Below are 138082 nucleotides of genomic sequence, written 5' to 3'. Positions count from 1 at the left end.
CAAAAGCATGGATGGAGTGTTTGTGTGAACTAATATAAATTCAAAGTAAACATCATTACATAAAAGGATACGGTCTTTTTTTTTTTTTAGTTTTATTCATTTCAAACGGGCCAGATCCGGCCCGCGGGCCGTAGTTTGCCCATGGCTGATTTAACCTCTCTGAATATGTCTTCTTATCTGGATGTCATAATGAAGCATTGTGAGAATTATGCAAAAAATAAACAAGCATTTATTGAACTTGAGTTGAAGCTGAATATTTCTGCCTCCTTTTCAGATTGAAGAGCCCTCATCTGTTTGTTTAGTTCTCAAAGGCTGGTATCCCACCTTGCTGAGCATTGCCTTTCTCTGGATCTTTTCTAGTCCAATGAGGCCTTCCAAAGCATAGACTTTCAGCTGTGGACACCACAGGTTTGAACCAGGGTAGGATCATTCATTCAACAAAAACTGAGTACCTGCCCTAACCTGTTTGGCTCAGTGGGTAGAGCCTCGGCCTGCGGACTGAAGGGTCCCACGTTCGATTCCGGTCAAGGGCATGTACCTTGGTTGCAGGCACATCCCCAGTAGGGAGTGTGCAGGAGGCAGCTGATCGATGTTTCTAACTCTCTATCCCTCTCCCTTCTTTTCTGTAAAATAATCAATAAAATATATTTAAAAAAAAAAAAAAACTGAGTACCTTGGTGTGTGCCAGGAACTGAGTTTGACACTTCATTCATTCATTCTCGAAAAAAAAATTATTGAGTGCCTACCATGTATGTTACATGGATTATCCCTAACACTCATAACAATTCTGCAAAGTACGTATTGCAACTTCCATTTTACATGGGGAAGAGGTGTTAAGAAGAGACAAATGATAAACAGCCATGTGTTTGTTAAAGACAGGTGCAGCTGCCTCTGCTTAGCCCAGTGGTTCTCAGCCTTGGCTGCACATTAGAATCACCTGGGAATCTTTTTAAAATCCTGATTTCTGGGCCTCATCCTCCGGAAATTCTGTTTCTTTGTTATGGGGTGGGGCCACAACATTAGTAACAAAGAAACAGAATTTCCAGAGGATGAGGCCCAGCAATCAGGATTTTAAAAAGATTCCCAGGTGATTCTAATGTGCAGCCAAGGTTGAGAACCACTGGCTTAGACCCTTCCCCTAGTTCCCTCCCTCACAAACTTCTACTCCTCTTAATAATCAACCAAAGCATCACCTCCTCTGGGAAGCCTTCTTTGATTCTTTCAGGCAAACTTAAGTTCTTCTACCTCTCTGTTCACTTGGCCTTTGACCCTTCTTATCCTTACACTAGAGGCCCAGTGCATGAAATTTGTGCACAGGTAGAGTCCCTAGGCCTGGCTGGCGATCAGGGCCGATTGGGGCCTTCCAGCTGCTGGCTGGGGCCTTCCAGCTGCTGGCTGGGGCCTTCCTTCATTCTGTGCCACTCCCTGGTGGTCAGTGCACGTCATAGCGAGCGATCGAACTCCTGGTCTCCCAGTTGAACTCCCGAGGGGACAATGCATATTAGGCTTTTATATGTATAGATAGTGTTGTTGATTTGCTTGTCTGTTTTCTCTAGAGCAGTGGTTCAGCAGTTAGAGAAGAAGGGAAAGATTAGGAATGTGATTGTGAGCAAAAGTTCAGATGTCTGAATTCAAAGAGCATATTTGGTTAAGGGGTAGGGGGTTCTTATCAAGTAATGATAGGGGTTATAGAACTGGAGGATTTAAAACCAAGGATTTGGACTTGATACTGGAGTTAATAGGAGTCATTGAAAGCTTCTGAGCAGATGAATTATATATATTCTACTTTCATTTCAGAAAGAATTGTCTAGGTATAGAATAATGTCTGAAAACTTGGCAGCCCAATAGGAAACTATTACACAGTACAGGTGAAGACAATGAGAACCCAAACCGTCAGATAGTTATAGAAATGAAACACTTTAAGAGCAGATGGGGGAAACATTAGGAAGGACTGACCAACAGGAATAGCTCATTTCATGGGAAAAGACTTATTCCTATATCCTCAGCTCAGGGAGTAGCCAAGGACTGATGGTGACCATCAGAAGCCAGGGAAAGGCAAGAAGGGTTCCACCTGGAGTCTCAGAAGGAGCGTGGCCCTGCCAGCACCTTGATTTTGGACGTCTGGTCTCCCAAACTGTGAAACAATACAATTTACGGTACTGTGTTACAGCAGCCCTCACACACAATCAGTGTGCATTCATGTATATTTATTTTATACCTTATTTGGTCCAATACTGTTTCTTTTATTGCACAAATTTTTTCAGCTTTGACCACTGGGCGCTCTTTCAGATGGGTTCTCATACCTCTCTGATATGCCTCCATCCTTTTGATTGCTTCCTTACTTTCTGATTCTACAAGACACTCCAGCTTCTCTTGTTTTTCCCTGCCTCCAGCCTAGAAGCAGCTGTTTCTGGAAGAGGTTCGTTTCCTTGTATTGGAGAATGGTATTTGGAAACCAAGATCTAGATTCTAGGAGCACTCACTGCTGTTGGGATGCCATTGCTTCTAGGCCCTCTTAGTGAACAGAGTTAGGTAGTATAAGTCTGTGTGCTAACCCATGGATATACACATAGCTGTACTTTACCTTCATATCTGTTACACAAAGGGTGTCCCTCCGGAGACGCCCTCCACCTTCCACTCTCTTCCACCGAATTCATTTCTTCTCCCAAACTCTGTTGTAAACGCCTGTTCTCCAGGAAGCCCTCTTTGATTTATCCTGGGGCCTATTGAACCCTGAACACACTCTGGGCCTTTCCGCAGCTCTGGCAGGAGCTTTTAGCAAACTCCTCTCACACAGAGGCCAGCAGATTCCCAGGGGTTTGCACCTTGGCTCACACTCCATCTTGAGTGTCCACTATGTGCTTCAGATCCCTGCTCTGGATGCTGAGGTGGAGGCCTTCCCAAAGGGAAGAGAAGCAAATTCATGAGTCCCAGTCTGCAAGAAAGAGCCTGGTCAGACCCCAGCTCTGACAGCATACAGCTCTGGACTTCCATGCCGGAGGGAAGGGGAGAGGGGAAGTGCAATGTTGAGGTGGGTGATTCTGGATTGTACAACCCAGTTTAGACTGAAGGGAGGACCCATGCTGGGCAGGTGGGAGCATTAAACAGGGGAAATCTCTATGGGTGGTGGTAATGGCAGAGATGTGGCAAGGGGTAAGGGGGAGTTTAAGAAGGGAGTATTGCCCTAACTGGTTTAGCTCAGTGGATAGAGCATCGGCCTGCAGACTGAAGCGTCCCAGGTTCGATTCCAGTCAGGGGCATGTACCTTGGCTGCGGGCACATCCCCAGTAGGGGGTGTGCAGGAGGCAGCTGATCAGATGTTTCTAACTCTCTATCTCTCTCCCTTCTTCTCTGTAAAACATCAATAAAATATATTTTTTAAAAAATAAGAAGATAGTGCAATGGATAGCTCATTGGAGGAGGAGGAGGAGGAGGAGGAGGAGGAGGAGGAGGAGGAGGAGGAGGAGGAGAAGGAGAAGAAGAAGAAGAAGAAGAAGAAGAAGAAGAAGAAGAAGAAGAAGAAGAAGAAGAAGAAGAAGAGAAGAAGAAGAAGAAGGAGGAGGAGGAGGAGGAGGAGGAGGAGGAGGAGGGGGAGGAGGAGGAGGAGGAGGAGGAGGAGGAGGAATGACTATTGAGGAGAGAGTGGTATATGTGAGAGGCTAGAATATTGGGCTTTTCTGCAATATAACTCACAAAGGAGGAGCCCAAACAATAAAAAATAAAAATAAACCACACACTGGGAGCCTGCAGGGAGCACAGCCATGTCCTCCCCATCCCAGCCTCCCACAGGCCTTTCTGTCTTACTCAGGAGCAGGCAGCTGGAGCCCACGAGAAAAGCCCTTGCTAGAGCCACGTGCAGGGCAAACTAGAGCGATACAGGTTTGGGGACAAGACAAAGCTCTGCACCCTGGGGGCAGAGCCTGGGGCAGGAGGTCACAGAGCCTCTGCAGAGTGGAGGAGAGCTGCCTCCTCCGCTCCCCCAAGCCCCACCTCCCTACCTGGCCAACTGCACCACTGTCTCAGGGCTGCTGGAAGACCCTACTCCCCAAATGCGGGTTCTAGGCACCCAGGGTAGGCCTGGGGGGCAGTGCCGAGAGTGAGGTTCTTTTATATTTTCCTAAAAGTTCAGGAAGCCCTGGCATTCTTGCTTGGAGGCCCAGAATTTAAATTTAGTCACTGCCCAGAGCCCTTGTTTTAGGAAAGAATGAGATGGCTGTTGCATAATCCAGAGCCAGGAGGGTGTGGGTTGCTGAAGGAAACCGTTCCTCTTCCTCCCTCTAGGAAGGAAGGCTGGGCTAGGAGTGCTGGGGATGGGCGGGGCCTGGGGGAGGGCAGCGGTGGGTGGGGAGACACCCTGGGCATAGCACTGCCTGAAGAGTCCACATAACCCACTGGTTGACGTTGGGTGGAGATGGAGTGGGGGGCAGGTTCTGGGAAAGTAGGGGAATAGAGGACGGGCTGCCTTGAATGAGGGGAGGGAGGGTGGTGGCGGTGGGGTGTCCACCCTTCTGGCCAGTGTTCCCAAGAGCACCCAGAGTGTGGGTTCCTATAACTTTTGCCCCCCCCCCCATAATTTCAAATGGCCAATCCCGCCCCCACCTCCCAGGTGTTCAGCCAGTTCTCACCCTGCACACTTGCCCCTCTGCAATCGTTCCAGACTCCCTGGGCCCCACCACATTATTAGGGTTTCTGACAGCTTGTTTAAGGAGTGCCTCCCCACCGCCCCCTTGCCCCCCAAACCCCTTTCTCGCCTGCCAGCCCAGCTGGCCCCCTGACACGTTTCCCCGCAGGTGCATTTCAGGGCGAGTTTCCCTTGCCCCTTCCCACTCTTGCCTGCCTCTTTGCCCTTCATCTGCTGTCTCCCAGATGTGGGTGCTTACACTTTCGCTTTCCATTCACCCCATCCCTCTGATGACCCCCAGGCCCATCCCTCCTCCCTCCGCTTTTAGACCACGGAGTCTCTGGTCCCCTGCTTCCCGAGCACCCACACGCTAACTGGATTTCAGGTTTTCCCTTCTTCCCAACTGCCGGCCTCTCCTCCTTTTACCCCTCCCCGTCCTCCAGGCCCTCGAGCCAACAGTCCCTCTTCCGAATTCTGGGCGAGATTCCCGGTTACAAAGCAAGAAAAATCAGAGTCATTTGGGGAGTAAACAGAAGTTGGGAAGGGGGCCGGGAAGAAGAGTGGGGAGGACCAGGTGGGGTGGGGGGAGCCTCTCCAGTCCCACCCAGTTTAGGGAATGCCTCTGCCTCCTCCCCGCTTACCCCCCTTCACCTGGCTCTTAAAGGGCTCGGCTATTTAAGGCCGAGGGGCGGCAGCAGGCAGCAGCTGCGCTACGACTGCTCTGGGAGGAGAGAACGGGGCAAAAACCCTGACCATGACCCCGCACAGGCTGCTGCCGCCACTGCTGCTAACGCTGCTGCTCGCTGCCCGCCCGGGAGGCGCCTTGGCACGGTGCCCAGGCTGCGGGCAGGGGGCGCAGGCGGGCTGTCCAGGGGGCTGCGCGGCAGAGGAGGGTGCGGGGCAGCCCGCAGAGGGATGTGCGGAGGCTGGGGGCTGCCTCAGGAGGGAGGGGCAGCAGTGCGGGGTCTACACCCCTAACTGCGCCCCAGGACTGCAGTGTCAGCCGCCGGAGGAAGACCAGGCTCCTCTGCGGGCGCTGCTGATGGGCAGGGGCCGCTGCCGCCCGGCGCGCGCGCCCACGGGTGAGTCAGCGCCCGCCCCGCCCATTGAGACCCGCTTCTCCGCAGCCAGGGTCCTGGGGAGGTGGGCGCGGGCAGCCCTGCCAGCCTCTGGGTCCTGCCCCTGACGCTTCTCCCCCCACCCCAACCCTGGGGGACACGTTAGAGGGGGAAGGGGGAAGTGCGGGAGGCAGCTGGAAGCCGGGGGGCCGGGGGGGGGGGGGGGGTCTGACCCTTCTATCACTTTCTCTTGAGGGGTTTATGGCCATAGTGGCCCATACCTTCAGTCCTAGACCCCCAAGTTGGAGAAGGGACCCAGATGTTCTCAGCTTCCACTTGGAAAAAGAGGGACTGGAACACCAGACTCCCAAATCCTGCACACCCTGAGAAATAGCCCCCCTCTCCTTTCACTATCGGGGTGTCCAAAGCACCTGAACAGGAGGCTAAGAACAGAAGGTGCCCTCTATCCAGAGTTGTTTCAGACCATCACGGGGTCAGAGAGTAGGTGCTGGGGTCCTGGCGGTGGGGACTCTAGGTGGGGAAAGAAGGAACCTATCAAAGCAGGGTTATGGCTTAAAGCTGCCACCCCACTCCAGAGTGGAGAATAGAAGGCTGAGTCAGGGGGCGGGCACAACAGAAGTGAGTCAGAGCCTGAAAGATGGGGGGGGGGGGGCAGCAGGGAAATGGGGAGGGCAGGAAATACAAACGTCCCCCACCCCAGGGGCACCCGAGTTCCTGGTTTCTTCCATGGGAAGGGCTGGAAAAGTAACGTGGAGCTGGTTTCAATCCCAGATGCATGCGTCCAGGCTGCTAGAGGTCCTCCTGAGACGGGTGGGTCAGGGGAGGCAGTAGGAGCAAAGTCGTGATAGGGTGTTAAAATGGAAGAAATGAGGGGCAAGGGCCGAGGAATGTGGAGGAAGGAGTATCAGATTTGGGACTGCAGATGAAGTGACGCCAGTTGTAAGTAGTAAGCAGATGAGGGCTCTATCTATGCTTAGGGGCTGGGCACTTAAGCAGAGCTTGCTTTGGACACGGAGAGATAGTCTTTTCAGGGGTCATAATCATTTTACAGCTGGGTGGATTCCAAGAAATTCATGCTCCCCTTCCTGCCTTTCCTTCATCCTGATGCCCTGACTTATTTCTTCATCTTGTTCCATCCTGAGCTCACCCCACCCAACCCCCCCCCCCCCCCCCCCCCCCCCCCCCCCCCCGCAAACACCAAATGTGAAACTTCCCCAGAGCCAGAAGCGACCTGCAGGTTGGAAGCCCCTCATTCCCGCACTTTTGTAACCTGCCCTCTGCCGGTCTAGGTTGACGAATCTCACGTGTTCCTGGGACCACTAGGGTTGAGCTGGGCTGAGCCACAGGGGACCAGAAGGGTGAGACCCCTGCTGTCCCAAAAGTAACCACATCGCAGGCTTGGAAGCGGTGGGCTGAGTCACAGCAGGGTCACAGCAGGGACACACATTCCACTTGGTTGCTGCTGACCTCTCCCATTGCTTTTCTGCCCCATCTCCCTGGTTTAGTCCACCCCCTGCTGGCCTCTGGTGGAACAGCCAGGTCTTTCACCCCAAACCCAAGGCCTCCCAATATACAGTAGTCCCCCTTATCCGCTGGAGAAGACGTTCCAATGAAACCGAGGTTAATACCAAACCCTAATCAACGCCTTCGGCTCTGCCAGAAATGTGGCAGCAGATCTACACCAGCAGATGCGGCCTCTCCAATAATTTTTTTTTTTTTCTTTCAGTCCAAACTTATTCCTGAATCTGTGTAACCATCTCTTACTTGCAGTAAATGTCTTGATGTCCCTCATTTCAGGGAATCCCTTGCTTAGGTCTTCGTATAGGCTCACTGTTATTTGTCACAACACATTGCCGTCAGTTGGAACACGTTTTCTGTTCATGTCTTTTACTGACAAATTTAATATCTTCTCCCTCTTAACTAAGCACTTAGTGTGGCCATAACTTTTCCAGTTTGAGGTGTGACAGCAAAACTAGCATGACTTTGTGTGTGTTTTTAATGTGTTTTCATTTTTTTTTTTTTTGAGAGAGAGAGAAAGGAAAGGAGAGGGAGAGAGATAGAAACACTGATGAGAGAGAAACATCCATTGGCTGCCTCCTGCACGCTCCCTACTGGAGATTGAGCTCACAAATCAGGTATGTGCCCTGACTAGGAATTAAACCGATGACTTCTTAGTGCGTGGGATGATACTCAACCAACTGAGCCACACTGGCCGGGCTAGCATGGATTTCTTATTCCTTCTGCACAATTTCATGGAAAGAAGATTTGTTTTATTGTAGATCTTAGCAACCTCAGTATACAATTTAAAAAAAAAAATTTTTATTGATTTCAGAGAGGAAGGGAGGAGGAGAAAGAGATAGAAACATCAATGATGAGAAAGAATCATTGATCAGCTGCCTCCTGCATGTCCTGTACTGGGGATTGAGCTAAAACCCAGGCATGCGCCCTGACCTGGAATCTAACCGTGACCTCCTAGTCATAGGTTGACACTTAACCACTGAGCACCCCCAGCTGGGCCACCATACGATTTTTATTCTTTCCTTATTAAGTGGAGAACTTTCATCTTTTCACTTAAAGGCAGCACTTTTTGGCTCCTTTGGCATATCTGAGCTGCCAGCATCACTACTCTTGCACTTTAGGGCCATTAATAAATAAAATAAGGGTTTTGAACACAAGGACTGAGATACCATGACTGTCGGTCTGATAACAGAAATGGCTAATTAGTGACTAATGAATGGGGAGCATATACAGCGTAGAGACACTGGACAATTGCCTGATTCACATCCCAGGCAGGAGGGAGCAAGAGGGCGAGAGATTTCATCACACTATTCATAATTTAAAACTTATGAATTGTTTATTTCTGGAATTTTTTATTTAATATGTTCAGACTATGGATGACTACAGGTAACTAAACCCCAGAAAGCGAAACCACAGATAAGGGGAAACTATTGTATTTGTTCATGATTTTTGCTTTCCAAAGTGTTCCTCCCTTCTAAGCCTTGTCAGGAAATGTGATAGTACCATTTGCCAGGGAAAGAAGCTGAGGCCAGGAGAAGGTAAGGGTGGAGCCAGATTCTAACCCCCCTTCACCTCTGCCGCTCCAAAAGCCCCTCTCTGTCTCCCACTTCCGTGAGTAGGGGGTGAGCAAGGCTCTTTCCCACGTGGCGCCGGCCTTTGACATCTGGCTGATTTCTGGCCTTTTCTTCCCCCATCTTCTTTTGGCCGTAGGGGGGAATCCTAGGGAGAGTAAACCCCAAGTGGGGACCACTCGCCAACAGGACACGAACCGCAGAGACCAGCAAAGGAACCTGGGGACCTCTACCACTCCGGCCAGGCCCAATCCTGGGGGTGTCCAAGACACTGAGATGGTGCGTGTGGGGCTGGCAGGGAGCAGGAGGGGGTGGGGACCCCTGAGGACGTCCATGTGGGACTGCTTCCTGGGGCTCAGAGAAGTCTCCAGGTTAACCCTGGGAGCCTGGCTGGTGGGGCCCAGGGACTGTGCCGTGGAGCTCAGCTGGTTCTAAGCTGCCTGCTCTCCCTTCTCCTAGGGCCCATGCCGCAAACATCTGGACTCAGTGCTACGGCAACTCCAGACCGAAATCTTCCGAGGGTCTCAAACTCTCTATGTGCCTAATTGTGACCATCGGGGCTTCTACCGGAAGCGGCAGGTGAGGCCACTCCTCTCTCCCCCTTGGTCCATCAGTACAAGGCTCCTACCAGGGCTGGGCGGGGGGCTTATATGTTGCATAAATAAGACACTGTCCCTGCCTTTAAGGATCTCCCAACTTCAGAGCCCACACAAACAGAATAACCAACCACACACTATAGCAGAGGGGTTAGACTGCCCAAGGAATGCCTAACTCAGAGGGACACAAGTGTGAAGCGCAGCAGGGTCACCTAGAGGGCTGTGAATGCACAGGTGGCTGAGCCCCACCAGCAGAGCCTGAGAATTTGCATCTCTAACTCCGTCCCAAGTGATGCTGATGCTGTTGGTTTGGGAGCCACACTTTGAGAACTGCTGTTCTGGCCTAGAACAGGCACAATTTTGTGGGTGGAGAAGAAGAGAAGCAAGGGAAGGGAACCCAGCAGGACTCATGGTCCTGAGAACTCTTAGCTGTTTCCGCACACTCAGGCTCAGGAGTCCACAGCCCATCCCCAACCCACAGGACCCCTCCCACCTCCCCTGTTGGAGCCTTGGCCTCACCTCCGATCTGTATGCCTCTCTCCCCAGTGCCGCTCCTCCCAGGGGCAGCGCCGAGGGCCCTGCTGGTGCGTGGACCGGATGGGCCAGCCCCTGCCAGCATCCGCGGACAGCAATGGCGGCTCCCCCTGCTCCGCAGGGAGCAGTGGCTAAGGCTGGATGGGGTCCTGCAGGGCCACTGGCAGGAGCCTGGGGCTGTCATCTTGGGTCATTTGTTGAGTAATGAGTAACTCAATCCCACACTCCACCTTCAGGCCCTGCCCCATTCTCCCCCTTATCCCTGAGACATCATACATGGAAAAGTTGGTGTTGGCTTGGGGTGTCAATAAAGCTGTTTTGGGGGGCTCTGGTCTATGTCTCTGTGTCCACCTCTCACATTTCTGGAGCCCCTGGCCCTTCTCCCCCCCCCTTTACAGCCCTCCAATAGCCCTTCGCCTCTCCTGTGGACTGACTACCTTTGGTCCTTCCCGCTGCTCTTGGAATGAAGGAGGCAGCCATTGGCAGAGGCTTCAAGCCCTGAAGCCTCACCCAGCTACCCACCAGGGAGTCGGGGGCGGAGACAGAGGTGGGGAGACACTGAGCTCGCAGCCTTGGTATGAGGTTGTGATCTTGTTTCTAAGTGATCTTTGGACACAGGGGAGAGGAAGAATTAATAGTTAATCCCCAGCAGGAACCTAACAAAGAGGAACTCTCAAAGTACCTACCCTTCTGCTGCATCCTACTAAAATAAAAGGGAGATGACATTATTATTTATTGAGCTCCCCTCATGGGCTGGGCCCTGGACCATGTGCTTTTACCTGGATTCCCTCTTTTTGTGCTTATAGTAATTTTGTGAGGAAGGGACTTTTGCCCCTGTTTTTCAGAGGAGGAAACTGTGGCTTAAAATATTTGGGTCACTAGCCTGAAATTACACAGCCAGGAAATGATGGAGGGAGGATTTATATCTAGTTCTTCCGCATGTGACAATGCCTGGCATTCCTTAGGTGCCAAATATGTATCTACTTTGCCTACCTGCTAACCCAAGCCAGTGTAGGGAAGAGCTGACATTCAGGGACACGGCACCTAGCACTTCCTAGAGGGGCCACAGCTCCACAATTGTCACAGGTGTCAACTCCATCAGAATATTAATCACCGGCATACAATGCTTTCAAGTTGACAAGCTCCTTTCACACACCTTATCTCATGGTCTAAGGGAGCTGAGTGTACTGATAACTGAAGAGGTTTCTGACTCCACCCCGACCTTCAGCCTGCTGGAAGGTGAGCCATGCTAGGTGATAAGCCTCAAAGAGGCAAAGTCCCCCTTCCCACCACATGCACAGTCACTACTCCTGCGGGAGGGAGCGCACACTTGCTCAGAGCTGGGCATCTGGCGGGTGGTTGGGCTGTTGCGGGGTTGCATCCAGTCCATCCCTGCGACAGCCCACAGAGCCTGGAGCTGAGAAGCTCTGCCCTCCAGATCAGATACCCTGTCATCTGGAGGCCCCCCTCCTGAGAGGACTTTCGTCTTTGGAGCTGTCGCTGAGCTGAGAGATGGGAGCTCAGCGGGTTGTCAGGCAGTGAAGGGAAGGAAGGAACATGGCAGAGGCCACCTGCTGCCCAGACAAGGCTGACATCATGGAGCCAAAGGCAGCGCGCTCTCGGAGGAGAGCTGGGTCGAGAAGAGAGCAGGAGGAAAGACCCTCCGGAGGAGGTGAGCCACCCTCTGGGAGTGAGAAAGCTCAGGTGGGGCTGGAAGTGGGGATACCCTGTTGAGAGGGGGCTCCTCCTCTCTACCTGGAACCCCTCCAGCTGTCCTGGGAAGGCAGACTCCGGCCTCTGCCCCTAACCACCCAGCTGGAAGACGGAAACAGAAAAGGGGCATTCAGAGCTGTGGCATTGCCTCATCTTTCTGACTCTCCAACCTCAGAGGGTAAACAGAGAGACTTCCTGTTCCCTGAGAAGCCTGTTTCCAGTAAAGTCATCAGGCTCCCTGCTTACCAATGGCCTCCTCACCCCCTGACAAAATAACTTCCTCTTCTGACTGCCGCACCCATGATGCTAGATATCTTCTGGTTGCGGGGCTGGGCGGCTGCTGAGCACACAGAAAGCACTTCCTGGCAGAGGATGCCTCTGGGCTCACCCCAGGCAGCAGAACCCTAACCCCTCCCCTTTGGGTGTGCCCTTTGACCCCTCCTTTTAGGAAATCCTGAGGCGCTTGGAGGCCCTGACTTGGTGCAATGGACTCAACATATGGAGGTGAGGGACTTCAGAGGTCAGAGGTCAAGATGAGCAGGTCTTAAAGTGGAGGGCAGTAGGGGAGAGGACCAGTTTGGTGATAAAGACAATTTGATCTTGGGTTCAAACCCCTCAGATCAGGTAAGAGCTAAGGGTTAAGGTGAAGGGGTTTGAAACACAGGTCATCAGGGCAGGAGCTAAAAGTCAGCCAGTGAACAGTCTTCTGTTATTGGGGCTAGAGGTCAGGAGAGGGAAGGCTGGGGTCAGGGAGAAGAGAGTCAAGTCAGAGATGACAAGGCAGTTGGAACTGGAAATGTCACTACTGCTATTTCTCCTTGATCATCACTGCGGCCCTGGGAAGCCCAAGGGAGAGAAATTATTGGGGAACTTGTGGGCAGGAACCGTGTCTTCTCTCCTTAGCACTTGTGAGCATAGAGAGCTCAGTAAATGTTGAGTGAATGAGAGGATGGCAAACCGGTTGGAGGGACAGTGGGCCCTGCTTTGTCCCGTAGGCTGTGAAGGCGCAGCTGCTGGAGCAAGCACAGAGACAGCTGCTGGAGCTGCTGGATCGCGCCATGTCAGAGGCCGTACAATCCTACCCACCACAAGGCAGACCTCTGCCCACTATTCCTCCAGATTCCCCGAACAAGTAAGAGTCTGAGGAGCCAGGGGCTGATGAATGGCTGGAGCAGGCTCCACCATTGTAAGATTGTAAGCCATAAACATCACCTCATGCGCCCTTTGCCAGCGCTGGCGTGACCCTCACTTCAACCTTCCTTCTTCTCCTTTTATTGCCTCTGCCTTCCTGGCTCTGACCTCCACCTGCAGCCATGCTCTGCCCTGGCCCTGACCTTCTGCCTGATCCTGCCCTCTGGCCCTAGCCTTGACCTTCTGCTACTATTACTCTTGGCTCCCAAGTATTGATCTTCTGCAAGGCCCTCTGCCCACTGCCTTCTTCCTTTGGGTCCTGACCCAAAACAACTCTCTCAATTCAGAACCCAGGAGCCATCCCTGAAGAAACGGAAAGTTTTTATCAACCGCAAGTCCCTGCTTGAGTAAGTTAAGGGAGAGGAAAGGGTGGGAGGAAAAGGAAGTGCTTTGGTTAGGGGTCCACCTCAGTTCTCATCCCCAGGCTCTAGATGGTTTGGGAGAGGACCTGGAAAGGGTTTTAAGGTTCAGTTCCCCCACTTGCCCTGTGTGGAAGTGTGGAAGAAAGGCCACCAGGATACGTGGTGTCTGGGCAAGAAAGGGCTTTGGGCAGATGTCCCAGTCACACCCCAGCCCTCAGACTTTCCAATCAGTAGGCTCCATCCTCACATGTGTACGGCGCCTGAGCCAGTCCACATGACCTTGAGGACCCTTCCGCACTGACATCCAGGGCCCTCTCCCTCCAGTGAACTGATGGAGGTGCAGCACTTCCGGACCATCTACCACATGTTCATCGCCGGCCTGTGTGTCTTCATTATCAGCACCCTGGCCATCGACTTCATTGACGAGGGCAGGTAGGCCCCTCTCCTGCCTGGGACAGGCACGTAGATCAGATCAGACCCCGTGGGTCCCCGAGGATCCACCAACTATTGGCCAGAGAGGGCACAGGTTCCCCTTTGATTATTGCATACACATCGTTGTTGCTTCCAACAATATTCCCACCTAAAACACACTCTTAGCTTCTTCCTTTCACAGCCTTGGATGGCCCCCAGTCTGTCCTCCCAGGATCAGCCATTCTGGGGACAGCCACTCATATACTTCTCAATAGGAGCCTTGTCTGGAGGCAGATATACATATGTGTGTGCACACATACATACTTCCCCTCCCCTCTCCTTTCCAAGTCAGTGCTGTTCAGTTCAAGTAACCTCCTGTGAGCATCTTCCAAGGACCGGCCCTGGGGGCAGACCCCATCCCTGTCTATGAGGCACTCCCAATCTTGTGGGGAAGGCAGACAGCCACACAAGTGCCTTGGTGGGTTGTTTCCCCCAGAGACCACCCGGACACACACTCTGGGGAATGAGCTTCAGAAGACTGTACACCCCTGGGGTCTGTATTTGCAGGCTCTCCCCGCCTCTCCCCACTAAGTAGGGCTTAGGAAGCAGTAAAAGGAAGAGGACCAAGGATCTGCAAGTTCAGCAGCAGCACTTCCTTTTGGTAAATTGTTGCTAATTATGAATATTTTAAGGATCAAATCTCAGTAAAAAATTCAAATACTTGTAAAGTTACAGTCCTTCTTGACAACCCCCCTCAATCCCAGACTGCTTCCCAGAAGTAACATTTTCAACAGTTTTGAGAGTTTCCCTCCAGAGTGGTTTCCACCCATCCTATATAATAAAAGGCCAGCCACCATAAGCGTAATGACCGGGACAACCAGAGACCAGAACCACCACAGCCCCTCGCGGGGCTCCCCAACGCCAAACAAGCGGTTAGGGGTGATCAGGCAGGCAGGCAGGCAGGCAGAGTGGTTAGGGGTGATCAGGTAGGCAGGCAAGTGGTTAGGGGTGATCAGGTAGGCAGGCAAGCGGTTAGGGGCTATCAGGTAGGCAGATGGCCCCTCACAGGGCTGGTCCCGCCCCCCAGCAAAGAAAGAGGGAGGCCCAGGCCACCGGTGGTGGTGGCAGCAACTCTGTGGCAGGTGTGCAGCCGGCCAGTGATTGCCCTGCAGAAGGAGGCCCAGGCCAGCCAAGCCATCGCACCCCACGCCTGTCGCCTGCAGAGGGAGGCTGCTGGTGGCGGGGGGGGGGGGGGGGGGGGGAGGCAGTGCTGCACAGATGGCAAGCAGTGGCAGCAGCAGGGGTGGGGCCAGCTGCCTGCAGCCTGGGGAAGGAAAGCCCCAATAAGCCCTGATCTCAGGCCAGGCCTAGGGACCCTACCTGAGGGGTCCTGGATTGTGAGAGGGTGCAGGCCGGGCTGAGGGACACCCCCCACACCCAGTGTACGAATTTTCATGTACCGGGCTTCTAGTATGTGTATGTACTTCGTAAGGGTTTACATAAATAAGACACTATATCTATTGTTTTGCTTTCACTCCTTAGCAACCTGGTTTAGAGCTCTTTCCATGTCAATCCATTGTTTTTAATGACTACAGAGTCTGAAGATGCCTGGCTTTGTTCATTTAGTCCTTTCCTAACGGACACGTAGGTTGTTTCAGTTTTTCATCGTTAAAACTGTATACTCAATCTAAGCAAACAAAACACTCAACAACCTGCACTGCAAAGAACGAAGCAAAGTTAAACACTAAATACCTCCTGTCCTAGTTAGCGTGCAAAACACGAGCTCTTCTGCAACACCGTAATACCCACAGCGGCTCTAACAGCAGTTTGGAAGCAAACTCATTTCCCAACTGTCTCCTCAGGCAACGCCCTGCACTAGAAGTCCTGGGCAGCAAGGTGCCACCTTGAACACTTTCAGAGATGAGGAGCTCACAAGCTTTGCAAGATACCTCAGTTTATCTTCCAAGAGCTCTGGCTGCAGAGGGAGGGGAAAGAATGGGCTACACAGTTGTCTAATTTGTCTCTCCTTCCCCACCCCAAGGCTGATGTTGGAGTTCGACTTATTGATCTTCAGCTTCGGACAGCTGCCCTTGGCTCTGATGACATGGGCCCCCATGTTCCTGTCCACTCTGCTGGCGCCCTACCAGGCCCTCCGGCTGTGGGCCAGGCCCCAGGCTAGCGGCGCCTGGACGCTGGGGGCGGGCCTGGGCTGCGTGCTGCTGGCCGCTCACACCGCAGTGCTGGGCATACTCCCGGTCCACGTGGCTGTGAAGCATCAGCTCCCGCCAGCCTCCAGCTGCGTCCTGGTCTTTGAGCAGGTGTTGAGGCGGGGAGGGAGGGGAGGCGGGGAGCCCCAAAGGGCGGTGGAGGCCGGGTGGTGAGGGAAGGCACTGCTCCTTACATGGGGTGGAGCTAGTTACTAGGGGCGGAGTTTGTCGCGAGGGATTTGAGTGGCCCAGCAGGCTCCAAAGAAATGGACCGGACTAAGCAAACACAGTCCAACTCCTCATGGAGTCACTGGGGTTGGTCAACGAAAGCTCTGTCCTTGCCTTTTCCGTGCCCCCTTCCTTACCCTCGAGTCATCCCAGCAATAAGGAAATCCGACAAAAGGATAAAGTATGTGCTCCGAACACACAGATTTTACGAAGTGCCTCTCTCTCTCTCTCTCTCTCTCTCTCTCTCTCTCTCTCTCTCTCTCTCTCTCTCTCTCTCTCTCCCCCCCCGCCCCCCACAGAGATTGTGATATGCTTAAAGCCACGCACCAATGTAACCTCCCTTCCACTCCACCTCAGGTCAGACTCCTGATGAAGAGCTACTCCTTCCTAAGAGAGGCTGTGCCTGGTATCCTTCGTGCCAGAGGAGGTGAGCTCTGTCCTCTTGGCTGATTGGATAAAGCCAGCAGCGGCAGGACCCTCATAGAAGCTCTGACTTCCTAAGCCCAGCTTGCCCACTGGGCACAGCTCTGACCTCCAGCTGGGCTCTGTGGGCCTGAGCCATTCGGCATTCTCAGGTCCCACTCTGAGAGATGGCACCTCGGTTGCCCAGAACTCCTGGTGCTTTCCCATTTCCAGGCCCAGCCTGAGAGAGAGGGCGAATGGATAGTGGAACTTCTTGGTGCCAAATAAAGCTTCAGCCAGAGCAGGTCCTGCGCCAGAAAATAGGGTGCCTGGAATGGAAGTAAAAGAGGGGTTCAGCTCCTGCCCAGCTTCACCTCCCCCACCCCATCCTAGACCCAATTCCAGCCCCTCACCCAGCCCCTGCACCTCTGTCCTAGCCAGCTCTCCATACCCTAGTCCCACCCTCCCACACCTCTGCCCTCTCTCCCTTTCCCCTTCACTGACGGACCCTTCTCACTCCTCCCCAGGTGAGGGGGTCCGGGCCCCCAGCTTCTCCAGCTACCTCTACTTCCTCTTCTGCCCCACACTTATCTACAGGGAGACTTACCCCAGGTAAGACCCTGCACCCTTTCCCAAATGCCTAGGCCCATCAGGGACCTTGCCCTCCTCCTCCCCTCTCCCTGAAGTCCCTGACCTCCCCTGGATACTTCCTCAGGAAGCAGCCCCATCACAGAGATGAGAAAGAAGTGGCAGGTAGACTACCCCTTCTCCTCGCCCAGCCCATGGTGACACGAGGGTTATCAACTGTCCTGGTTTGCCCAGGATTGTCCCTGTTTTAGCACTGAAAATCCTAGGTCCTGGGAAGTCCCTCGATCCACAGCAAACCCCAGATGGTTGGTCATCTTGATTGACACGCAGGCTAAAAGTCCATTTGCCACCTCTGCTATGGAAGGTGCAAGCTGTTCTAGTCCCCCACCTCCCTGAGCAATTGAGGGGCTGAGGAGAGAGGGCCCCAGAACCTGGGTCCCGGTCTGACCAGGGAACAAGAAACATATAATCCCCATTGCTTCTGCAGGACACCCAACATCAGGTGGAATTATGTGGCCAAGAACTTTGCCCAGGTCAGAAGATGGGGTAGAAGGGTGGACCACCTGTAACTCATGGGAGCTGAGGGGATATTTCTGGGGCGGGGGGTGGAGAAAGCCTGGGGAGGAGGTCAGAGGGAAGAGAAGGAAGATGCTGGGCCAGAGTCCAATTCTAGGGTGAGGGGGCAGCTACCAGTGCCCCGCCCCTCAAATGTAGGTACCTACCACTCCCTCTTCAGGCCCTGGGCTGCCTCCTCTATGCCTGTTTCATCATGGGCCGCCTCTGTGTTCCTGTCTTTGCTAACATGAGCCGGGAGCCCTTCAGCACCCGCGCCCTGGTGCTCTCCGTCATGCACGCCACCTTGCCAGGTATGCCCACTAAAGCAGGACTGCAGAAGGCTGTGTCCTGGGAAAGCTTAGCCGGGAATTCCTCACTCCCCTTGCTCTTTACCTTCTGCCAGTTTCAACACCTCCTTCTGAATCTCCCTTCACTTCTGTCCCCTCCTATCACTATTCATTGTCAGGGTCTCAGTTCAGATGAGCATCTACTCCCCCTTTCCACATCAGCCTCCCAACCTGTGCCCCTCCCACCTGAATCTTTCCTCTCCCATCTGTCCCTGAGGACACTGCTGCCCAGATGAACTTCCGTCCTACAGAGTAGTCATTTCTGATCCTGCTTCAAAAGCTCCAGTGACACCTCATTGTTGGCTTCTGCAGATAAGAGTTGAACCTTGGCCCGGCATTCAAGGCCCTTCCTGTGCATCGTATTCCACCATAACCCCAGCCATTTACTTTCATGACTCCAAGCCTTTGCTTCTACTAGTTCCTCAGCTTGGCATGCCCTTTCACTACTTTCCAGTTCTGAAATCCAGTTCCTTCTTGAAGGCCCATGTGAGAGGCCCTCTGGAGGAAGCCTTCCCTTTTTTAAGCATCAATTACCATGACTTTCCCTGTGCTTTGCACTCCCAAGCACATCAATGGCCACCATGCTTAACTCCCGATACATTTGACCTCGATGTGTGGTTGAACATGTCTCTCTGTCTCTGTCTCTCTTCTTCTTCTCCTCCTCCTCCTCCACCTCCTTCTTCTTCTTTTTCTTCTTCTTCTTCTTCTTCTTCTTCTTCTTCTTCTTCTTCTTCTTCTTCTTCTTCTTCTCCTTCTTCTTCTTCTTCTTCTTCTTCTCTCTCTCTCTCTCTCGTCTCCCTCCCCCCCATCACTCTCAATGGCCAGGGGTTTTAAGAATTATCTCATATCCCCAATCTCTGATATCAATCTCTGATATGGATGAACAAATGGATGAATTAATAAATGCATGAATTAGTAAATGACTAATAAATGATGGGTAGGATTGAAGCCCTAGTTGCTATGCAAGGGCTCCTCAGAGCTTCCTGGGGGTTCCACGTGGGCCAGTCTAACCTGCAGCCCCTTGTCCCCACTCACCAGGCATCTTCATGCTGCTGCTCATCTTCTTTGCCTTCCTCCACTGCTGGCTCAACGCCTTTGCAGAGATGCTACGATTTGGAGACAGGATGTTCTACCGGGTATAGCCTGGACCTGGACCCCTTGGGAGCTAGAGGCAGGGAGAGATAGGGAGAGATCTGGGGAGGATGGTGGCAATGTTGGGTGTCACCTCGCCCGCAATCTCCCACAATGAGAAATGTGCCCTCTGGGTGTGGTTAAATACCAACCTTCCACCTCCCAACTAGCCAGGGCTAACTGCTTTTGTGTGGATGGAGGGGAGTTCCAGAAACAGGGAGAGTACCAGGGAAGGCAGGGCCCCAGGTCCTGAAGAGGGAGCTGGGAGAGTGCTGCTGTCTCTGTTTTGCCTGGGGTCAGCTCTTGTGGAAGGACATTGGGATAGGGGACAGGGGAGGAGTGAGAAGCTGAGAAGCTAGGGCCTGGGAAGAAACAGGACCCTGATGCTTACCTCCTTCTCTCACTCTGACCCCTCCCCTTCCCCTTCCCCTTCCCCTTCCCCTTCCCCTTCCCCTTCCTCAGGACTGGTGGAACTCCACGTCCTTCTCCAACTACTACCGCACTTGGAATGTGGTGGTCCACGACTGGCTGTACAGCTATGTGTATCAAGATGGGCTGTGGGTACGGACTCTGCAGACCCTTCAGCCCCCACACTTAATGGAGCCTCTCTGGACCATCCTCTCTTTTCCTCCCGCTGCACCATCCAACCTAAGGGTCCCTTGACTTCCACCTGCCCCATTATACCCAATCCAATGGACAGAAATTTCATATTGAGATCCAACTTCCTTCCTCCCTCCCTTCCTTCCTTCCTTCCTTCCTTCCTTCCTTCCTTCCTTCCTTCCTTCCTTCCTTCCTTCCTTCTCCTTAATTCCACCCCCTCCACAGAGCCTTTCTGCCCTCCTAAGGAACATGCATATATCAATTTTCAGTTACCAAGAGTTGTTACATACATTTAATCTGCACAACAACCCTGAGAAGTATTATTATATCATCCCCTTTTAAAAATCGCATCTAAGGCCCAAATGGGTTAATAAAATACCCTTAAATAAGACATGTCAGCCCCTCTGACCCCAAATCCCATATTCTTTCCATTGCACCACATACCCTCCTGGCTTTCTTAAACAGGGGGAGAGGTGGGAGGGGGGAGGGTGCTTTTTGTGGTGGGATCCTAAGGAGAATCACTCCACATTCCTCCCCCTATCCCTGACAGCTCCTTGGTGGCCAGGCCCGACGGGCAGCCATGCTGGGCGTGTTCCTGGTCTCTTCAGTCGTCCATGAGTATATCTTCTGCTTTGTCTTGGGCTTCTTCTACCCTGTCATGATGATACTCTTCCTTGTCATTGGAGGTGAGCTTGCTTCTGTGTGCCACTGGAGGGGAATTCATCCAGAGGGAGGAGGCTTGTGCTCCGGACCCTGGAGAGTCCAGACTGATGGGGAAGGCCACACACCCAAGACAGAAGGGGATATGCACACCTCATGGGAGAGGGCATGAGAGTTGTGTGTGAGAGTTGGCGTGAGGAGAGACTTGGGAGCAGGGATGAAGGCAGCATCTGATGGCAACAAGGGGGTATCCTGGGGAATGTGGAAGAAGATTTCTGACTGGAGAGGGGCATCTGAGCAGGACACACAGAGAGGGAGACAAAGGAGAGAAAACTGGTGGAGGTTAGGAGGTTCAGTATGAGAGCCAGGACACTGAAGGGTAAACTGAGGAATCCTGGTTTTACACGAGCCACTTGAGACCTCCATGGGTTTCTGGAGCTGAGTTCAAGATCTTTCCCAATGGAATCTTCCCGTTCCATCTCTCCCCAGTGCCCTGGGATGGGAGAGCAGCCAGGGACACAAGGCACAGGTATCTGGAGCTGGCGTGACAATCTTTTCTCCTGCCTCAGGACCGATGAACTTCATGATGCATGACCGGCACACGGGCCCAGCATGGAACGTGCTAATGTGGACCATGCTCTTTCTGGGCCAGGGCATCCAGGTCAGCCTGTACTGCCAGGAGTGGTATGCACGGCGGCACTGCCCCCTGGCCCAGGTAAGGAACCATGATACCTAGCTCCCCGTTCAGGTGTACATGCCTCTCCTTCCCAATAGCTAACCCCCTATTTTTGCCCAATTCAACAGGTATGATCAGGGGTCAAGGCCTGATTTGGGGGTGATGGGCTCCCATGTCTTGGGTGCACTGGGAGGAGGGACCTCATTGACAACTCACCTTTCTCTGGCACAGACAACTTTCTGGGGGCTGGTGACACCTCGATCCTGGTCCTGCCATATCTAGAGGCACCCTCACTGTCCTGATGACACCAGCAAGTTCTTCTCTGCCTGCACAGCCTGGGACCAGGGCTCATCTCTCTGCACTCCAAGACCTAGCTCCGAGGCAAGGGGGCCTTGCAGGCATGACCCCACCAGGGAATTCTGGAGACTCAGATCTGTGGGCCTGTAAACAGCTGAACATAGACCCAGGATGGTGGTGGCTCTTGAGCCCCCATCCCCATAGACTGGGCACAGGGCCCCCCTCCCCCATCCCATGGCTGTCCAGATTTGAGGAGACTCACATATTTGGTGAATGTGGGGTGACGTACAGAGACCTGGGACCACCGAGGTCTGAGAAGGGTTTGATTCTGGTTTTGTACTTCCAATACAATAATAAACTCTACGTTTCTTTTTATTCATTCGTTTATTCATTCATTCATCATTTGCTGAAGGCCCACTTCTGATAGGCATTATTGAAGAAATGTGTCTGCAGAGACAGGACTTTGTGGCAGGAGGGGCTGAGGGTCTTGGGTGACAGCCTGCCTTACCTTCTCTGTGCCACTCCCCTCTCCCCAAAACCTGGCCTCACGGCCTCTTCCACCTTGACTCCTTCTTCAGCTCTCGTTTCCACACCCCTTTAACCCTCCGCTCCTGGCAACCTCCATCACGTTTTGAGAGGGCACATAGCAGGTCTCCTTTCATTCAGCAAGAACCTCCTAGACAGACCTTAGGCAAAATGTTCAACATCATGAGTCTCAGTTTCCACAGCTATAAAACAGGCATTAAAATTAGGAGTGTCCTGACTGTATGGGACAGTAGGTCAAAACATTTGTATTCAAAACCATTCCAGAAACTAGACTGTGATCACCCTAAAAAGGAGGTCATTTGTGTCTGCCCTACACAGATTCCTTGCCTAACCTGGTGGTGGGAGATAGCTGGATTAGAAAAGGGGAATGTTAGTTCCAGGGGGACTAAGAACCAAATAAACCAGGATCTCTAAGAGAGAGGGGGGCACTTTTAAAAATATTTTAACAGTGTCTAGAGAATATATTTTTATGTCAATAATACAGATCTATTTTATCATTTTGAATTACTGCATGATTGCATTGCATGTGTATCTTATAATTGATCTAATTACATACATTTCAATTGTTTATAATATTTGCTCTTCAAAACAATTCTATGATGAACTTTCATATATATATATATATATATATATGTACAGTGCATTTTCCTAGGAGAATGTTCTAGAAGCAGAATTACTGGAACACTGGATGGGCTTATTAAAATTTTATACACATTGCCCAACTTCCTTTAGAAAGCTTACGTTGCCTGCCCATCTCCCACCCCCTTCCCGATATGGGGTTTTGTCAATTCATTTATTTTTACCAATCTAATACACAGAAAATTATGTCTCCTATTTTTATTTTGCATTATCCTTACTAGTTTTATTTTTATTTTTTAGTTAATCCTCACTCAAGGACATTTTCCATTGATTGATTTTTTTTTTTTTTTTAATAGGGAGAGTGGAAAAGAGAGGTAGGGAGGAGGAGAGAAAGAGACAGAGAAACATTGATGCGAAAGAGACACAATGGCTGGTTGCCTCCTGCACATGCCCCAACCAGGGCCGGGGATCAAACCTGCAATCCAGGTATGTGTCCTTGACCAGGAATCAAATACGCTACCCTTCAGTGTGCAGGTCAATGCTCTAACCACTGAGCAACACTGGCTGGGACTGTGCTTTCTACTTTTAAAAACTGAGTATATTTTCCAATGTGTACCAACCATTTTTATTTTATATTTTATTTTTTATACTTGTGGCCCAGTGCAGAGATTCATGCACATTGGAAGGAAATTAATTAGAAGAAAGATTCGTGCAGTAATTACATTATTGCAAAAAATTACATGTCAAAGTAGTATATATAATATAGTATTATGAAATTAAAACACACATGCAATTGGCACCAGCGAGAACTTTATATGTATTGTGCAAGCACGAGTCAATGTTCGTTTTTAAATTGCCAGTGCTTGCCATATGTACCAGCTGGTCAGTAGATCGGACTGTTGATGAATAAATCTCGATGTGGTTCACACTGAATGTCAACAAAAACAACCAAATTCACGAGCGACATTGACAGATCAAAACACACACGTGTGATTGGTGCCAGCAAGAGCTTTATATGTATCACACATGCACAAGTCAACATTTATTTTTAAATTGCCAGTGCGCATCATATGTACTGGCAGGTCAGTTGGTCGGGTGGTCAGATGGACGGTTGGTCCCTTAGCCTTTTATATATATATAGATAACTCTATTTTTTAGAGCAGATTTAGGTTCTCAGCAAAATTGAGCAAAAATAGAGATTTCCCATATAGTCCATGCCTCCATACATACATAGCCTCCCCCATTCTCGCCATTCCCCACCAGAGAGGTATATTTGTTACAACTGGTGGACCTACATTGTCACATCATTATCACCCAGAGTACATACTTGACATTAGGATTCATTCTTTTTTGTTGCATATTCAATGGATTTGGACAAATTGATTTATTTCTGTTTTTAATTTTCCCCTAGACTTATTAAGATATTATTGACATATAACATGTAAGTCTAAGGTATACCATGTGAAGATTTGGTACATGTACATATTGTGAAATGATTACCACAATAAGGTTAATTTTTAACACCTCCATCATCTCACATAATTATTATCTTTTTTGCATCTATGATGATAACATTTATGATCTACTCTCTTAATAACTTTGAAGTATGTACTATGTTATTGTTCATTATAGCCAGCATGCAGTACATTAGATCCCCAAAATATTTTCATCTTACAACTGGGAGTTTATACCCTTTGACAAACATCTCTTCATTTCGCCCATCCCCATCCCCTGGCAATCACATTCTACTCTTTATTTCTATTACTTTGGTCTTTTTAGATTCCAAATTTGAGTGAGATCATACAATATTTGTCTTTCTGTGTCTGAGTTATTTCACTTAACATAATGCCCTCAAGGAGCTTTGAACAAATTTGACATGTACCCACCATTACAATATACAGAGTAGTTTCATAGCTCTAAAAATCCTCTGTGCTCTGATGAATATCTTATTTTTTATTTTGTTTATTTTGACTGACTAAACTTTACAATTTTCCATTTTTATTTTATTTTTAAACTAGAGGCCTGGTGCACGAGATTCATGCACTTGGGAGGGGAGGGTCCCTCAACCTGGCCTGTGCCCTCTCACAGTCCAGGAGCCCTCGGGGGATGTCCAACTGCCATCTTAGGCCCACTCCCCACAAGAAGCAGGCCTAAGCCGGCAGTTGAACATCCTTAGCGCTGCCGCAGAGGTGGGAGCTGTGCTTGCCAGCCCTGAGCCTGGCTTCTGGCTGAGCAGCGCTCCGCCTGTGGAAGCACACTGACTACCAGGGGGCAGCTCCTGCGTTGAGCATCTGCCCCCTGATGGTCAGTGCACATGATAGCAACTGGTCATTCCGCTGTTCAGTCGATTTGCATATTAGCCTTTTATTATATAAGATTAGAGGCCCGGTGCACAAAATTCGTGCATGGGGTGTGTGTCCCTCAGCCCAGCCTCCACCCTCTCCAATCTGGGACATCCCTCTCATAATCCAGGACTGCTGGCTCCCAACCGCTTGCCTGCCTACTTGCCTGATTGCCCCTAACTGCTTGTGCCTGCCAGCCTGATCACCCCCTAACCACTCCCTGCCAGCCTGTTCGATGCCTAACTGCTCCCCTGCCAGCCCGATTGCCCCTAACTGCCCTCCCCTGTAGGCCTGGTCACCTCCAACTGCCCTACTCTGCCGCCCAGTCACCCCTAACTGCCCTCCCTTTCAGGCCTGGTCCCGCCCAACTGCCCTCCCCTGCCGACCATCTTGTGGCAGCCATCTTGTGAACACATGGGGGTGGCCATCTTGTGTGTTGGAGTGATGGTCAATTTGCATATTACTCTTTTATTAGATAGGATAAGCCTTTTATTTTGAAATATAGATTCACATGCACTTGTAAGAAATAATACAGAGAAATCCTATGGACCCTTTACTTACTTCCCTCCATGTTAATATATTGCAAAACTGTACACAATTCTATGCAATATCACAACTAGGATATTGACAACTTAATCAATATACAGAACATTTCCACCACAAGGGGTCCCTGGTGTTGCTTTTTTTTACCTACACCTGCCCACATCCCTCCTACCTCACCTCCTTCTTAGAACTTGGGAACCCCTAATCCAGCCGTGGGCAAACTATGGCCCGCGGGCCGGATCCGGCCAGTTTGAAATGAATAAAACTAAAAAAAAAAAAAAAGACCGTACCCTTTTATGTAATGATGTTTACTTTGAATTTATATTAGTTCACACAAACACTCCATCCATGCTTTTGTTCCGGCTCTCCGGTCCAGTTTAAGAACCCATTGTGGCCCTTGAGTCAAAAAGTTTGCCCACCCCTGCCCTAATCTGTTCTCCATTTCTATAATTTTGCCATTTCCCAAGTTTTATTTTTAAAATATAATCATGTCTTTAAAATGCAGCAAGTTCTTTATCTCATCAAATAAGCAATAAGTGTTCAAATTTCCAATTTTCTCATATTTTTTAGTTTGATTGTTTGAATCATAATTTATACCTTGCAATTAGGTAAGTTTCTTTTAATTGGTAGGTCCCTTCTCCATTTCTTAATTTCTCCCTTCTTTACACAATAAAATGTATAGATCTTAACTGTTTCATTTAATGAATTTTGTATACTCCTATGTAATCATCAAAACTTGCCCTAGCCCAGCAGGCTTGGCTCAGCGTCAACTTATGAACCAGGAGGTAACAGTTCGATTCCCAGTCAGGGCACATGCCTGGGTTGTGGGCTCGATCCCCAGTGTGAGGCAGGCAGGAGACAGCCGATCAATGATTCTCTCTCATCATTGATGTTTCTATCTCTCTCTCCCTCTCCCTTCCTCTCTGAAATCAACAAAAAAAATATTTATAAAAAAAACTTGCCCTGGCTGGTGTGGCTCAGATGGTTGGTTCCATCAAAAGGTTACAGGTTCCACCCTAACCTGTTTGGCTCAGTGGATAGAGCCGCATGCAGACTGAAGGATCCCAGGTTCGATTCTGGACAAGGGCATGTACCCTGGTTGCGGGCACATCCCCAGTGGAGAGTGTGCAGGAGGCAGCTGATTGATGTTTCTCTCTCATCGATGTTTCTAGTTCTCTCTCCCTTTCCCTTCCTCTCTGTAAAAAAATCAATAAAATATATCTTAAAAAAAATAAAGGTTACAGGTTCCATCCCTGGTCAGGGTGGAGGGAACTGACTGATGTTTCTCTCTCCCTCTCTCTCTAAAAATCAATAATAAGTAAATATATATACATATCTATTTGGGTGAGGGTTAAAAAATATTTTTTAAACTTCCCATGCCCCCAGAAGTTTCCCTTACATCCATGTCTAGTCAATCCCTCAACAAGAGGCAACCACTTTCTGATTTTTTACTCCCATATATTAGTTTTGCTTGTTTTACAACTTCATATATATATAGAACTCCACAGTATGTGCTCCTTTACCAATGGCTTGTTTCACTGAATGTGTTTTTAAGATTAATACATGTTTTGCAACTATCAATTGTACCTTCTACTGCTCAGTAGTATTCTACTTATTAAAATACCACAAGTCATTTATTATTTACCCGGTGATGGAAGTTTGTATTGCTTCCAGTTTGGGGTTATTACTACTAAGGCTGTTGTGAAGATTCATGCACAAATCATTCTGTGTGCAAATTTTTCCATTTCTTTTGGGAAAATACCAAGAAGTCAGTCATGGAGGTGATGTATGCTTCACTTTATAACAAGTTGCAAAACTTTTTTCCAATGTGGTTGTATCATTTACACTCCCACCAGCAACGTATGAAAGTACTAGTTGGATCCACAGGACTCCACCAACGTTTGCTTTTGCTAGTCCATTTTTATTTTAGTGGAGTGCGATTTTAATTTGCCTTTTCCTGATGATTAATGGCATCGAACACTTTTTCATGTGCTTATTGACCATTAGCGTATCATCTTTTATAAAGAATCTATGTAAGCCTTTTGCCTATTTAAAAAATTTGAGTTGTCTTTCTGTTGTTGATTTGTAGGAATTATATGTTTAGATATTCAGGTTATGAATCCTTTATCAGATCTATATCGTATAAATATTTTTCCTCACTTGTTCCTTGGTTGTTTATTTTCTTAGTGGCGTCTTTTGACTTATATGCTTATTTGCATATTCTTGGGAGGACAGACAAGAGCCTTGTTCCATTGTTTGTCTCCATAGAGAGACACAGGGTTGCTGGGAAACAGGAAATGCTGACCAGAAAAGTTTTCACCCTTTTGTATTTTGTAACATACAAAATGGTAGTTTGAGTATTACCTACTCAAATAAGAAAATAATAAAAATAAAGGATTTTAGAAGTTAGCCAGACCTGGGTCCATTGCTTGCTTGGGCATTTTAAGCTTTGTAAACTTGGAGAAATTCTTTACCTAAAAATAATTCTCACATATATTGACATCTACTAAAGGATTCTATAGTATATCCACCGATCTATTTTTAATCCAATGCCATAGTGTTTTTTAAAAATTTATTGATTATTTTTTTGATAGAGAAATATATATATTAGAGAGAGAGAGAGAGAGAGAGATCAATTTGTTGTTCTACTTACATTTGCATTAATTGGTTGATTCTTGTATGTGCCCTGACCAGGGATCAATCCCACATCTTGGCATATGGGGACAACGCTCTAACCAACTGACCTACTAGGCCAGGGCCTAATGCCATAGTGTTTAAAATCAGAAGCTTTAGAGAATGTTCTGATACCTGCTATGCTGAATCCCCCTTTCCTTTTTTTCTTTTCCTTTGATATTCTTGGGAACATGTTCTTCATATGAAGTTTAAGATCACTTGATCCATTTTTCCCCCTGAACACTGTTGGCCTTTTCCTTGAATCCCTGAAGAAATGAAGGAATAGATGATGCCTGATGTTGGTATCAATAACAAGCTTAAAGAGTTTGGATAACTTAGACTTTAGGACTGATGTCTGTCATGTAACCAGTGGAATGGCTGGAGTATTTGCAAGATCATGGCAATAATTGTGATCATCCCTTTAAAAAATTGATTTGACAATGTATGTGTATACATAACCTAGTTATTCAGTAATAAATTTTAATAATTTTATTGAGGCATAATTAATGTATATAAACAAAGTAACTTAAAGTATACATTTTGATAAGTTTAAAATAGCTCTACATCACTGCAATCAAGATAATGAATATATCAATCACCCCAAAAAGTTTTCTCCTGTCCATTTTACAATCTTTCCTGTCCATCTCCATCCCCAGGCAATCACTGATCTGCTTTCTGTCACATTTGATTAGTTTGCATTTTCTAAAATTTTATATAAATGGAATCATACAGTATGTACTTTTTCTATCTGGTTTCTTTTGTTCTGCATAATTATTTTTAGATTCACTCATATCATTACATTCATTCCTTTTTATTACTTAGTAGTAGTCCATTATGTCACAGTTAGTTTATCTATTTACCTGTCCGTGAATATTTGTGTTGTTTTCAAATAAAGTCATTATAAATGAAGCTGCTGGAAGTAGTTATGTACATGTCTTCGTGTGGGTGCATGTTTTCATTTTTCTTGGGTAAATACATAGGAGTGGAATGGCTAGATCATACAGTAGGTGTATGTTTATCCTTTAAAGAATATATATGTTTTTATTGATTTTTCTCTTTTTTAGAGAGAGATAGAGAGGAAGGGAGAGAGAGAAACATCGATTAGAAACATTGATCAGCTGCCTCCTGTACTCCTACTGGGGATCAAGCCCACAACCTGGGCACGTGTCCTGACCAGAAATGGAACCAGAGACCTCTGGGTACATGGTACAATGCTCAACCAGCTGAGCTACACTGGCCAGGACAGTGTATGTTTAACTTTTGAAGAAACTGCCAAATTGTTTTCTGAGGTGGTTGTATCATTATGCATTCCCACCAGCAGTGTATGAGAGTTCCAGTTGTTTCACATTCTTGTCACACTTGGTATGGTCACTCTTTTTACCTTCAGCCATTCTAATAGGTGTGTAATATTGTCTCATTGTAGTTTTCATTTGCATTTCTATAAGGACTAATGAGACTAGCCATCTTTTCATGTGCTTATTTACCACGGTATATCTTCATTCAAACCTTTAAAAAAAAATTTTTTTTAAATATATTGTATTGCTTTTTTACAGAGAGGAAGGGAGAGAGATAGAGAGTCAGAAACATCGATGAGAGAGAAACATCGACCATCCGCCTCCTGCACATCCCCCACCGGGGATGTGCCCGCAACCCAGGTACATTCCCTTGACCGGAATCGAACCTGGGACCTTTCAGTCCGCAGGCCGACGCTCTATCCACTGAGCCAAACCGGTTTCAGCTAAAAAATTTTAAAAAATATTTTATTATTTAGCCCGGCCGATGTGACTCAGTGGTTGAGCATTGACCTAATAAACCAGGAAGTCATGGTTCAGTTCTTGATCAGGGCACATGCCTGGGATGTGGACTCTATCCCCAGTAGGGGGTATGCAGGAGGCAGGCAGCCAATCAATGATTCTCTCTCATCATTGATGTTCATTGATGTTTCTCTCGCTCTCTCCCCTGCCCCAAAATCATTAAAATATATATATATATATTTTTAAATGAAAGCTGAGGTCATTTGAGACCTTTTTTCTTTTATAATATAGATATAGGCACTGTTTTAAGTGCTTCCCACAAATTTTTATTTCATTAAGTTCAAAATACTTTGCAGTTTTACTTTTGGTTTCTTCTTTGGCCTGTAGGTGGTTTAGAAGTATGTTGTTTAGCTTCCAAATATTTGGGTGATTTTCACGACATTTTTCTGTTATGGATTTCTAATTTAAACCATTTTGGTCAGAGAATATACTTTGTATGATTTGAATCGTTGTAAATTTACTGAGCCCAGAATGTGAGCTATCCTGTAAATGCTTACTGTGTACTCAAAAAGAATGTGTATCCAGTGGTTCTCAACCTGTCGGTCGCGACCCCTTTGGGGGTCAAACGACCCTTTCACAGGGTTCACCTAAGACCATCGGGAAACACATATATAAATACATATTGTTTTTGTGATTAATCAGTATGCTTTAATTATGTTCAGTTTGTAACAATGAAATTGGGGGTCACCACAACATGAGGAACTGTATTAAAGGGTCGCGGCATTAGGAAGGTTGAGAACCACTGGCTGTATTCTGTTGTTGTTGGGTAGAGTGTTCTATAAATATTAGCTAGGTGAAGTTGTTTGATAGTATTGTTCAATCTTCTATGTCCTTATTGACTTTCTATTGTTCTATCAATGATTGAAAGGGAGGTGATGACCTAATTGTGGGTTTTTCTATTTGCCTTTAGTTTCACATATTTTTGAAGTTCTTTTTTATGTACATAAACATTTAGGATTATGTCCTCTTAATGAATTGACCTCTTTACCATGAAGCAGCCCCCTTTATTCCTTGTAGGATACTTTGTTTTGAAATCTACAAGGAGGTCTGATATTAATATAGCCACTTCATTTTTCTTTGATTAGTGGTAGCATCCTATAGCTTCTTCAATTGTTTTATTTTTAACCTGTATGTCTTTTTTTTAAATATACCTGTATTAATTTTTAGAGGGAGGTGAAGGGAGAGAGAGAAAATCATCAATGTGAGGATGACACATCGGAGGGTTGCCTCCTGCACGGCCCTTAACAGGGATTGAGCCTGCAACCTGGGTATGTGACATGTATCCTGACCAGGAATCAAACCAACAACCTTCTGTTGCATGGGATGACACCCAACCAACTGAGCCACACTGGCCAGGGTTATCTATATAATAAAGGCCTAGCCGAAACCGGTTTGGCTCAGTGGATAGAGCGTCGGCCTGCGGACTGAAGGGTCCCAGGTTCGATTCCGGTCAAGGGCATGTACCTGGGTTGTGGGCACATCCCCAATAGATGTGCAGGAGGCAGCTGATCTATGTTTCTAACTCTCTATCTCTCTCCCTTCCTCTCTGTAAAAAATCAATAAAATATATTAAAAAAAAAAAGCCTAAGTGACCATTATGGTGGAATGACCGGTTGATATGATATGCACTGACCACCAGGGGGCAGACGCTCAATGAAGGAGCTGCCCCCTGGTGGTCAGTGCACTCCCACAGGGGGAGCATCACTCAGCCAGAAGCCAGACTCACCGCTGGTGAGCGCAGCGGTGAAGGCGGGAGCCTCTCCCACCTCCACAGCAGTGCTAAGGAGCAGCGAGCAGGTGGGCAGTAAGGAGCAAGGGGTCCTGGATCACGAAAGGGCGCAGGCCGGGCTGAGGGACCTGCCCCCAATGCAAGAATTTTGTGCACCAGGACTCTAGTGTCTTTATATATATAAACTAGAGGCCCAGTGCATGAAATTTGTGCACCGGGGGGGGGGGCAGTCCCTCCGCCCGGCCTGCACCCTCTCACAATCTGGGACCCCACAGGGGATGTCCGACTGCGGCGCAGAGGTGGGTCCTGTGGCTCTGCATGGCAAGGCTGGGGGTCCCGTGGCTCCAGCCTACCCCTTTGGGGAAATCCATCAAGGAGCCCCGAATGGGTGGGCAGGGCCTACCTCTTTGGGGCAATTGATTGCTCCTGCACTGTGAGAGGGCACAGGCCAGGCTGGGGGGCCCCCCCCCCCCCAGTGCATGAATTTTGTGCACCGGGCCTCTAGTCCTCTATATTTTCAAATATCTTTCTTTTGCACTGACAGGCAAATGCTGCCTCAACTGGGTGTGAGAGTCCTGGGTAGCCATTCTTCTCTCTCAGTGCTCCCACTTTTAGCTTTCAGTGCTGCAGATGAAAAGTCCTGTGCCAACCTGATTCTTTTCCCTTTTAGATAACTTGTTCTTTCTATGAATTTGAATTTTTTTTCTTTAATCTGGAACTCAGGAGTTTTATGCTTAGGTATATGTATTTTCTTTTTGTATCTTCCTGTGGCCTTTCATTCTGAAAACTGAGATCCTTCTTCAGGTCGGCAACATATTCTTCTATTTTTAAATTACCGCCTCTCCTCCATCGAAGCCTTTTCTTTTTTTTGGAACTAATATATTTGACTGTTAGGACTACTGGATCTATTCTCCAAGTCTCATATTTTCCTCACTATTTCCATCTCTCATATTATTTTCTCTGTGCTTTGAAATATTTTTTCCACGTGTTCTTCCAAGCCACTAATTTGAGTCTCGGCAGTAACCAGACTTCTCTCTTTCAATACATATACTGATTTTGTTGTTGAAAACAATGACTTAGTTCCAGAAAATATTTTTTGATATATGACTTGAATTTCTTTAAGTGTTCCTAATATTTTTTTAAGTTGCCATATACCTCTTTAGTGTTTCCATTCCTGTGGTGTCTGGTAGGCAGGGAAATCTATAATGACCTCATGCCTGTAGAGCCAAGGCTCTCTGAGTCATACTCTTCCAGGATCCCCATGGTCCTGACCTCTGCTCAGGAGCTCTCCAAAGCTGGTCTCCAAGCTCCTATGTGGTGAGAATGAGGAAGCTCCCTACCAGGTCTCCACACCAGGCCTTCCCCTTACTAACCCCCAGTTTGTGCCTTTACTTGCACATCCTGACTCCTGAACTCGGCAGCAATATGGCTAAGGAGAGGCCGATGTGTGAAGATGGAGTGGAAATTCCTTTAGAACAGTGGTTCTCACCCAGCCAGTGTGGCCCACTGGTTGAGCATCAACCTATGAACCAGGAGGTCATAGTTCGATTCCCAGTGAACAGCCCAGGTTGTGGCTCGAACCCCAGTAAGGAGCATGCAGGAGACGGCCATTCAATGATTCTCACCCATCACTGATGTTTATATGTCTCTCCCTCTCCCTTCCTATCTGAAATCAATAAAAATATATTTAAAATGAAATAAAATAAAAAAGAACAGTGGTTCTCAAACTTGAGTGTTCATGAGAATCACATGCAGGCCAGTTTCATATAGATGGTTGAACCCCACCCCAGGAGTTTCTGACTCATTAGGTCAAGGGTGGGGCCTGAGAATTGCATTGCTAACAGTTCCCAAGGAATGCTGATGCTGTGATCTAGGAACCAGACATTGGAATACACCTAATCAAGCCCTCCTCCTTCAAAAGTATACCTTTCTCAAGTTAAGGAAATTAATCTCGTCAGGAAGCTATCGTCTCCTCATTTTACATTGGATTCTTCAACTTGTTCATTGCACTGAGGCTTCTACAGAACTGGGCTCCATCCAGGCCCCTCTTCCACCGAAGCCCTCATGCACTTTGCTTCTCTGACTCCTGGTCTGAGAAGAGGGCGCTGGCAGAGGCCAAAGGTGCCCAGAGCAGGATGCTCTTAGGTGGAGCTAGAGTAGAAATGAGTCAGACTAGACTCCTTTGCACATGCTCAAGACCCCTTTCACCTTGTGGTCCCCTGGTTTTACCCTTGTACCCACAGGGCAGCAGAGGGACTGCCCAGCCTTCCCTCTAGGACCCGCTGGGATCAGTGGGGATGGGAGGTGGAAAGTGCCTGGAATGGGGGTGTGCATGCAAGGCAGGGACTGCTCTGGGGCTGCCCTCTTCACAGCTGGGCTCTCCTTGGCCAAGAACCACCTTGTCTTCCTGTGGGGTTTCTTCATTGCTGCCTCTCCTGTGGCCCCCAAACTCTGCACCCACGCTCCTGCTTCAAACACCTTCCTTTCACCCCTTTGATTTTGTCCAGTTTTCTCTACAAAACTCTCGCCTGTCCTGGGACTCCTCCACCCCATATAATACCCACTCCCCTTCCTTGTTGTTTTTTTGTTTTGTGTGTGTGTGTGTGTGTGTGTGTGTGTGTGTGTTTTAATTTTTATTTTTATGAGTTTATTTGAGTCAAACTAACGACAATTTGTGGGAAGCAAAATCTCAATGGACTGAGAAAACGCTCCCCGGGGGACCCTTCCTAATCTGCACGGCCAATGGTCTGTGATGTCCATAGCATTTCATACTCCACTGTTTGGAGCTCTGCCCCTCCATATCGCTCCTCCCTTGCTCTACTCTTTGGAGGTCCCCTGCCATACATAACACACACTCCACGGTTCTGGAACACAGACCTCAAATGGGCATTTCAGCCGTGTCCCATGATCCTGCTACTCTCCTGTCCCACTCTCCAAAAAATTATTTCATTTCTCCGTTCTCCTCCCATCATCCATCTCCAAGTCTACAAATCACCCCTTAACACACATCCCCTCCGTTTTCCTCTACTACCATTTCCTCTTGTCAACTGGAAGAATTAGTTAGACCTCTTCACATCAAAGGCCACTTTCTGTCCTCTCTCCTTCTTAAATGCTTAGCCCCTTTAATAGCCACCACCCCTCCTATTGCCTCCCTACCAGATCGCTCCCATCAGCATTCGGTATGCTTCTCTAGTGTCTCCCCCTTTAACTCTCCCTCTCTTCACCCCACATCTTCATCAAGCTGTCCCACTTCTCAGCTTCCCATCATAGCCAAACTTCTGGAAAGAGGTCTGTCCTGCCCTGGCCAGATGACTCAGTTGATTGGAGTGTTGTCCCTTACACCAAAAGATTTCTGGTTAGCCCGCCAGTGTGGCCAGTGGTTGAGTGTCCTGGTGTATTTTTGTTGTGCCAGGAAGAAAGGCAGTACTTAAATTTTTTTTTTTTTAGCCCAGTGATTGACCCGTGAACCAGGAAGTCACGGTTCGATCCTGGTCAGGGCACATGCCCGGATTGCAGGCTTGATCCCACATAGGGGACATGCAGGAGGCAGCCAATCAATGATTCTCTCTCATCATTGATGTTTCTATCTCTCTCTCCCTCTCCCTTCTTCTCTGAAATCAATAAAAATATATTTTTTAAAAAATTCTTTTTAAAGTCATGTCAAAAGGACATGGATGGAAGCCAGACTAAAGGGGCTTCCTATGGTCAAAACTGGAACAATTTGAGCATTAATATAAGTAAAGATAGAAATGTATGATAACTTTTTGAATAAAACATATCGATAACCAATGGAGGAATGAATGAATAAGGAGAAGGGAGGGCTCTTCTTTATAGCCAAATGCCAAATAATAAAAGTGGAGGGATCAGTGGAGTTAGCAATTGCCACTTAGGAACCATTATGATAAAAGTTGGCTTGGCCAGAATCATGAGTGGATACTATATCTAGGTGGGGATACTATGAAGAGGAGCAGGATATTCGCACAATCTCGAAATGTCTCCTCACAGATTGTTTATTAGTTGCAAAGGGCGAAATAGTAACTATATTGAGGAGAAACCAGACATCTTGACCAATGTTGACCTTCATCAAAATTACATCACCAATAAGGAGCAGATGGACACCGTGGACCTTCGATGTGCTTCTCTAAAAAGGGCAAACATGATTCATGTCAGATTACAGCTCAGAATGCATCCCTCGAGTCTAGTCATGAGGAAACATCAGGAAAAAGCAAATTGAAGAACATTCTATGAAATAACTGACCTGTATTTTTTTTAAGTGTCAATACCACTAATGACAAAGAATAGCTGAGAAATTATTTTAATTAAAGGAGACAACAAGACATGGCAACAAAATGTAATATATGATCCTGAGCTGGGATCTGGAACTGAAGGGATAAATGCCACAAAGGGCATTATTGAGACAACTGACCAATTTTAGGGTATGGACTTTAAAGTGTAGTGTCTAGCCCTGGCCGGTTTGGCTCGGTGGATGGAGCATCAGCCTGCGGACTCAGGGGTCCCGGGTTCGATTCTGGTCCAGGGCATGTACTTTGGTTGCGGGCACATACCCAGTGGGGAATGTGCAGGAGGTGACTGATCAATGTTTCTCTCTCATTGATGTTTCTAACTCTCTATCCTACTCCCTTCCTCTCTGTAAAAAAATCAATAAAATATATTTTTAAAAAAGTATAGTGTCTATGTTAATTTCACGAATTTGGCCATTGTGCTGTTGTTATTTAAGATAATATTCTGGGCCGAAACCGGTTTGGCTCAGTGGATAGAGCGTCGGCCTGCGGACTGAAAGGTCCCAGGTTCGATTCCGGTCAAGGGCATGTACCTGGGTTGCGGGCACATCCCCAGTGGGAGATGTGCAGGAGGCAGCTGATCGATGTTTCTCTCTTATCGATGTTTCTAACTCTCTATCTCTCTCTCTCTTCCTCTCTGTAAAAAATCAATAAAATATATATTAAAAAAAAGATAATATTCTGGTTCTTAGGTAATACACACTAGAACATTAAGAAATAAAGGGGCATAATGTATGCAATCGACTCAAATGGTTCAGAAAAAAATAAATTATAGCACAAATATCATGATAAAGTTTGTCAAAATGTGAAAAACCTATCAACTTACATAAAGAGTATGGAAGTTCTCTGCAACTATTCTTGCAACTTTTTATAAGTTTCTAAATAAAAAGATTTTTTAAAGGTACATAAACAGAAGAGAAGTAGCCAAATGAGGACCTAGGGTACACAAGAGCAAGTATCCAGTCAAATTCGGACTTTGCTGTTGCTTGCTCCCTTTCATCCACTTTCTGAGCGCTGCCCCGCACAGGCGCCCCACCCAGCGTTTAACTTCCTACCTGCTGGCCTACTTCCCTATGAAGGCACCGTCTTTCTTGTCAGACAGGCGGGGAGGCTAGCCTCTTGAACACTTTGACCGCTTTAAAAAAAACACAAAAAACAACACACACAACACTCCAACATTGCAACCAGCCCAGGTGTTCCCAAGGGCCTTGTTTCCTGTGTGATGGAGCTACAGTTTCCCCCGGCCGAGGGCAAGATGGGTGGGTAAAGCCGCTTCATCCTTCCCATAAGCAGTAAATCCACAGCATATGATTAGTAAAATATCCCGAACACTCACACCAATGAATTAGATACACCTGTCAAAGAAGCAGGCGAGGTCATGGGTAAGAGCCAGAGGAAGACAGTCTGAGCTCGGCTTTGACCCCACCACTTTAAGGTTGTGTGACTGAGAGCAAGTCAACAGTACCTGCATTCATTAAGCGTTCACTCAACTTTACTAGACTCTATTTTAGGAGGCAGTGATACAAAATCTCTGCGCCCAGAGCTTACATTTTAGTTGGGTGAGACAGAAAATAACTGGAATATAGAGAATGCCAGATGCTTATCCATGCCATGGAGAAAAAACAGACAGGTAAGGGAATTGGTAAGTGCAGAAATAGAGGGTGAAAATGTAATTTTAAGTAGAATATTCGGGGGAGGTTTCATTAAGGATGTGATGTCAGAACAAAAACCTAAAGGCAATGAGGGAGCAAGCCATGCAGGTGAGTGAACGCCGAGGCAAAGGGGGATGGACGACAGCTGCAAGGCCCTCGAGCAGGGACGGGCCTCGGTTGAGGGCTGACTGCTTAAGTCTTAAGCTCTCTGGAGGCAGAGGAAAGAACTACACAGAGCAGGAGCTCAGTAAATATCCGCGGGAGACAGGAAGCAAAGAGGGACTGTAACATCACAGTCAAAAATTCTGAGGTTGAGTTTTGGGAAGAGAAAAAGCAGCATCAGTTTTATAAAGCTGGAGAAAAATAGGTGACTAGCTGATTTTATGTCCTGTCTTTCCGGTCTTCCTTCTCTTAAAAATATTTCTCAAATGGAGATGATTCAAGAAATTTTGAAGATTTTGTTTTTATTTTTGCTTTCTGGCTTTGCTTTGAGTTGAAAATAATGAAATAATGATTTTTTTTAGTTTGTTTTTTTTAGTTTTTTTTTAAAAACTATATTTAAGACATTTTGTAGATATACAGACCTTTTTTTTTTTTAATCCTCACCCAAGAATATTTTTCCATTGATATTAGAGAGAGTGGAAGAGAGAGGAAAAGACAGAAACATCGATGTGAGAGAAACACATCGATTGGTTGCCTCCTGTACTGACCAAGGCCCAGGCCGGGAGAAGCCTGCAACCAAGGTACATGTCCTTGACCAGAATCGAACCCGGGATCCTTTGGTCCACAGGCTGACGCTCTATCCACTGAGCCAAACCGGCTAGGACTATAGACCTCTAAGATTAGAGCTTGGAGTTCAAATTATTAATACTCTCAAAATGATTTTATTACTTGGAAGATATTAAAATACCATTTGTAACAATAACAAGTTTATAGGGGAATTATTAATTTATTAATAGAAATGTTCTCCTACCCCCCCAAAATGGTCAAGAGAATTGGGCCTGCGATTCGGATGTTCTTTTGCTATGGTTTGGACAGTTTCTATTTGCCTTTGAAAATAACTTTGGATGACTTTTACATGACCATGTTATTGTTTTCATAAATGGTATTTTTAGGAATTGGAAATAACAGAAAGTTCTGGTAGACTTGCCACTTGTCCTTAGTAACTTGTGTAACTGAACGCCTTTCCCAAAAAGGGACTGAGCAACACCAGCCCGGAACTGTAAGTGTAAAATGAGTGTTTTTACGTAGGACAGTAGCAATAACAGGAGACGTAACAGTGGTTTGGTTGCTGTCTTTTAACTTGGTTTTCTGGGGTGTGTTTTTCTTTTTTATTTCTGTTTAAATTACAAAAGAAAATTTTTTCTTTTTTTGTTGGCAAGGATTTTTAAAAAATATATTTTTATTGATTTCAGAGATAAAAACATCAATGATGAGAATCATGGACTGGCTGCCTGGGGATCAAACCCACAACCCAGGCATGTGCCCTGACCAGGAATCCAATTATGACCTCCTGGTTCATAGGTCGATGCTCAACCACTGAGCTACCCCAGCCAAGCTGGTGAGAATTTTTAAGTGTAAGTGGATAAGGCTCTGGTCTCAAGATACCGTCAGTGCCCATTTTGTTTCGATGTCACTAAAGTACAATTAATTTTAGAGTGCCTCCACTTTGGGCCTTTCCCCTCCCACTAAAGATTTTTGGGATCTTTCACTGCCTTAAAAAAAATTTAATTTGTATTCTCCATTACTTGCTTGAAAGGTAACAAACTCCTAATCATACCAAAATAATATAGTTGAAATTTTAACTTTATCATTTTTCTATTGTAAGAGTAATGCATATTCATTTTATGATAAAAGGAGGGAGCACAAAAGGCATGAAAAGTTAAATTTATTTTTACTTTTTAGAGAGGGAGAGAGAGAGAGAAACATTCATGTGAGAGCATAACATCGATCGGCTGCCTCCTGCACGCCCCCTACCAGGAATCAAACCTGCAACCTTTTGGTACATGGGACAATACCCAACCAATTCATACTGGCCAGAGTAAGAAGTTAATTTCTAAAGTGCCTGTAATACCATCTGAGGTAAAACTATTAACGTTTTGGCATATTTCATCAGTCTTTTTCTATGTATGTTTTAATATAGCTCAGATATTATAATATATAAAGTACTATATCCAGATTTTTCAACATTATATTAAAATTATTTTTCTCATATCAATAAACACCCTTTTTGTAAACATAATTCTAAAGGCAGCCTAACATTCTATCATAAGAATACTCTGTAGTTTATTAAACATTCTCCTAATATCACATATTTAAGAGGAGAGTTAGTAGGTCAAAGGATATAAACGTTATTACAGCCACTCTGTTTCCTAAAAAGATTGGTCTGGGAACACGGGGAGGGGATACGCAGAGCCAGAGGGGAGGAAGGAGGGTCAAGGCCAACAGTGAAAGGAGGACTCAGAGGTCCTGGCCTAGCCGTTCCAGCTCGTTGAGGAGGAAGTCCATGTCGGCCTGGGTCAGCGCGGGGTTGGCCACGATCAAGCGGAAAAAATTGCCCCGGGTCCCATGGGGCTGGTAGCCGATCATCATGGAGCCCTCCTTCACCATGCGCTCCTTGAGTACTGGGGCCACCTGTGGAAGGATACAGAGAGCGTCTAGCTGCAGCCTGGGGTCAGGTGAGGGCTGGGCCAGGTAACTTCCTGGCCAGTGAGTTACCCAAGGTGCATTTCCCTCCGCCCCAGCCACCTTCCGGAGGCAGCTCATTGCTGAGATCCTGACCTCGGCCCCAGTTTACCTTTTCCACCATGTCCAACCTGCTTGTCCTTCTCTACCATCTGCTTTATTCCTTATCTCACTTATCTCCAGGTTGTCACATTTTCTGTCAAATCCTAACTTTTCCCTGACTCCCAACACTGTTTTAGTCTAACTTCAAGCCTCTGTCATCCTTATCACCTTCTCCCCTCTCTGAATTCCTGTAATATTTTTGCTCTGTACTCTGTGACCTAACATGCATATTTACAGGATTTCTGTGAACATACTGGTTTCAAATAGGTAACTCTTATTTTCCTAATATTATTCCTTAAGGGCAAGAACAATCTTGTCCTTTCAGGTCATCTGCAGCACCTACCACCAACCTATCAAAGGGATGTAGGACATATCTTCTCAGCTCCAGGAGGCAGGTCTGGACTGGCCTTACTGGTTGTTTTTCTCCAGTATCAGTGAGTAAAGCTCTCTGTCCCAGACCTGAGCTCCCAGTACAACTCCCAGCACAGGGGTCTATGTACACTGGCAACTTATCTGTAATGCCCTCTCTATCTTCTGCTTACTTTCCAGAAACAGTCCCGATTCTCCATCCATATCCCTGAGAAATGAGGACAAGTTGGTGTTTTCCAGTTCAGTGCCCAGCTCAGGAGCAGGAAACCAGCCAAAGGACCTGCCATGCCACCCACAGCCAGCAGGGGGCAGAAACACATCAGCTGCATCCATTTGCTCAACTAGGTTAACCAGAGCCCCAGGGAGGAGAAAGCCTACCTTAGCCAGCCTTTCACTGTAATCCAGACTCTCCTGCTTGCCCCGCAGGCTGGGAGGCACAAACCAGAAACACACATTGACAAACTCTGGCTGGAAGGAATGAGGAAGAGAAAGGTGTGAGCTGAGAAAGTGTCCCCTCTCACTGCTCCTCTGCGTCCAGCAGGGCTTTGCGTGTAGGACAGACTACGAGGACATGGGAACAAAGAGAACAGGGTAGGTCAGTGATGGCGAACCTTTTGAGCTCGGCGTGTCAGCATTCTGAAAAACCCTAACTTAACTCTGGTGCCGTGTCACATATAGAAATTTTTTGATATTTGCAACCATAGTAAAACAAAGATTTATATTTTTGATATTTATTTTATATATTTCAATGCCATTTAACAAAGAAAAATCAACCAAAAAATAAGTTCGCGTGTCACCTCTGACACGCGTGTCACAGGTTCGCCATCACTGGGGGAGGCCATACCTCCATGACCAACTCAAATCCTTCCCGCTTCTTCATCTCCTCCGCCAGGTATCTTCAAACGGAGAGTGAGCAATCACAGGAGGAGGGGGAAGAAAACAAAAGACCCAGAAAATGACTGGAGAGGCACTGACAGCAGCAAAAGGCTTTGGGGAAGGGACCTGGGGAGGAGAACTGGAACCACCCTCCACTCCTACCGGGCAAGGGCAAAGGCCTGGTTGACACGCCGCTCCAGCCCTTGCCCGCCCTGTGCCTTCCACATGAGCCACAACTTCAGACAGTCCACCCGGCGGCCACACTGCACCACCTTGTCTCCCGTGTCCAGGGCCACGTCGTAGAACTTGTCCTGCTGGAAGAGGTAGCTGGCCTGGGACCCGTGGCAGCGCTTGAGCAGATTCTGTGGGTGGGGTGAGAGACTGTCAGACCCCACGCTCCCCACCCAGGTTTCCTCTAGCGCTTTCTTAGCTCAGTCTACCCATTCCTTTCCCTGGACCAGGCGGTACTGATGGGATAGCTGCCAGCTGACTCAGACCCCTTTCTCTGGGTTTTCTCCTAACACCCAGAGTTCTTCCCAAACTCAACCCAGGATCCCTTCAATTGCAACTTCAAGCTGGAAACTTTTCCTTTGCCTGAAGACAGGCCACGGGGGAGTGAGAACCCACTACAGGGAGTTAGGGTGGCCACAGATATGCAGCTTCAGATGGGATGGTAAGTAGAACACAGCAAGGCCAGGACCCCTCTAAGGTTGGATAGAAAAGAAGACAAGGTCTAAGGTGAGAGCAGGGACCAGGCCAGGGCTGGGGAAGGCTCACCGTAGTGTCACGGAGAAGGAGAGCTGAGCACTGCAGGCCTGCTGTGAGGAGCTTGTGGGGGTTCCAGGCCACGGAGTCAGCCCTGGGGTGGGCACAGCAAAGCTGGGTGAGCTGGCTCTTCCTCAAGCTGCCCAGCCAAGCTGCCTTCCCTTTCCAGACCTCAGTAAAAGGAGCTTCCGCCTCACCCCCGCCCAGCAGCCAGGGAGAATTGCTATGTCTGCCACCTGAACTCCAGCCCCAGTCAGCCATCTCGCCAAACCCCTCCCACCAACCTCCTTGCCCACTGCCATTGAAAGCTTTCTGACCATGACTATTCTCTGGATCAAGCATTTGAAAAGTGGGATGCAGGGAACAGGGGCTGTAGGCACCTCTGGATCCCATCCAGGAGATGTCTGTGTGTCTGTGACAGCAGGACGCTTCCACCCCAGGCGGCCTGTGTAGCAGAAGGAACAGCACGGGCTTGGCCTCAGCTCAGCCCACCCCACCCTCAGGCCCAAGTCCTACTCACGTCCACGTGCAGCCACAGTCCACGACGCTGGCACACGTCAGCAATTGCTTCCAGGGGATCAAAGGCCCCCAGAACAGTGGTCCCAGAGGTGGCACTGACCAGGAACGGCACAGCACCCTAATGCAAAAATGCAGAGAGAGAAAGAGGCTGTGCATCCAAAAAGCAACCCAGAGCCTGGTTGCTAGAGCCCAGCTCTGAACTCTCCGCATGCCTGACCTGGGTCCTTTCAACCTTACAAGGTACTACCGTCCCCTTTAATTTGCAGGTGAGGACACTGAGATTCAGAGGTGTGAAGAAACCTGCCCCCAAGCTGAAGCTCCAGAGATGGAACCCAAACCTAGATCTGTCTGGTGGTCTATCTCCAAAACTCATACTCTTTCAAAAAATTTTAATGCCTTACTGGAAAATCAAATGATATTTTATAATTTCTAGTAGTACAAAAGTTTATAAAGAAATTGAACCCAGCAGGTGTGGCTCAGTGGTTGAGCGTCTACCTATGAACCAGGAGGTCACGGTTTGATTCCCAGTCAGGTCACATGCCCGAGTTGTGGGGCAATCCCCAGTGTGGGGCATGCAGGAGGCAGCTGGTCTATGATTCTCTCTCATCACTGATGTTTCTATCTCTCTTTCCCTCTCCCTTCCTCTCTGAAATCAATAAAAATATCTTTTTTTAAAAAATAAATTGAGTTAATAGTTTAAAAAAAAATGTCACAAAGAAAAACCCAGGCCCAAATGGCTTCACTTGTCAATTCTACCAAACATTTAAAAAAGAAGCGATATCAGTTCTTCACTGACTTCTAAAAAAAAAGAGAGAGAGGAGGAAACACTCCTGAATTCATCCAATGAGGCAAGTATTAACCTGCTACTTCAACCAGACAAAACATCACAAGAAAACTACAGATAACATCTCCTATGAACACAGATATAAAATCTGAAAGACACCAGCAAACTGAAGTAACAACATAAAGAGAACAAGACACCATGGCAAAATGGGATTTGTTCCAGGAGTGCAAGCTTGGGTTAATACCCAAAATTCAATTAGAATAATACACCCAAATATACCCTATCAATAGGAAAAGGGCGGAAAACACATCCCAATGTGGTCTATCGATCATCTCAATAGAAACAGAAAAACATCTGAGAAAATTCCAACACTCCTTTATGATAAAAATACTCAACAATCTAGAAATTGAAGGGAACCTTCTCACCCTGATAAAGAGCAACTACAGAAACCACAGCCAGCCCAGCTGGCTCACTTGTTGGAGTGTTATCCGTATATCAAAATGATGTGGGTTCGATTCCAGGTCAGGCACATACCTAGGTTGTGGGTTCGATCCCTAGTTGGGGTGCATACAGGAGGCAACTGGTCAATGCTTCTCTCACATTGATGTTTCTCTCTCTCTCCCTTCCTCTGTCTCTAAAATAAAAAACACAAAACATACAAAAAAAAAATACAAACCACAGCTAACATTATACTCAATGGTGAAAGACTAAAAGCCTTCACCCTAAGATCAGAAACAAGACAAGGATACCCCCTCTCCTCACTTTTATTCAACATGGTACTGAGGTTCTAGCGGGGCCATTAGGTAAAAAAATAAGAGGCATCCAGATTGAAAAGGAAAAAAAAAAGATCTCTGTTTACAGATAACATGATATTGTATCTATAAAATCCTAAGGAATCCGCTAAAACAACTATTAGAATTAGCCTTAGCCAGTGTGGCTTGGTGATGAGAACATAGGGCCATGCACGGAAAGGGTTGCCTGTTGGATTCCTGGTCAAGTCTCTCTGTCTCTCCCCTCCTTCCCTCCATCCCTTCCACTCTCTAAAAATCAATGGAAAAAATATCCTCAGGTGAGGATTAACAACAACAAACACATTAGAATTAATAAATGAGTTCGGCAAGTTTGCAGGGTGTAAGAGCATATTAAAAAGTCAATCAGAGCCCAGCTGCAGCGGCTCACTGATTGAGTGTTGACCTACGACCTATGAACCGGGAGGTCACAGTTCGATTCCCAGTCAGGGCACGTGCCCGGGTTGCAGGCTTGATTCCCACTTGAGCAGAAGGCAGCCGATCAGTGATTCTCTCTCATCATTGATGTTTCTCTCTCACTCTCCCTCTCCTTTCCTCTCTGAAATCAATTTAAAAAACAACACAAGCAACCAAAGAAAAAATAAATTGGACCTCATCAAATATAAAACTTTCGTGCTTCAAAGGACACCCTCAAGAATGTGAATAAACAATGTAGACACTGGAAGAAGATATTTGCAAATCATGTATCTGATAAGAGATTTATATCTAGAATGGAAAAGAATAAGCACATGACAGGATGCTCAACATCATTAGTCATAAGGGAAATACTAATCAAAACCACAGCAAGATGCCACTTCACACCCACTAAGATAGCTATAATCAGAGAGAGAAGTAACAGGTGCCAATGAGGACGAGGAGAAATTGGAACCCTTCTATACAGTGCTGGTGGGATTATACACTGGAGCAGTCACTCTGAAAAACAGTCTGGTGGTTCCTCAAAGGTTAAATATAGAATTACCATATGGCTTAGCCATTCCACTACCAGGTATATAACCAGAAGAAATTTAAAAAAAAATATGTTCACATAAAAACTTGTACACAAATGTTTAGAGCAGCACTACTTATAATATCCCCAAACTAGAAATAACCCAAATGTCCATCAACTAAGAAATTGATAAATAAAGTGTGGTATATCTATAGAATGGGATATTATTTAGCAATAAGAAAGAATGAAGAACTGGTACATGCTACAATATGAATGAACCTTGAAAACATGCTAAGCAAAAGAAGTCCATTACAAAAACCATGTATAGGATGATTCCATTTCTATGAAAAATCCAGAATAGATAAATCCATAGAGACAGCACGTAGATTTGTGGTTTCCTAATGGGAAAGAAGTATGGGAATATTGGAGATTGATGGCTAAAAGATATGGGGTTTCTTTTGAGAGTGATGAAAATATTCTAATATTTATTGTACTGATGGTTGCACAACTCTGTAAATATGTTGAAAACCACTGAATTGTATACTATAAGTGGGTAAATTGTATGGCATGAGAATGTAATTCTATCTTAATAAAGAAAGCTATTACCGCCTGACCAGCATGACTCAGTGGTTGAACAATGACCTATGAACCAAGAGGTCATGGTTCGACTTCCGGTCAGGGAACATGCCTGGGTTGCCGGCTCAATTCTCAGTGGAAGGCATACAGAAGGCAGCCAACCAATGATTCTCTCCCATCATTGATGCTTCTATATCTCTCTCCCTCTCCCTTCCTCTATGAAATTAATAACAAAATATTTTTTTTTCAAAAAAGCTATTACCCAGGCCCGCCGGCATGGCTCAGTGGTTGAGCATTGACCTATTAGCCAGGAGGTCATGGTTTGATTCCCGGTCAGGGGACATCCCCAGGCTCCAGGCACTTTGAAATCAACTAAAATATTTTAAAAATAAGTAAGTAAATAATAAAAAATAAAAAGCCATTACCCAAAAAAGTTTATCCAATAAAAGTGATACCCCACTGTTCTATTTTTTTAAATTGATTTTAGAGAGAGAGGAAGGGAGAGAAGAGTGGGGAAACAACAATTTGTTGTTCCACTTATACATTCATTGGTTGATTCTTTTTTAAAAAAATATATTTTTATTGATTTCAGAGAATAAGGGAGAGGAAGAGAGAGATAGAAACATCAATGATGAGAGAGAATCATTGATCAGCTCCCTCCTGCACACCCACTACTGGGGATGGAGCCCGCAACCCAGGCATGTGCCCCTAACCGGAATCAAACCAGAGACCCTTCAGTCCGCAGGCCAACACTCCATCCACTGAGCCAAACCAGCTAGGGCCACTGGTTGATTCTTGTATGTGCCCTGACCGGTGATTGAACCCGAAACCTTGGTATATCAGGATGGCGCTCCAACCAACTGAGCTACCCGGCCAGGGCCTACTCTACTGTTCTAATTGTTGCTCATACTGCTACTAGAGGTAACATCCCTACGTCAATAAATTCATATTGTTCCCAGTAACAACAGGCTCATCACACTGTCCTTCCTTTACTGCAATTTGCTATATAAACTTTATATATGTAAACAGACTTAAATATATGGTGGAGGCATTTTGATGTTAGTATCTATATCCCCACTTTATTCTTTTAAATGTCTACATAGTACTCCAATAATAATAACAACAATAACGGTGGCCAATATGTATAGTGCTTCATGGGCTCTAAATGCTTTAGATATATTAATTCACTTAATCCTTACAATGATCCTATGTGATAACTTCTACATTATGCTCATTTTATAAAGGAAGAAACCAAGACACACAGATATGGTATCATCATTTATCTATTGATAGACATTAAATTTTTAAAAATTTTACACTTAGCTCCAGTGCACAGAATTCTAAGTACTGTGATGATGATTTATAGAATAGATCCTAGCAGTGGGACTCTGAATCAGTGGACAGATACATTTGCAATTTATAGATAGTGCCAAAATGCCCTCCAAGGTGGGTGCAGCCGTCCAACAGCCCCCGTGTGGAGGCCTCCACCCTTCCCACTTCACACAGCCTGCACTCCTCACACCGGCCCACACAAGCTCTCTGCACCGACCCTCAGCTCACAGGAACCTTCCCCCTACACCTCAGGCTGCCGGCACCCTCTCTGTGGTGCCGCCTCGGAGTTCCACTCAGTAATGCGATCCTGCTCCTGCCTGTGGGTCTCAGCAGGTTCCTGAGAGGACCGCAGTGTCCTTGGCCCTCAGGCTCTCTCAGTGCAGGCAGGCACCGAGATCAAGGAGAGGGATGAGGGTGCCTTGACCAGGGAGAGCCCAAAGAATCCTCCAAGAAAAAAACACGCCCAGCTCCACCTCCACCACACCCCGGTACCCCTCACTCACTCACCTCAGCTTCGGCCAGGCTGATCTGCCTCTCCAGATCCTCAGGGATCATCTTCCCTCTGGAAAAGAAAACCGAGTGGGTAAAGGAGTGATTGCTCTCTAGGCTAGGAAGTGTTGAGAGCAGGGTAATGTGGGGTTCGCAATACAGAGGCCACCGTGTTGATCTTTTCCCTAAGACATCTCAGGGCACAGGGCAGGAGACTCTAGCACTGAGAGACAGAAGCAACTATTGTGTAGAAACAGAGAATGAAGAGAAGTCCACCAGAGGCGTGGGCCTGCGGCCAGAGCTTCTCACAGCAGGAAGGCATGCTGCACCAAGCCGGTCAGGGCCACAAGGACAGGACCGTCACCTCTCATCTGCCTTGACCACTCGGACACTGTCGGTGCCAAGTCCCAGGAAAGCAGCTCCTTTTTTGATGGAGTAGTGACACTGTGGAGAAAGGCAGACAGCATGTCAGGCTAGGGCAGCCGTGGGCAAACTACGGCCCGCAGGCCAGATCCGGCCCGTTTGAAATGAATAAAACTAAAAAAAAAAAAAAAAAAAAAGACCGTACCCTTTTATGTAATGATGTTTACTTTGAATTTATATTAGTTCACACAAACACTCCATCCATGCTTTTGTTCCGGCCCTCCGGCCCAGTTTAAGAACCCATTGTGGCCCTCGAGTCAAAAAGTTTGCCCACCCCTGGGCTAGGGTGAGAGGCAGGGAGGATGGGGAGGAGAGAGAGACTAATAGAAGTCAAGTGTAAGATGTAATAGGTGAGATCCTGTAGACCTGGGCTTCTCAAGCATTCATGAGCCTTCAAATCGCCAGGGTCTTTGATTAAACGCAGAGTCAGATACTCTGGGGTGAGTCCTGAGATTCTGCATTTCTAACAAACGCCCCCGTGCTACTGATGCTGCTGGTCCAAGAACCACCCTGTAGGTAGAAAGGGTGTGGACTGTGTCCACCTCACTAGCTTCCCCTTCCTATTCCCTCCCCCACAATTGAAGGCAAGGTGGATGGGAGCCCCTGATTCGAAGGAAGCACATACATTGGGGGCAGGCTGGCCTTGGAAGAGATGGGACTGGGCAGCAGAGACCCTGACAGATCTTGGACTCACTGGCTAGAGGTTAGAATCAGGAGCCCAGGGTAGGCCTGTGCCTCTTCCCCACCTCCTTCGTTGTGAAGAGGGCCAGGGGTGGCAGTGCCCGGAGGCCCTTCTGCTTGCAATCGGGAAAGCGCTGATAGCGGGCCAGGTTCACCGCATACATGTTGGAGATAGAGCCACCTGTCATAGGGAGGGGATGGCGGCAAGAGGGACAGACAGTGGGTCAAAACTGGAGCTTGCCCCTCTTGACCTCTCTACCCAGAAGAACTGATAAAAAAAACACACGAAGGATTGGCTCCCAGGTCTCTACAAATGCCACGATAGCCCAGAACAGCCCAGGGACCTAGATCCCCTGACTACCCCCTACATATCCTGGGCTGTCCCCAAGACAGCCCCCACCCGGAGAGAGCAGGCACTGGGGCACTGATCCCATGGACTGTTTGGCAAACGGGGAGGCAGGGTATTGGGCAGCCTCTTTCTGGTGTGGTCAGAGCTTAGCTGGAGGGGAAACAGAGCTCTAAGCCCTGCCAGCTTAGAGCAAGAGAATGGTGAGAAAGGAAGAACCCTTTAAAAGGCCAAAGAAAGACACCCCTCCTTCTCACATACCAGGGCAGAAGACCCCATCCCCAGAGCTCCAGCCCACCAACGCCCGGAGCTTTTTCAGCACCTCTTCTTCCATGAGTACAAACACGGGGGCGATTTCATAAGTGTACCTGCCAGGAGAAGGGACAATGAGAAAGGGGAGCGGACAGGGAAGGAGGCCAGGTGAGACTCTCAGAGGAGTCAGAGAGAGCAGGGGGTGAAAAGGAGTGAGGGAAGGGCCCAAAGAGAGGAAGGAGTTGGTGACAAAGAACCAAGGAAGCAAGAATGAGAACAGGCCCTGGTTGGGCAGCTCAGCTGATTAGAGCACCAAGGTTGCAAATTTGATACTCAGTTAGGCACATACAAGAATCAACCAATGGCCCTGGCCAATGTTTCTCAGTGGTTAGAGCTTTGGGGGGTTCAATTCCCAGTCAAGAGCACGTACTGGTCAGGGTGGGTACAGGAGGGAGTCAACCAATGTGTCTCCCTCACATCGATGTTTCTCTCTCTCTCTCCCCCTTCCTTCCACTCTCTTGAAAAAATCAATGGAAAAAATATCCTCAGGTGAGGATTGACAATAACAACAAAAAAATCAACCAATGAATACAGGAATGGAACAAATCAATGTTTCTCTCTCTCACTTTCTCCTTCTCTAAAAATCAATTAATAGATTTTTATTTTTTTTTAGAATGAGAACAAACTAGGGTGAGGCAGGAGAAAGCTTAGAGAAAGGGAGCCTGAAGGGCACAAAGGGGAAGACTCTGCCAGCAGAGACTTCCAGAAAACAGGGATAGGGAAAAATCATTTTCTTCCCCGCCCCCCAGGCATGTGCAAACCCATATCTTCCGAGGGGTGGTGGGAGGGGCCCTGGGCATGTCTCACTGGCTGGTGTTGAGGCTCTCGGTGACAATACGCCCGGCCAGGGCATGGGGATCCAACCCTGAGAAGAGCTGGTTGAAGAAGCGAGGGTGACCTGGAGAAGGGGACAGGGGGCTCAGAGTCAAACTGGGTACAAACTCCAGACACTCTCCCCACCAGAACCCGGGACCCACAGGTCTTCACGCTGTAGCGGATCACAGCCTGGCACCGCTCCAGGATTTGCTCCTTTGACTCCCCCTGGCTCCGCAGCTCCAAATCCAGCAGCTGCTTCAGCTCCTCCGGCTCCTTCCACTCGCAGACCTAGGGGGAGAAGTGGGAAATTCTGGGGGCCCTTAGACACTCTATTGACTGCTGCCCAAACCACATCTCAGTATACACAAGACACCACCAACATGCACTTAAAGCAACAAGTCAGGAATGTTTTTAAAGCAACACACGAACAAGGGTAAATAAACACAGTAAGACCCAGTATACAATCCCTGAGGCACGCAGTGGGAGAAGTCTGCGGACAAGTCTTGTTGGGGGAGCAAAGTTCTGAGCCGCGTTGATGGGCAGAAAGAACAGGGAGAAAGGACTCACCTTCTCGGAAGCACTGGTCCCTTTCCAAATGACTTCATCCACAACAACCCCAAACACGTCCCGAAGCAAGGCTTCTGCAGCCACGGGGTCCCAGTCAAGGGAGGGGAGTGGTTTAGAGTCAGCCATCAGGATGAAATCTGTGAGCAGAGCAGGAGTTATTCCCTACTCAGCCTGCATACCCCACCTGGACCTAACCAAGAACCCCAACCCCTTAAGGAGCCTAAGGCCCCAGTCCTGCAGCTCAGTCCTGGCCTTCACTGTATAGACAAGGGCAAATGAGAGCATCCAGGGAGAAAGCCAGCAGAAACAGGGGAGAGGGGAAAGGCAGTTAGCACAGATCAGGTGTAATCTAGTGGCCACTGCCCACCTAACGCAGCAACAAGAGGCTTACGTTTCTGCTCAGGCCTCTGTCCCGGTGAGCTGGAGGCAGGTTACACAATTTGCTTTTCGGAATGTTAGTACCAGGGAAGCAGAGGGAATGAGTACAGGCAGCAGTCACATGACCATGACATCACTCCCATGACCTTGCCCTAAAGAAAATGGACACAGATTTGGGATAGGGACACTAGGTTAAGTCCTCTGAATAATCATTAGCTGACACGAAGGGGGAGATGAGATAAAAGGCACAAACACGTGCCACATTAACATCAGGGTTAAGAGGAGCAGAGAGCCAGCAGAAGGAGTGGCTTTCCACCTGAACCAAAGGGCCCTGGATAGGGTTCCTGGAACATGCTTGGCAGGGAGACAAGAGCAAGGGGAGGGGAGAGACTGAGGTGGGGGGAGCCTGACGGAGACCAGTGGCTCAGGCAGGTCTCAGAGGCCAATCTCTGCATCCCGCCCCCTACAGTCTTTTCAGAACTGTCCCGATTTCTAAAGCCCTCTCCCAGAGCAGGAAGGAAAGGAGGTTACATTGAGGAAGCACTTTGTTAAACAAGTGTAACCCTGTGCCATGCAGGCTGAGAGTGCTCAATAAACAGGGAGTGGCTGTTTGAAGCGAACACCAGCTGTGTTCATGACAGGGTGCTGGGGACTGAGAAAGCCTTTCTGTCCCAGTGGGAAGACACAGATGCACACGCAACAGTTGTACCCGGGGCATGGCTGGGTGCTGACCCCAAGCATTATTCAGGAAAAGAGAAGGCTGAAGACTGGGGAAGATCAGAGTGGGACTGGAGCTGAATCTTGAAAGTGGGCAGGAGAAATGAGATTGGCGAAAAGGAGGAAGAGAGACATGCAGGAATGCCAGGAGCTTACATCAGGAAGGAGTATGGCTTGTTCTAAGGTCAGCGAAAGGGCCCAGTTGGCTGGAGGAAGGGTCTGCAAGAGTGATACAGGAGCACAGCTGCACAAGATTATGGGGAGCCTGGAATGCCAGCCAGGCCAAAGAATCTAAATTTTTTCCTGCAGAAAATGGGAAGTCACTGAAAGATTCCGTGTCAAGAAAAATGTGATGAAATTGATGCTCTCCAAAGACCAGTGTTAAGCAGCAGGATGGAGAAGTAATAGGCTGTTGCCATAAACCAGACAAGAGGTGGTCCACACTGGAATAGGATGGTGTCCGTGGGAAAGGACAGATACAGGAAGCTGCAGGCGTGGCCACTCACTAGATTACACTGAATTCAACACATACGGAATCTACGTTGGAGGAGAAGGAAGAGTCAAAGATAACCTTGGGGTTTCAAGCCTGGGTGACTGGAAAAATAATCATCCCCCCGAAAGAAATTAGGGTGCAGAAAGGGGAAGCTGGAGGGAAAGTAAATGCCTATTTCTTGGAAACGCTCATCCACGTGGAGGTGTCCTGGGGCTACAGATACTCATACGGGAGGTGGTCAGGCCGAGCTCTGATGAGATGCTAGAATAGAAAGCAAATTTGAGAGTCAGGGTGCAGCTAAAGCCTTGTGACCAGCTCCTTCAGATGACCACTTGTTCCGATCGATGGCACACGCACTTTCTGAGCAGCACTTCAAAACATACGAAGAAGTGGAAAATTGGGTCTCTGAATGGTTTGCCTCAAAACAAGAAAAGTTCTATTGGGACGGTATCCACAAATTACCTAAAAGATGGGGCAAATTTGTAGCTAGCGATGGACATTACTTTGAATAAAGCACTTCTGATGTTTCTCTTGAAATTATCATGTTTTCTTTGATTACAAAATCTGCATTTTTAACCGGTTAAGAGCCAATCCGCATTTGGGAACATTGGTGCAATTTCATGTGGTTGTGGATTTCAGTGTGACTCACCTTATGAATTCGGATTTTGTAATCACAACCAAGGCATGTGCCCTGATCTGGAATGAAACCAGCAACCTTTTGGTGCATGGGACGACACCCAACCGAGCCACACGGGCCAGGGCTAAGAGACCATTCTTTTGTTTGTTTGTTAATCCTCACCCAAAGATATTTTTCCATTGATTTTTAGAAAGAGTAGAAAGGAGGGGGAGAGACAGAGAGACACATCGATTGGTTGCCTCCCACATGCGCCCTGACCAGGGTCAGGATGAAGCCTGCAACTTGACAGGAATCAAACCGGAGACCCTTCCTCTGCAGGCCAATGCTCTATCCACTGAGTCAAACCAGCTAGGCTAAGAGAACATTCTTATTCTCAGAAAACATGCTGAAACACACAGCAATAAAGGAGCAAAAATACTGTAAGTTTCAGTTCAGAAAAAGATAATACTGTGTGCATGTATCTACAAACATTTTTAGAAAAATAAAAGCTCATAAAGTTCACCCTTTTAAAGAATACAACTCATTCCCAATAAACAATGTTTGTTAACAATGAAAACAAAAAAAAGAATACAACTCAGTGGTTTTGAAAAATTTATTCACAAGTTGTGCACTGATTACGTTATTTAATTCCAGACCATTTTCATCATCCCCAAAAGAAACCCCATAGCTACTAGCAGTCACTCTCTATACAAAAAGACTGAAAAAGATGGGGAAAGTCTTCAAAATATTAACTGTGGTTATTTTGGGGTATTGGAATTATAATTTTTATTTTCTTATTTATATGCCTCTATATTTTTATAATTTTATATGATAATTTCAATTACTTATATAATTAAAATAAAGGTTATTTTTAAACAACAAAAAAAGATTAAGAAGGAATTAAGGGGCAACAAGAATTCCAAAACACACAAAGCTCCAGGCTCAAGGAATGACCCTAGTACAGTGGTCGGCAAAATGTAGCTCACGAGCCACATGCGGCTCTTTGGCCCCTTGAGTGTGGCTCTTCCTAAGCCTTAGGAGTACCCTAATTAAGTTAATAACAATGTACCTACCTATATAGTTTAAGTTAAAATTTGGCTCTCAAAAGAAATTTCAATCGTTGTACTGTTGATATTTGGCTCTGTTGACTAATGAGTTTGCCGACCACTGCCCTAGTACATCATGTGCTTTCCCAATTCCTCAACCCACTATCATCCCGAAGATTTGAGTGACAAAGGTAGCCATATACTGCTCATTTCTATCACAGAGACCAGCTGGCTCTCAGAGAAAGGACTGGGTTTAGCTAGTTCAGCAAACATGGCTGAGTATTTACTAGTTGTCAGCTAGAAGGCCAGAAGGAAGGCTGGCAGGTAAAATGAAGGCATGCTCACCACAATAGATTTGGAGTTTATGACGGATAGGAAGGGCTAATGAACTCTGTTCAACTGGCCCAGAGTAGCCTTCAGAAAGGAAAAAACACTTAGGCTCTCCTTAAAGCCATAGAGAGCTGGTGCAGGAAAACACTAATTGGTATTCATTACAATACCATTTGAATAAATGATGGAGTGGTCCTGAGAGAAGTGTGTACCAAGGAAGTCTGGGAAGGTCACACAGGAGGGGGCCTGCCTGCGGGCAAATGGATTAGGGAAGGAGCCTCTTAAAGGCCTTTCAGCCAGGCTTGTTAGAAAATGAAAACACTGCTTCTATGGTATCTACCGACTGAACACCCACATTCATAGAGAGGCGCCTATTCTCTTTAAGTACCCATTGTGAGGGAGAGGACTAATTCTTAGCCTTCTTTAAGAAAAGCACCAAAACCGTAGACGGTTTGGCTCAGTGGATAGAGTGTCAGCCTGCAGGCTGAAGGGTTTCGGATTAAATTCCTGGCAAGGGCACATGCCTGGTTGTGGTCTTGCTCCCCAGGGGGGGTCATGCAGGAGACAGCTGATCAATGACTCTCTCTCAGCACTGATGTTTCTCTCTCTCTCTCTCCCCCTTCCTTCTTCTCTGAAATTAATAAAAAATATATATTTTTTTAAAAAAAGAAAAGCACTAAATACAGCCAGGCCAGAGGTCACAGGTTCAATTCCTAGTCAGGGCACATGTCCAGGTTGCAGGCTAGATCCCAAGTGGGGACATGCAAGAGGCAGTCAATCAATGATTCTCTCTCATCACTGATGTTTCTTTCTTTCTTTCTTTCTCTCTCTCTCTCTCTCTTTCTCTCTTTCTCCCTTCCTCTCTGAAATAAATTTTAAAAGGCACCAAATACAAAATAGGCACTCAAAAAAAAAAGTTAAGTTTTCATCTTCCCCACTCTCCCCTCCCTTCCCCCAGGTCTTGCACAAAGGCACTCAATAAACACTTGGTGAATCAATAATTTTCAAGTACAGAAAAATAATACTGCATTCCACTAACATTTGATTTGCATAAACCAAAAAAATCTATACTAATAACTTAGAAGATTTGCAAAATGTTTTTTTCTTCTCAAAGCCTTCTCATCTATAATCTCATTATTTCCTCACATTAGTGCTAGAAATTAGTCTGAAAAGGTATTTATTTATTTACTTATTTATCTTCATTTTCAAGATGAGGTCTCTTGGGCCAGATAGAATTAACTTGTCTAAGATTACAAAGGTAATATGGGAGCAAGCCTAGATTGCTGATTTCTGACTTCTAGGCTAGTACCTATTGGTCCCTTTTAAGTATGGTATTTCTAACTACCTCTCACCATACACAAAAATAAACGGCAGCTGACACAAAGATATAAACTAAAAATATACAAGTATAAGAATACCAAACGGAAATATTTTTATAATCTTTAAGCAGCATGTCATAAAAACCCAAAAGTCACAGGCAGATTTGACTAGGTAAAATTTTTTTAAGAGTCTGTGTAAAGACAGACACCATTAAATTGGTTAAAGATCACTGATGGCTTTATTTTCCCCCAACTCAGTGTATTCCAAAATGGTTTTTCCTCTCCTTGCAATTATTGCTTTCCATGTAAATTTTAAAATAAGTTTAGCCCTGGCCAGTTTTCTCAGTGGTTAGAGCGTTGGCCTGCAGACCTAAGGATCTTAGGTTCACTTGACTAGGTTGCAGGTTTGATCCCCAGTTTGGGAGGCAACCAGTTAAATCTCTCTCTTTCTCTTTCACACCCCTCCTCCCTCCCTTCCTCTCTCTCTAAAGATCAATGGAAAAAAATATCCTCAGATGAGGATTAAGAAAAACACAAAACAAAATAAGTTGCCCTAACCAGTTTGGCTCAGTGGATAGAGCCTGCAGACTCAAGGGTCCCAGGTTCGATTCCGGTCAAGGGCATGTACCTTGGTTGCGGGCACATCCCCAGTAGGGAGTGTGCAGGAGGCAGCTGATCGATGTTTCTCTCTCTCATCGATGTTTCTAACTCTTTATCCCTCTCCCTTCCTCTCTGTAGAAAATCAATAAAATACATATTTTTTTAAAAAAGTAAGTTTAAGTTCCTTGAAAACTCCTGTTTTAATTATAATTTAACTTAACATATAACAAAAACCTAGGTCTCTATGATATTAAGTCTTCCTACTAATGGACATGGTAAAACTCTCCATTTAATCAAGTCCTTGGCCCTTTTTGTCTTTCTCTAAAATAGTATGATTTTTTAAAATACTATATGACTTGAAGTTTCCTGTTAAATTTATTTCTAGAAATGTCAAAACTTTTATTGTGAATGAGATTATGACATTTTTATGGTTGGTTATTGTTGTTATATTATATAATTTGTTAATCTTACATCTGGCCATGCTACTAAACTCACTAGTTTTACTATTTTGTCAATTAAGTCTCTTTGTAGATGAATATATGAAAATGATGAGATATTTTTGAGTGGCCAGGAGCTCTAGTAGTATAATCATTTTGATAGTAAACATTCTTGTTTTGTGCCTATATAGGAATGTTACAAGTGTTTTCCATAAAGCATAACTTTTGCTCTGGAAAAAAAAGTTGAAAGATAAATGAAAATCCAAGAGAAAATATTTTAAATGCATCTGATAAATAAAAAGTTAATATAACATAGAGAAGATTTCTACCAGTCAATAGGAAATAGAGAAATGACTACTTTTCTTAAGGGGTAAAAGATGAACAGGTAGTGAAACAATGAAATGGTAAAAAACAAGACAAAAACAAAAAACAAAAAACAAGAGATGCTCTTATGCTAAGCAAATTAAGCCAGTCAGAGAAAGATAAATATCACGTGATCTCACTCATTTATGGAATATAATGAACAACATAAACTGATGAACAAAAATAGAACCAGAGACATCAAAGCATCAAACAGACGGTCCAACCTATGAGGGAAGGCAGGCGGTAAGAGGTTAAGAGATCAACAAAAGGACTTGTATGCATGCATATGAGCATAACCAATGGACATAGACAGTAGGGGGATGAGGGTATGTGCTGGGGGGTGGGAGCAGCCAGGGAGAGGTCAATGGGGGGAAAAGGAGACTCATGTAATACTTTAAACAATAAAGAATTTAAATTAAGGAGAAACCAAGATGGTAGCATAGGTAAACACCTGAAATTGCTGACTCGCACAACCACTTTAAAAATACAAATAAAAGACAAAACGGACATTATCCAGAACCACAGGAAGGCTGGCTGAGTGGAAATTCTACAACTAGAAGGAAAGAGAAAAGCACACTGAGACCCAGAGGAGGTGTGGAAGTAAAGTGCAGAGGTACGGAGGCGCATGCGGAAAGGGCTGGCAACTGAGGACGCGGTTGTCTTTTTCAATCGGGAAGGAGTCACAAGTTCCCGACGGCCCTGAACTCCAGTTCCGGGCGAGTCTCTGGGGACCCAGACTCATATGGGGAGAAACTGGACTGTCTGGCATTGGGTGGTACTCGAGGGCAGTTTGAAAGATAAATGAAAATCCAAGAGAAAATATTTTAAAATATTTAAAAAATCATACTATTCTCAGAGGTGCTTGCAGCAATTAACGTGGGACACTGAGACCCAGGGCCTCTTAGGGCAGGGCTGAGGATCAGCCATAGTTGTTTGCTCCGCCCTATTGATTCCCTGAGACTCCGCCCCACCAAAGCTGTGAGCAGAGGCTTTTGCATATGAATGGGCTGGCCCTTTGAGATCTAAAATTACCTAACAAATTGCAGCTGGGTCAGAGAGACCCAGAACATCCCAAAGAAGGCCCAAGGCCCCAGAGCAGCTTGCATTGCTTCACAGCTGGGCCTCATCTGGGCACCTCCAAACCCCAAACAAAGAAGAGGAATCTGCAGATCTCTCCATAGCTCCTGCTGGGTAGCCTCAGGAAGAGGCTAAATTAGCACCTCCTTAGAGATCCAAGTGCCAGTGTACCCAGTGGTCAGAGTAGGACCATCCAGATTACAACTCCTCAGATCCATAAGGGACACACTCAGGGGGCAGACTCAGTGAGCACCAGAGCCCCACTGAAGAAAGTCTTGCCCCAGAAGGGTGTCTCCAGCACAGAAGTTCTCCCACTGTAGACACAGCTGATTCTCACAGCCAATTTGCCTGAAGGTCAATTCCTCCCAGTGATACCAACAACAATCAAGGCATAACTACAACAAGACTGTGCACACAGCCCACAAAGGGGTGCACCAAGAGTGTCCACCTCAGGTAATTGGGGAGGCTGAGCCACTGGGCCCTATAGGACACCTAGCACAGAAAGCCACTCTATCAACACAGGGAAGCAGCCAAAATGCGGAGACAAAGAAACAGGTCACAAATGACAGAAATGGAGGAAAGCAAACTACTGGATATAGAGTTCAAAACCATACTTTTAAGGTTTTTCAAGAATTTTCTAGAAACCGCCAATAAATTTAGTGAGATCCTCCATAAATCTAGTGAGGCCCTCGACCTCACTAGAAATTAAGCATACACTGACTGAAATAAAGAATATTATGGAGAGTTCCAACAGCAGACTAGAGGATCGCAAGAATTAAGTCAAAGATTTGAAATACGAAGAAGCAAAAAACACCCAACCGGAAAAGCAAAATGAAAAAAGAATCCAAAAATATGAAGATAGTGTAAGGAGCCTCTGGGACAACTTCAAGCGTACCAACATCCAAATTATGAGGGTGTCAGAAGAAGAAGAGAGAGCAAGATATTGAAAACCTATTTGAAGAAATAATGACAGAAAACTTCCCCTTCCTGGTAAAGAAATAGACTTACAAGTCCAGGAAGCACAGAGAACCTCAAACAAGAGGAATCCAAAGAGGACCACACCAAGACACATCATAATTAAAATGCCAAGAGCAAAAGACAAAGAGAGAATCTTAAAAGCAGCAAGAGAAAAACAGTTAGTTACCTACAAGGGAGTACCCATACGACTGTCAGCTGATTTCTCAACAGAAACCATGCAGGCCAGAAGGGAGTGGCAAGAAATATTCAAAGTGATGAATAGCAAGAACCTACAACCAAGATTACTCTACCCAGCAAAGCTATCATTCAGAATTGAAGGTTAGATAAGAAAAAGCTAAAGGAGTTCATCACCACCAAACCAGTATTATATGAAATGCTGAAAGGTATCCTTTAAGAAGAGGAAGAAGAAGAAAAAGGTAAAGATAAAAATTATGGCCCTAGCTGGTTTGGCTCAGCAGATAGAGCGTCGGCCTGCAGACTCAACGGTCCCAGGTTCGATTCCAGTCAAGGGCATGTACCTGGGTTGCGGGCACATCCCCAGTAGGGGGCGTGCAAGAGGCAGCTGAATCGATGTTTCTCTCTCATCAATGTTTCTAACTTGCTATCCCTCCCCCTCTCCCTTCCTCTCTGTAAAAAAATCAATAAAATATATTTTTAAAAAAATTATGAACAACAAATACATATCTATCAAGTGATTCTAAAAATCAAGTGAATAAAAAATCTGATGAACAGAATAAACTGGTAAATATAATAGAATCAGGGGCATAGAAAGGGAGTGGACTGACAATTCTCAGAGGGAAATGGGTGTGGGGGATGCAGGAAGAGACTGGACAAAAATCATACACCTATGGATGAGGACAGTGGGGGGGTAAGGGCAGAGGGTGGGGTGGGAACCAGGTGGAGGGGAGCTATGGGGGGAAAAAAGAGGCACAACTGTAATAATCTGAACAATAAAGATTTAATAAATTTAAAAAAAAATAATTTAAATTTAAAAATAAAATAAAATGGGGAAAAAAATAGGGGGGCAGCCTGGCCGGTATGGTTCAGTGGTTGAACATACATTTATGAACCAGGTCACAGTTCAGTTCCCGGTCAGGGCACATGTCAGGCTGTGGGCTCAATCCCCAGTGGCGTTGTGCAGGAGGCAGCTGATCGATGATTCCATCCTATCACTGATATTTCTGTCTCTCTCTCCCTTTCCCTCTGAAATCAATAAAAATATATTTAAAAAAACACAAAACCAAGAGATGCTCAATTCCACTATTAATGCCAAACGAAACAATGAAATTACTATTTTTCACCTACCGAATTAGCAACCGTATAAAAAGTTCATAGCATCCAGTATAGCCAAGGTTGTAGGAAATGGAGATACTCACACATGGTTCTGAGTAAATGCACAAATTCTTACAAACTTCTGAAATGCAATTTCACAGAATTTGTTAAAATTTAAAATGCACATATCCTTTCTACAAATCTATCTAATGGAAAAGGCTAACTATATAAGGATGTTCATTATGGCATTGTTTATAAAACAGACAAAAATTGGAACTAAGCTAAATGTTCATCAGGATGGGTCTGGAAAACTAAAGTACAGACATAAGTTGGAATACTATGCAACAATTCTAAACTGAGCCTGGCTGGTGTGGTTCAGTAGTTGAGCACTGACTCTGAAACACAAGGTCACAGCTCATTCCCAGTTGGGTTTTGGGCTCAATTCCCAATGGGGTGTGCAGGAGGCAGCCAATTAATGATTCTCTCTCATCATTTATGTTTCTCTTTCGCTCTCTCTCCCTTCCTCTCTGAAATCAACTATATATATATATATATATATATATATATATATATATATATATATATATATATTAAAGATGTGAACTCACTTAGATGTCTAAAATACACCGAATGGCATACTGTACGTGCTCAAAAAATGTTCTAAATGGAAAAAAAATTTTTTCGTATGAACAGAAAAAGCCTGGGAATATATGTACCAAATTGACAAAAATGACTACCTTCAGGAGCATGGGGCAGTAAGAGAGGGAAACTAAACATTTTTTACCTTTTATCCTTTTGTTGCATAAATTGTTAAAATAAATGAGCTAATTTGTAAAAACTTATTGCTGACAGTTTCACTCCATTTTATCTCAATTTTATGATGATCCTAAGAGCGAAAAAACTTGAGCGAAAAAACTTGAGCGAAAAAACTCAACTAATGGACTGCCCAAGGAAATGAAACCTGTGTGCAAAAAGTGGCTGGGAGCCCTGACTGGTTTGGCTCAGTGGATAGAGCATTGGCCTGCGGACTCAACGGTCCCAGGTTCGATTCCAGTCAAGGCATGTACCTGGGATTCGGGCACATCCCCAGTGGGGAGTGTGCAGGAGGCAGCTGATCCATGTTTCTCTCTCCTCGATGTTTCTAACTCTATCCCTCTCCCTTCCTCTCTGTAAAAGATCAATATATATATTTTTTAAAAGTGGCTGGGAATTATCTTCTTTCATAAGTAAAGTTTTTTTTCTTTTTTTTTCTTTAAATATATTTTATTGATTTTTTTTTTTTAGAGAGAGGAAGGGAGAGGGATAGAGAGTTAGAAACATCGATGAGAGAGAAACATCAATCAGCTGCCTCCTGCACACCCCCTCCTGGGGATGTGCCCAAAACCAAGGTACATGCCCTTGACCGGAATCGAACCTGGGACCCTTCAGTCCGCAGGCCAACGCTCTATCCACTGAGCCAAACCAGTTAGGACGTTTTTTTTTCTTTTACTATCTCTACTGATTCTCCAAAACTCACAACCTGACAGTACCTACCACAGAAGCTGGGGCCTAAATGGAATGGATATTGCCTTCCATCAAGTGCACTTCGCATAGTCCACCTTAAGCAGGACCACTTCCTAATAGCTAAAATTGGGAGAATTTGAAGAAAGGATCGTTCCCTTTTTCCTAATGCGGCCAGGCCCAAGCACCATCCTGCATCGCCTTCTCCAATGAAAGGAGTTTCCTCCTGAGGGAAGTCCTAAAGTTTTTCCCAAGTGAGCCCAGTGTCAGACGCCGGAGGGTCTGGAATAAAGGAGGAAGCGGTGTAAGGTGACCAGCCTGGCGGGGGATGCACCGCGGGGCACCCATTTTCAGATTGGAGTTGAGTGTACACATCAGGCACGTGCACAGAAAGTTGACTCACCCTGGCCGGGTGGCTCAATTGGTTGAAGCGTCATCCCGTACACAAAAGGTGGCGAGTTCAAATCCCGATTTGGGCACATACTTGGGTTGCAGTTGGATCCGGGTGGGGGCATCTGATGTTTCTCTCTCTCCCTTACTTTATCTAAAATATGTAAACTTAGCCCTGACCAGTTTGGCTCAGTGGATAGAGCACTGGCCTGCGGACTGAAGGGTCCCAGGTTCCATTCCGGTCAAGGGCATGTACCTGGGTTGCGGGCACATCCCCAGTGGGGAGTGTGCAGGAGGCAGCTGATCCATGTTTCTCTCTCATCGATGTTTCTAACTCTCTATCCCTCTCCCTTCCTCTCTGTAAAAAATAAATAAAATATAGTTTTAAAAAAATTTATAAAACTTAATTCCTCTCCCAGCTGACTGGGCCTGATGGAAACCTCAAGTAATGACAACCTCGGCCGAGTTACGTGAAATGGTGGGGTTACGAACTATTCTGGCTCTGTTTGGGGCACCAGGTTCAAAAGCGACCGAGAGAACGTCCACGAAGAACGTAGGTAGAGTGATGGCGCTTTTTTGAGGAGTCTCTGGCAAAAACCTTTAAAAAGCACCCAGCCGTTCCGTCATTTCTGGGCCTCCGTTCCTGCCCTCAATCAAGATGGCCGCGTGGGACTCGCCCGCACCACGGCGCATGCGCCGTACCACCAGCCTCCTTTCTGTGCGAGGGCACCGCCCATTCACGCACCAGCTACACCCCATTCCCTGCGTCCTCGGCAGCACCCCTTTGCTAGCTGTCCCCGCCCGGCCAGGATCCCCAGCCCGGAAGTGGATGTAGCTGTGCAGCGGAGAGGACGAGGGGGAGGGGAAAGTGCTTCCGGGGAAGCAGGCCCGGGGTTGGTGTTTGTAAACTTGCCTCGGTCCCGGCGGGGGCAGCGGCGGCCACGGGGTTGGCACAGGGTACTGGGCCTGGAGGAGGCGTCGCGCAGTGGGTGAGCCCGCTGGAGGCCGCGCCTGGCAGGTAGGAGCACGCCCCGGGGAGCGCAGCGTCGTCCGAGCAGACGGCAGCGCTTCAGCAGCTCGCAGGCCGTGGGGCGCTGCGCGGGCAGGGGGAGGGGAAGGGAGGAGGGGCGCGTGGAGAAGGGAGGGGGCTCCCCGGGGAGTGGAAGAGGCCGCGCGCGCGCACCGCCCCCCGCCCACGCTCCCGCCCGCCCGCCGCGTGACCGACCCAAGAAAGGGGGGCTCGCTTGGAGGGAACGCGGGCGCGAGCACGCACCTTGCACGCACCTTCCTCGGCGCTCTGCGTCTCTGTCCCGTCGCTAGGCTCCCCGGCTCGCTGGCTGGAGGGAGGGAGGGGGGAAAGCGCAGCGCGAGTCCTCGCATGCCTGCCTTCCACCTCCGCAGTGAGTTTCTGCACCTTCGGGCGGATTCGGAGAAGGCGCGCGCGTGGCCCGGCCCGGGTGCACGCTGCCAGTCTGGTTTCTGCCTCCTGCACCCAAGTGCCCAGTGGTAGCCCCTGGGTTTCTCTCCACCGCAGTTCTGGCCACCTGAACAGAGCTTCGCGGATGGCCCACTCCGCACAAAAGCCCCTTCAGGGCCTCCGCTCCCTTCTTCCATTCCTCAGGTCACAAATGCAAGCGTTTGGCCAGTTGCGGTTCCTCCACAAGGGACCCCGGTTACTTTTGCTCTTCTTGGCTGTCCCCTCCCCCCTTCCCCAAGAGACCAGTTTCTTCTCGGCCTAGAAAGGTAACACTGGCACACACACACACACACACACACACACAGTTCAGGTCACTACAGGTTGGATAGCCTGAGGATGTTGCACCTAACAGCCCCATCTCCCTTTCTAGTTTCAGGTTTCTGAAACAGATCGCGAACTTCGTCGAGAAAATTCAGTTGGAACATCAAGACTGGCACACTCTTTTTCCTCAGACAGTAGGCAGGAGCCAGGCAGAGCCCAGGAATTCTTGAAACACCTCTCTTCCATTTGGAGGACACTAAGTTTTATTTGACGACAAAGGCAGTTCAATATGGCAGCAGGACTGAAGGGACACGAAGGAGTTGTTACTGTGATTTGGTGACAGTTCTTCCAACAACAGTGTCTTAAGGGAAGGTGGATCAAGAAAACCCAGAACTTTGGGGTTGCATTGAGAACTCGGCATGGCTCAGGTAAAAAGCTCTAGAGTCCTCCTCCTTCAAGATAACTGGGAAGCGTGTTTGCAGTTTCACTCTTAAATGCTGCCTTAGTCAACATACTGACCAACCCAGTGAGCCAAGCTCTGTATTAAGCACCAGGGGGAGATCTAGAGGAAGGAAAGGAGACAGGCCACAGCCCCTGCCTTCAGGGAGTTTCCAGTCAAATGAAGGAGGTAGGCTATACTGCATCACAGGCACTGATGGGACCTTTGCAAAGCAACAGGTACTCAGTTTACACTTGGTACATTAAGTGCTGAGGGGTGCGAGGGAGTAAACAGTCTTGTGAATGCTTCCTTTGTGTGTTGTTTGTTTGTTTTTTTCAACAGGGATTTTATTGAGCTCTTGTTATATGCAAGGCATTGTGCTGGGGATACAAAAATGAATAAGCCGTCCCAGTCCCCAGCAAGCTTCTAGGCTAGGTGTGCTTGGGGGGTGGGGGGTGGGGGGTGAGATGGAGAGACAGTCTGTTACCAATCTTTATGTTCACACTACCTTGCATAGTGGCTAATAGTAGAGATTCAGTGAATCTGTTGATTGAAGGAATGTGCAATAATTGAGATATGTGTACTGCAGAAGAGAGAATGATACCTCTGCCTGGATGGAAACAGAAGATGAATCTTGAAGGATGCATAGGATTTTGCTAAATAATCAGAACAGGGCATTCAGACAAGGAGAACTTCATGGGCAGAGACTTAGAGGTATGGGATGATGTGATGAGGTTGGGGGTATGGAGATAGTTTGCTACGTTGAGGAAAGGATTCAAATGGGGGGGTGGTTGGGGGTTAGGCTAGAGAGAAATGGGAAAATTGGGGTGAGGGAGTTGTTTCCTGGAGAATTAAGCAGAGTGTAACCCTTTTATGCCTTGCTAAGGAATTAGACTTTATTCTATAAAGAGTGGGAACTCTGAAGAATGTTAACTAGAGTGACATCAGTGTATTTAGAAGGTAATTGCCATTGTGGGGATACAGGGCGGATTGGAGAGAGAGGATGACCTGATAGGCTATTGTTGGTATATTTTCATCGTCTGGGCAGGAAAGCTATGTGCAGGGATCTCTAGAGCCTCTCTCAGCTTTCTTCCAGGGACTCTCCCCTACCAGTCTCACCAGGATGACAGCCTGATTGCAGTGTAATTGGCTTTCCTCCAGCTGCAGGCACAGCTTCCTCCTCTCCATGCAGAATAGGAGCCCTTTAGTTTGTTCCTTTGTCTGTTTGCAGCCCCTTTCACGGCGTCGTGTTCACTCTCGTTCTGAGAAGACTGCCTTTCACTAACTTTGTACGGGGCACAGCTGAGCATTTTACATTCTAGTTTAATTCTTAACCCTGTAAAGGTAAATACTATGATAAATATTTTCCATTTAAGGAAACTTAGGCTTAAAGAGGTGGAGTAATTTGCCCAAGATTATATAATGCAAACAGCAAGGCTAAGTTGTTGCTTTTTTTTTTTTACCTCCAGATCCTTTAGTCCAAAGTCTTTGAAGGTGAAGGAGGGGGTTCCAGGATATACTGATCATCTAAAAGGAATTTCTTTATAAATCACTTGTGGAAGTTTACTGACCAACTACTACTAAAAAGTTCCTTCAGTAAGAAAAGTATAGTCTCTAGTGCTGGCTAAACAGTCAATTTAAAGAATGTAACAGTGGAAAGAGGACATTTTCTTAAACATTCCTTATGTAATTTTAAACTATATGTAGAGCAAGGAATGTGAAAAAATACGGGTATGCACACATATAAATGGCCAGGTAGTGTGTGAACAGAAATTGTATATTCAGCTCCCAAGTCCTTTCAAGTGGTTTAATTTTCATGTCTGTTATAATTGATACACTTAGGGGATTTAAAATCTAAAGAGAGAAATAACCTAATTTTACCAATAAACATTTGTGGAACCTGATAGAATATATACTTGGCGCTAGTGGGGTCTGTAAAGCTGAGTGCTATTGAGAGAAGGAGGAAGTTCCTCTAGAAATCTCCCATTTCAGTGGGTCAGCAGGACAGACTCATGCCCACTCCCAAGACCTAGAAACACTTCAAAGTAACATGTAGACCCACATTGTACCTAGCACAGCACTAATGATAAAAGTGTCAGTAATACTTGATTATTATATCTAAATGATGGATGACAAAATAAGTAACTAATTCCTGGTGAGATGAGTTAGGGAGGACTCTTGAAGGAAGCAGAGTTTTGTCCGTAGAGCAGTTTGTTCATAGGCAGGAGTAAAAGGTAGTTCTGTGGAGGATGGCAGCCTGTTTCTGCCCTGCCAGGTGACCTGATACCTCATCTCCTTTCAACTTAGGCAAGTCTCCTGGCTTGTGAAGGCCTAGCAGGTGTGAGTTTGGTTCCCACTGCAGCCAGCAAGAAGATGATGCTGAGCCAGATTGCCAGCAAGCAGGCCGAGAACGGAGAGCGGGCAGGTAGCCCTGATGTGCTGAGGTGCTCCAGTCAGGTACAGAGCTGGACTCCATTGTGGCACCTGGGGGTCGGGTGGCCCAAGCTCTCTGCCAGGAGATGCCAAGCTTTGATTCCTCAGTGCTTCTGTTTAAGGAAGTGGGGTAAGGGGAATCAATTGGGGAATGAATGAATATGGGTTTTTTAGAGAACAAAGAAGGGTCTTTTCTTAAGTACCCTTAAAACCAGAGTACTTGGGGAAGAAATGGATGAGTACTTTCTCTTAACCTTTGGGCAGGTGGTTTACTCTCATTTACAAGTTGCCTAAAAGTAGCATTTGGTCTTCTGTCTTGGGTTCTGAGATGGACTTTGAGTTTAGATTTGATTTGTATTCTAAGGGCCACCGAAAAGACAGCGATAAGTCCCGGAGCCGCAAAGATGAAGACAGCTTGGCTGAGGCCTCTCATTCAAAAAAGACTGTTAAAAAGGCAGGTAATGGGGTTACCCACAAACTGGTAGTTTGGTAATGGGGTAATCTATCTTCTATGGCTCAACCTGGAGCTTTCCCTAGGTGTTTTGGTCCCTCATAGCCAATGATTGTGTCACCCTAATTTCATCCAGAGACCACTTTGGTAGTTCTACCTTCTGCAGAACATCCTTGGTAAGGGAAGGAAGGTTAGAGAAGCATGAGATCCTGTGTCAAAGGACAGGCAGACTACTCCTCGGGTCCCATTAAAAATACTGAGTTTGCCTAGCTGGTTTGGCTCAGCAGATAGAGCGACCAGGTTCGATTCCAGTCAAGGGCACATACCTCAGTTGTAGGCTCCTCCCCAGCCTGGGCCCTGGTCAGGGCTCGTGCAGGAGGCAACCAATCGATGTATTTCTTTCATGTCGATATTTCTCTCTCTCTTCCACTCTCTCTAAAAATCAGTGGAGCCCTAGCTGGTTTGGCTCAGTGAATAGAGTGTTGACGTGCGGACTGAGGGGTCCCGGGTTCAATTCTGGTTGGGAGCGCATGCCCGAGTTGTGGGCTCAATCCCCAGCAGGGGGCGTGCAGGAGACAGCCGATCAATGACTCTCTCTCATAATTGATGTTTCTATTTCTCTTTCCCTCTCTGTTCCTCTCTGAAATCAATAAAGATATATTTTTTAAAAAAAAAATCAATGGAAAGCCCTAACCGGTTTGGCTCAGTGGATAGAGTGTCAGCCTGTGGACTGAAAGGTCCCAGGTTCGATTCCGGTCAAGGGCGTGTACCTGGGTTGCGGGCACATCCCCAGTGGCGGGTATGCAGAAGGCAGCTGATCGATGTTTCTCTCTCATCGATGTTTCTAACTCTCTATCCCTCTCTCTTCCTCTCTGTAAAAAACCAATAAAATATATTTTTTTAAAAATCAATGGAAAAATATCCTCAGGTGAGGATTTAAAAATATATATATATTGAGTTTGACAAGGCAGGCAGCTTAGCCACCTCCCTCCTTTCTTGGAGGATCTCTGCACTCTAGGGCAGTGGTCGGCAAACTCAGTAGTCAACAGAGCCAAGTATCAACAGTACAACTATTGAAATTTCTTTTGAGAGCCAAATTTTTTAAACTTAAACTATATAGGTAGGTAATTGTTATTAACTTAATTAGGGTACTCCTAAGGCTTAGGAAGAGCCACACTCAAGGGGCCAAAGAGCCGCATGTGGCTTGCGAGCCACAGTTTGCCAACCACGGCTCTAGGCAATACGGGAGATAGTAGCATCGGAGGGGTTGCTGGAAATAGACCCTGAGTAGAATGGGGGCAAGAAGGGGACAGAGAGAGAGCCTCATGACGTGCCTGATTGTTGCCCACAGGTTGTAGTAGTGGAACAAAATGGTTCTTTTCAAGTAAAGATTCCCAAAAATTTTGTTTGTGAACACTGCTTTGGAGCCTTTCGGAGCAGTTACCACCTCAAGAGGCACATCCTTATTCATACCGGTAAGTCTTTTGCTCAAATTCAAGGAGGGGAGAATAGTCGATAGTTTGGTGTGTGTGTGTGTGTGTGTGTGTTAGGTTTATTTTATGTTATTTTTTTTGTTGGGTTTACTTTAAAGGGTATTAGAAGTAACGGAAGAAGGTAAATGAATGAGATAGAGATTGCGTGGCTCTGTATCAAGTGTCACTGAGACCAACAGCTTTGTGGACCCTTCCCCGTTAGGTGTCTGCACATTGCTAAAAGTTAAAATTTCTGGGAAAATAACCTAGAACGAGGTCCCTGCCATGCATACCTCCTGATATTAACTTCTCTCTCCATCTGGGCCAGGTGAGAAGCCATTTGAGTGTGATGTATGTGATATGCGCTTCATTCAGAAGTACCACTTGGAGCGTCACAAGCGTGTGCACAGTGGTGAAAAGCCCTACCAGTGTGAACGGTGTCATCAGGTAAGCTCACATGTCATCCATCCACCCTCCACAGAAACTTTTCCTTCCCAAAGAACGGGGGCCCGCCCCACTCCCAGCCCGACAAAGGGCCATGATCAAGTCAGTACCTCAGGGTGAGGTGTATTTCTCTGGCCTTACGTAACTGCTCATGGGGAGGGGCCATTAGAATAATTGTAATAAAAAATTATAATAATAGTAACATTTCTTAAGGTCTTAATCTCTGGCAGGCACTATGAGAGCATCCTTGACATAGATTATTCTTTTTTTTTTTTTTAAATATATATTTTTTATTGATTTTTTACAGAGAGGAAGGGAGAGAGGTAGAGAGTTAGAAACATCGATGAGAGAGAAACATCGACCAGCTGCCTCCTGCACATCCCCCACTGGGGAAGTGCCTGCAACCCAGGTACATGCCCTTGACCGGAATCGAACCCGGGACCTTTCAGTCCGCAGGCCGACGCTCTATCCGCTGAGCCAAACCGGCTTTGGCGACATAGATTATTCTTACATTCATTCCGTAATGTGTTGTCCTCATTTCACATGGGGGAAAACGGAGACTGAAAGAGGTTAAGCTTCCCAAGGACACAGCAGGTCAAGGGCAGAGTCAGAATTCAGTCAAACTTCAGAGCTGGAAGAAGAAAGGTAATCTCCGCTCTGAGAGTCAGTATCTGATCTGATGAGAATGTAAGAGCCAGGATCAAAACAAAGGACAAGAGATAAGAAATGATGGCAACACCTCCTGGATGCTTCACTATGTCTCAAGCTTTGCTCCCTGCTCTTACATTGAGTCTTCAGAACACTAGAAGAAAGCTCCATGAGGCAGAGATTTTGTCCCTCTGGGTCTCCACTCGATATCTGCAGCCCCAAGAACTGTACCTGCCTTGAGATTGAGACTCCATAAAACTTTGATGAATGAAGGAGCCACAGTCTGAGTAGGTACTTTTAGCCCCATTTTTCAGATAGATGTGCAGATGGAAAACTGTTAGGTAACTTGCCCAGAGTCACACAGCTACTTAGTGGCAGAGCCAAGATTCAGACTTCTCAGTTTCTTTGTTCTTAACCACTGTGCTTTCATGCCATCTGTACATTCTGAGGCAACATAAAATTGGTTATATGCCTCCTGTGTGGGGAAGACAGGTCTAGCCAACAGGTATCTGAGTTCCTCCTCTCAGGCACTTAACCCTCCCTTTCTTCTCAGTGTTTTTCTCGGACAGATCGATTACTCAGACACAAACGGATGTGCCAAGGGTGCCAGTCCAAGACTTCCGACGGGCAGTTTTCTCTATAGGCGCAAGGGGCCCTGGGTGGTGGGAGTGATGAGAAGACTCTACCGAAGAACGCACCCTCCTCTGGTCTGACGGTCCCACCACCACCCCGTGTGTACCTGTCCCCTCCTGGAGGAGTGGACCTAGGAGACCAGAAGAGTGCATCAGGGGACAACAGCCCCAGAGCCTCAGCTCTGTAAATAATCTGAGACTATGAGTATCTCGGGGAAGTTCCTACAGCATTCCTGGGCAGGAAAGCTAGTCCCTGGACCCTTGGCTGAGTTCATAGGTGGGGGACTCAAGGTACAGGACCAAGACTGAAATGTGGCTCCCACAACCTTGGACTCCAACTGGCAGCTGAAATGAAAAAGATTGGGAGAGGGATTTGTTTATTTGTTTGTCCTGTTCTTATTTTTGTTTATCCAAAAGCAATTTCAGCAGGTACACTGTGGATACAGGTAATCTGGAGGTACAGAACCATAGCCACAGGGACGATGGGTGGTCCAGCCCTCCAGAATTGAGTTTTTAGTTGCAATTGATCCTCAGTGTTCCACACCCCTGCCCCCTACCTCCTGCTTGAAGGAGAATAGGACCAGGGATGGCAGCTGAGCTTACTTTGGCTTCCTTATACACTAGGGACAAAAGGAAGAACAGTAGGAGGAGCAGACGAGGGCTGGATCCAAGAAGAGTGGACAGGTACCTGTTATTTCCTCTGGGGAAGAGTAAGAGTTGTGCCCATGGATGTTGTAATGAACCATGCCACACTGGTACCTGATGGGGTCAGCCTAAGTGCCTTTTGGGGGAAACTTGGGTGACAGTGGCTCATGAAGCCCTTTCCTTCTCTCTTCGGGCAGTTGACCTTGGAAATAGTTTGTGGCTACCTCACCGCCATTGATTCCTAAGCCAAACGGGGGTGTTGAGCAGGGAGTCATAGATATCAAAGTAGTTCTTCCTCCTTGTGCCCTCTTTGGAACCACCCAAGACTAGTCCTAAGTTGAGTAACAGCTGTTCGGGAAACAGGAATTAGGTGTCCCTTGACATGACAGCTGAGCGGTGTGAGCTGTTCTCTCTGCCCAAGTCCTATCACTGTATTCAGGTAGAGGAGATAGGGGTCTGGCCTTTGGTCCCAAAGAACAAGATCTTGGCTTCCTTCTTGACGGCCATCCCTACCCAACAAAGAATTGGGGGGAGTAGAAGAGCTGCAGAGAAAGGACTGAGGATGAAACCTAATGTAGGATTTATTCTTAACCATACTCTTTGCTTCTCTCTGCTCCCAACACCATCATCCTATCCACCCTCAAAAAAATGATCTGGGGGGTGTGTGTGTGAGTGTCCGTGTTTGTGTGCTTGGAGACGGCATATTATTGAGCCAAGCTCTTCTGTGGCCTCTGCGCAGGGGAGGGCGAGCATGAAACAGCCTCCCCCGCCCCAAACCTGAGGGTGTGTAAGGTCCCAGCAGGACCTGAGAAACTCAATTTAGGCCAGGGGAGGGCTTTGTTTTGGAGGTGTTTTTGTTTTTGTTTTTAGACTGATTCAACAGAGTGGGGGTTAGATGTTTCTAACTTATGCCAGGGGCTTGTGAACATTATTTTCTAAAGTGAAATGAAAAGCCCTCTTCCTGCTAAGGAAAGGATCCTTATGGAAGGCCTGGGGTTTGTGGCCTGCGTTCTGTGGCCTGCCCTGACCTGTGGAATGAGGAGTAATCATGGAGACTTGATGAACCTGACCAAGCTGTCCGTGGGGATCCTATGGCCTCTAGGAAATGTGAGTTCTTTCCCAGAAAGTGTAGGGAACAGCAGCAACATACTCCTGGTGTTACCTATTCTGGAAGAGAGCATGGGGGAATGGGGCAGTCCTCTGTGCCTCTGAGGTGTGGGGATCTCGGGAAAGAGGAAAGGGGCATGACACCTTTTAGGTTTTTCCTGAGAGCATCGGAGATCCTTTGGGGAGACCTTGGGGATGTGTGTGCCGCCCTGTGCTTTAGGCTGGCACTCCCAGGGGTTGTGTCAGAATCGCCCTGTGGCCCCTGTTAGGGCATTTTTCTGCATGTGAGCCAGCCCCTTCCTGGGAGAGTTCTCTGCTCAGGCTGGAATTTGTCTATTGTTCACCTCTGGGAATATCTTCTGAGAAGAAGGATACATTTAGGAAATTGTCCTCCCAAGAGCGCTTTTGAAAATGGGAGGCCTCGCTCCCTGCCTCTGGGTTGTGGGGTGGCGTGGGTGGGTGTGGCGAGAAGCACGCGAGTGATCAATGCCCCTATGTGTGTGAATGTGTGTTTAGGCCGGGATGTGCCCTGGCCCCAGCAGGCCTCAGCTTCCTGCCTGAGGGTGGGAGAGGGGAAATTAAGTGGATATGTAGAGCCATACCAGAACCACCCCTGCCAGCGCCTGGGTGTGGGGGAGACCCAGGAGCAGGGGGTTAGTTTGGTTGTCCAGGTGCTGATGTTCTGGGGCCATGGATGTATAAGGAGAGGGAAGCAAAGAGGTGAAAGGAGTGATTTAGCGCCCATGGGGGGGGGGGGCAGGAGCCCCACTTATACCCCAGGGAAACCATAGACTAAGATTGCAGCAAAGGCTCCTGGGCCCAACACCCCACCCTTTGTTTGCTGGGATGGGGTCTAGCACTGGAAAGATGCCTCAGGTGTGTTTGGAGTGAAGGGAAAGGGAGATAGGGCAGGCTCTCAGAGACCAGGCTGTGGAATTGGACCCGGGAAAGAGTAGCCCCAGTTCCTGGGTGAACTGCTATACCAGGCCCTACCAGCCCTGCCCTTCCCAGCACCCCAAGTCTTTTCCGTCCACCCCCAACAGCCTCTTGTCATCACTTAGCTACTGACTGTGCCCCACGGCTTGACATCGGAGGGTTAAGAGAGACAGAGTCCTGCCACGACTTTTACTAGTAACCCTCTCCTCAGACTCTGCCTCTGCTGTAGCTCTGGGGCTTTTATCTTAATCCCTCCTACCTGCCTCACCACCCACCCTCTCTCTTTTTTTTTTTTTTAATATACTTATTTTGCTATGGGGGGTGGGGAATATCAAATGAACAAGATCACTTTTAAATGGTAGTTTTTATAAGATGTTATAAACTTGTATCTTTTTACCATTAAAGTGCAGTGTATGTTCCTTCGTGATATATTTAGGATATTTAAATAAAAAGAAAATGGGGCTTTTTTACATACTATCTCATCTTTGAAAAGAATATCTTGTGGGGAATTTTTTTCACTGGGGCCAACATGATCTCCCTTTTCCCCCCAAATATTACCATCCTGCAATTTCTAGTACCCTATAAACTGCCACTTTAAAACTCCCCTTCTCCACAGGCAAGCAACAAGTAGAATTGAAACCGAGGTATCTAAAATACATATATGTGTATTAATTCTGATTAAGAGGAAAAAACCCTGCTGGACAAGACAGAATGAGGTTGGATACCAGCAGACACAGTGTTTGTTAAAGTGATCTGTAACCTGAAGATTCTTTATTGTATTTGTGGATGGGGCAACCCCCACTTCTTGAGGGGTGGGGAAGCAAGGGTGCAGCAGGAGGCCGGCCCTCTGGGGTGTCCAAGTACCGTAGGTGGTGATTAGTCCCCCAGCAGGCTGCTGCCTGATAGACCCAGAGCCCTAATCCCCACCATCCCCCGGAAGAAGAACCCTGGAGCGAGCAGCCCTACCCTCTTCAGAGAGGACTTTCTGGGGCTTGGAAGCGGGGGTTAATGACGGTCGTGACGGCGCTTTTGTAGAGAGGATTTCTGTCCTGGGGGAAGAAGTTGGAAATGATGAGGAAAAGTCCCAGGACTTCTCCTTTAGCTAATCCTAAGGGCCAACCTAGAACTTGAGCCAGACCCTAAAAGCCTGTGGACAGGCCACAAACACCTAGGTGACGGAGGCGGGGGTGGGGGGGGGGGGGTTGGGGGTCAGGGCTGAGGGTGGGATGAGACAGCTGGGGCAGAGGACCTAACCCAGGAAAGCAAGTGAAAACCAGCCCAGCGGGCTAGGAGGCAGTCTCACCTGCTTCCAGTTGGGCTGCTGCCGCTCCTTCTCAAAGCGCTTGTATTCTCGGCGGTCATAGATTTCCACGGAGAGCCGATAAGCCAGGACCAGCCCCAGTCCCACTGCCACAATGCCCCCCACACAGCCTAGCACAATGGCCTGGGTGTGGTCTGCTCCCTCTATGGGGGTGAAACAGAAAGACTTCTGGGCGGGTGGGACACAGAGATTGAGCACCAGTTGCCCAGTGTGTGTGCAACCCCATCCAACCTCCCCGGCAGTCCCTGTCATTGAAAACAAAGGGAACTCAGCAGGTTTATGTTCAGTGCCCAGTTTTTTAGCCTCCGCTTGATCCATTACCGCCACTTTTGCCTGGATTCTCAGTTCTGCTTCAATCCCTAGTCTGGGTCCTCTGTCTTTACCTCCCCAATCTGAGTTCTGAGGCCCCACCCATCAACCTTCATGGCTCCATTTGGCATGTCCAAGGCATCTCTGTCCACTTACTCTCTTGGGGTCGCACTCTCAGCGTGACCCTGCCTCCGGCTTCCTCCTCCACCAGGAAGAAGAACAGCTGGTTGTCCAGGGTCCTCTCTTTGCACCAGCCGTCATCCAGCATAGGGGCCAGAGCCACAGTCACATTGGTATGGGCACAAGCCATGCTGCAATTGGTGGCCAGGACACCAGTCCCAAAGGCCCCACACTCTGCACAGTCCCTGTCCAATAGACGCCTGTAAGTTACTGACTGGGCAGTTGTCACCCACACCACATGGAGGAAAGCAGGCAGGGGCCCCAAATGCCAGGCCTGAGGCCTCACCTGTGTCTCTCGCATGGTGTCTTGCAGCCTGGGCACTGATCACATAGGGCACCGTAGTAGCCGTCCAAGCACTGGCAGCGGTTGCATTTGCAATGTCCATGCCCACTGCAGAGCCTTCCCTCAGGACCGACGCAGCCATCCACGTCCCCACTGCACTCACACGCTCTGCCCGTGCGGTTGGTGTGACAGTGACACACTCCACATTGGCAGAGGCCAAAGCCTGGAGTAGAGTCACGCACAGGGTGACAAACAGGTTCCACACACGCAATGGACAGCACAGCCTAGAGCTGACCTGTTCCCGTGCATCCAGTCCCCGCTCAGTATGCCACATGTGTGCCCCAGCTCCTACACCAGAATCTCCGTACTTGCCCTTAGTGCCTTAAAGGTCCCAGACCCTAAATACCCTTCAGAGCCACTCTGAACCCTCCCTTCTCTCACAGGCCCCCAGGTACCTCCACAGAGGATGCCCTCATGTCGCTCACAGCTGGCATCGTCACACTCGCACAGGCGCCCAGAGCTCTGTCCGCTGCAGCTGCAGCGTCCACACTGGCAGCGTCCCTTCCCGCTGCACAGGGGCCCTGTCCCATTCGGGCCCCGGCACCCAGATTCCAGATCTGGGGAGGACATCTCAGACTCAGTGCACTCACAGAGTCGACCCAGGCGGCCTGGGTCACAGCTGGGAGGGGAAAGAAAGGGAGAGAGGTGGGTCCGCGAGTTCGGTCATTCCTTTACCTGTCTTTCCCAGGATACTCTAAACCCAAGGTCTCACAAGAGTTTAGATGGTGGCTGAAGGGATGTGGAATATAGTAAAGTACCAAGGAGTGGAGGAGCAGAGTGAGTCCTGGTGGAGGGGCGGGTCTCAGCATTCTGGGAAGCTTCAGGAGATAAAAATCAGGGTGCAGTGTAGGGATGTGTAGGAAAAACTTGTCTAGAGATGCCAGTGGAAGAATAGAAGGCAAGGGAGGAGGAATACAGGGGCTGTATTTGTGGGGGGCTACATAGGTGGAGGGAAGCTAGCGGCCCTCACCTGCACACCCCGCATTGTAGGTGCCCGTGGTCACTGCAGTGGGGCGCTGGGAGCTGGGTGTCATGGCAGTTGCAGTCGCACAGTGTGTGCAACTCCACAGTCAGCTCCTCTGAGAAGCCAAGAGCTCGGAACTTCAGAAAATGGGGCTCTGGGAGGCAGCGGGTAGCTTGGAAAGTAACCAAAAAATTCACCTGAGGGCAGAATGGGCAGAAATCAGACTAAACTCATACATGCACCCCTGTGCACAGGGGCACACACCCCAAACCTATGGATCATCCAGAACCCTACTCCTTAGTAAATTAAGGGACAGTCAATGCTAACACCCATCTCCTAGCAACATGCTTGAAGCTAATCATTAAACCCCTTCAGAAAGGGTAGATGGAGAACTACCTCAAATTCTTGCATTGTTCTCTGTGCCGGCCCCCATCTTTTCCTTCCTGCCTCAATATCCCACTCCCACCCCCACTTCCTTCATTCTGCCTATTTTTTAAATTGATTTTAGAGAAACATTGGTTTGGTCCACTTATTTATGCATTCACTGGTTGATTCTTGTATGAGCCCTCACCAGGGATCGAACCCGCAACCTTGGCATATTGGGGACGATGCTGTAACCAACTGAGCTACCTGGCCAGCGCCCCTTCTGCCTATTGCAACCGGCTCTCACCGTCTGGTTGATTCGGACATGGTTGCACTGTCCCCGGTCCCCAGGCTCACCAGCCCTCTTCTCATGACCCCCACACTGGGATTCATAAGAGATGTGGACCCCCGGAGGGAGTGGAGAGTGCTCGAGGGTCACAGTGGATGACAGGCTCTGTGGGAAGAGAATGAGTAACCACATGAAGGTGGACTCTGACCCCACCTCATGCCCTCTCCAGCCATTCCAGATTCTGCCAGAACCCTGCCCTCAGCCCACCTCAAGGCTCCTTCCATTCTGCCTAGTCTGGAGGCATCTCTGGAGGAGGGACCTGCGAGAACCTCGAGGGGAGTACAGGGGGATCCAGGGCCTCTACTAGCACTTCACTGCAGCTGCAGCCAGGGAGCCAGGGCTTGCTGGGGCTCAGGGGCTGGCCAGGCACCGTAAACATGCAGCAGCTGTGTTCTCAAATCCCAAATCGGGACATACAACCTGTGTACATACAAGGTCTAAAGGGTAATTCTCCCAGACTTTGTCCTGGAAAATTTGATACCGGCTCAGGTTTTCTCACTGTGGTTTTAGGAAATGGTTCCTGTCATCAAGAAGCCTACAGTCTAGTTACAAAGATAAGACCTAAACCAAGAAACACTTAAGAATTTTTATGGTTCCTCCTACCTGTAAAACTATGTTTCCTGTGAAGAATATCTGGATTGTTTATAAGCTTAATGAAAGCAGGTTCTGGATATTACATCATTTATGTACAGACTGACTAGAGGACAAATCCCAGCCCTTCTCTCTTTTATCTGAGTGACCTTGGGTAAGTCACTGAGCCTCCTTGTGTCTGTACCCCATCTATAAAATAGGGATGGTAATAGTTACCCAGCAGCAGGTTTTGTGAGGTTAAATGGGATAGCAATCGAAGTATGTGCACTTGGCATATAATAAAAGCTCAATGAATATTACTTTCCTTCCTTGCTCAGAGCTGGGCTCCATTCTCTACACAAATCAGACGCTTAAGATTTGTGAATGTAAGACTGATTGAGTGAATGAACTATTAAGACAACCCTATGCAAGCTGCAGGTAGGAGCTGTGGTGGGTTACCCAAAAAGCAATTATTCCCTCTTAGTTCTGCCACCCCTCTTGAGGGCCCTTTCTCACCTTGCCCCAGTGTCTGCCCTCACCATCCCCCCCCCCGCCCTCCCCCCCTCCCCGTCTCAGTCCCCTTCAGCTCCTCACATTATACGCGTCCATGATGAGCTGTACCACATTGCTGGAGTTCTCACTCAGCTCCCCCACTGCGGACTTGGGGATCAGCTTACTCAGCTCCTGAATTATGAGGAGTTGAGGGAAAGGGTGGGTCACAACTCCAGAGAAATGGGCTTCAGGGGGTCTGGAAGGAGGGCATATGGGGGAGAGAAGAATGGGACTTTGAGAGACTTGAGGAAGGTTCAGGGTGGGAGGGCTCTCACCTGGTAGACGGGCAGTGTGGCACTGGTGACAGCAAAAATGGGCTGGATGTTTGCTGCAGAGAGAGCCTGGGCTACCTGACCCACAGAGGGGTAGTCCTGGAGCAGGGAATGGGGACAAGGTGAGCACCGCAGGTCCTCCAAACACTCCAGGTACCCTCAGCCCAGGAAATCCAGGAACTGGGGTTCCACCAGCTACAGGAGCCCTGGGGACTTGGCAAGGGAGGGAGGGGCTAGGGAGTCTGAGCAGCGGGGGTGGAGCTGCTGGGGAAAACAGCTGGGTGGTTACCAGCGAGGAGAATGAAGCTGGGGGGATGGGGGTCCTGGGAAGAGAGAAGGTGGGGCTCAGGACGGGGAGGGACATGGGACTAAGATGGACTCACAAACTCTGGGCTGCGACTATAGAGGCCATTGCTGTCCAAGTGGCAATGCCCATCACTGGGCATGAAAATGCCACCCAACTTTCCATCCCCAGCTGTGTGGAACGTGTCATCTGAAGTGAACACCAGCAGCCGAGACACATTTCTCCAGCCAATCTGCTCCTAGGGTGGGGTAGGGGGTAGGCTGTGCACCTGGGCATGGCCCGTGAGCCACCCCAGCCAGCAATGTGAGCCAGGGATTTGGCCAGCTTCATTCTGAGTCAGTTTGTCTATACCCCCGCCCCCAGCTCCCTCCTCTTTTTCCCTAGACCCTAAGGCAGGGTTGCTGCTAGTGGAAGCATTCTTGTGAGTTAGAAAACGTGCCTCTTCCTCAAGATATTTTACTTCAGTTTACTAGGAAATTGTCAAAATAAATATGCAAACTATGGTGAGGATACAAATGCTACCCTGTGGAACTGTGTCCTGCACAACTGTAGGTGGCAGTCTTGGCCCCCAACAGTCCTTCAGATTCAGACTCCTGCCCCACCTTCTTACCTGGCAGAGTGCAGCCTGTAGAATGGCATCAAAGCCACCTTCAGGTGAGTCCAGGTTGCCAGACACACTCTGGCGCCCCACCTCCCGCTCGAAGGCCTTGGCATCCCCCGTCAGGGATAGCACGTGGTGAAAGCTGAAGGGGGGCTGGCAGCGCTCCAGTCGGGTGGGGCAGGGATGGCGAAGCTTGGAGGGCACTGTGCTCACGAAGGGCAGTACCGTCTTGTCCACGAAGGAGCCAAAGCCTAGGGAAGGGAGGAGGGATGAAAGCTGTGCCCGAAGTCTCTGGGCGGCGGCAGCAGGATGGGAGGGCCACTGCTGAGGACTAGGAAGGGAGGAGTCCGTGGGGGTCGGGGGGTCCTAGAGGAGCCAGGTGTTCCTAAAGGGCAGGGACCCGGTACCTGGCCGGAAGGCTGAATCCACCAGCTCAGGGAAGTGGGGGGAGGGAGGAGATGAAGAGGACACAATGGGGGGTCAGACAAGGGTTTCCTGAAAGCTGAGCAAGAAGGTGGAGTGTAAGGTGTAGCAGCAGCATGAGGCAAAGGAGACTGCGAACGGAGAAGAGGTGAGCACAGATGTGCAACCAGGGACAGTGGCATTTAGAGACACGGCTGAGACGGAGGCATCAGGGCAGTAGCTGAGTTGGTAGGTCCAGGGCACTGCCTGAGCCCTGGGAGCTGCCTGAACTCATCTCTCCAGACTCGGGGCCTCAGTTACACTCCCTGTAAAATGAATGGTTCCACTGGGCAGTCACTTAAGTCCCCTCCAGCTCTGACCTAGAAGATGCGTGTCTTTGGGGGAAGATGTCAGCAACCTGCGGCCTCTTAATCCTGGGAGAGGGCAGGTGGGGCCCTTATGTGTCCAGGACGTTGGCAGAGGCTAAGGCAGCGGTTGAAGTTCGAGGCAGAGGCTGGCAGGTGGTGGGGCTGCGCTGCGCTCACCGATGCGCACGGACTTGGTGACCTCCTGCAGCCGCACAAGCAGGGCGTGCCCGAGCTGGCGCACGAACTCCAGGTCGTCCTTCATGGAGTAGCTCAGGTCCATAAGGTAGTACAGGTCCACAGGGTACCCCTCGGCACGGAGGAAGCGGACCTGCAGCTGCTGGGGCTCCCCTGGGGACAGGGCAGTGGGGGTCAGCGGGGCACGTTCAGATCCACACCCAGACTTCTGCCCCTGCAGTGCCCCAGCTCACTCACCGGGACGCAGCGTGACCCGCACCCGCTGCGGTGCCAGCTGAGTGGCCCCCTCACCGCCCCGGGAGCCCTGGCTGAGCGGCTGGTCCTGCAGCACCTCCTGCTGGCCTTGGGGCTCTTCCAGCTCCCCTGGGGGGCAACCACGAGCCAGCAGCTCCTCACGCGAGGCGCAACGCCGCTCCTCCGCCTCCCCTGACGCTGTGAAGTTCTGTACCGCAAGGGTAGATGGGTCAGGACCCTAATCCTCCCCGCCACCCCCCCATCACCCCCAGGCCTGCTCCCAGCCCGAAATACTGCCACTTCTAACCCCTCCTCTCTCAGTCAACTCCTTGAGCCCCTCTGATTCCCTCCCCTCCCCTCCCCTTCCTTCCACAGCTGTCCTTGAACCCTGGGCCTTTCTTCCTTGTCAGAGCCCACTTCCTCCCTTATCTCGACTCCCCCCTTCCCCAGCCAACTACCCTTCCCCTCCCCCTAGGGCCGCAGACTTCCTGTTGAGGATCTCTGGGGCCTCACTTCCACAAGAAAAGGAGGAGCCCTGCCTGCTAATCCTGCCTCCCCTGCTTGCTCAGGCGGAAATGGGAAGGGAATCAGGCTAAGACTCACAGTTCCTGGGAAGGGGAAAGGATAGGGGCAGAAGAGGAGGCCCCGTTGCCCCAATATGTCTGGTACCCCTGGGACTAGCTGGGAAGCCACAGAGGAAGGAAATGGTTAAAGTGGCTTCTCAGCTGGCCTGGGTGCCAGTCTCTGATCTGGGGATTGGAGGAGGCAGGCATACATAGCTGTCCCAAGAGCCCCCACCTGGCACCTCTGCTCTGCCACCTGCAGACTGAGTCTTCCAGTCATCTCAGTTTCACTGTGTACCTTTCTCCTGGGCCTGCTCAGCCTCTGTAGCTCTGTCTCCTAGTGAGTTTGCCTTCAATTCTCATCTCATCCAACTCTCCATTTTTCTGTGAGTGTTCTGCCTCACCCCTGTCTCAGGCACTGCTACTCCATGGGCCCTGCCTCTTTAAGGCGTAAACAAAGAACAGCCTAGCCCAACCAGCGTGGCTCATGGTTGAGTGTAGTCCTGTGAACCAGGAGATCACAGTTCAGTTCCCAGTCAGGGCACATAACCGGGTTGTGGGCTTGATCCCCAGTGTGTGGGGCATGCAGGAGGCAGCGGATCAATGATTCTTTCTCATCATTGACGTTTCGATCTCTCTGTCTCTCTTCCTCTCTGAAATCAATAAAATATATATTTTTTTAAAAAAACAAAGAACAGCCTTGTTTTTGACCAGCCAGAGAGACACCCACTCCTCGGCATCCTTCTTGGCCACTGAGGTAATTCACTGAAACCCACAGGTTTCCAACTCCTTCCCTCTACTTCCCCAGTCATAGGCTAATGCATACCTAGGAACACACCCCTGGAACCCCCAACACCAACTCAGGGACCTAATCGTACACTTTCTGCCATGGATTGCCCCCCATTGTGATAGTATTAGAGATAGGGCCTCTGGGAAGAAATTAGGGTTAGGTGAGGTCATGAGGGTAGAACACTCATGATGGGATTAGTGCCCTTACAAGAAGAATCATAAGAGCTTGATCTGCGGCCCATCTGAAAGCCAGGAAGGGAGCTCTCACCAGGAACCAAATCTGCTGGCACCTAGGCCTTGGACTTCCCAGCCTCCAGAACTGAGAAATAAATTCCTGTGTTTAAGCCAACCAGTCAATGATATTTTGTTATGGCAGCCTGAGCTGACACTTCTCACGTGTGTACATGCACAATAGGTCCCTCTACCTATACACAAGCATGAGTCCCAACAGAATATACTTCCTCCAAATTCACAGTCACAAGTCCTGTCCACACACACACACACACACACACACACACACAAAATAGATATAAACTTGCATGCACAGGAATCTTGCATGTGTGATTGTGCACACACAAACACAATCACACACAAAAGTCCTATGTGCACAGACTCAGTCACACACAGGACTGCAGAGTGCACCCAGAAAAATCACACATGTACCCACACATTCATGCACACATATCCAGGCTGCATATACACCTATACATGGCTCAAAGGCCACAGGCCCATTTTTACCAGTTGCTTGCACCATGCACAGCTTGGATGTGAGAGGATGCACTTCTTGCAGGATGGGGCTGGCTTGCAGGATCCCAGCAGGGACAGATCAGGATCACCCCATTCTGTGGCCTCCCCTGGAGATGAGATCTTGGCGTCCAGTTCACTCTCACTTCTGCTCAGAACCAGCAGGAAAACAAGAACCATTGACAAAGCCACCATGGCCTGAAATTGGATATGAAGGGAGACATGTCGATCATTAGGGAGGACCCATCTAAGTTCTCAGTCCTCTAAACTTAGCCTGTGGTTGTCACTCTCAAAGCTCTACCCCAGCTCTTTATCTCCCCTCATAGTTTCACTTCCCTGTGTGGATTCAGCAGCTTCTTCAAAATGGCAAGAAGGGGCAAGTACTGGGTCATGACCCATCTCCCCTATGTGCAGACTTGAAGAGCCCAAGGTGGGCCCTAGCCAGTTTGGCTCAGTGGATAGAGCGTCAGCCTGCAGACTGAAGCGTCCCAGGTTTGATTCCGGTCAAGGGCATATGCCCGGGCTCGATACCCAATAGAGGGCATGCAGGAGACAGCCAATCAATGATTCTCTCTCATCACTGATGTTTCTCTCTCTCTCTTTCTCTCTCTCTCTCTCTCTCTCTCTCTCTCTCTCTCTCTCTCTCTCTCTCTCTCCTTTCCTCTCTGAAATCTATAAAAAATATATTTAAAAAAAGAATTTGCAACGTCATGGATGGAACTGGAGAGCACTATGCTAAGTGAAATAAGCCAGTCAATGAAGGAAAAATACCACATGATCTCACTCATTCATGGATAATAGAGACCATTATAAACTTTTGAACAATAATAGATACAGAGGCAGAGCTGCCTCAAACAGATTGTCAAACTGCAGCGGGAAGGCCGGGGAGGGTTGGGGGGCAGGAGGTAGGGGGGTAAGAGATCAACTAAAGGACTTGTATGCATGCATATAAGCATAACCAATGGACATAAGACACTGGGGGATAGGGGAGGCTAGGGGACTGTCTAGGGCGGGGGGATAAAATGGACACATATGTAATACCCTTTGTAATACTTTAAGCAATAAATAAAAATAAAAAAGAAGAAAAAAGAGGCCAGGGTGAGCAAAATGGCCTAGCCAAGAGTCTGGGGACTGGGCCTGGAGGCACCATGGTCTACACACAGGTAGATTGGAATCAACAAGATTCCAAGTCATAGTGGAAATAGAACCACAAGGGAAACAGACCAGATTCTGGTCCTGCCTCAGTCACTCATTGGCTGTGTGGCAGGTCAGACTTTCTCTCTGGGCCTCATTCCACATCTGTAAAGTGAGGGTATTGAATAATCTGACAGCTCTTATAGCTTTTATAATCTTGGATTTTATATAAGGGAAGAGTGTTAGAGGCTGTAAATAAGGGGGCGGGAGCCTGAGTAGAATGATAAGAAATAAAGCTGGAGCAGATGAGGGACTACGTGAAAGGCACGAAGATTAGCTGTATTTGTTTAACATGGTAGCAAGAGAAATAAAGATTAGGTCATAAGAACTTTCTGAAGGTCTGGAATAGCACAGGAAGGAAGGGCAAGGGGTGATAAAACTTCTTCTGTGCTTTGCACAAAGGGAATCTAGAGTGGAGAAAAAGCCTGAAGGCCCGGCCAGCATGGCTCAGTGGTTGAGCATTGACCTATGAACCAGGAAGTCAGGGTACATGCCTGGGTTGAGGGCTCAATCCTCAATTGGGGGTATGCAGGAGGGGGATATGCAATGATTCTTTCTCATCATTGATGTTTCTAGCTCTCTCTCCCTCTCCCTTCTCCGATTCAATAAAGATATTTAAGAGAGAGAGGGGGGTGGAGGGAGGGAGGGAGGGAGGGGGAGAGAGAGAGAGAGAGAGAGAGAGAGAGAGAGAAATATCAATGTGAGAGAGCCTGAAGGCAGGGTAATTCCTGGAATGACCTCTAGGGAATACCAGGTAAATTTCTGATTTTAAAAAACATATTAATGAAAATTTTGAATGGGCAACCCATTACCATGCTTCAAAAATAAAATAAAAAAAGCCTTAGCTGGTTTGGCTCAGTGGATAGAGCATCGGCCTGCGGACTGAAGGGTCCGGGATTTGATTCCGGCAATGGCACATGCCCAGGTTGCTGGCTCAATCCCCAGTAGGGGGCATGCAGGAGGCAGCCAATCAATGATTCTCTCTCATCATTGATGTTTCTCTCTCTCCCTCTCCCTCTCTGAAATTAATAAAAATATATTTAAATAAAGATTTTAAAATCCTATTGGCCTTCTTTTTTTTACATAAACGGAAAAGCTGATTCTAAAATTCATATGGAATTGCATGAATAGCCAGAACAATCTTGAAAAAGAACCAAGTAGGAGGACTCACACTTCCCAACTTGTCACAGGTCAGTGTGGTGCTGACATAAGGACAGGCATATAGATTCATGGAGTAGAATTGAGAGTCCAGAAGTAAATCCATCCACTTATGGCCAATTGATTTTCAACAAAGGTGCCAAACCATTCAATAAAGAGAAAATAATATTCAATAAATGGTGCTGGGATGACTAGATATCCACATATAAAATAATGAAGTTGGGTAAGAGATCAACTGAAGGACTTGTATGCATGCATATAAGCATAACCAATGGACACAAGACACTGGGGGGTAGGGGAGGTTGGGGGAATGTCAAGGGGGGGGGGGGAAGGAGAAATATGTAATACTCTTTGTAATACTTTAAGCAATAAAACAAAATTAAAAACAAACAAGCAAAAATAATGAAGTTGGGTTCCTACCTCACAACATATACAAAAATTAACTAAAAATGAATCAAAGGCCTTTTAAAAAGTGTTTAAACTATAAATCCTTAAGAAAAACATAGGGGTAAATCTTCATGATTTTGGACTTGACAATTGACTCTTAGCTGTAACATCAAAAGCACAAGCTACAATTTTTTTAAAAAAGCACAAGCAACACAAGAAAAAAGATAAATTGCACTTCATCAAAATTTAAAACTTGTGCATCAAAGGACACTTTCAAGAGAGTAAAATGATGGGTCTCAGAATGGGAGAAAATATTTACAAACTATATATCTGATTAATATCCAGAATATATAAAGAACTCTTACAGCTCAACAACAAAAAGACAACTCTATTTTAAAATGAGCAAAGGATCTGTAATACTTTCAACAATAAAGATAAATTTTTAAAAATAGCAAGCAGGACCATGGAAGAGAGTATCCTGATAACTTTGAAAGAAAAGAAAAGAAAAAAATGGGCAAAGGATTTAAATAGTTGTTTTGATAAAGGAGATAGACAAATGGCCAACAAGCACATAAAAAGATGCTCAACACCAGTTGTCCGGAAAATGCAAACCAAAACCACAACGAGGCATCGCTTCATACTCTCTAGAATGGCTATCATTAAAAAATGGAAAATAAGCGTTGATGAGGATGTAGAGAAAATGGGACTCTCATTGTTAGTGGTGAGAACACTGTGGGAAACAGTTTGGTGATTCTTCGATAAGTTAAAACATAGAATTACCCTATGACAGTGGTTCTCAACCTTCTGGCCCTTTAAATACAGTTCCTCATGTTGTGACCCAACCATAAAATTATTTTCATTGCTACTTCATAACTGTAATGTTGCTACTGTTATGAATCGTAATGTAAATATCTGATATGCAGGATGGTCTTAGGCGACCCCTGTGAAAGGGTCGTTCCACCGCCAAAGGGGTCGCGACCCACAGATTGAGAACCGCTTCCCTATGACCTGACAATTTCACTCTTGGTGTATTCCTAAAGAATTGAAAACAGGTGTTCAAACAAAAACTTGTACACACACACACACAAAAAGATGGAGAAAAAAAACTTGTACACGAATATTCATAGCAGTACTACTCACAATAGCTGAAAGGTAGAAACAACCCTATGTCCATCAACTGATGAATAGGTAAACAAAATAGGTATATCCATACAATGAAATATTTGGCCATAAAAAGGAATGAAGTACTGACCATGCTGCAACACCAATGAACCTTGAAAACATTATGCTGAGTGAACAAAACCAGTCACAAAAAACCACATAATGAATGACTCCACTTATGTGAGACAGCCTGAGTATGCCCAGCTGGCATGGCTCAGCGATTGAGCATCGACCTATGAACCAGGAGGTCATGGTTCGATGCCCAGTCAGGGCACGTGCTGCGTTGTGGGCTCAATCTCCAGTGTGGTGTATGCAGGAGGCAGCTGATCAATGCTTCTCTCTCATCATTGACATTTCTAGCTCTCTCTCCCTCTCCCTTCTTCTCTGAAATCAATAAAAATATTTTAAAAAGAAAAAGTAGATTAGAGGTTCCCAGGTGTTGGGGAGGAGGGAAGGATGGAGAGTGACTGCTTAATAGACAGTTTCCCTTTGAGGTGAAGAAAAAGTTCTGGAAGTAGATAGTGTTCATGGTTGCACATCATTGTGAATGTCATTAATGCCATTGGGTCATATACACTTAAAAACTGTTAAAATGGCCGAAACCGGTTTGGCTCAGTGGATAGAGCGTCGGCCTGCGGACTGAGGGGTCCCGGGTTCGATTCCGGTCAAGGGCATGTACCTGGGTTGCGGGCACATTCCCAGTGGGAGATGTGCAGGAGGCGGCTGATCGATGTTTCTCTCCCATCTATGTTTCTAACTCTCTATCTCTCTCCCTTCCTCTCTGTAAAAAATCAATAAAATATATTTTTTTAAAAAAATTAAAATGATAGATTTTATGTGTATTTTACCACCATAAAAAAAAGATCAGAGTTAAATAAGATACTGGGAAATCCCCCATCCACCCACTTCCACACCCACTTTAAATAAATAACCATCATTTATTATTATCATTTGTTGCTTGTAGTCTTTCTAGAGATTGTTTTATGCATATACAAACTAATGTAAACATATGTAGGGTGTCCCCAAAAATGTATACACACTGAATAATTATAAAGGCAATGTTTATTAAAATACATTTCATTTTCGTAATTCAGCTATCAGCTGATAAAGTATGTATACATTCTTTGGGGACATTCTGTATATATACTCTTCAAATGGTAGAATCAAATGATAGAATTCTAAAAATGATAGAATACACAGTTTGGCATCTTACTTTTTTTTCTCCTTTACTTTTCTTAGAGATCCTGCTACCCAAGAAAATAAAGAACTTCCTTGTTAATTTTTACAGGCATATAGTTTTTTATTGCATAGATTTATCATATTGTAGTTAGTCTCTTATGGTGGGGTTTTTAAATTGCTTCTAATTGTTCACTATTGTAAATAATATTGCAGTGAAAATTCATATATTTTCATTTCACATGTGTGCAAGGGAATGTGTAGGATAAATCCCTGGAAGAGAATTTGTGAGGTCAGTAAATAGGCACCATTTATAATATTGCTGAGTATTGCCAACATAACTGCCTTAAAGAATGTGCCAGTTTACATCGCCATCAATGGTCTATGAGGAAGGCCAGCTAACTCTTTGTCATGAAGCATCTGCCTCCTCCTCAGCCTGGACCTAGACTCAAATCCTGATGCTCTGCAAAGTGTGGGAAAGGGTGGGGTGCCAAGTCATTGACCACCGTGTCCTGCTCCCCTCCACCTGTGACCTCAGGCATAGAATCTATGTGTAATGGAGGCTCCACCCTCCGAGACAGACCAGCCCAGTGTAACCTCAGCCTTGTTTGCTCTGCACGCCTGTGGTCGGGGGAGACTGGAGATGCTGAAGTACAAAGCCCACTTTTGACTCATCTTTCATAGGTGGGGCCCCCATGGCACCCTGGTTCCCCGGATAGGACAACCCCAGAAACCTCAAGCCCCACTCATCTCCCCTAAAGGGGGCCCAGGGACTCCCTGGACAGCCCACTCCAATCCCCTTCTCTTAATTCCCCCTCCACCTTGTTCTCCCCTCCTTATGAATACATGACCTGCCACTTCTCTTGATCTGCCTCACTCTCCCGTTTCTATTCAAAAATTTTATTACATTTCTGCTGCTTTTTTCTTTTCCACTTCTTCACAGTTCTTTGTTTTGCTTCTTTTTCTCTCTGATCCTAACCATAGGATGGCAGAAGCTTCTAGTTCAACCCCCCTCTTTATACAAATGGAAACCTGAATCCCAGAGTGGTGAGCGACTCACCCAAGGTCACACAGTGCACTGGAGGCAGAACAGAACGGGGACTGAGACAGGTGCTTTCTTTCCCTCCAACCCAGGCACCATCAGTGTGGAAGTGAGTGCCCTCTCCCCAAGTAGCCCCAATGGACTCTACCTAATCCCCTTTCTCTTTCCACAGGGGAGGGGGACTTCCTTAGTCTTCCCTTCTCTCCCTCCGTGGTTGTCTCATTTTCCTGGACTCAATTCTGACTCCAGTACACACCCTACTGTTCCCTGAGCAGCTGAGAACCAGCGGCTTCCCAATCCATCCAGATCTTCCCAAGTCAGGCAGAACCCTGTGCTGTCCACTCGGGAGTCACCTGGAGGAAAGAGAACTGAGCCCCTGGGCTACAGTCGCCCAGGAGTGGGGGATCTGTGGCCAAGGTGCCACAGAGGGGGCCTGAGCTGAGCACCCCCTTACCCCCTCCCACCCCCCACCGCGAGCTCATTAAGCAGCAGGGATGGCAGCTGGGGAGTAATATTGGGAGAACCTACCTTGGCATAATCCTTGGCACATGGCAGGCATTCAAATTTATAGCACCTACACATTCCCTCACCTCCTTTTCCTCCCTCCAGCCCCATTCTTGGGAAACTGATGCAAGAGAGAGAGGTGGGGAGAAGGAGGGCTTGTGAAATGGGAGGAAGGAACAAGACAGGGGATCTTAGGAATGCAGAAGGGTTCAGAGCCTTGCTCAAGTTTCAGTGAATCCTGGGAGTCTTCAGGTCAGAACCCCTTCCAGGGAGGTTGGAACCAGGTGGGGCCTGGACCAGTACAGAGGCAGGAGGGCTGATGCCCTGGTACTCACAGGTGCGAACAGGGCAGCCTTTCCCTCAGCGGCAGCGGCAGCCTTTGTGTACTGATCTGGGAGGCTACAGAGGAGGAAGTGACACGCCCGGGGTGAGGAAGACTTGGGGGTGGTGGGGGTGAATGATCTAGAAAGTGGAGCAGATAGGGTGGAACTGAGCCAAGAGAGTTGATGATACAGGTATCTGGAAGATCATCTATTGAGCACCTAGTCGTGCTGGGTGTAGTCTGATGTTATAACTAATCCTCACAGGAGCCTCATGACATCGGTGTTAATGTCCCCCCAGCCCCCCTAGTTTCACAGATGTAGAGGCTTAGAGGTAAAAAGTAAAAGCTACCCAAGATCACGTTGCTAGTAACTGGATGATCTAGGATTGCCTCCAGACTTGATGATGTCTTCACTTCCTTGTATATATAGGAACATGATAGGAAGAAATATGGAGGCAGTAAATACTGGGGGAAATTGGTGACTGTTACTCAGTTTGAAAACCCCGTGTCCACTGTATCCTTGCGGGTGCTTGACTATACCAGCTCTGGAGCCAAACTGCCCCACCTCAGATCCTGGGTCTGCATCCCTTACTAGTCTTGGGACCTTAGGTAAGTTATTGACTCTTCCTGTGGCTATTTTCTCATCTGTCAAGTGGAACTCATAGGGTTGGTGGTTGAGAATTAAATGAGATTAATTCATATCAGTTGTTTAGAAGAGAACCTGGCACATACTAAGGGCTTGATGAGAGAATCAGTGAATGAGAAGTAATGGGGTGAAAAGTGGAGAGGCTTTGAGAAATTCAAGGTCCAGACAGCTGGGAAGTTGAGAGAGAGGCACAGGGCCAGGCTTAGAAAATGAGACTGGGCCAAGGAGCCCAGACAGTAGTGGAGCCTGGAAAGGGGTGGAAGGGCCACCTAGGAGAAGCATACCGAGCAGGAATGGCAGCTGCAGCGAGGGCAAGGATGAAGCCTAGTCTGGCCAGTGTGGCCCTGTGGTTGAGCATCGACCTGCAAACCAGTTTCAATTCCTGGTTGACTCTGGGTTGCTGGCTCGAACCCCTGTGGGGGGCATGTAGAAGGCAGCCGATCAGTGATTCTCTCTCATTACTGATGTTTCTCTCTCTCTCTCCCTCTCCCTTCCTCTCTGAAATCAATTTTAAAAAATTGTTTTTAAGAATGAAGCCTATAGAAAGACAGGGTTGTGGAAATACTCGCCCTGGCCCACACTTGACCAGAGGGAGCTTTGAGAAGGAACTGATGCGAGGTCTGTGTTCACAGGTCTGTCTCCTGTGTCAGGCGCACTCCTTTGGGACAGGACTAACCGAAGACACACACCTAGCAAAGTGCCCATCTCATAGCAGGTGCTCAGTAAATGGCAGCTGGATTGTAGGCGCATAGCTGCTGGGAAGAGCAACTGGGGGGAAGGGGTTCCTCCTTTGGGTGGCCTCAGGCTATGGGACCTTTTACCCTTCCCCCACAACCAGAGGTTACCATGGCAACCACCTCCCCTACCCCACAGGCCCTGTGGTTTCCTCTAGAGCTTCTTTCACTTTCTTCTTCTGCTTTTCCCCAGCCTTCTCTCTTCCCCTACTCCCATATCCTCAACCTCTCTCCATATGCACAGGTCATTGGTGAAGAAAGCCAGGAAAACAAGGTAGGCAAGGCACGGTCCCAGGGAAGAAGGTGGACCTTGGGGGTGCAGAGAGGTGATGCTGAGGGAGCACAGGGTGCAGTGGTAGAGGCCAAAGGTAGTGGGGCAGATTGGGGCAAGGAGAGAGATTAGGACAGAAGAGAGCAGTGCGGTCATGGAAGCTGAGTGGAGGCCATGGGGTGAAGAATGGGGTCAGAAGGGACAGAGAATGGTCATAAAGGGTGGGAGAGCTCATGGAGTGAGAGGCTGGTATAAACAAACACTTAACTTAGATATAGGCTGTGGGTCTTTTCTTCTGGGGCCAGAGACCCTCATGAGAACCAAATGAAAGGTCAATGAACCCCCTCCCCAGAGAAGAGCAGAGATACACATATATATGACCATGGATGGGGACAGCTTAAAGACCTCTGAGGCCCATTCCTGCCTTTCCAGAGGTCCATAGCGTCTGATCTCAGAATCCCCCCGGGTGGTTGTGGGAGGCCCAGAAACTCAGGGTGGACCCTGAAGGCTGCCTTTCTCCCCCTCCCCACCCCTCCCCTCCCCTCCCCTCCAGGCACATTACATTCTCTTTCCTTGGTTCCCCTGAGAAAGCCGCAAAACCCAGTAGATTAGGAGCGCTCCCTCTTCACCCAATCCCCCTTCAGGTCAGCTGGTCCTTTCCCCCACCGACACCTCCTCGAGGGAGCCACATCCCATGAGTTTCTATCACTTTATTTTGCAAAAATAGAAAACTCAGCAATATGCGATACAGCGGGGTGGAGGGGAGATGTAAACAGAGGGGAAGGGACAGCACCCTGACCCCCCAGGAAAAAGGGGAGCCAGTGGGAATCTTATTTGGCAGCTAAATACAAACTGGGGATTGGAGGAAGAAGGGGAGAGTCACGGGGCCCTGGGCTCCCCCTCCCAAGACCCCTAGAGGAAGGGGTCAATTCCAGGGTGTAAACAAAAGCTAATAAATAAATAGAGGCTTCCTCTGGGTCAGGGCAGGATCAGCTAAGCAGCACCCACCCCCCCTCTCCCTGGGCCAAGCTGCTCTGGGGGTCAGGGAGGAAGGCACTAGGGGCAGAGGGGTCCCCTGGCCCCTCTGTAGTGTAGGAGGGTCCCTGCCCCATGGCTGAGATGGGGGGCAGGGAGAGCCCAAGGCACATGACAGGACTGGGGAGGGGCTTATAACAGAGGGCACAAAGGTAAACTCTGGGCCCAAGCAAAGAGGTGCAGAATGGGCCTGCATCTGTAGCTTTCACCCTCTGGACCCCCACAGAAATGCAGGGCCTGGCATGAGGATGGGGCATAGAGGGTAGCATGCACCCAGTGGGTGCATTTACGCAGCATTAGGCACCAAGGGCAAGGGCAAGAGGGTGGGCTCAGCCCTCCCCCTTCACCCCTCTTTTGGTCTCTAGTGTTCCTGTTTGCTCCCAGAGGCCTAAGCACCAGGCAGAGGAAGGGACTGTGGAATGGCAGGGTCTTCCTCCTGCCCTGGGGAGATTGGGACCCTGGTGTCCTAGGGCAGTGTTGAGATTTCAGAGTCCAAACCCAGGCTCAGCCCTCTGCCCTCTTTCCTGGAGGGAGCAGGGCAGGCTCCCAAGACTGGAAAGGGAGCCCGTTAGAGCAGGAAGGGAATGAACACAAAGGTACCCCCCTGGAAACTTTGGCAAAAACAAGGAGCTCATTGGAAGGGGTGGGGAGAGGGCAGAGCAGGTCCTCCCCCAGTCACTGGTGGTGTCTGGGAGATGGTCAGTCTGCTGCCTGGAGCCCCAACCCCCATGGCAGGGGAAGTCAGGGGCCCTGGTCAGGCTGAGGGCTACGGCCCCCTTTGCCCTGGCCCCCCGGAACCTCATCCTTGCTAGAGGCCTTGGGTTGGGGACCGGTCTGCGAGGAATCGTCCTCAAACATTTCAGGGTTCTCCAGCATCTCTCGAATCAGGGGAGGCATCGGACCTGGAATCTCCATCTTCAGGGTAATGGCCCTTTCTGCTCCTGCAATGGAGGGGCAAAGAGTTTCAGGGGACAATGGCACATGCCCCTTGAGGCTACCTTTCTTAACTATCCTATGACTCCCCTCTGGGGGCACCCAGCACAGGCCTGCCGTCTCACCCTCTCCCTAATTTAGGGCTCTGGGGGCCACTCCTCTGCCTGCAGTCTCTACCTGTTTTCTCTGCCAAGCTGTTGCCCATTCATCCTATTCTTTCAGGCTGTCTTCTCAAAGATCACACCATGTCCAACTTCCAGCCCCATTCCCCAGGGACCCCACCCTCCAACATCCACAGCTCACCAGTTGTTCCTACACCTGTTTTTAATAACATATAATCATGCTTATTATTTAGCAAATGCTTACTATCTGCCAGGCATCCTTCTAAACCAGCACTGTCCAACAGAACTTAAAGCGATGATGGAATATCTACTCCATCCACTACAGTAAGTGTAGCCATGTGGCTGCTGCCACTGAGGAACTGAATTTTTCATTCAGCACAGTTCGAAGCCTGTTGTGTGTTAACTCATTGAGACCTCACAATGACTTACGAGGTAGGTATAAGTATAGTCCAGTTTACAAACAGGAGAACAAGGCACACAAAGTAAAGGAATTTGCCCAAAGTCTTCCCCGCCAGCATGCGGCAGACCTAGATTCCACTGTAGGCCCCTGGTTCTCACCTACTCAGTTCTTGCCTCTATTTGTCCACCTGACTGACCTGGAAGACCAGCACCTCTGGGAAGAGAGGGGAGGCTCACTTATGACTAACCCTTGGTGCTGATGCCCCGGAGGTCAGTGATTTTCATGAGCATCCTTGGGAACATGTAGGGCTGGCTGGGCCGCCGCCGCCGGGCATATAGCCTCAGGGCTTCCAGCAGTGGCTCCTGTAGCTTGTCCACTTTTTCAGGTTCCTCCAGGTCCATGCGGTCTATGAGGACAAGCACAGTGTAGAATGGAAGAGGTGGGGAGGGCAGCGACAAGTGGCTGATCCTCAATCGGCCTGCCTTATGGGCCTCCAGGCCTCAAATGTTGTCCCATCAGCCCTTGCCTATTATCCCTAAGCCCCATCCAGGCCATCTCCCCCGCTCCAGGCTCTGTACCTTCTCCCCTTTAGTAAGAGGCTTGCTCTGATAAATCACTCCTGCCCAGACCCCTCTCTCAGCACCAGTATCTGGGGTCTCTCCAGCTCCCCCTAGCTCTGGCCTTTTTGTCCTTTGTCCAGGCTCAGGAAGCTGGCACTGGATCTAAGAAGTCTGTGGATGAGGCCAAATACAACAATCCCATGGGTACAGACTAAGGGTTCCAGCCTGGTGAGAGATCAGGTATGATGTGTGGTGAGAAAGAAACCCGAAAAAACACCAGGGGGCGCCCCCACACCTCCGCAGATGAGGCAGATGGCACTGAGCAGACCCGTCTCTGTGTCATCCATCTCCAGTGGCAGGAGCTGCCCAGCAAAGGCAAAGACGAGGTCAGTGAGGGGTCCAAAGCCAGCGTTGTGCATCTGAGTCCGGTTCAGGGTCAGCCCGTCAGAGAAGGTCATGGTGTCCTGCTCGGGGGTGTACCTTGTGCAGATCCGAAGCATCTAGAGGTGGGTGAGGGGGGGGGGTTAATGCTATCTCTGGAGAGGGGCACATGTGGGTGTAGGGCAAAGAGGGAATGAGGTGCATATGGAAAGTGGGGTGGTTAGGTCCAAAATGAGGGCAATCTGAAGCAGGCCAGGGGGGAAGACAGAGAGGTGTGTAAGATCTGAAGCTTGGGGAGGCGGGAGAAGTCAAAAGGAGGGAGGACATCCAGAAGTCCAGGATCAATCTTAGGGACGGGGGTTAAGATAAAAAGGGTGGTGCTGAGAGGAGATCTGGGGATCCCGGGATCTCAGTAGTTAGAGTCAGCCCACGAACCGAAGGGTTAATGGTTCAGTTCCCAGTCAAGGACATGTACCTGGATTGCAGGTTTGATCTGGCCCTGACTGGGGCATGTGAGGGAGGCAACCCAATTGATGTGTCTCTCACACATGGATGTTTCATTCTCTCTCCCGCCCCCCCTCCCCCCCCTCCCCCACTCCTTTCCACTCTCTCTAAAAATCAATGGAAAATATATCCTCGCATGAGAATTAACAACAACAAAAAACAGAGATATGGGGAATCCCAGATTGAATGCAGGAAGGAGAAATAATAAAAATCTTTGAATGGACCAACTCCTTGGTCTCATATGAGGGTCAGGCTGTGGTGGAAGACAGGCCACAGGGTTATAACTCACCAGGATGTCCAGGCAGGCAGCCTTGAGCAGAGTAATTTGGTCAGCAATGCTGAGCCCTGTGAAGCCGGGCAGCCGCTTGGCAAACTCCACAATCTTGATGATGCACTTGGTGGCCAGCTCACTGAACTTGTCCCACAGTCCCAGATCCAGCTGCACCCGGTGGTCTGCACTGGAGTTCTACAGGGAGGGCAGGTGAGAATGCAAGCTGAGACCTGCCCTGCAAGCTGTTTTCTTTCTGCCAGTACCTCAAGCTCGCCTCTCTGCATTCTGATGCCTTCCTTGTCCTCAGCACCAGACCACAGCCTCCAACACACCCTACCCATGCCCCCAAACCAACAGTCCCCTGCCCCTCCTCACCGTGGTGTATTTTCCCAGCTGGCAGAGAGAAGGGAAGGTCTCCTGATGGGCTTTGCTGACCTTGGTGATGAGCTCTTCTAATTGGGGGCTCAGCTCATAGCTGTCGAGCGAACCTTCTTCCTTCACCTCTTTCTTTTTCTTGTTCCGGTCATTCCGCACAGCTTGGGGGTGGAGGTGCAAAGAGAGGGTCAGGACCCTCAGAATCTCCCTCTGGATATCCCCCTACACCCTAATTTAATGTGCTCCATCCTTATCGGGAACATCTATTCACCCTGGGACCCTAGTCAGTGCCTCAATTACTCTGTCTCCTACATTAGCTCCCATTTCCAGGCTGGCTCTCCCCAGCCCCACCCAGGGCCTACAGCCCCTGCTCCCTCCCCAGGCCATTCAGCTCCATCCTGCCCTTCCTGTCACCCTGCAGGAGCTGAGGTGGGGGGGCAGGATATGCAGGCGGCAGGATATCCACTTATAGCCTTGGCAGCACAATGGCGCAGGGGGGGGGCACCCCAGATCCACCTCAGGCTCAGTCCTGGGAGCCAGGGTAGGGGACTGGCAAACCCCCCTCACCCCTCCATGTAACAGGAGAATGTGCGATGATAGCCCCCATTTACTCAAGGGTTAATTAAGCCCTGAGAGGGGAGGATGGGCAGGGCTTCCTGGGTGAATGCGGCTAATCAAATAGAACTGGCTAGGAAGGAGGCAAGCCGCAGGGCAAGCTGCATCTCAGATGTCCGGGAAGTAGAAAGAGCGCAGCAAACACAGGCTAGGTTAGGGGCGCTCCTGCCCAGGCCAGGGCTAGGGGCCTACCTTCCTTGGACATGCCCACTTCAAAGCACTTCTGTAGCCGACAGTACTGGCAGCGATTCCGGGTCACCTTGTTGATGATACAGTTTTTGTCTCGGTGACATGTGTACACCATGTTCTTCTGGATGCTGCGTCGGAAGAAGCCCTGGAGTTGGGGGTGGGGAATGTGAAGCAGGATGCTGGGAGCACCAGCCTCTCATAGGGCTCGCAGGTTACCCCAGGCCTGACCCAATCTATTTTCCGCCTCCGTGCAAAGCAGCCCCCTCTCACCCGAGGGATGCCCACTCACACACACTGTCTCACCCCTCTGCTCGGGTCCCTGGTCTCTGATCTCACCAGGTAATGTGTCCACCCAAGGCGTCCACCCCCAGCATCCCCACCGCGTACACACCTTGCAGCCTTCACAAGAGCTGACCCCATAGTGGTAGCCAGAGGACTTGTCATTGCACACGAAGCATGGCTTGTAGACCCGAGGAGGTGGAGGGGGCGAGGGTGAGCTGGGCACCATCTCCTCAGAGCTAGTGCTCTGCGTCTCCACCGCTGGGGGGAGGAGGGGAGTAGTATATGAGGGTTGGGAGAGAACCCCTCAGACCTCCAGGTATCCTCATCAGGCACACATACCCATTCCCACTTCCCCTGCTCAGCAGAGACACAACCATAGTGATTTGAAGTCCCAACAACTGTGTACAGTCCCATAGTAAACACTTCCAGAAAACCCCAAATAACCACTATTCCTGCCCCTCCCCCAATCTGGCCATCTCCCCCCACAATAATGCCAGCCAGAGACTTATATAACACTGTTCCATTCTCTAAATTCCAGGCCAAGGCCATCCTGGAAGTTAACTTCTATGGGCCTCTGTTTCCCTAGCTATAAGGTGGGTAGGTGGAGGGGTTACGGCCCATGGCTCTGAACTCTTCAGTCACTCCCTGTCACATCAATTGATCCTTCTCAGGTAATCTGCCTCTCACCATCCTCCTCCTCACGAGGCAACAGATCTGGGGGTGGTAGGCAATTACAAGTCACCTAGAACAGCACCTGGCTAAATGACCTGTTAGGATACTCAGTAGGAAGAATAGGACTTAATTTCCTGTCAAGTAGTACAGGGCAGATAATTCTGAAGCTTTTCCCCCTCATACTGCCCACCCAGCACTTGCCAATGTCCTTTTCACCAGAAACCACTGAGACAGTGGAGCAAATGAGACACCGGTTTTAGGAAAGTAGGTTAGAGGCTATGCAATAATAACCTTATGTTACACCTGAAGGAACTGAGGCCAACAGAGCGAAGTGACCGGCCCAGCGCCGCACTGCCAGTGGACAGTGGGGCCAAGGTTCTCAGGTCTTCTGACAAGCCCTGAGTGGCCTGGCTGAGAGTCAGAGGCTGGAAGGAGAGACTGAGGTATTTGCCTAGATTCTCAGGTCTAGAAGCTGCTGGGAATGTAGCAAACTAGAGAAGTCAGGTGACACTGGGTAAACAGGGCTGATGGGGGAGGGGAGTTATATCTGGATCCTCTCTGAGCCTCTGTTCTCACTCCTAAACTTCCCCACAAATGCCCAATCGCAGCTCAAAAGGGGTCTCAGCCCGCACCACACACAATGTGTGGGGAGAACGAACACCCTCTGTTCAGCAGGCTGCTAAGTAAACCTTTTTTTGGGATGTGTGGTTGATATTCAGAGACTGGAAAAATCTGTAAGTTATTCAATCTGTAGGACTTGTTGCCCAAAGCTGGAGGGCTCAAGCGATGCCAGAAAACCCTAAGACCCTCCCTAAGGAGTATTCCATGCACCCACCTCATGAGCACCTTCCTTCTTCTGACCCGATGCAGCCCACCTGGTCAAATGTCCACCCCATGCCCCAGAAGGGCAAAAGGAATGCCCAGGATGCTGGTCTGGGTAGCTCCACCCACCCCACAGGAGGGAAGCCCTTCCGCCCCCCAACACACAGACACTCAATTAACATAAGAATCCTGCTGGAGGGAGAGTCCCCAAAGAAAAAGGAGAGAGAGGAGGGGAGGAAAGAAGGGTGATTGGAGTCTTTTCAGATTGGGGGGCGGGAGACTCCAGGAGGGGTTGGGCTGAGAGATGTGGGATGGGCTGGAATGCCTCTCAGGACCCCTCTGTTGTCCTCTGTGGGTACCGGTGCTGCCACAGGCCACTGTGTGGAGTGGTGCTGACTGCCGACACCCTCCCAGCCCGCAGAGCGCTGCCTCATTTCCTCTCTTGTGAAAGGGCCTGGGTGTGGTCAGACTGGCACGGGGCAGTGCCAGCCAATTATAAGACTGGGGGCTCCAGGGAGACACCCAGGGGCAGCTTTTCCTGTCTATGTGGCACTGTCAACGCTTTTTGGCACCCCTCTGGCACCGAACACCCCCTAAAACCTAAAGTGGGCGAAGAGCACAGAAAAGTGAATTGGGTCAACTCTGCTCAGATCCCCTACCAGCCAGGGCTGAGCCCCCACCACCGGGATGCAGCTCCTTGGCTAGGCTGGGGCCCCTGCTGGGGAGGAGGGGGGTGGGCTCTGGGTTTTTCTCCTTTTAAAGCCCAAATTGCTGAAATTGAGGAAATTCCTGGCCAGGCTGAGCAGAGCTTCAAACAAACTCTTTATAACCGGCTGTAAACGCTCCCAGCTGCGAGGCCCAGGGCTGAGAAGCCCGAACTCACAATCTGCCACATGCCTCCTTGGAGACACACACACACACACACTCACACGTCAACAACACACGGGGCACTGAAGCAGGCATATTGCCAGTGGGCTCCTCCACCACCACTGGACACAGAACACAGGCGGCATTAGGGCACACTGGCTCCAGCGACCCTGTGGCGGTGGACGTACAAGTCATAAAGCGGACACACAACTCCCAGCGCTCCACCGCACATTTGCAAGGGAGAAGCTCTGCTACCAGACAAACACCCGGGCCTGCCAACGCAGCACCAGGACACTGAAGCTGCCAAACATGCACAAACAAACCACGCGGCCCTCCCCTCAAAGGACCTCTTTCCTTCCCTGGTTTAGACACCCAGGTTTAAATGACTTTCTCTCTGAAAGTGTATGGGTCAGGCATGAAGCCCACCAGGATCCTAGAGGCCAAAATTATTGGTCCAAATTGAAATGCAAAAACATACTGCCAGCCTCCGTGGGCCTGAAAAGAACCAGGGTTCCCGCCCGGCCTCCACAAAAACCCTTCCTAGATTTTCTCAACCTCAACACCCCTCCCAACATGTCCCAAACCTGCATCCCACAGGGCAACAAGAAGAAGGTAAGAATTCACAAGGATTTGGTGCAAAGCAATAGTTTCATGCTTTCTCCGCACCCTTTAAATGCCACACTTTTCATTCTTGCCCCTCCCCACCCCAAAGTAGTCAGTCTCCTGTTTGCCACCTCCCTCTTCCAGTCTCCCGGTTGTTAAATCTGAGCAGCTCTGCCCTGAAACCAAAAGACCAAAAAAAAAAAAAAAAAAAAAAGCCGAACTCGTAAACAGCGCTGCGGAGTGCCAAGGAGAGAGGCGTGTTGGCGGGGGCTCGGTGACCCCGCGGGCGCACTCCCCCAGCGCCCGCCGACCGCCCCTTCCCAGCGTGCCCCAAAGCCTCGTCCCCCAGCGTCCGCACCCGGCTACAAGCGCGGTCCCAGCCCCGGGTACATTTGGGGGGAGGGGGTTCCAGGCTCCCCTCCCGGCTCCTCCCCACACCCCACCCCCGCCAGGCACTTGGGCCCAAGCTTCAAAGCCGCCTCTCATCTGGACTTCATTTTTACTGCCTCTCAGTCCCCAGCTTTTTATTACCGCTCTGGAAGGGGGTTCCAGGGCCCCAGGCCTGGCATCTCCCATTTCACAGAGAAGGAAAATGGGTATTTGGGGACCCAATAGTCGTACTCCACCCCCCACCTCGGCCTTTGCCACCTCCAGTCCAGCCCCGACCCCCATACACAGACTTTGCTTTAAACTTTTCGCTTCCTACTGAAGTTGTGTGTGTGTTGTAGCCAAAGGAAAAAGTCATCTCTCTGCACACAACCCTAGACACATTTCCAAACATGTCTTTTTAAAATGGGGGAGGGGAGCGCCAGCGCCCAGCCTGCCTTCGCCTGGTTGTGTGCACCACCCCTTCCACCCTGCACCGAGAACACACAGGATGCACACTCGAACACAGCGCTTTCCAAAGCCGCCCTCGCAGCCACGCCATGGCACACGCCCTCCCGGTCTCACGCCACAAACATCCCCAGACAGGGCCATGCGGACCTGCCAACGCTGTCGGAGGGCGACGCTGCGTGGAGACTCTCTCACCCACACCTACACCGCCTAGGCAAGGAGCTGCACACTTTGGAGATTCGCACGCTCTGCAAATAATTTTTTTTTTACGCCCAACTTCCCAAATGGACTTTACAAACGCGACCCACGGTCCTGAGTGCCATATCCCTCCAGAGCCACGGACCTGCGGGCACAAACTACCAACGCACCTCGGTCTCTCCCTACCCCCAGGAACTGTGGAGTGACATCAACCACAGGTCCTAGCTAAACACCCACCGTAAAAACCACGCACATTCAAATACGACAGCACACACCCAACGGAGTCGCGGAGGCCCCCACGTTTAAAGGGCCAGTACCTCTCTTTCCTGCACACCCACCCGCCTCAGAGTCTCCGCTTGCACCCCAGTTCCACCTTTTACACATGGAAAGAGTCAGCCGCTCTCTCTCCTGCACTCCACCCCCCACCCCCGGGCTCGGGTACCTACATTGCAGACTGGCGGGTTGCGGCCAGGCAAAGGACTCGAGTCCGGCGAAACAGGAGCTGCCCGTGGCTCTGCGCAGCAAGCCGGCCCCGGGCCCGACAGCCCCGTACAGCCGTCGCGGACCCGGGGCAAATGTTTCCAGGCAGTCGTACATCGCGACCCGGCTTGGGGGGAAGCTGGGTGATAGGAACACCAAGGACTCGCAGCCGATTCCCCCTCCTCCCCCAGCGGCGCCCAGCTCCTGGAGGGGGGGAGGGGGAGGGCTAGCATAGGGCGCCGGGCTGCATGGGGGGTATGGGGTGGGCGGGGAGGAGGGGGATCCCCAGCTGGGGAAAGGGACTGGGCGGGGCGCAACGCCGAGGCTGCCGCTAGAGCAGCGGTCCGGCTCACTCTGAGCGTCCGGGCGGCTAGCGCTGGGGAGACCTTTTGTAAAAGCGAAGCCTGGAGGGGTGGGAGGTGGGGCTTGGAGAGCGAAGGGGGCCGGGCACTAAGATGAGCAGAACTGAGAGTGGAGCGCACACACATATAACACACCCGCACCGCGGCGCCCTAGCTTGCTTAGACATACAGCTGTGCATGCATTTATCTTGGCAGGCACCACGATTTGCAAATATGCAAGAGTGCACATTCATATCTGCCGGCACATAAGATCATAGTTGCACACACGTTTGTGCAAGCACACCTGGCTTGCAAGCATTCTTTACACGGGGAGGCTTTGCACGCCTTTGCATTTAGGCGCGTGCCCTGGTCGTGGGTAGGGGAAGGAGTGGAGGAACCAAGCATACGCAGTTCCTTTCGAGCTTCCCCCCTCCCCCAACACTCCCTTTTTCACACAAGTCAATACAGGCAGGAGTGTCAAGAATGACTGGGAAGTCTGGAACATGGAGGCTCCCAGCGCCCGGCAATTCTCCGGAGCCCGGGGACCTGCACTACCTCCACCCTCTGGTTCCCAGGCCTGGCTCCACCCTTTCCCCCTCGTGCGCGCGCGCGCGCGCTGCAGGGCCCAACAGTACATTCCTGCGGCTCAGCTTGCACGGCCGCCTCCTTCCTTCCCATCCTCCCCGCCCCCGGTCGAAGGGCCGGAGCGCGCTCCCGCCGTGAACTCTCCGGGAACCCCCCTCGGGGCGGGTGGCCGGGCGCGCTCACCTCCTCCTGACCCGGCCCCGCCCCGCCCCGCCCAGGCAGTCGCCTGCGCCGCAGCGGAATCCCCCGCTCCCTCCAACGCAGCCTGGAGTCTACCCCTCCTCGCCTGGGCTGTCCGCCCTCCAAGTCCCCGAAACCCCATCCCGCGACGGACACTCCTTACGCGCCTCCACTGCCTCTCTCAATGCCTCGTCCTCGACCCCAACTTCACTTTTAGAGCAAAAACTACCCCAAACTGTTCCTACGGAGCCCGCTGCGCCTCAGACGCAAGTGCCCTCCTGAGTACCAGCGCCCCCTCCCTCGGGGTTTCTAGTGTGCCAACTGCCCCAAAATGCCAAGTGCCACTCTTGGCAATAACTACGGGTCTGGTCATTAACTGTTCTCAGAGCCATTAAATTTCCCCGCCATTGGCAACAACCGCCCCCTCTCCCCTCAGTGCCACTTCATGCTCTTCGGCTCTCCAAGGGCCGCCTCCCTGTTCCCTCGGTTGTCCCTGCCGGGCACTGAGCGCCCTCGCCCGGCGGAGAAGCGGGCGAGGAGGCGGGGACTTGGCCACGTCAAGAGTTTGCCCTCTCCCGGACGGGCCGAATGGGAACCCTGGCCCCGGGACAGCGCCAGCCGCGGCGACTCCCGGAAACCGCCCCCTCCTTCGCGCCCCGCCCGCGGCCCGCCCGGCCAGCCGGCTCTGTCCGCTCCGCGCACACGGGGAGCGCCGGGGAAGCGGGAGCGGCGCCTGACCCGACCCCTTCCCCGCCTGGCGGCTGTGGTTGGGCCAGGGCGGGGCGCACTTTTCTAAGAATCTGTTGTACTGGGTGGGGGGGTACTGGGGTGCTGCAGGAGTGGGGCGCCAGTGTGTAAGAATAAAGAGCAGGAAGGGGTGCCAGAGAGGCGAGGGCAGACCGGCGCGGAGGAGGGGCCGAGCGGCTGCGGGACTGAAGGGGTGGGGGGCAGGGCCGGGAGGGAGGGCCTGGCTTGCGGATGGGGGGCGCTAGGTGGCAGGGCTGACGGGGGGCTGGAAGCAGGGATGAAGAGGCTTGCAGTGCTCTTTCCAGCCCAGCGTGAGCTCCCTACTCTTGCCCCCAACCCCAAATACCCCATTTCTAATCCAGCAATCCCCGCGCCGAAAACTAAAACAGGGAGTGATCGATTTCTGAACCAGAATCTGGCCAGTGGCAAAAACAAAAACAAAAAACAATTAAGTGCAAACTGAGGAATACTACCTGAAAGACAAGGGAAAAGAGCCCTGATTAGTCCAACTCCAGGCTGTCAGTCCCCACCCAACCACCCACCCACCCTTCCCCCTCCAAAATCTGAAAGGTCCCAATTAAGTCAGGCCTGCCTGGTTGGTAATTAGAACCAGAAGTGGCCAGGCCACAGGGAGGAGGGTGAGAGTGGGGCACAGGAGGAGTGGGGGGAGGGCTCCAGGAAGTCATGAGTCCTGAGTAACCCCCCTGGCTCTTCACCAGATGCACCCCACTCCTCATCGCCCCATCCATGTGTACTTCCCAGGCATTGCAGGGAGAGGGGGCCTTTTAAGGGACCAGGCATTAGGGTGTCAAACCCATCCTTCCCATCAACCCCAACCCCCCATTCTAGATAGTCTTAGTATGACCTTGAAGAGAAGGTAAGAGAATGGGGGAATCTAGTGCCCCCTCTTTTCCCCAAAGTCTCCCCAGCCCTTATTGCAGCAATTAGACCCATTAGCCTTCTAGCATTTCATGGGAAACAGATGTTCTCCACCAGCCTGGTGGGAGTATAAGGGGGGCTGCTGCCTGACTCACCCCCTTCCCTATGATCCCCACCACCACAGTGGCGCACTCCTCCCAGCTAGAGCCCCACAAAGGCAAGGCCCCAGAGGCAAAGAGAAGGGCACCCCCTCCCCCACTAACCAGGCCATTAGCACTCGGAGTCTTGCATGGTCACCCCTCAGAGGCTCTACCACTCTGGCAAGTATGAGTTTAGCCAAGGAGGGACTGTGGAGGGCGGGACAGCTAACTCCTTACGCACCCCTCCTTTCCCCCCTCCTGCCACCTTCCTCATGGGGCTGGAAGATAACTGGTTCTAAATTCCTGGTGCTAAATTCGCCTTTTTCTTCCAAAACCTTTCCTCAAAAAGAACTGAAGAGGTGGCATCTCAAAGCAAAGAAGTCCCAGCCCCAAGGGTTAAGTCCTAATTTAGGAGTCCCAACTAAAAGGCAATGGAGGTGCGAATGAGGGACGCAGCCCAAAGCAGGGATGAGGAGCGCTGGCAGGATGGGGGCTGGGACTGGGTAGGGGGCCAGGAGAGGGGGGTGCAGCCTAGGCCCCAGCGGCGGCTTGCCCAGCTCCCCCCGCCAGAGAGGTTTCCTGTTGCAATCAAAGCCCCGTTTGTGTCGGCCTGGAGCTGGAGCTGGAGCCCGAGCCTGAGCAGGAGAGACTGGGAGGGGAGGGGAAGGAGGCAGTTGGCTGGGGTTTTTTTCCTGAAGGAGGCCTCCCTGCCTCCTGCTTGCCACCCTTACCCGCCTGCTTATTCTCCTTGCCACTCCCAGTGTCTGGGTTCTCTCTATGACTGTGCCTTCTGGCCTGTGTAGTTCTCTCTCATCTTGCTTAGGTCTCTGAGTCTCTTTTTCGGTTTATTTTAAGTAGAACTCCATTACGTCCTGTGCCAACCTGCCCTCAGTTTCTCCATGTAACTTAGTGTGGTACAGTAAGCTCCTTGTCCCAGGGATACTGTCACCAAATTCAGAGGAGAAACAGGGCTAGGTCTTCAGAACCACAGGTATCACCTCAAGAGGAGGAAGAGGGGCCTAGCCGGTTTGGCTCAGTGGATAGAGCGTCGGCCTGAGGACTGAAGGGTCCCAGGTTCGATTCCGGTCAAGGGCATGTGCCTTGGTTGCGGGCATATCCCCAGTGGGGAGTGTGCAGGAGGCAGCTGATCGATGTTTCTCTCTCATCGATGTTTCTAACTCTCTATCCCTCTCCTTTCCTCTCTGTAAAAAAACAATAAAATATATATATATATATATATATATATATATATATATATATATATATATATATAAAAAATAAAAGAGGAGGAAGAGGGCACGGCTTCCCTTCCCTCTTATCACACTGTTCCCTGTAGTCTTGATAAAGCAAACATACAACACACCAGTGGGGACATAGACACCAGGGTTTCATGCACATTTGTGAGCAAGCACACCCACCTCTGCTTTCCCATGCACACAGGCCTGTGCTTGCCTTGGCAGCACATGCTCCCCTTCCCTCTCTCCTCCTGCACCACAGGGTGCTAAGATGCTTGCCTCACCCACTCAGGCCTCTGGAGAACCCCAAGAGTTGGAGCAAAGACTTCCCCTATCAACAAGATGCCTCTAAGGTGTTAGGGACTCAGCATAGGATCTAGGACCCAGCCCCAGGGAGAAGGGTCAGACTCCTTCATGGACGACCCTTCCTCCCATAGACTAACAGACAGAGAGTGAGGGGAAAGACACAAACTCAAGATGAGTGTAACTTTGACCTCAGACTTTGGCCTCTAACCCCTCTCCATTAGGTGCCCCAGCCAAAAAGGGACAGACGAAGGGTCAGAGAAATGACACACCACACTCTTTCACACTTTGGCTGATCTCCCACTGCAGGAGATCTCCCAGATTCCAGAATCCCCTCCCCTACCCTCTGCCACCCTCTCATTTACTCTAGGTGCTGCCTGCTCCACTCCCATGCAAGTTGTCTGAACCCAAACCTTCACCTCCTCCCCACCCCAACCCTGCCTCTCTGCCCAGGCCTGTCCCCTGCTGCCAGCCACACCCTCCCCAGCTACCTGCCCTGGTTCTGGCTCCTCCCTTGGATTTTTCCTTTCAGTCCCCCTCCTTAGGGCCGCCTTTGGGGATAGAGCCCAGTCTGACCCTTCCCACTACCTTGACCTCACTTTGAACCTTGACCTTGATCTCAATGTATCCAGGAGAACTTCATTGGGGACTGGCTATGACTCTCAGCATTCTCCGCACTACCAACCTATTTCTCCTCTCCCTCCTGATTCCTGCTTCTTTAGTTGCCTCTCCCAGAACCTGGGGAAATCCAATCCCAAGGGATTGAGCTGTATGGTTCTCTATAAGAAGTACATTCATGTGGAAAGGGTGGTTCCTTCCCACCTCCCCAGGCCCTGGGACAGATTCATGGGCTGTAAATGAGGTAGAGGAAGCCCAGCTGAGGTTTTCAAAAAGGGGAGCTTTGTGCTCTCTTAATTCACCTGCACACCACCCAAATAACCCCTGTTGGACTGCAGACTTACCACCAGCAGGCCTCACCAAACACCAGACACACCGTCAGCAGCCCTATTAAATCCCGCCTCACTCCTCACACTGACTCTTTGTTGCACACATTGGAATTCTGTATCTAAGCAAAGTCTAAGGGACATGCTGTGCACACACAACTACATATGGTCTTCACACACACACACACACACACACACACACGCACACACACCTTCTCCAGATGAGCACACTCTTTCCAGTAGAGCTGCCAGCCCTGTCTAGTCACCCCTTTACACATACATATAACCCTCCAATTGCCCCTCCTGAAGGCACGGCCCCTTCTCTCCCACCTCTCTTTCTGTCTCTCTCTTTCTCTCTCTCTTCCCAAGCTTGTGGAGCTATAAAGGATGTCTTTATCTTTATGTCTTTTCCTCTTGTCTCTATTTCTGTCTCTCTGGAACTGCTCCTCTCCCTGTCTCTCCTTCCATCACCTCCCCTTCTTCGCAGGTGAGGCCTTCTCTACAGCAGCACACACGCGGACCCTTTCACCCACCAAGTTCAGTGTCCCACCTGTGCAGCGCATGGACACCCATTCCTATAATGACCTGGGCAGGAAGAACAGCTATCAAGTGGGAGGAGAGGGGATCCAGAGGAAAATGGAGAGGCCTAAGGCTTTCCAGCTGTCAGCACTCAAAGGCTTAACCCAAAGAGGGCAAGCCTGAGGGACAAGCAGGGATCTGCACAGCCCGTGGGCACTAAGCCAGGCCTAGAGGGGGGAGGAGTCCAGAACCCCCGTGCTTCTGGAGCACCCCCACCACCCTGGATCACTTCTGGGAAAGAAGCACCTTGTTCGTGACTATTTCTACCCTTTCCAGACCCAACAGGAGGGTTCCCTGACCCCACACATCTCCGGGCATTTGGCACTAGAGGCTATTCCTCTTTTTGCAGCCTTCCCTAATTCAGAACAATTTCATCTCTTGATCGCAGGATCAGCTGACTAGCCTCCCAGATTCCTCTACTTCCCAGCCTGGCTCCCCACACCCCCCACTACATGCTGGTAGTAGCTTCAAACTTCAGCAGAAACCCCCTTGGCTGTTGTTCACCGCTGTTAGTTGATTCTCTCAGGAGGTAATGTTAGACCCCCCCAAAATTTAGGCATGCTACTTTCCCATACCGTTTGGGCAGAAGGACTCTCATTTGCAAACACTTCCATTTGTTCCATATCCAAAGCCCCTCAGAGCCGCCCCTGTCAGCTATTCCATTAGACTAAACCCCTATCCCTGCCTGCCTTCCTAATTAGGATGCCAGTTCTCTGTGCCACCCACCGTCCACATGTCCTTCTGTTTCCGCTTTCCCTCATCCCCCATGTCCATGCGACTCACACAGAGAGGCCATCTCCTTGGGGAGGTCAGGCTGGCCCAGGCCCCGGAAGCTCGGGCTCAGCATCTCAAAAGGTGGAGACCCCCTGAGTGCCCCTGGGAAGGCAAAGGGGAAACCAGCGCCAGGGTAGCCAGATCCAGGCCCCAGGGCACCAGCGGCAAAGAGTCGTTCCTTATTGGTGGCCATGGCAGCTGCAATGTGGGAGGCCGAATCCCCTGGGGTCTGCAATGGGCGGGGGAGGTCTTCAGCCACAGCCCCGGCCCATGCCCACTGCCTAAATGGCCTGGAAGGCTCCGTGCCGCCCTTCCTGGCCTGCTCACTGGGTCTCCAAGAATCCTAGGGAGAAAGAGAAGAAAAGGAGGGATGAGAGAATGATCACTCTGATGTTCCAAGCCCAGGTCCCTCTCAGTTGAAGTCTCTTCCCTCTGTTCTGCTAGGGTTTGTACTGTCCTGGCTCAGGGCCCATGGAGGAGGCAGGGCAGGTGCTTAGGCAGGCTCAGAGAAACTCTGCAGGGAAGGATAAACTGACTTTCCAAGGTAAATGCGGGAGTCTTAGGACTCCTGGCAGAGAAGACTCCTAGGCTGAGAAGTGACCATTAAGCACCACAACTGGTCTAGACACTTAACTGAACCCTCACATCAGCCCTGTGAAGTAGGAATTATGATTCCCATTTCACAGATGAGAAAACTGAGGTTAAGTGACTGGCTTAAGTTCATATGGCTATAAGTGGTACAGCCAAGACTCACTCTCTGCCATTCTGGAGAAAGCAAACATCTCTATTGTAACTTTGGGGCCATATACCTCTCTGGAGCCAGACAACCTGGAATTGACCCCCATGGCTTGCTAGCTTGAGCTTTGGGACCTTGGATGTGTTACTTTTACTCTCTCTATACCTCAGTTTCCTCATTTGTCAATCGGGAATAAAAATAGGGCCCATTGCGTAAGGTTGTAAGGGTTAAACAATGTGACATATGTAAAGTGTTTAGCATAACATAGGGCATATACTAAATGCTATATGTGTCTCATGTTATTTCTCTTTTCAACTTCTTTTCCTTCATACCTCTCTTTTAATTAGCATTTCGTTCTCTATCTTCCTCAATACTCCCTCTTCCAGTTTCCCCACCCAATTCTTTCTCTGTCTCCAATTATCCTTCACTCCCTAACCGTTCTCGCACCCTCTCCTTCAGATCCACAGATGTTGATAGAAGCCCCACAGTGGACCAGTTATGGTGCCAGAGAGCGCCTTTCCTTGTTTTCAGTTTACTTTGCTTCTCCACCTCCTTTTCTCTCTCTTCTCTGAGCCCTTGGCTGCAAGAAAGCCCTCCCTGCATCCTCTCCTCCTCAAATGTAGCCTGCCCCCTACCCTGAAATTTTAAACCTGAGATCACAGGAGGGGGAGGAGAAGGGAGAGAGGAAATGGGAATCCTAAGGCTAGGCAGGTAGTTCCTCTCCTGATGCTCTGATAAGGGAAAGACTGGCTTTCCCAGGAGCAACCAAGCTACCCACCTCTGTAGGGAGTTAGGTGCTGAGGAAGGAAAGCCTCCCCGCCTGGGTACCTCCTCTACCAGCCAGAACCATAATGGACTGAGGTGGGAAAGGGAGAAGGACTAAGAGAAAGTTAAACACAGAGAAACCACAGGGCAGGCAGGCCCCAGAGGTAGGTGATGAATATTTCTGCAACTCTTTCCTTCGAAGATCAATATCTCTTTTCTTTCTTACATTCTTTCTTTCTTTCTTCCTTTGTTTCCTATCTCTCATCTCCCTAAGCCTTCAAGCTCCTGAGAGGAAATTGTCATGAAGGTTACAGAAACTCAGACCCCAACACCACCATGCTTCACGCATCCCAAAGCATGGAGCAGCTCCTGCCCCTCACTAGGCCCGCCCATATCCCCAGCAGCTTCAGTCTCTTCAGCCCAGTATCTTCCCAGGCTCTACAGTATGAACTTAGAGCCCCCAGGGCCCCTCTCTTCTTCCTTCCCATATTCCCAGAAATCCTCGTCCCTGGTTAAGCCCAGATAGAACCAGGAGTCCGGGGCCCCTGAGGCCCCTGGGCCATAGCTCAACAGGCTGGGCCACATTCCAGGTGGATTAACCTCTCTAATGCCAAGGGTGAGAAGCTACTAGAGCCCCCCCCCCCCCCCCAAATCTTCACTCAGACTGACTTAGACTGGGGACATGGACATGCTCTGTGCTCCAGGCCTTCCTGTTTGCTTCTCCCTATAGATGGTAAACAGAGGCCTGAGGGTGGGGCTGGAGGAGTGTGTGTGTGTGTGTGTGTGTGTGAAGGGGCAGGGCGTCCAGAGATGCCTCTGACTCCTGGTCCTTACTGAGGAATGAAGCTATGAGCAGTGAAGAGCAGCCCAGCTCTACCTGACCTTCCCTCCATTTTTCCTCATAGAAGGGACGTGAGGGTTGAGTGAAGACAAGAAGGGGACAGTGATTCATCCCATTGCTGAGTCTCGGTTGATCTGCCATGGCTGGGAAGGGAAGGGGAGGGTCTTAAGTCCGGGTGGAGGAAGGGACCAAGGAATGGAAGAAGGTGGTACAGTGAGTAAAAGGACATCCTAAACTAGGGACCCAGATGCTTGGTTCTTTGGGGGACCTGCGGGAGGGAGAGAACACTTCTCTCCTCCCCAAGTGCCACCTCAGACAGAGGTGGGGCTGACTAGGGGAAAGGGACCTATACAAAGCTGCTTCTCTTAGAGCTGAGGTGGAGTTGAGGGGAGGGCATGGATGAAGGGGGCTGCCGGATGGAGGGGGGGAGCGTCTCCCTGCTGCCCTACCGGCTCCAGAGCCTGGAACAAAGCTGCTCTTGTCGGCTGCTCTCCACCCGCTGCCCCCCTCCCCTCTGTATAAACACGACCACCTTTTTCCATGACCCCATCCCCAGCCTGGGCGGAGAACCCGGGCATCCTCTGCTCCAGCCTGGGCCCCCAGCCTGCTCCCAGGAGGCAGCAGTGGGCTGGGTTTCCCTGGCTTTGCGCCACCCTTGGGGGAGTCCAGACCCTTGAGTCTCCACCTCTCATCCCCAGGTGCCCTCCCTCCACCCCACTGGCCCGAGGGAGGGGCAGTGCCCAGGAGGCAGGCAGGCAATGCCAGTGGAATGTGTGTGGGCACGGAGGGCATGGACAGGGTGGGGCAGGGGGGGAACTGGAGGTGCCAGTTAGGTGGCTTTCTGAGCCAGGGGTGGGGGTGTGCCGGGTGGGGGTGTGTGGCTGTGCTGCCTACTAAGCTGTAAGCCTGTGTGTGTGTGTGTGTGTGTGTGTGTGTGTGTGTGTAATTGGGATACCCAAGCTCCCAGCACACCACCCTCTGCCCCCTCCCCTGTCCTCTCTCTTCTTGCCTTAAGGATATGGGACACTGACTGTGGTCCTCAACCCCAACTCAGCATCTGAGCAGTGACAGTGAAGGCTGGAGCCTCAGACTGGGGTTGCCACTGCCTGGACATGGGCCCTGAAGGGGCACAGTCATCTCAGCTTCTTGCCCTACAGGCTCCCCGGTTCCCCTGCTTCTCCACACGCACACAACCATGCACATGCTTACCCTCTGGCCACCTGCAGAAACTCCCTCTCACATACTGGGTCAGGTTGAGGGGACTGGGCTGCTGCTGCTACAGACAGAGAGGCAGCGTCAGTGGGGCTCCCCGTCCTCACTCCCGGCCCCGGTCCTCACTCCCGGTCCCATCCCGGTCTCCCCGTGCTTCCTTTGTTCCGTTTGGGCTCCCCTCAAGAATACACCCAAGAAGCCCCTCACCTTAGCTGGAGGGAGCCAAGACTCACACCCCTGGCTGGGGGTATGAGGAAGGGACTCCTGAATTTGGGTTCAAGGAGCTTCACAGACCCCATCCACTTGCAGTCTCTCCAAACTCCTGGGCCCGGAGTGCCAGGACCATTCTGGCGGGGACCCTTTCCTTGCCCTGCTGATGCCCAAGCGGTGCCATTCCACTGGGGAGGGAGCAACTTGGACCAGCCTGGACCCAAAATCCACCCCTCAGACTCCCTAGGGAGGCCTGGGGGAGGGCGGGCAGTGGTCTTGAACTCTGACTTCCCTCCCGCTCCGAGCGCAGAAGTAGGCTGGGAGCCCCGGCTGAAGACTTCCCCAAAGGCTCCCGCAGCTACTCACCCAGGTGAAGGGGCGATGACGCCCAGCCCAGCCCCAGCTTGTCTCACATCTTCCCCATTCCCTGCCCACATCAGGGCTGACCCCCAGGTCGGGGTAGGGCGCTCCCCTCCAGCCCTTCTGACCGCCGGACCAGCCCTGGAAGGGACGGAGCCCGCATCGCGTCTCGGCGCCCCCGCCCCCAGCCCACCTCACTGGAGGAGCCAGGCGTCCTGGGCGGGCGAGCCTGTTCCCCCACTGACTCACCTGGAAGGGAAGGGAGGAGGCAGGAGGCCGCGGAGCCCCGAGGTCCCGGCGTCGGGCGGTCGCGGGTTTGGAGCGTCGCAGCGTCAGAGGCTCACAGTAACGGGGGGCATTTGAGGGGGGGGCACCGGCTCTAGGCTGGGACTGTCCCGGGGCCTCGCGGAGCCCGCCCGCCCACGTGACCGCCCCAAAATATCCGACACATTTTCTCCCAAACCGCACACTGACTCTGCAGGCGGGGACACGGAAAATATTTTCTTTCTTTTTCTCCCTCCCCACCCCCCCCACCTCCCTCCCAGCCTGGCTCCCTCCTCCCCCTCCCGCCCTCGCTCCTCCCTCCCCTGCCGCCTGCCCCTGCCCAACTCCCTCCTCGGTGCCCTGGGGCTGGGGGGCGGAGGGTGGGTGGGAGGGGGGCTGGGCGAGGCGGCCCGGACGCCTGGGTCTCTGCCCCTCCCATTTGCTGAACTTCCAGAGCCATCCCCCGGAGGCCGGGCAAGGCTGGCAGAAGAGATCAGCGTCCTGGGCCCATGATGCCACCCTTTCTCCTGGCACTTTCCCCCTTCCTGCCATCTGGGGGGACTGGTTGAGTTTTGTGGCCAGGCTGTGATTCAGTCTCTGTCACTTCCCCAGGGCAGGCGATGGGAGCTGTAGCCCCGTGCGCCCAGGGGTGGAGTGATGGGGCAGGAGTATGCCAGAGCAGATGCCAGTCTTGGCCCTTTGCTTAGCCTTCTCCTGCCGGTCAAAGTACCCTCTCCTGCCCCTTGCCTCCCCCAGTGGTCCTTTGGATCCAGGAGCAAACAGATTTAATTAGTGGGAGGGGGGGGGGGCAGCGCTGAGTCCTGGGCTCCAAGACCTCCTCCCTCTCGTCCTGCCTTCAGTAAGCTCGGGGAGTGAGGGCTGCCAATCCCCACCTTTAGGCTTGGATCTGGAGTGGGAGAGGCTGGGGAGGAAGGCAGGAGGAACTGTGCTGGGAGTGGGAGGAGCCTTGGGCTGGGTGTGAGGGAGAAAGCCCAAGCAGAGGGCGTGTGTGTCTGCCTTAACCAGCGCCTGCCTGCCTGGTAGATGCTGCACGAACGTGGTTGATTGTGTGTGTGTGTGTGTGTGTGTGTGTGTGTGTGTGTGTGTGTGTGTGCGCGCGCGCGCTCGGGCGCGCTCACCCAGAGTCAGTGTCAGTGTCTGATGGAGACATTCTCTGACTTCATCGTGACCACCACAGACTCTGCCCAGAGTATCAGTTTCCATTCTACTGAGGACAGACAGAGCAAGAGAAAAGAAGGGATCTGAAGTCCAATCTCTGTGTGAACCCCAAGCACTCCCACAAGGATTAAGGGTGAGAGTGAGAAAGTGTAGAAGGAGAACAGTAGCAGGGGCTGGGCGAGTCTGGAGAGATGCACCCAGAGGACCTTTCCAACAACAATCCCAGAGTGGCCAGCGCTGGGGACATGGGCGCTTGGTCACGTCACATTTTCCTTACTGGCATTACTCTGCTCTGTCCTCGCTGCCACCCTGGGGGCCAGCTTTCCTCCCTCCCGGGAGAGGCCACTTTTATAGCCCGGGGCAGATGAAAGAGAGAGGAAAAGAAGGGGCATGCTGTGGTTATCTCTGGAGAACGGGATACGTCAATGGGGGTGCAGACAAGGCCCTCCCTTTTACTCCAGAGGTGGGAAGGGCTGGGAATAGGTACTCCAGGGTCCCGTCCCCAGGTGGCCTGGCTGCTGTTGACTGTGCTTGGTTACCCTGGCAGTGTGGGAGGGATGGGTGTCAGGGAGTTGGACATAGGCATCCTGGCTGGGGTGGGATGGTGTCCCACCAGCGTGGCCCGCTGGGATCTTGCCTGGAGGCTGCAGAGTTAACCCCTCCAGCCCAGGGGGTGGCGGCTGGGGGAAAGAGGGCAGACCCAGCTGTGGTTTGTGAATGTGGCCCTGATTCCCCCGCCCCCTCCCGGCACATCTGTACTTGGTTTACAGTGAATGAGTCTCCTGTCCTCATGAACTGGGCAAGGGCACCACTCCCTCCTGGGCCCCTGGCCTGGCATCCTGACACAGAACCAGGCGCCACCCCATGACGCTCTCCCTGCTGGCTCTTCCTTTCTCAAGTCTTCCAATTCTGCTTCTTAGAGGGCCAACTGCTCTGAGGCTGTGCAGTTGGGGGAGCAGATGGAGACAGGGAAGCTAAAACGGGACACTAAATGCTTGGAGGAGCCTGGACAGAGAGAGTAGGTCAGGAATTCCATGTCTTTACTCTCCTCTTTGTCCTGGTTGTCAGTCTGCCCCTGTCCTTGTCTCTGCTGAGAGTTTGTCCATCTTGGTAACTGTGACTCCACCCTTCTGACAGCCTCCTGGGTCTCCAGCCAAGGACCGCAGCCAGGGGGCGATGCCCAAGAAGACCCGCCCTATGATGACCCCGCCCCTCAGGATTGCCACAACTCGCCGGTTCCTCCCCAGGACCCAGGGACTGGGATCTGTTTGGTGGCTGTAGGGGTTTGGAAGTCAAACCAAAAACTCTAGACAGGATTAGGGAACAAGGAAGAAGGGCATTGTGATGAGTTCAGATTCTTCTATCTTGCAATGGAGCCAGTCTTCTATCCGGGGATTCCAGGAGGAGGAATGGGAAGAGGGCAGCCCACTCTGGAAACCGGGGGAGAGAGCTCCCTTATTCCTCTTTCTCTTGGGTCATCTCTATTTCTAGACTTTGTTCTGTTTGTGGTGGCTCTCCTTAGTCACCCTGGCAATTTAGAGAAATGCTATCTTGGGGACCCTAGAACCGGGTTTCCTTTGCCCCTCATCCCAAAAACCAGAAGGAGAGATGGTAAGAAGGAAAGGATCCAGACATCCGTCCCACCTGCCCTGCCTTTGTTATTATTGCCCCACCCCAAATTTTCACCCTCACCCCCTCCTTAGCAGCATCAGGACACTGAACAGGTAATTTCCCCATGCTCAGTATGGTACTGGGAGGATGTCCTATGCCATGCTCAGAGGTGGCTAGCAGGTGTCTGCGGGAGGTTGGGGGAGCTCTGTTACAACCCCCAAGGACATCATTAAGGCATGAAAGTGCCACTGGGGCTTGGAGACCAGGGCACTCGGGGAGAGTGTGTTGCAAACATGTTTTGTACAACACATGTCTTCTACTTTCCCTTCCTTCCCTCCTCTCCCACCTCCTCCCCTAGGCCTGCTCTGTGCCACTGTCTGGCCGGTGTGGCTAGATGGTTGAGCGTTGACATATGAACCAGGAGGTCACGGTTCGATTCCAGGTCAGGGCACATGCCTGGGTTGCAGGTTTGATCCTGGGTGTGGGCTGTGCAGGAGGCAGTTGATTCTCTCTCATCATTGATGTTTCTATACTTGTGATGTTACCCCTGCATTTGCTCAGTTCCACCCCTTGTACCAGGCCTGTTCTGCTTGCCAGTTTCTTGGCTCTCCTGGTGAATGAGTTTGTGTGTGGATAGCCCTTACCAGCCTCAGTTCTGCCCAGATCCCACATAGAATAAGGCCTTCATTTTTTAAACACAAAATTTTAAAACTAGCCTAAATAATTCTAGAGATTTCTTCCCTAAACTTGCATCTTTTATGAATTCAGCAAATCTTTATTAAGCATCCACTGTATGCCAAGCACTGTACTAGGCCCTTGCAAACCCCTAGTCTGGGAGAGGAGTCAGACATTAACCCAAAAATTTGCAAAATTGCAAATGATAACCAGCATGGAGAGGCATAAGGTACATGAGAATGGATAGGAGCAGGGTTTTCCCCCAGCCAAAGACATCAGGAAAGGCTTCTGGGAAAGAGTGAGGAGTAGAGTGAAGAGAAGGGAGGGCAGCAGAAGAGTATGTGCAAAGGCCCTGGAATTGGAATCCTGACTCCCAGCCATCCTGCTCCCCCAGAAAGAAGAGGGATCCTCCATTCCTGCTCCCCACTTAGCTTTGGATATGCTACAAATGGGGGGTGGCCAAAGCACCTCCAAAGGCCAAAGCAGGACCCTGGAACACCCTGCCCTGGTATGATTCCACCCATTCCTTCATCTCCTCCTCCAGAAAGGGAAACAAAGGCTCAGATAGGGAAGAGGAATCCATAGACTTAGACCTAAGATTATACACAGAAAACAAAACCCCAAGTTGTTGGCAAAGCCCTCAGGGTGAGAATGCTTCTGTTTGCCCAGTTGGAGTCTCACCAGAGACTCATCTGAGCTGTTCTCCCATGCACCCTCCCCGCCTCTGCGCCTCTGCATCCAGCCCTGACCTGTCTTACTCCTGGAAGGAGGAGCATGTCTGCCTCCACAGTTGCCTGGAGTGCGTGTGAGGTGAGTGCTCCAGGTGTCTGCCGGTCACCATGGGGGTGGATTTAAGAGTCTGTTTTGTACAGAACCTGCATCTGGGGGCTGGGGGTTACCTCTCCTCTCTCCACAGGGGGCTTCTAGTTCCTCCTGCTCAGACCCCAAGGTTCCAATGTACTTCCTTCCTGAAGAAAAGGAGGAGGGAGCGGGCTTCTCTGAGGCTGTGCCTCCTCCATAACTGGTAAAGAGGTCATGGGACCAATGGGGTTAAGTCCCAGCTTTGCTCTGACCCACTTTCCTCCTTGTGCCCACATCCCCTGGGGCCAGTGTGTTGGGTGAGGCCATTTTGGCACCCCTTCACCCACACCTGGGACTTCCCCTAGATGGAAATTCCCAGACCCTGTCTTACTAACCTTGCCAGCTCCCACCAACTGCCTGGGATCTGTTCAGCTTCAACCAGCTCTTTCTGTCTGCTAGCTCTGGACCAGACTACATCTCCACTTTAACCTCAAGGGGCCCAAGGATGTGGGCCACACTCTGGTGCCATCTTTGACGTTTGGCTGCCCCTTTCTAGTGGACTCCTTTGAAGAAAAGATGCTGGGGGGAGGGCGTTGGGACGCTATCCTTTGTTGAGCACCTAAATGTTCCAGACATTGTGCTAGGCATATAATTACTCACTTAATCCATGCCGAAGTCCAGAGAGTTAGCAGTTATCATACCCATTTTACATCGCATTCATTTCACAGAAGAGGGAGCTGAGAACCAGAGAGAACCACCCCTTGTACCAGGCCTGTTCTGCTTGCCAGTTTCTTGGCTCTCCTGGTGAATGAGTTTGTGTGTGAATGGCCCTTACCAGCCTCGATTCCTCTTTACATTAATTGACTTACCCTGTATCACACAACTAAGAAGTGGCAGAGCTATGATGAGAACCCAGGTCTTAGGGATCCTCTTCACCACAGCAGGCTTCCTCCTCTTCCTTTGTTTTAAATACGTTTTTATTTATTTCAGAGAGAGGAAGGGAGGAGAGAGGGATAGAAACATCAGTGCTGAGAATCACTGATCAGCTGCCTCCTGCACGCCCCCTACTGGGGATCGAGCCCACAGCGTGGGCATGTGCCCTGACTGGGAATCAAACTGTGACATCCTGGTTCATGGGTTGGTGCTCAACCACTGAGCCACACCGGGGCGGGCAGTCTTCCTCCTCTTCTGCAGCTGCTCACCTCTACGTGGGATGAGAGACTTGGGGGAATTCAATTCAATCCCATCAGCAAATAGTTATCGAGCATCTGCTACATACCAGGCAATGAGAGGCGCCAGAAATATAGGAAAGGTGTCTGGCCAGTGTAGCTAGGTGGTTGAGTGTTGACCCATGAACCAGGAGGTCACGGTTCGATTTCCAGTCAGGGCACATGCCCGGGTTGCAGGCTCGATCCCCCATGTGGGCTGTGCAGGAAGCAATCGATTCTCTCTCATCATTGATGTTTCTATCTCTCTCTTCCTCTCTGAAATCAATAAATAAAATATTTTTTTAAAAAGGAAATATTGGAAAGGTTGCTGTCCGCAAGGTTGGGTGGGAAAGATAGGTGTATGGACTAGGAATATCTAACTTCAACCACAATGATTTGAATGAGATGGCGTGCAGCAGAAAAAGAAGAGGTACTTTTATTTTCTCTTTTTGAAAGAGTATATAAATATATTATGAACAGTGTACAAAACAAATTGGAATAAAATAAATACCTATTCAACTGCTACCCAAGAAAGAGTATTCCCTACACCTCAGGTGTCCCTTCCATAATTCCTTCCATACCCTAAGAAGTAACCACCATCCTGACCTTTGAGATCATTTCCTTGTGTGTGTTTTTTATATAGTTTTAGCACCTCTGTGTGCATCTGTAAACAACAGAGCTCAACTTTGCCTATTTTTGAGGTTTATGTAAGTGGAATGATATTATATTACTTTTTTGTCTTTATTTTATTTGTGAGATATACCCAAGTTGTTGCATATAACTATCTTTTTCACCATTGAGTAATATTCAGTTGCGTGAATATCACAATCTACTTATTTTTTAAATTTTTATTACAATTGACATTTAATATACTAATTTCAGGTATACTGCACAGTGATTAGGCATTTATATAACTTAGGAAGCGAGCCCCCTCGATAAGCCTAGTACCACCCGGCACCACACATAGTTATTACAATATTATTGACTATATTTCCTACGCTGTACTTTACATCCCGTGACTATTTTGTAACTGCCAAATTGTACTTCTTAATCCCTTCATTTCACCCAGTCTCCTAACCCCGCTCCCATTTGGCAACCCTCAGTTTGTTCTCTGTATCTATGAGTTTGTTTCTGTTTTATTTGTTTATTTTGTTTTTTACATTCCACATATAAAGGAAATAATATGGTATTTATCTTTCTCTGTCTGATTATTTCACTTAGCATAATACCTTCTAAGTCCATCCATGTTTTCACAAATGGTAAAATTTCATTCTTTTTTATGACTGAGTAATATTCCATTGTATATATGTACCAAATTCTTTTTATCCAATCATTTATCAATGGGCACATAGGTTGCTTCCATATCTTGGCTATAGCTATGAAAATAGGAGTGCATATATCTTTCCAAATTAGTGTTTTGGATTTCTTTGGATAAATACCTAGAAGTGGGATGGCTGGGTCATATGGTGGTTCTATTTTTAATTTTTAGAGGAACCTCCATACCGTTTTCCATAGTAGCACAATTTATTTTTTTACTCTATTGTTGGTGGATGTTTGAGTTGTTTTCAGTTTGGGCTATCATAGTGCTGCTAAAAATATTTTTGTACATGTTTCCCAGTCAATACATGCAAGAGGTCGCCAGTTTGATTCCTAGTCATGGCAACATGGGGTGCATACAAGAGGCAATCAATCAATATTTCTCCCTCACATCACTGTATCTCTCTCTCTCTCCCTCTTCCTCTCCCTTCCTCTCTCTCTTTAAGAAATCAATAAAAATATATTTTTTAAATAAAGGATTTTTGAAGCTACAAATCTAAGAGTCAAAGTGTATATAGAGGTAATCTCAGCTTTATCAGATAAAGCCAAACTTTTTCCCAGCATGGTTGTACCAGTTTCTCAGGAAGCAGAACATTCTAACCAGGGGCAGGCATAGAGTCAAGAAAACCCATATACTTTCTTACCTAAAACCCTCAGTAGTTTTCCCTTCTTCTTGGAATAAGATCCACGTCCCTACCGTGACTCCCATGGCCTCTGCCTTGCTCTCTACCTCTGCCATTATAACTCCTCTTTGCTCTTTGCACTTGCTGTCCCCCCTCTCTGGGATTCTCTTGCACTAGATGTCTCCATGACTTGCTCCCTCACTTTATTTAGGTCTTTGCTAAAATGTCATTTCTCAGTAGCACTTTCTCTGACCATCGGATTTCAGATTGCAATCTCCAGCAACCCTTATCCCCTTCTCAGCTTTGTATTTCTCCTGGGTTCCATTCAGCCGCAGGCAGCTCTCCCATGGTTGGCCAGGGCTTGACAGATTTTATCTCTCCCAAACCCTTAAGGGCTGTCATACCTGACTATTTGGGAGCTGTCTAGCTGCCCCTTGTGATGAATCCATCTCTCTGAGTCACGTTTTATCACATCACCCTGGGGGTTTTTTTCATCACCATTTGTGTGCTCTGAAAAAAAGCTAATGTATTTGTTCATTTATCTATTTGGTTTTTTAAAAAATAGCCATTTATTTATTAAAATATCTTTTTATTGATTTCAGACAGGAAGGGAGAGGGGGAGAGTGATAGAAACCTTAATGCTGAATCACTGATCAGCTGCCTCCTGCACACTCCCCGCTGAGGATCCAGCCCACAACCTGGGCATGTGCCCTGACCGGGAATGGAACCACCACCTTCTGGTGTCCTGGAGGACACGCCAACCAAGTGAGCCACACCAGCCAGGGCTGTTTGGTTTTAATATCCGTCCAGCGCCACCCCTCACTTTTTTTTAAAATAATTTTTATTTCTTGAAGTATTACAAAGAGTATTACATATGTCTCCTCCCCCCCCCCCTTGACATTCCCCTGGCCCCTACCCCCTAGTGTCTTGTGTCCATTGGTTATTCTTATATGCATGCATATAAGTCCTTCGGTTGATCTCTTAACCCCCCTCCCCAAACCCTCCCCAGGCTTCCCACTGTAGTTTGACAGTCTGTTCAATGCTGCTCTGCCTCTGCATCTACCCCTGTTCATCAGTCTATACTGGTCCCATTATCTGTCCCAACCTCACTGGAGCCGTCCCAACCTCACCGGGCCTGTCTCGGCCTCACTGCACCCCTCACTTTTATGGGAGCTCAATGAAAGAGGAAACTTAGCTGTCTTTCCAGGCTGGTTGTCAGTCTCCCAGAGACAGCCAGGCATCTCCACACCTACCCCTGGGACTTGCCCCTTCTGGAAACACCCAGAACCCAGGCATCCCCCCCTCTGCTGCCAGCTCCCACCAATATCCCTGGCTCAGTCTCAGAGCACTGCTGCTGCTGCTTCCCTAGGTCACTTCTGGGGACAGTTTGGGATCCTGAAGCATCTCTTCAGGGCTGGAGAGTAATGGGCTGGGGTCCTTATCCAAGCAGGTGTCAGGTGCCTGGAGCTCAAGAAATACTTTTTTTTAAAAAAAAAATTTTCTTTATTGATTTCAGAGAGAAAGGAAGAGGGGGAGAGAGAGAGAAACATCAATGATGAGGATCATTAATCGGCTGCCTCCAGCAGGCCCTCTACTGGGGATCAAGCCTGCAACCCAGGCATGTGCCCTTGGCCGGAATCGAACCTGGGACCCTTCAGTCCACAGGCCAATGCTCTAGCCACTAAGCCAAGCCAGCTAGGGCTCAAGAAATACTTTTTGATTAAATAAAAGGAAAGAGTTCAGAGACTATAGGACAGTGGTTCCCAACCTTCCTAATGCCACAACCCTTTAATACAGTTCCTCATGTGGTGGTGACCCCCAACCATAAAATTATTTTCGTTGCTACTTCATAACTGTAATTTTGCTACTGTTATGAATCGTAACGTAAATATCTGATATGCAGGATGTATTTTCATTGTTACAAATTGAACATAATTAAAGCATAGTGATTAATCACAAAAACAATATGTAATTATATATGTGTTTTCCGATGGTCTTAGGCGACCCCTGTGAAAGGGTCGTTCGACCCTCAAAGGGGTCGCGACCCACAGGTTGAGAACCGCTGCTATAGGACCTTGCCAGGTGAAGAAAAGAGAAAAGGCACTCCAAGCTGAAGGAACAGTGTGAGCAAGGACTGAAGGCATGCAAGTGCACGTCCGAGTTGAAGGGCGTGTTCTGGTCTGGTGCAGACAGAGGTTTCCAGTGGAGAGGAGCAGGAGAGCATTGCTGGGCAGGCCTGGAAGAAGAGGGCTGATTGGAGAGGTCTGAGCTCCCTGAAGGATCAACAAGGATCAGCAGTGTCTTAGGTTTAATCCTGTACCCCTCCCCCCACACACCACCACCCGCCCCCACTTCAGTCCGCCCCTCCTACTCTACCCCTGCCCCTCCTTCACTCAACCCCCAAGCCTGGCAGATTCTGCAGCTGAATGGACTTCTCTCTGGGCCTACGTTTGGGGCCACGAAACAAGAAGGCCACCCACCAACAACCTCCTGCACCCTCTGGGCATGTCCCACCAGCTGCCTCTCCTTGTCTATCCTGTCCTCCCTCTGCCTGTGCCTGCCCCTGCCCTGCCTGTCCTCATCCCACCTGCAACTGCACTTCCTACCCCTCTTATGCAGCTACCTGTCCCTCCTGTCCCAGCCTCCCTGGCCCACCCTGCACCTGCCCCTGCCCTGCCTGTCCTCCCTCAACTTGTCACCATAGCTCTGGTGTCCCATGCTCTGACCCTCACTTGACCTACTGCCATCCCTCACCTTGCCCCATTTACCCTAGTGCCAAGGGCCGATCCGCCTGTCCCAGCTCCTGTTTGGCCTATAGTAACAACTGTGGCTGTGGCAGAGCGCCTGCCTGGGGGCCTCCAGGCTCCATTGGCTACTGCAGCTGCTGCTTCAGGGGACAACGCACCTCTCGGTGGCACTGTCTGATAGTCTAGGCGGGCTATTGCCCCCTAAAGAGACTGTCAGTCTTCTGGAGCCCTTCTGGAGCTGCTTCCTCAGGAGGCAGAAGCTCTGAGTGGAGTAAGAGGGGTCACCTGAACCCCTCACCCAGAAGGTAAAGGCAGCACACTGCTTAGAGCCCCTGGCCTCCCTCCCCCTCAGTCCTGGGGGTGAGAACAGGCATCTGCTTTGAAGTTAGTTTCTGGGCATGTTCCTGCTGGTTCCAGAAACTCTTCTTCTGCAACGTTTGGAATGGAAACTGTTCTCAGAGCCTCCTGCAAGGCCTCTGAAGGTAAGCAAGTTGGCCATCCCCCACCCCCCCACACTCCCCCACCCCCCGGCTCTTCACCCTCCTTGGGGACTCTTCTTGGCTCCTCTGAGTTCACATAGATAAGATAAATTCTTCTTCTAGAGGTGATAGGGGACCCTCTGCCCAGGGGCCATTTTTTGGCCCTTGAACCTCCACCCAATCCCTAACTGACCCAATCCCTAACTGACCCAAGAGTCTCTGGACCCCTTACCTCTCATCTTGAGTCAGGCAAAGATGATAGATCAGTGGCTCTTGGACCAGAAGAGGAGGCTGAGCAGCAGGGTTTTAGCTCCTTCTTCCCCTTGGATATCATGACATCATACATGGTCCTTTGCTTTTAGGAATCTGGTGCTCTCTGCCTGGATGTCTTGTCTTGCAAATCTCTGAGTGCTAGCCCAGCCTCATGACCTCAATCTTCCAGGATTAGTCCCATCTGAAACATCTCTGCTCATCTGGTATGGGGTGAGGGAAGCTGGGAACCCTTGACTCAGTTCCCATCAATCCCATCCACACATGGCCAGTCATGAGTCCCCTGTCCCTGGGGAGTCGGACTAGGGGGATGAAGAAACCACCATGAGGAAGCTGTAAGTGAGAGACTGGGTATCTGCCCAGGACTGGACCCTAAGCTGAGAGCCCCTGAGCCTCCACATTTCTGAAGTTCTCTGACACTAGTCTTTTTCAGTCTTCTCTTTCTCAGTCTCCTTCTCTGGAACCCTTTGTTTTTTTCCTTTACATCTCTGTTTATCCTTCCATTTATCTTTCCTTCTATCTTTCCACATCACTCTCTCCATTTCTGCTTCCTTCTTTCTCTCTATCACTGGGTCATTCTGTCTTCACCTAACTTGTGTCTTGATATGTGTTTTCCCTACTCTCTAGTGCTCTAATTCTCCCTCCCTCTATTTACCCTTTCAATTTTAAATCTACTTAACATATATGTCTTTTTCTTTCCCCCTTCCTGTCTCAGTCTTTATCTTCATGTCTATTTTCTTCCTTGGTCTTTCAATCCACCTCACATCGCTCTGCTTTTCTGTCCTATTCTGCTATTGGGTACATTTCATTTGTGATCTCTCATTTCTGTTTCCCTTTCTGTCTTTATCTCTCTTCCTGTGTTCTGTGTCTAGCTGTTTCTTCTCTCTCTCTCTCTCTCTCTCTCTCTCTCTCTCTCTCTCTCTCTCTCTCTCTCTCTCTCTCCATCCTGCAGCTGCCAAATCAGTCACATGCCCACCTCATTGCTGTCCAAGGACCAGGACACTAAGCCCTCTAGTATCTGTCTGTCCCCCACACACTCCATGCCCTGAAGTGAGTGAGGGTTAGACACAAGTGCCCCACCCACTATCTAGGCCATCTATCCCTATTCAGCTCTAAGATGAAATTTTTTAAAATATATTTTATTGATTTTTTTACAGAGAGGAAGGGAGAGGGATAGAGAGCTAGAAACATCGATGAGAGAGAAACATCGATCAGCTGCCTCCTGCACACCCGCCACTGGGGATGCATCCGCAACCAAGGCACATGCCCCTGACCGGAACCGAACCTGGGACCCCTCAGTCTGCAGGCCAATGCTCCATCTACTGAGCCAAACCAGCTAGGGCGAATTTTTTTTTAAATGATGCTCCTCCCAACTTCTTTTTCTGAAAATTGGCAATTAAAAAGAAAAAGAATTAAACATTTATGCTGTCTGTCCTGTAGAAACTATATTTCAGGGTAGCCAAATAACTGTAAGTGGTGGAGAAAACTTCTTATTTACGGAAGAATTTCAGCTAATATGGAAGGAATATGGAATCAGAAAAATCAGCATTTGTAACCCTTAATGTAATAATTGATTAAAGCAAGCATCTTCAATGGATAAAACCAAGTATGATGGTTGATGGAGAAATTTACAAAGAAGGAATCAAGCTGTCACCACCTGAGCCCCTGGTGAATCTTAGCGTTACTAAAAGGGGCACAGCCACACACTGTGCACCCCTGGTATAATGCAGTCTGAAGTACTCAGCTCCGTCTATGAAGGACTCTTGCCAAACAAAACACTGAACATGATTTTAACCAAAACTCCATTTAACAGGAAATACTAGGGATAGAAGAACAAATTAAATGACACAATGAGGAAGTCAGAAGACACATCCTGAATGGAGGACATTCTAAAGGATATCTGACCCAGTTTCTTCAACTAGTCAATGACTGGGGAAGGAAGGTGAGAGGTGACATTACAAGACAATTGCCACATGGAACATGAGGACCTTGTTTGGTTCCTGATTTGGACAACCCAATGTAAAAAGACAGTCTCCAGCAGTTGAGGACAGTTAATTATGGACCGGTTATTTATGATGCCAAGGAATCAGTGCTGATCTTGTTAGATATAAAAATGGCTTCGGGGTCATGTAAAAAAAAGGGGGGTTCTTATTTCCTAGAGCTGCATATGGAAGTATGGACTGAAGTAACATTTAATTTTAAATATTTTGGCAAATAAAAAATGACAGAAAGAAAGGAGTAGAAGGAACAAAATGACAAAAATCAACATTGTTGAATTAAGTATATAAAGGCTCACAGAATTATGCTCTCTACCTTTGTGTATGTTTGAGCATTTTTGTAATAAAAGTTTTAAATGATGCTCCTCTGGTAAGCATGTTTCCTAGTAACTCCCAGAGCATCCTCCCCACCTGCCCTGAAAGACTTCCCCTGTGTGACTTCCCACACAGACCCCAGCCCTCCCTGCCCTCTACTGGAAGCGTGCACTAGAGATGGGTTGTGCTCACGGGCTGCCCTTCATCCCCTCCAGTCCTCTGCTGGCACATTCCTCATGTTTAGGACTTTTCCAGCTGTGCTTCACAGCTCTGCAGGGCCAGGAGAACCTTAAAAAACAAACATAAAAAAAGAAAGAAAGAAAGAAAAAAGAACAAACATATTTTGAATAGTTCTTACTATAAACAAAAATAATCCCAAATAATGTAATCTTGCTTTAAGTCTCTCTCTGTCACGTGCTCTGAACAAAATGGCCTCAGTCCTGGAACACAGAAGGCAAGAAATGTAAGACCATCCTGTTCCACTCCCTGCCTTCATTCAGGATGACCTCCGCCCTCAAAGAAAAGACTACCAACAACTGGGAAACTGGGTATCATGAGTTCAAGGAGCGTCAGTCCAGGACTGTGATGGAGGGCATTTGGGTCAGTCATGCCCTCATTCACTGAATGACCTTAGAGAAATCATGATTTTTTTCACTTATATAACTTGTTTCATACTACAGATTAGAAATTTACACAAAAGTAATACTTTTCTTCTCTTAAATATATATATATATATATATATATATATATATATATATCCTATATAATAAAAGCATAGGTGATGTCAAACCCTTGCATGATGCCCTCACATCATCACAAGATGGCCGCCACAAATCATCACAAGATGGCCGGCAGGGGAGGGCCGTTGGGGGTGACCAGGCCAGCAGGGGAGGGCCATTAGGGGTGACCAGGCTGGCAGGGGAGGGAAGTTGGGGGCAACCAGGCCTGCAGGGGAGGGCAGTTGGGGGCAATCAGGCCAGCAGGGGAGTGGTTAGGGGGCGATCAGGCTGGCAGGCAGAAGTGGTTAGGGGCAATCAGGCAGACAGGCAGGCGAATGAAGCAGTCCCAGATTGTGAGAGGGATGTCCGACTGCCGATGCAGGATCAGGCCTAAACTGGCAGTTGGAAATCCCCCAAGGGGTCCCAGATTGGAGGGGGCGCAGGCTGGGCTGAGGGACACCCCCCCCCCACCCCAGTGCACAAATTTTGTGCACCGGGCCTCTAATATATATATATATATATATATATATATATATATATATATATATATATATATATATATATATAATAGTGACATTGGCTTTCAGTAATAACAATTTTAGTCTAATGTCTATCCCAGCCGTGGGCAAACTACGGCCCGCGGGCTGGATCCGGCCTGTTTGAAATGAATAAAACTAAAAAAAAAAAAAAGACTGTACCCTTTTATGTAATGATGTTTACTTTGAATTTATATTAGTTCACACAAACACTCCATCCATGCTTTTGTTCCGGCCCTCCGGTCCAGTTTAAGAACCCATTGTGGCCCTCGAGTCAAAAAGTTTGCCCACCCCTATTTTTTATAGTCTATCCCTATAAAAAATCAAATTTTCTTACACTATCACCAGTATCATATTAAAAATTCCCATAAAAGAGGGAGTTTCCCCCAACCCTTAGTTTTTGGTTCTGAGCTTCATGAAGCTGTTTTTCCTATTCATAAATTTTTAGCAGTCTCACATCTGTTATTCCAAACAACAGAAAAATTGACCTATTAAATCTTACTGAAATGGAAAATTTTGTGCTGTTGAACAATAAGATTCTGAACACTCACCAGTGGTGTTGGTTATACCCAATGCGATAATATTGTAGTATAATAAGGGAATTGGGACACCTCCTGAGGGACTTCGTAAGGGCTTTGTGTCATGTAAGAACCTTTATAACAGGCCTCTTCCCTCAGTGCTTTGCCTGCTCCGTGAGAAAAATGATTTTTTGAGTCTTAGTGTTTCTAGATGAACGCATGGAAACCACTACCCCTTCCTACTCTCTAGAAGTTTGCCAGTTAGGGATGAAGGAACTTTGGAGCTTGGATACAAATCTCAACTGTTTCCTTTATTATAAGAATTTCTGAGATGTAATCTCAGACCCTCCCACCATGCTCCAAACTTAATTTTTTATATTTTTTAAGCGAAATTGAGATCAATTTGTTGCTCCACTTTTTAATGCATTCATTGGTTGATTCTTTTTTTAGAATATATTTTTATTGAATTCAGAGAGGAAGGAAGAGGGAGAGAGAAACATCAATGATGAGAGAGAATCATTGATCGGCTGCCTCCTGCACACACCTCACTGGGGATGGAGCTCACAACCCAGGCATGTGCCCTTGACCAGGACCCCAGTCCACAGACCAACACTCTATCCCAGGGGTGGGCAAACTTTTTGACTCGAGGGCCACAATGGGTTCTTAAACTGGACCAGAGGGCCGGAACAAAAGCATGGATGGAGTGTTTGTGTGAACTAATATAAATTCAAAGTAAACATCATTACATAAAAGGGTATGGTCTTTTTTTTTTTTTTTTTAGTTTTATTCATTTCAAACAGGCCGGATCCGGCCCGCGGGCCGTAGTTTGCCCACAGCTGCTCTATCCACTGAGCCAAACTGGCTAAGGCCATTGGTTGATTCTTGTATGTGCCCTGACTGGGACTGAAACTGGCCACCTTTTGGTACATGGGATGATACACCAACCTGGCCATACCAGCTAGGGTAGGCCAGCACTTTTTAGAGTAATTACATGGATTAACTTATTCATTTATTCATCAAATATTTATTAAATTTTGAAAAATGTACCAGTAACTGTTTTAAGTACTGGAAATACAAGTGAACAAAGCAGATAAAAATCTGCTGGGCAGAGATAGTCCTATCTAATAAAAGAGAAACATGGTAATTAGCCGTACATCCGCTACCCTTCCCATTGGCTAATCAGGGTGATATGCAAATTAACTGCCAGCCAAGATGGCAGCGGGCAGCCAGGCAGCTTGAAACTAACATGAGGCTTGCTTGCTTTAGTGACGGAGGAAACCAATGTTCCCCGCCTTCCTTGCCGGCCTCTGAGCTTGCAGTTTGAAACATTGTTATAAATATAGAAGCTAAACAAAACCCCAGAAACCTGCTTTCAGCCAGCCGGGATCTCAGAGCTGGAGTTGATACAGTGTTTCGATTATAGAACCCAAACAAACCAGATACCTGCTTTCAGCAGCAGAGGCCTCAGAGCTGGAGCCAGAGCTAAAGCTGGCCCAGAATAAAAAGAAAAAAAGGAGCAGTTGGGAGCTTCAGTCACCTGCCAGCCTGAAAACAGCCCTCAGCCCCTCACCCAGACTGGCCAGGCACCTCAGTGGGGACCCCCACCCTGAAGGGTGTGTGACCAGCTGCAAATAGCCATCATCCCCTCACCCAGGCTGGCTAGGCACCCCAGTGGGGACCCCCACCCTGATCCAGGACACCCTTCAGGGCAAACCAGCTGGCCCCCACCCATGCACCAGGCCTCTATCCTATATAGTAAAAGGGTAATATGCCTCCCAGCACCGGGATCAGCAGAGCCGAGAGGCCTCCCGGAACCGGGATCAGCATGACAGGGGGCAGTGCCCAAACCCCCTGATCACCCTGTGGCTCTGTGTGTGACAGGGGGCGGGGCCACAACCTCCCTATCCACCCTGCTCTGTTCGTGACAGGGGAAGGTGCGCCAGCCCCCTGATCAGCCCTGCTCTGTGCCTGATAGGGGGGAGCTCCGCAACCCCGATTGCCCTGCGGCTCTGTGTGTGACAGGGTGCGGCACCCCAACCCCCTGATCGGCCCTGCTCTGTGTGTGACAGGGTGCGGTGCCACAACCCGCCCCTGGGCCCTGCTCTGTGTGACGGGGTAGAGCCATAATTTCCCCATCGGCCCTGCCCTGAGTGTGAGAGTGGCGGCGCCTCAACCCCCTGATTGGCCCTGCTCTGTGGGTGATAGAAGGCAGCGCCCCAACCCCCTGATTGGCCCTGCTCTGTGTGTGACAGCGGGCAGTGCCCCAACTCCGCTATCAGCCCTACTCTGTGAGTGACGGGGGGAGCTCCCCAACCCCCTGATTGACCCTGCTCTGTGCGTGACAGGGTATGGAGCCCCAACCCCACTGATGGGCCCTGCTTTGTGCGTGACAGGGGGTGGCGCCACAACCTCCCAATCTGCCCTGCTCTGTGCATGACAGGGGCCGGCGCCCCAACTCCCCAATCGGCCCTGCTCTGAGCCCGACCAGGGGCTGTACCTAGGGATTGGGCCTGCCCTCTGTCACCCGGGAGCAGGCCTAAACCAGCAGGTCGTTATCTCCCGAGGGGTCCCAGACTGCGAGAGGGCACAGGCCGGGCTGAGGGACTCCCCCCCCCCCCGCCCCCGTCCCCCCAAGTGCACAAATTTTTGTGCACCAGGCCTCTAGTAAATAAATAAACAACTAAAAATATATGGTATGCCAAATGGTAAGTGCAATGGAGAAAATGCAGCAAAGGAGAATAGAGTGTTAGCAGGAAAGCAGGTAGATTTCGGTGGTGGAGGTGTTGTTGTTGCTGTTTTAAACAGGATGGCCAAGAAAGGCCCCTCTGATAAAGTGACATCTGTACAGAGAACTGGAGCACTGAGGGAGGGAACCATGTGACTATCTGGAGAACCAGAACCTTACAGGGCCTAATGTGCAAAGACCCTGGTGACAGCCAGTGCAGACAGAGTAGGAGTAGAGTGGAGAACGTAGGAGATGAGGTCAGAGAAGTAGCAGCCAACAGGACAGAGGGGTTTGCAGGCCATTGTAAAGATTCTGGCTTTTTGTGCTTGGTGAAATGGGAAACTATTGGAGGGCCTCGAGATCAAATTAAAGCCGAAGAGACGTTAAGTAACTTTTCCAAGGTAACACAGTTTGTTTGTTTAAAAATATTTTTTAACTTAAAAAATAATATATTTTTAAATTGATTTCAGAGAAGCAGGGAGAGGGAGAGGGAGATAGAAACCTCAATGATGAGAGAGAATCATTGACCGGCTGCCTCGGCCCCGACTGCTGATTGATCCCGCAACTGGGCACGTGCCCTCGACCAGAATGGAACCCGGGACCCTTCCGTCCGCAGGACCACTCTGTCTGTATCCACGGAGCCAGCGGCGGGCAAGGTGACAGGGTTTGCCAGTGACAGGAGGTTAGCGCGCTCCGGGCGCTAACCCTATGCTGCTGCTGACCTTCGGCCTTTTTACTTGGGCACCGCTCTGCTCTGACTTCAGGTGAAGAAACTGGGACACCGAGGAGTTAGGTGGCTTGCCCGAGGCCAGGCAGCTGGTAAGGGACGGGGTGGGATCTGAGCCTCGTCCGTCCGCGGCCGGGAGTCCAAGTCCTTTACACCACACTGCCTCCCGCAGGTGTCTGCCAGACCGACTCCTGGCCTGGACGCCACGACAGCTGGCTTCTGGCCTGGACGCCACCACGATGAGAGAAGACCAGAAGACCGGTCCCGGCTTAGGGTGGCCGTGTTCTTTGGGCAGCTCCAGCCGCGGGTTCGCGGGCATTTTCCCGGGCACAGCCGTGCCCTCTGGCCTACGGCGCGGAGAAAGAGAGTAAATAGGCCTTTACTTCGGGGTGGCCCGCAGGTATCCGGGAGTTTAGGAAGCGGGTTCGGGGAGGAGGCAGTGGGCAAGGCGGGACGAAATCGGCGACTTTTCCTGCCTCCCGTCGTCCCCCCGGAGGCGTCCGGGGTTCCGCGGCGCGCGGGGCGGGGCGGGGCGAGAAGGCGGGGCGGGGCCAGGGGCGGGGCTCGCGCGCGACGTCCCCGTCACGTGACGGGGCCATCATGGCGGCGACCGGAGGCCTGCCAGGCTCCCGGAAGCAGGCTGTGAGGGGCGGGCGCGCCGCTGGAACCCGAGCCGGAGCCGGAGCCGGAGGTGGAGCGGGCCGGGCGGCCGGGCGGCCTGGAGCCGGACGTGTCCGGAGCGTCCCCGCAGACCGGGGCAGCAGGTGAGACGGGGTCCGTGTGAGGCGCGAGCGGGGGTGGCGGCGCGGCGGTGCCGGGCGGGGGCCAGGGGGCGCCAGGGGATTCCGTGACCTCGAGGAGGGGGAATCGGAGATGCACGCTGCTGACCCGGCCGCAACCCTAGGGCCCCGCGCCCGCGGCAGGGATGCCCGGGGCCGGAGACGCGGCATGGAGGGCAAACACGGGCTCCCCGGAGAGGATGGGAGGTGATGGAAGGAAGCAGGCGGGAGCTGTGTGGAAGCGGGCAGGAGCCCCTTCACCGAAGGGGCGAGCGGGGATTATTGAAGGGACTTCCTTGCTCTGGCAGGCCAGGGTGGGGCGAATCGTCAGTCTTCTCCCCTCTCCTCCTGCCCCTCCCTGCCCCTCCGTGTCCTAGGAGACCGCGCTGGCGGGCCACTCCTCCCACCCACCCGACTGGTCGCTCCGGTCTGCGCTCCGGGGGCGTGGAGCGGAGGGGCGGGGAAGTGCCCTCGGCCGGGGGGAGGGTGGAGCCGCCTTCTGCGCAGACACACAGCCCCTTGACCGCGCTGCCCGGGCCATGGATGTGACTCTGAAACCCCCTTGTTTCCCCAGGTCGTCCGGGGGCCCGCCATGCTGGTGACGGCCTACCTTGTCTTTGTGGTCCTCCTGACCTCCTGCCTGGGGTTGGAGCTGTCAAGATGCCGGGCTAAGCCCCCGGGAAGGGCCTGCAGCAACCCCTCTTTCCTGCGGTTTCAACTGGACTTTTATCAGGTCTACTTCCTGGCCCTGGCCGCCGACTGGCTTCAGGCCCCCTACCTCTATAAACTCTATCAGCATTACCACTTCCTGGAGGGTCAGATTGCCATCCTCTATGTCTGTGGCCTCGCCTCCACGGTCCTCTTTGGACTGGTGGCCTCCTCCCTGGTGGATTGGCTGGGTCGAAAGAAGTCCTGTGTCCTCTTCTCCCTCACTTACTCCCTGTGCTGCCTAACCAAACTCTCTCGGGACTACTTTGTGTTGCTGGTAGGCCGGGCACTTGGTGGGCTGTCCACCGCCCTGCTCTTCTCTGCCTTCGAGGCCTGGTACATCCATGAGCACTTGGAGCGGCATGACTTCCCTGCCGAGTGGATCCCAGCCACCTTTGCCCGTGCTGCCTTCTGGAACCATGTGCTGGCTGTCGTGGCAGGTGTGGCCGCTGAGGCTGTGGCCTGCTGGATGGGACTAGGGCCTGTCGCGCCCTTTGTGGCTGCCATCCCTCTCTTGGCTCTGGCGGGGGCCTTGGCCCTTCACACCTGGGGAGAGAACTATGATCGGCAGCGTGCCTTCTCAAGGACCTGTGCTGGGGGCCTGCGCTGCCTCCTGTCGGACCGCCGTGTGCTGCTGCTAGGCACCATACAAGCCCTGTTTGAGAGTGTCATCTTCATCTTTGTCTTCCTCTGGACACCGGTGCTGGACCCACACGGGGCCCCACTGGGCATCATCTTCTCCAGCTTCATGGCAGCCAGCCTGCTCGGCTCTTCCTTGTATCGCATCGCTACCTCGAAGAGGTACCACCTTCAGCCTATGCATCTGCTCTCCCTTGCTGTCCTCATCGTTGTCTTCTCCCTCTTCATGCTGACTTTCTCCACCAGTCCAGGCCAGGAGAGTCCAGTGGAGTCCTTCATAGCCTTCCTACTTATCGAATTGGCCTGTGGCCTATACTTTCCCAGCATGAGCTTCCTGCGGAGGAAGGTGATCCCCGAGACGGAGCAAGCGGGTGTCCTCAACTGGTTCCGGGTGCCCCTGCACTTGCTGGCCTGCCTGGGGCTCCTAGTCCTTCATGATAGTGATCGCAAAACAGGCACTCGGAACATGTTCAGCATCTGCTCTGCTGTCATGGTGATGGCTCTGCTGGCAGTGGTGGGGCTCTTCACCGTGGTAAGGCATGATGCTGAGTTGCGGGTGTCCTCGCCCAATGGGGAGCCCTATGCCCCTGAGCTCTAACTCTGTTTCAAGACAGGGGGGCTGGGACAGACTCTTGACTTCCACCTCTCCAGGGTTGTACAGATCTCTCGTTGACTGACTTTGGGACTATCTGGCCCCTCAGCCTGTCCTTGGGGACCCTCCTGCCAGTGCTTTGGGTTGGGGAGTACATGGGGGTGATATCCTGGAAAGAAGATGCCAAAAGTTGCCTCTGTGTTACTCCCTTTCCCTTTTCAATTTAAAAATAAACACTTTTCACTGATCATTGATTTGATTTACTCATCCTGACCTGTACCCACCTTAGTAGTTTCTGGTGGGGAGAAGATAAAGGTGGAGTTATCAGCAGAATGTTTGTATTTGTAGCCTAAGACTGTATCCAGCTTAAACTGAGTTTTGGAATTTTCTGTAAGCAGAAATGGGTGGGAAATGCCTGAGGCTACTAGGTCCTCCATGTCTTTTTAAAAAAATATATTTTTATTGATTTCAGAAAGGAAGGGAGAGGAAGAGAGAGAGAAACATCAATGATGAGAATCATTGATTGGCTGCCTCCTGCACACCCCCAACTGGGGGTCAAGCCCGAAACCCAGGCATGTGCCCTTGACCGGAATTGAACCTGGGACCCTTTAGTCTGCAAGCCAACGCTCTATCCACTGAGCCAAACCAGGTAGGACAGTCCTCCATATCTTGTTACCCTGGGGACAGGCATCCTCTCCAGGGGTGGATGCCACTGAGCAAAGATTCCAGGGGCTTGGGCTGCTTCTATATCCACTCCTTGGGGCAAATTCAGGGCCTTCCTACAGGAAGAAGCTTGCAGCTCCCCACATGCATGTTACCTGTCTTCTGCCTCTGGGGGCTGTGAAGGTGCTATTTGTCCAGCATCACTGGGCCCACTAGGTCCTGTATCTTTGCATGAAATCTAAGTGAAGGGCTGCCAAGGTGAGAGAGTAGTGAATGGCTGAGGGACTGGGACATCTTGTCAGTACCTGACTCTTCCCCACCCAGACTGAGTGAGGGTGAGGGAGCCATCAGGGCAGGAAACAGTACCAGTGGGAACACCAGTTTTGTGGGCCCCTCCCTGCCTCACCTCAGATGGTATCTGCCTTTACTCCTCCCACCAACACCTGGGCTTCTCAGGGGAAGCAGAGCCAACTTTAAGAAGGGTGGGGATGGAGGGAGGGCAAGCTCAAGGGTGTGTCCTGGAATGTGCTTGAGTTGGGCATGGGGGACCCACCTGTTCTGGAAAGGAATTGACAACCTTTCCCTGGGTCCCAGACTAATTCCCAGACAGGAAGATGCAAGATGCTCCAAGACCTGCAAGTTATAACCTGTGTGGAGAGATAACATCAGCTGGTGCTAGAAGAATGCAGCATAGATGGTCTTCTGCATGGTGAGGCTGAGGGGGAGGAATGGGTGGTGGTCTCAGGTCCCTACTTAGAGCAGAAAAAAAACAACACGTGTTCCCCCACCCAGGCTGCAGGGAATACAAGTTGAGGTTAAGTACAGAAAAACATACCTTTGCCTTCCCCCACCTTGAAGCTAAGACGGAATCTGTTGCAATAACCCCACATCCTCTTTCTAGCCCTGAGCTGGACCTAGATATATTTTATTGTTATTTGTAGACTTTCTGTTTCTCTTTACCATACTATGATCTCCTCAAGGATAAGAGGAAATGGTATGTTATTTGCCTTTGTCTGCCTGTATATGCACACAAGTGTGTGCTTTGTCCATAGCTATGCTCAGTAAATGTCTGGAAAGGAGATGGGCTAGTTCATACCTGGCTTTTCAAGAGCTGCCCTTTTGGCAGCTATTAGACTAGAATTTAGAGCCTAGTTAATGATTTGTTGTTTTGGATAACAGTAGTTATTTACTGATATAGGTATGAGGGGGCCCAACATTGCTAAGTGGTAAGGAAATTGGAGGGTAGACAGACCAGTGTGCCTTTAACTTTGTCTCTGCTGAGTTTTCTTCAAAGGGGCTGGTGACATGGAGTTGGGAGGTTTTCTGTGAGATTCAACAGGGTATTAAAAACTCAAAGGCGCCCTAGCCGGTTTGGCTCAGTGGATAGAGCGTCGGCCTGCGGACTGAGGGGTCCCAGGTTCGGTTCCGGCCAAGGGCATGTACCTTGGTTGCAGGCACATCCCCAGTAGGGGGTGTGCAGGAGGCAGCTGATTGATGTTTCTCTCTCATCTATGTTCCTAACTCTCTATCTTTCTCCCTCCTCTCTGTGAAAAGTCAATAAAATATATATTTTTAAAAAACCTCAAAGACATCTTTTAAAAAAAAAAAATATATATATATATATATATATATATATATATATATATATGTTTTTATTGATTTTAGAGAGAGAGGAAGGGAGAGGGAGAGATAGAAACATCCATGAGAGAGAAACATCATTCATCGGCTGCCTCTTGCACGCCCCCCACTGGTGATCAGAGCCTGCAACCTGGACATATCCCCTGACAGAATCAAACCTCGAACCGTGACCTCCTGGTTCATAGGTCAATGCTCAAACACTCAGTCATGCGGGCTGAACCACAAATATATTTTTTATTGAGTATCTACTATATGCCATCCATGGTATTACTAGGTGGTAGTGACTTTTTTTTTTCACCCAAGAGGAAAATCCCCCTAAAGAAAGGATATGGCTTTGGCTGATGTGGCTCAATTGGTTGAGCATTGTCCTATCCACCGAAGAGTCATTGGTTCAATTCCTAGTCAGGACACATGCCAGAGTTGTGGGTTTGGTCCATGGTCGGGGCACGTGCTGGAGGCAACAGATCAATGTTTCTCATATCTCTCCTTCCTCTCTCTCTAAAATCAATAACTTTTTTTATTTTAAAAAAGAAAGGATATAGCCCTAACTGGTTTGGCTCAGTGGATAGAGCGTCAGCCTGCAGACTGAAGGGTCCCAGGTTCGATTCCAGTCAAGGGCATGTACCTTGGTTGTGGGCACATCCCCAGTAGGAGGTGTGCAGGAGGCAGCTGATCAGTGTTTCTAACTCTCTATCCCTCTCCCTTCCTCTCTGCAAATAATAAAATATATATATTTTTAAAAAGGATATAGCAGGGGGGATAAATGGTAATGGGAAAAAATAAAAAACGAGAGGATCTGTAGCAAGTAAATTACAAAGCTAAAGCTAAACCTTGCCTTTTTTTTAAAATATATTTTTATTGATTTCAGAGAGGGAGAGGGAAAGATAGAACCATCAATGATGAGAGAGAATCACTGATTGGCTGTCTCTTGCACGCCCCCTACTGGGGATCGAGCCCACAACCTGGACATGTGCCCTTGACCGAAATCGAACCCAGGACCTTTCAGTCCCCAGGCTGATGCTCTATCCACTGAGCCAAACCAGCTAGGGCTAAACCTTGCCTTTTGCTGCCCCCCAGTCCCCCTTCTGTGACATGTACTGCCTGTGTCCCCTGGGCCTTTTCCTACCTGCCTTTTGCCCTCTAGTCTTGCTCCTTCATCCCAAACCCTGTCTCTGGAGAAGGCAAGAGAATGGGAGCATTTAGCCTTGGCTGTCTGGTCCACTTTTGGGTATATGCCCATGTGTCAAATGAAGGATTGGTTTAGCAGATGCACACTGCCCAAAAAATGCTGCTCATAACACTCTGCTAAGAGGCAGCATAGGGAACTAGTTAATAGCATGGAGACAGAGCTCAACTACCTGGGTTCAAATTTGAGCCTGTTTCCTCATCTGTAAGATGGGGATGATAGTATCATTTCTACCCTATAACGAATGCTCTTATGATAGTAAATGCATTACTGTATTTAAGTGCTTAGAATAGTACTTAGTCCACAATGTAAGCACTACGTAAGTGTTTGTTTTTATGTTTTATTTTTCAACTTTTTCAACCCAGCTAAGCCCACCCGGATTTGGGTGTGAGAATGAGTGGGTGGGGCTATAAAACTGGGTGTAGAACTTTCCAACGCGTCCCAGTGGTTGGGTGATTCCTAGCAGTGTTTATCCTTGATCCTGGCCCAGACAGAAGTATCCAGCTATCTGAAAGGCCTTCTACTTTGGGGCACATGAGCAGCTGAGTAGAATGTTAGTATGTTCCACTTGAACTCATTTCCTCTTCAAGTGGGAAGGTCATTTTGGTGTCAGATTTGATACACACCACCATCTTTTACTAAGAGGCTCCTGATTTTCTGACTTTCCATTCAGCTGGACACATGATTATTTGATTTGGAGCTTTTAAGTGATCCTGAGGGGAGCAGAAACATCACAAGGAACCAGGAGCCAATGGATGAGAGACAGGAGGATTGGGGCTTGCGAACCAACTGTACTGGGTTCTGAAGCTTGGAGGATGACCTCTTCCTGGAAATTCAGTCCTTGCTCAGGGAGAGGAGGGGGTTTCCCCAG

At 49.3% G+C, this 138082-nt stretch overlaps 8 protein-coding genes and 1 long non-coding RNA gene across 41 annotated transcripts; 4 read left to right on the top strand and 5 right to left on the bottom strand.

Moving 5' to 3' along the window:
* The first annotated feature begins 5213 nt into the window (after positions 1-5213).
* IGFBP6 (insulin like growth factor binding protein 6) lies at positions 5214-10245 on the top strand. The gene is made up of 4 exons (XM_036301087.1): positions 5214-5703; positions 8929-9068; positions 9249-9368; positions 9932-10245. The coding sequence occupies exons 1-4, from the start codon at positions 5376-5378 to the stop codon at positions 10052-10054; spliced, it is 711 nt and encodes a 236-aa protein (XP_036156980.1). The 5' UTR covers positions 5214-5375; the 3' UTR covers positions 10055-10245.
* Positions 10246-10323: 78 nt separating this feature from the next.
* On the top strand, positions 10324-21662 carry SOAT2 (sterol O-acyltransferase 2). Of its 2 annotated transcripts, XM_036301086.1 has the most exons (16): positions 10324-11623; position 11810; positions 12081-12136; positions 12628-12764; positions 13111-13170; positions 13510-13617; positions 15638-15914; positions 16389-16458; positions 16961-17045; positions 17509-17554; positions 17758-17887; positions 18962-19059; positions 19517-19615; positions 20205-20340; positions 20884-21029; positions 21222-21662. In XM_036301086.1, the coding sequence occupies exons 1-16, from the start codon at positions 11477-11479 to the stop codon at positions 21270-21272; spliced, it is 1647 nt and encodes a 548-aa protein (XP_036156979.1). In that variant the 5' UTR covers positions 10324-11476; the 3' UTR covers positions 21273-21662. The 2 variants fall into 2 exon arrangements, with proteins under 2 accessions (XP_036156979.1, XP_036156978.1); XM_036301085.1 differs by lacking the exon at position 11810 and having other exon boundaries at positions 10324-11591.
* A 17304-nt stretch (positions 21663-38966) lies between these two features.
* CSAD (cysteine sulfinic acid decarboxylase) lies at positions 38967-63398 on the bottom strand. Of its 12 annotated transcripts, none has more exons than XM_036298398.1 (16): positions 62372-62514; positions 51234-51372; positions 50843-50979; positions 50437-50563; positions 50267-50357; positions 49409-49515; positions 48867-48982; positions 48062-48141; positions 47716-47770; positions 42784-42900; positions 42644-42708; positions 42276-42357; positions 41661-41860; positions 41467-41518; positions 41001-41090; positions 38971-40100 (listed from the first exon to the last, which is right to left on the bottom strand). In XM_036298398.1, the coding sequence occupies exons 3-16, from the start codon at positions 50966-50968 to the stop codon at positions 39927-39929; spliced, it is 1482 nt and encodes a 493-aa protein (XP_036154291.1). In that variant the 5' UTR covers positions 50969-50979; positions 51234-51372; positions 62372-62514; the 3' UTR covers positions 38971-39926. The 12 variants fall into 12 exon arrangements, 10 of the variants coding, with proteins under 10 accessions (XP_036154298.1, XP_036154296.1, XP_036154288.1 ...); XM_036298397.1 differs by lacking the exon at positions 62372-62514 and adding an exon at positions 60573-60593; XM_036298396.1 differs by lacking the exon at positions 62372-62514 and adding an exon at positions 60502-60521.
* Positions 62666-64260, bottom strand: LOC118650666. Its single transcript, XM_036299000.1, has 3 exons — positions 64234-64260; positions 63632-63928; positions 62666-63452 (listed from the first exon to the last, which is right to left on the bottom strand). The coding sequence occupies exons 1-3, from the start codon at positions 64258-64260 to the stop codon at positions 63096-63098; spliced, it is 681 nt and encodes a 226-aa protein (XP_036154893.1). The 3' UTR covers positions 62666-63095.
* Positions 63239-73773, top strand: ZNF740 (zinc finger protein 740). Of its 4 annotated transcripts, XM_036298417.1 has the most exons (9): positions 63240-63376; positions 63980-64101; positions 64206-64524; positions 65125-65249; positions 66843-66992; positions 67333-67422; positions 68771-68894; positions 69220-69338; positions 70537-73773. In XM_036298417.1, the coding sequence occupies exons 4-9, from the start codon at positions 65232-65234 to the stop codon at positions 70624-70626; spliced, it is 591 nt and encodes a 196-aa protein (XP_036154310.1). In that variant the 5' UTR covers positions 63240-63376; positions 63980-64101; positions 64206-64524; positions 65125-65231; the 3' UTR covers positions 70627-73773. The 4 variants fall into 4 exon arrangements, with proteins under 4 accessions (XP_036154309.1, XP_036154311.1, XP_036154312.1 ...); XM_036298416.1 differs by lacking the exon at positions 63980-64101 and having other exon boundaries at positions 63239-63376; XM_036298418.1 differs by lacking the exons at positions 63980-64101; positions 65125-65249 and having other exon boundaries at positions 63239-63376.
* ITGB7 (integrin subunit beta 7) lies at positions 65985-91849 on the bottom strand. 10 transcript variants are annotated; one of them, XR_004965911.1, is made up of 17 exons: positions 89684-89740; positions 85092-85187; positions 82721-82924; positions 80634-80838; positions 80379-80549; positions 79441-79682; positions 78910-79068; positions 78530-78625; positions 78297-78386; positions 77091-77237; positions 76427-76617; positions 75852-76075; positions 75400-75619; positions 75090-75298; positions 74607-74767; positions 69847-74352; positions 65985-67081 (listed from the first exon to the last, which is right to left on the bottom strand). XR_004965911.1 is itself a non-coding variant. In XM_036298388.1 (17 exons), the coding sequence occupies exons 3-17, from the start codon at positions 85182-85184 to the stop codon at positions 74275-74277; spliced, it is 2490 nt and encodes an 829-aa protein (XP_036154281.1). In that variant the 5' UTR covers positions 85185-85187; positions 89684-89810; positions 90021-91849; the 3' UTR covers positions 74016-74274. The 10 variants fall into 10 exon arrangements, 9 of the variants coding, with proteins under 9 accessions (XP_036154281.1, XP_036154280.1, XP_036154279.1 ...); XM_036298388.1 differs by lacking the exon at positions 65985-67081 and adding an exon at positions 90021-91849 and having other exon boundaries at positions 74016-74352; positions 89684-89810; XM_036298387.1 differs by lacking the exon at positions 65985-67081 and having other exon boundaries at positions 74016-74352; positions 89684-91849.
* A 167-nt stretch (positions 91850-92016) lies between these two features.
* Positions 92017-112789, bottom strand: RARG (retinoic acid receptor gamma). Of its 9 annotated transcripts, none has more exons than XM_036298406.1 (10): positions 112545-112787; positions 111723-111789; positions 108181-108514; positions 97098-97246; positions 96710-96851; positions 95903-96063; positions 95546-95722; positions 94667-94871; positions 94059-94217; positions 92017-93297 (listed from the first exon to the last, which is right to left on the bottom strand). In XM_036298406.1, exons 3-10 carry the CDS (start codon positions 108362-108364, stop codon positions 93098-93100), a joined length of 1377 nt encoding a protein of 458 aa, XP_036154299.1. In that variant the 5' UTR covers positions 108365-108514; positions 111723-111789; positions 112545-112787; the 3' UTR covers positions 92017-93097. The 9 variants fall into 9 exon arrangements, with proteins under 9 accessions (XP_036154299.1, XP_036154302.1, XP_036154300.1 ...); XM_036298409.1 differs by having other exon boundaries at positions 111723-111786; XM_036298407.1 differs by lacking the exon at positions 112545-112787 and adding an exon at positions 112302-112486.
* Positions 112790-121962: 9173 nt separating this feature from the next.
* LOC118650554 lies at positions 121963-130898 on the bottom strand. Its single transcript, XR_004966033.1, has 4 exons — positions 130782-130898; positions 125974-126069; positions 123432-123771; positions 121963-122209 (listed from the first exon to the last, which is right to left on the bottom strand). It is a non-coding gene; the product is annotated as an uncharacterized LOC118650554 (long non-coding RNA).
* A 685-nt stretch (positions 130899-131583) lies between these two features.
* MFSD5 (major facilitator superfamily domain containing 5) lies at positions 131584-133974 on the top strand. Its single transcript, XM_036298952.1, has 2 exons — positions 131584-131770; positions 132360-133974. The coding sequence occupies exon 2, from the start codon at positions 132378-132380 to the stop codon at positions 133728-133730; it is 1353 nt and encodes a 450-aa protein (XP_036154845.1). The 5' UTR covers positions 131584-131770; positions 132360-132377; the 3' UTR covers positions 133731-133974.
* The last annotated feature ends 4108 nt before the right edge of the window (positions 133975-138082 follow it).

This window comes from Myotis myotis, unplaced genomic scaffold (assembly GCF_014108235.1).
Source record: "Myotis myotis isolate mMyoMyo1 unplaced genomic scaffold, mMyoMyo1.p scaffold_m19_p_3, whole genome shotgun sequence".
Classification (NCBI taxonomy): Eukaryota; Metazoa; Chordata; class Mammalia; order Chiroptera; family Vespertilionidae; genus Myotis; species Myotis myotis.
This window is presented reverse-complemented; position numbering and strand designations above follow the sequence as displayed.

Excerpts from the sequence above, each read along its gene's own strand:
- LOC118650666 (XM_036299000.1), bottom strand. The coding sequence starts at position 64,260 with ATGTTCCAACTGAATTTTCTCGACGAA. Across the intron at positions 63,929-64,233 it reads AACTGAATTTTCTCGACGAA|TGGGCCATCCGCGAAGCTCT; the intron begins GTTCGCGATCTG and ends TTTTGTGCGGAG. Across the intron at positions 63,453-63,631 it reads CCGAGGAAGGTGCGTGCAAG|CGCCCCACGGCCTGCGAGCT; the intron begins GTGCGTGCTCGC and ends CTGCCCGCGCAG.
- CSAD (XM_036298395.1), bottom strand. Across the intron at positions 50,564-50,842 it reads GGACCAGTGCTTCCGAGAAG|GTCTGCGAGTGGAAGGAGCC; the intron begins GTGAGTCCTTTC and ends TTCTCCCCCTAG. Across the intron at positions 40,101-41,000 it reads ACAGTGAAAGGCTGGCTAAG|GTGGCCCCAGTACTCAAGGA; the intron begins GTAGGCTTTCTC and ends ATCCTTCCACAG.
- MFSD5 (XM_036298952.1), top strand. The coding sequence starts at position 132,378 with ATGCTGGTGACGGCCTACCTTGTCTTTGTGGTCCTCCTGACCTCCTGC.
- ZNF740 (XM_036298416.1), top strand. Across the intron at positions 66,993-67,332 it reads TGCTGAGGTGCTCCAGTCAG|GGCCACCGAAAAGACAGCGA; the intron begins GTACAGAGCTGG and ends TTGTATTCTAAG. Across the intron at positions 68,895-69,219 it reads GCACATCCTTATTCATACCG|GTGAGAAGCCATTTGAGTGT; the intron begins GTAAGTCTTTTG and ends CATCTGGGCCAG.
- IGFBP6 (XM_036301087.1), top strand. The coding sequence starts at position 5,376 with ATGACCCCGCACAGGCTGCTGCCGCCACTGCTGCTAACGCTGCTGCTC. Across the intron at positions 5,704-8,928 it reads CCCGGCGCGCGCGCCCACGG|GGGGGAATCCTAGGGAGAGT; the intron begins GTGAGTCAGCGC and ends TTTTGGCCGTAG. Across the intron at positions 9,069-9,248 it reads GTGTCCAAGACACTGAGATG|GGCCCATGCCGCAAACATCT; the intron begins GTGCGTGTGGGG and ends CCCTTCTCCTAG.
- RARG (XM_036298406.1), bottom strand. The coding sequence starts at position 108,364 with ATGGCCACCAATAAGGAACGACTCTTTGCCGCTGGTGCCCTGGGGCCT. Across the intron at positions 96,852-97,097 it reads GCTCTTGTGAAGGCTGCAAG|GGCTTCTTCCGACGCAGCAT; the intron begins GTGTGTACGCGG and ends CCCCAACTCCAG. Across the intron at positions 96,064-96,709 it reads AGTGGGCATGTCCAAGGAAG|CTGTGCGGAATGACCGGAAC; the intron begins GTAGGCCCCTAG and ends TCCACCCCCAAG.
- ITGB7 (XM_036298386.1), bottom strand. The coding sequence starts at position 90,674 with ATGCTCAACCACAGGGCCACACTGGCCAGACTAGGCTTCATCCTTGCC. Across the intron at positions 78,626-78,909 it reads ATAGTCGCAGCCCAGAGTTT|GACTACCCCTCTGTGGGTCA; the intron begins GTGAGTCCATCT and ends TCCCTGCTCCAG. Across the intron at positions 77,238-78,296 it reads TCATCATGGACGCGTATAAT|AGCCTGTCATCCACTGTGAC; the intron begins GTGAGGAGCTGA and ends CTCTTCCCACAG.
- SOAT2 (XM_036301086.1), top strand. The coding sequence starts at position 11,477 with ATGGCAGAGGCCACCTGCTGCCCAGACAAGGCTGACATCATGGAGCCA. Across the intron at positions 17,888-18,961 it reads CATGCACGCCACCTTGCCAG|GCATCTTCATGCTGCTGCTC; the intron begins GTATGCCCACTA and ends CCCACTCACCAG. Across the intron at positions 19,060-19,516 it reads GAGACAGGATGTTCTACCGG|GACTGGTGGAACTCCACGTC; the intron begins GTATAGCCTGGA and ends CCCCTTCCTCAG.